Source organism: Neovison vison, chromosome 6 (assembly GCF_020171115.1).
Source record: "Neovison vison isolate M4711 chromosome 6, ASM_NN_V1, whole genome shotgun sequence".
Taxonomy (NCBI): domain Eukaryota; kingdom Metazoa; phylum Chordata; class Mammalia; order Carnivora; family Mustelidae; genus Neogale; species Neogale vison.
In genome coordinates, this window is record NC_058096.1 from 84001372 (window position 1) to 84135349 (window position 133978).

At 40.6% G+C, this 133978-nt stretch overlaps 2 protein-coding genes across 2 annotated transcripts; one reads left to right on the forward strand and one right to left on the reverse strand.

Annotated features, from left to right (window-relative positions):
* Positions 1-5033: 5033 nt before the first annotated feature.
* RARRES1 (retinoic acid receptor responder 1) lies at positions 5034-63382 on the reverse strand. Its single transcript, XM_044251688.1, has 6 exons — positions 63104-63382; positions 48346-48408; positions 46537-46720; positions 43018-43154; positions 6392-6454; positions 5034-5852 (listed from the first exon to the last, which is right to left on the reverse strand). The coding sequence occupies exons 1-6, from the start codon at positions 63380-63382 to the stop codon at positions 5703-5705; spliced, it is 876 nt and encodes a 291-aa protein (XP_044107623.1). The 3' UTR covers positions 5034-5702.
* Positions 24774-25286, forward strand: LOC122908647 (40S ribosomal protein S24-like). The gene has a single exon (XM_044251689.1). It carries the CDS (start codon positions 24775-24777, stop codon positions 25168-25170), a length of 396 nt encoding a protein of 131 aa, XP_044107624.1. The 5' UTR covers position 24774; the 3' UTR covers positions 25171-25286.
* Positions 63383-133978: the final 70596 nt, after the last annotated feature.

Consider the following 133978-nt stretch of genomic DNA (forward strand, 5'->3'; position numbering starts at 1 on the left):
AAAACAAAATAGGTTGGAAATCAGGCCTATAATGTCCTCACTACAAATACTAGTAAAAATAAAAGCTATAAGATTTTTGTTTGTATCTGTTTGTGTGTCTATCTACCTATCTATCATCTGTCTGTCTTGCTAAAATTAGTTTGTGAAAGATCTCTATTTAGTTGGTTTGAAGGCAAGCACTTCTAAGGACTGGGCATTGTAAAACTCTTAGAAAGACAGAAACTAACCCAATTGTTTTTCACGTTCACATGATCTGAAAAAATATTCTGTACTGAAGCTAATTTAAGGTTGTTGGTTTAAAAGAGACACGTTTTTAAGATGACCAGCATTAAAATTAAAACTTTCATTCTGGGCACCTGGGTGGCTCAGTGGGTTAGGCCGCTGCCTTCGGCTCGGGTCATGATCTCAGAGTCCTGGGATCCAGCCCCGCGTAAGCCTCTCTGCTCAACGGGGAGCCTGCTTCCTCCTCTCTCTCTGCCTGCTTGTGATTTCCGTCTGTCAAATAAATAAAATCTTAAAAAAAAAAACAAAACTTTCATTCTGCTTGTGTTTACTTAGAGTCAAATAAGTTGGTGTTATTTCTGTTTAAATGTTTAAAAATATGTTTAAAAAAAGTTTTAAAAAAGTTTAAAAAATAATTACCATAGCTTGAGAGGATGACTGACTTTGCTATCTCTTTAAGTTTTTATGGGTAACGTAAGCATACTTGTTAAGAACAAGTAAACTGAATAGAAGTAAATAAGAAAAAAGTTTTTTTTTTTTAATAAGAAAAAAGTTTTTAGGTGAATTTTTAAAATTGTTTCTCCCCAGATCTTTTTGGTAATTCTAGAACTTTGAAGTTTTACTAAGTTTAAGAGATGAACTATGTTGAATTCATTGAATATCTAGGTCATTTCCAAATAAGACAAAATAAGAAATAATTACTAAACATAAGGTTATCTACTTTTGGTTTCCTTATTACAGGGAAACTAAAAATCAATTTGGGTCTGTTAGTAAACATGTTTTGTGCTTTATTAAAATATTATATTATGACAAATCTCATGTTCCTAGAAATTATATAATGCATTCATAAATTTGCCAATGTAAAAATTGGTGGTGTAACAGGCAATTCATAATTGCGTACTACTTAGTTTTTCCTAGAAATTAAATTTCCTAAGGTTAAGGAATTCTAAATATATGGTATTAAATGTACTAGAAATAAGAGAAACAGTTCTGTATGCAAGGAAAGTAAAGTACATGTTTTTGGTAAAAAAAAAGTGTGAGATATAAAAAATACATTTTTGTTGAGGGAGAAAACAATTTTGTCCTAAAGTGAGTCTAATTATTTGAAGAGGGAGAACTTAGGAGAAATTCTGAAAGTCAAAAAGTTGTAGAAAGGAGCCTTTGGAAAGGAATTTTATTTATGGTCATTACTGGCTAAGATTAATATTTAAGAATGAGTTCTCGGCGCCTGGATGGCTCAGTGGGTTGGGCCTCTGCCTTCGGCTCAGGTCATGATTTCGGGGTCCTGGGATCAGGTCCTGCATTGGGCTCTCTGCTTGGCGGGGAGCCTGCTTACTCCTCTCTCTCTGCCTGCCTCTCTGCCTAATTGTGATTTTTCTGTCAAATGAATAAATAAAATCTTAAAAAAAATTTCTATCAAAAGTACAGTGGTACAAAATTAGAATTTGTTTCTCTCTCTCTGTTAAAAGGAACACATTTTCTTAGGCTATTGATTTGCTTTTTATAAGAGTTTGTAAACAAAGTTTTCCTTTACCTTTCATGTAATCTGCCTAGAAACACAAAGATGCTATGTTTTGTCTCTGTTGGGTCTTTATAAAAAAAAAACAAACACCTGAGCCTTATTGCTCACAACTATATAACCTTCTGTACTTGCTTTTGAAATCTTTTACCACTTTTGTTAAGTATTGTTTCAGATTGATCTGTGAGCCTATTTAATCAAATGTCTAAACCTTCTGACATTTGTTGAGAAACCTGCCAAAATGAAAGTCTAAAATGAAATCTTTTAACCACACTCTAACTGAAATATTCTAGAGGCCTGATGGAACATTTAAAGATTTGTTCTTCTTATACAAAGGGAGGTATGTTACACTAATTAGGCTTGTACATTCGATTACATGGGAAGCACTGTCAGTAAGTGATACTAAATGCTCTTAAATTATATTTGTGTAGTTAGGTTATTAAAATAAGTGTTTAGAAAATTCTATGAAGCCTGGTATGTACTAGTATGTTGTTATCTCAATGTGTTATGTGTCACAGAAACAACCAAATTTATAATTCATTCTAATCAGCTATTTCACCATGGCCATTTTAAAGTCTTTTATCATTTACAGACACATATACTTTTACTCAGATGCTTTCCCAAAAGCTTCCCTGTAGATATGTTTCATCTTCAGTGAGACTTGTGGGAGGAACTCTGAGTACAGAATTTATTCTGATGACCTTGATTATAAAACTGAACTGGCTAAGAATTTCTGGAACCAGTGGAAAAACTAGATTCAAGCAGAACAAGACTTAATAAAATGGGACTGAGTGAATTGAAGAGGATGATTTTAATTTCTATGACATTTCTATTGGAACTATTAACGCTTTTCTTAAATATGTTTTTTCAGATTTAAGGGAAAGTTCTTCTCTTATACTATGACTTACAGCAATTTGATAAATATTTTAATTTGTTCACAAAGGTATATTTTATCTTTTTCTCCGGAGCTACCTGATCTTTCCAGAATTCCTCAACTTTCAGTGAGTATTCTTACATTTTCATAACAATTTTTATTTGTGTAAGTTTAGTAAAAACTTGTTCTCCTTGTAACAGGACATAATTGGAAACACTGGTTATATTACCACGAATGTTGTATTTGAGGGAGACATGGGTAGACTCAGACATGCCCACAGAACTTTAAAGTTGACTTTATGGAAAGTCTTGCTTACAGGGATCCGAGCAACCTTACTAGGTGAGTAAGCATGGTCACTACATTGTGGGTGCAAGAACTTCAGGATATTCTGGGGACCTCAAGAAGAGAGAAATTAACCCAAAACTATAGGTATTATGGGCCAAGTCTCATCTCAAGTATTTGGCTTGGCTTGTAGCCTTCAGAGGCTGTTAAAATTTCAGTCAGTAGATTCCTTAAAAATGTTCAAGCAGGAGCGCCTGGGTGGTTCCGTGGGTGGTTAAAGCCTCTGCCTGCTTTCAGCTCAGGTCCTGGGATCGAGCCCCACATCGGGCTCTTTGCTCGGTGGGGAGCCTGCTTCCCTTCCCCTCTCTGCCTACTTGTGATCTCTGTCTGTCAAATAAATAAATAAAAATCTTAAAAAAAAAAAAGTTCACACAAAGCAGATTTAAAAGAGCCTTTACGATCAATCACTATTCTTGCTGTACTTATATAAATAATCAGGCCAAGTTTATTGAAATTAGATTTATTTTGCAAACAAATTAGCCTTAGTCTGGCTATCTTTGGTTAAAAAAAAAAAAGAAAAGGGTGAGTATAGAGAGAAAAATTTTGATTCACTAACATACCTTTGTGGATATTAGATTCTAACACATTAAACTGGACTAGATCCTGATTTCTTTTAGTTTCCTCCAGTGCCTGGCTACAACTCTCCAAATGAACATCTTCAAATTTTTTGCCATCCTTTTGACTTGGAATCATTTGAGAACTAAAACTGGCCTTTTCCCTGAAGCCCTGCAAACTGAATATGAACAACTTGGTGTAAAACTCAGAGAAATCACCACAACAGCTCATATATAGACATTCTTCATGCCTGTTGTTCAATAGGCCACTCAGAGCAATCACCAGAAATACTCAAACTACAAAGAAAATCAGATCACCACCCCCCCCAAAGTACCTATCTGAAGTTGCTGTAAGCCCGCATTTAGAACTCCTCTCGACTAGCTACCCTCAGTACTCAGAAACTGATTTATATTTTGATCCAATCCTTAACCACTGTTTTTATTTCCATTGAAATGCCTCTTATTATCTGATTATCTGAACCATAGGCTTAACTTTGAGAAGACATCTAGATCACTGTGTCCTGAAATGAGTTTAACTCAACTGACCTATTGTCAGAACTAAGAGATTCAACAAGAAGGAACAATCTACCAGCTATTTGTAATGTGTGAAACTTCCAGGAAAGCTCCAGTGGTGGGAACTACAGAGGCCAAAGGTAGTTCACCCCAAAATGTCCCCTTTGGCATACTGACTCTTTTAAGTAAAAGTTATTTAAGAGACAGACTATACAAGAGAGACATTCAGATCCCTGTCTTCCTGAAAGCAGGAAACAAATCTCCCATGTGAAAAGGTACCCTTTCTATACCACAAGGTTAAAGAGAAATTTAGAGCTAAGAAGTCTACAACCTGGGGCACCTGGGTGGCTCAGTGGGTTAAAGCCTCTGCCTTCGGCTCAGATCATGATCCCAGGGTCCTGGGATCGAGCCCCGCATCAGGCTCTTTGCTCAGCAGGGAGCCTGCTTCCTCCTCTCTCTTTGCCTGCCTCTCTGCCTACTTGTGATCTCCGCCTATCAAATAGATTAATAAAAATCTTAAAAAAAAAAAGTCTACAACCCTGGTTACTTGTTATTAATTTACTACCTTAGTCCAGGTTCTGTTTAGCATTCCTTACTAATTGAGGCACCCAAAGTTTTCTTTGTCCTGCCAGTTCCTTATAGATTTATACTCTGTTTATAAAGTCTAAAAACTTCCTGCCTTGGTCATTTCTTTAGGTCTCAACTGCATTACTGGGCCTCTCTGTTTTTTATTCCTGTTAATCAATCTCACATCAATTAGGCCAGATGGAAGAATCTTGACAGGTAGAAGAAAATTTGAATTCCTCCCCTACAAATGATATGGCCATGTTTCCTGGATCCCTTCTTCCTGCCTTGGGGAGAGACTCTACTGAATTTGATTTTGGTACATAGTGCGTTTACTTTTATAAATTAATTTAGGCCAACACTGGGTATAAATTGTTAGAAATGAAAATTGTACATATTTGATAGAATTTCAGTTACATCACAATTCCATTTGCAGACACTTGGCTTTATCTGTGAAACACTTTTATTTATAATATTTGAATTAAGCAATATTAAAAGTTACTTCACTTTAGCACAAATTTTGCATATGTATATAAATCTCCACATACTGAACACATTTTATATAGAAATGTAAACATTTATTTAAAAGTAGATATTAAAAAAGAATACTTGCTTGAAGTGATAAAAAAGTTCCTTCTAAATTGATAACATTTTCCCCATAATTTGCTTTCATTGAGATATATTATCTTTTTTACATCCTAGGTAGAAGGAATTCAGCATTAGAAAATAGTTGGGTTAGACTTCGTTCAAAGTAATGAGAAATACAGAGGTGAGACCATCAATGGTTTTGTTCTGCTTTGTTAAGTACTTATTGATCTAATTATAGCATATACTGAGTGTTTTTTACATTTTAGGGCTAAAACCCTGAGAAACCCATGGAAGAGACTGTTAAGCACTGAGCAGAGTTCAGTGTATGCCTATGTTCCCAAAATTAAATAAACCAAACTAATCGAACAACAAAACCCCATCTTTTCATTAATTTTTAATTTTTGAGTATTGTATTTTCAGGCTTTCTCAAATATTAGACTACCCTACCTATTTTAGCAGAGTAATTATTTAGGCTATTTAAATATCCTCACTTTAGAATTTGGTATAAGCAGATCCTTTTTTCTTTTCAGAAATTATTAAGCTCTGTTGGTGCCACAGCTGAACCTTCTTCGGTTCCAGAGGCTTCTTCTGGCGTCTGTAGCTCTTGACAGTGGTACTTCACTTTAAGTGGTTTACCAGGGTACCAGCCCAAGTGAATGCGACAGGGAATGATTTCCTAGAAAACAAGAGTTCTAAAATATTATGAGCTGCAGGAATTTCTGGTGAACGCAGTTGTGTATTGCAGGAGAGCTGACCGTACTGACTCCGCCTCTGGCCCTCCGTCTTGTTCATGTCCATGCACTGACCTCCCCCGGAAACATGTTCCCAGCCCCTCAGAGGTAATGTGTGCCCTGACCCTAATGCTGGAAGGCTTGTTTGGATCACTAGTAGAGAACCGCACCCACCAACCCCGCACAGATGGTGCAACAAGATCCGTTAGAATATCAGACCCCTGAACTCACCACGATGGCTCTGGCACATCCCCTTGTTCTAGCAAATCTGTGGAACCATCGGGACTTTGCACAAAAGAGCTGCATGGTCCCTTGATCCCTGCCTGCTGACCCCCCCTTGGCAATAAGTTACCCTGAATCAGACTCTGTGTAAACTGTGTGGTGGAGCTGCCTGCTTCACTTTTTGGTCTCAAGGTGCCTTCTCAGTCTGCACAATACTTTATTGCCCCTCCCCCACCTTGTCACATACATACAGTTGTTTTACCTGTGTCGAGAATTCATGGAGTAGAACGGTATAATCAAAATCAATTGTGTCGTCATTGGTTTTCTAGAGGAAGGAAAAAAAGAGTGAGTCTAAAAAATGGTAGATTTATATTAGCTCAGAGTTTGGAAGGCTTCTATCAAATTCCCGTTTGGATGAGCCCCTTGAATCTCCTGCTGCCTCTTTAATTCGAGTCCCAGTTCCTCTGGTAGCAGCCTGCATTGAGACACGAAAGTCATGGATTCTCACTGTTTTGTCACCGAGTTAGATGAAAATCTAGTTGAATATCTTTCTCTCACTTTTGCTAATAAGTATGGTTTTGGTAGAGGCTAAGTGCTATGGGAATAGGGAGAATCTTTTTGTCGACCTTTGGAATCTAGATACTGTCCTTGCACCTCCATTTGATGTATTAGCCCTGATAAAAAAATGGGGTTTACTTATAAACTTGAAGTGTTTTTTCAGGACAATGCCTTCTTATTCTGTTTTTGAAAACAGCATTTCTGGAGGAAATCATAGCAGTCTCTAGATTTTAGGCATAAAATTGGAAAGTCTGAAACAAATGGTGGGTTTCCAACTCCATTTGATAAGCTACTTTGCTAAATACACTGAGTGTTACATATTTTTTAATAAAAAAATTGGGGTTATTATAATGTTTGTAAACCCTGTCCCATTTAATTAAGACCTTCCTCAGTAACATTATTAAACCTTTCCATTTTTGTTTTTATAGATTCTTCCCCCTCCAGGAGGAAGCATCCTTACACTAACCCCAAAACAGAGCTTATTCAAAAACTGCAGAAGGGGACACTGCACAGCCTGGCCTGGCAAAGTACCCCAGGGTTGGGCTGCCCTCATCAAGGCAAGCTTGCCAAGAAGTAGTTATTTTTAATGTTATTCAGAAATAATAGCCTTGGCTTCTGTTCAAGTTATCACAAACGCCAAATCCTTATAATCCAAATTGATGATTTACTGTTACATTTTCCAGTAATTCAGCACTTTAATCTTTCTAGAGACAGACTAGAGCATTTTGTTTGCTCCCTTTTATTACTCATGATCCCCACCAGAACCCATGTGGTTTTAGTACAGAGTAAGTAGGCTTGAATTATTAATATATACTATCCAAAGTAGACTGTTAGTTGAATAAATAATAAGGTCTGTAAGAAGGCTTCCTTGGCCAGTGGGCCCTCCAGGTAGGAGGGCTGATCACCCCGGGATGACTGGGGCACTGACAGTGTCTTTTACGGACTCTAAGAGTTGAAACAATGCTCGCTTTTACTTTTCTCAATTCATATTAAGGGCTAAGGGTGTGAGGAAAGACCTCGTCTTTTTTTTTTTTTTTTCCCCTCTAGCCAGCAAATATCCCTCCCTTGTGCCTGGTATAGTCCTCATGGCATTAGGAATGGAATCTGGCCTCAGTTCTAAAGTGACAATTGTGCCGGTTAGGTGGGTCTTACTTCATATCTTTATTTTAGCCTTGTTTCTCTCAGGTCTTATTCATTTGGAGCTATGAGTTTGTAAGCCTGCCCTTCCTTACACTATTGCATTAAAGGGGGACTTTAACCCCAAGTGTAAAGAAAGCAATTCCACCCAAAAAGCTTCTGGAAAAACTATAATTTCTCTACTTCCCTGAGCCACCGTGAGCCACAGAGCACCTAGCCCCACCATCCTGTATCTAGTCTTCTAGAACAGTATATAGATCTGATCTTTGTGACTTTTTAAATATAGTTTCTTGTTTTGCTTGTTGCTGGGTTGCTTCTTTTGCTGAGAGATCATGCAGTCCTTAGTGGCTACACAATAGCAGAATCTGGAAATCTGTGTGGATAAGGGCATACTTTTCTTTAAGGAGAGTCTAAATGTGTATGAACTTTGAAACCAAATTTACCAGTTGCTTCAGTTATGTTAAATTTCAATGACTTTAGTAAGTTTGTTAATCCTCATTTAATGGGCCCTAAGAGATGGAAGTGATTTGCCTTGGGTGACCCAGCAAGCCAGATGCATATTCAATTATTATTTATCTAAAACCCAAATCTTACAGGATAAAAATAAAAGCTAAAGCTTCTACTACGTGACCATACTCCCTCTGCATTTTTGTTTTCTTAACTCTACAATTAATTTTATACCAATTTTCCCACTTGCAGGTTGGGTGAGTGATATTAATGGACAGATAAGAGGCATCAAAGACTGGCTAGAACAAGACAGAAATAGAACTGCTGGATTTGGACCATACTGTGTCCTGGTGGTTGTTGGTTTGTCAATGGGTCATGTACAATTGCAAATGAAAAGCACTGACGTTAAGAGATCCTAAGGAGTAGGAAGAAGGCGCAATAGGAAGATCCCAAGTTCATCTCATTCCATGGACACACTGAAGCAAGAACGGCATGGATTGCAGCTAACTCTGGAAACAACCCAAAGACTGGCAGAGATCTCCCACAGCTGGTTGTAGAGAGAAGGCCACAACAGAAAGAGGTGGAGATATGGTGGGGAACCAGACCCCTGACATGACCAATCACACATGGGAGGAATATCACAACCACAGAACAGTGAAAGGATCAGATTCCACACCAGAACCCCTGGCCCTAGGAATCCACTCTGGAAAGATGAGACTCCATCATATTTAGATATGAGGTCTGTGGGGCTTAGCTCTGGGAGAGAGGGAGGGCTACAGGAAGTGAAGGCCTTCAAGAAGCAGGATGCTAAATAATAAGGCCCAAGACAACCCAGAAGGCAGCACAGCACAGTGGCAAAACACCTAGGATATATATGAAGGGGATTTAGGGACTAATTTTAGGACATGTGCCAAAGTGACAGGGATCTACAGGAGATTTCTCCAGGAACAAAAGTGGTGGATGCCATTTTCTTGCTCTCCCCAGCCTAGATAGCCAGATGCTTATGGATCAAGATCTAATACTTTCCGTCTACCTTGCTAGACCCTGTGTCCCCTACAGACCCACCAAACCCAGCAGGCGACACTGGTAAGGTCTGGTGCGACTCCTGCTGTGGCTACAGGAGGCAGAGATAACCCTACAAACCAGCAGCCCACGGTTCTTGGGGCTAGGCCTCTTCACTGGCTGCGCAGGCCCTGTACTTTGGGGGTGCCCACAGTTTTTGCAGTGGTGAACTGCATCCAGCCATGCTGAGGGACAGCCCTGCCCACCAGTGATCCCACAGCTGCTCTAGACAGGACCCTCAACAGCATGGAGAACAAACCCTGCCCTGTGTGTCTGCAACAGGTGCGCTGAGGGCCAGCCCCTAGTGGCAAAGCCACAGCAAATCACCGTTCATCAAAAACAGGAGGGTATCAGCCACAGCAACTTCTTTCAAGATATGTCTCCAAAGGCAAAGGAAACAAAAGCCAAAATAAACTTCTGGGACTTCATCAAAATCAAAAGCTTCTACACAGCAAAGGAAACAGTCAAGAAAACAGAGAGGCAACCCACGGAATGGGAGAAGATATTTGCAAATGACAGTACAGACAAAAGGTTGATATCCAGGATCTATAAAGAACTCCTGATACTCAACACACACCAAACAGACAATCATATCAAAAAATGGGCAGAAGATATGAACAGACACTTCTCCAATGAAGACATAAAAATGGCTATCAGACACATGAAAAAATGTTCATCATCACTAGCCCTCAGGGAGATTCAAATTAAAACCACATTGAGATATCACCTTACACCAGTTAGAATGGCCAAAATTAACAACACAGGAAATAACATGTGTTGGAGGGGATGTGGAGAAAGGGGAACCCTTTTACACTGTTGATGGGAATGCAAGTTGGTATAGCCTCTTTGGAGAACAGTGTGGAGATTCCTCAAGAAATTAAAAATAGAACTTCCCTATGACCCTGCCATTGCACTACTGGGTATTTACCCCAAAGATACAGATGTCGTGAAAAGAAGGGCCATCTGTACCCCAATATTTATAGCAGCAATGGCCACAGTCACCAAACTGTGGAAAGAACCAAGATGCCCTTCAAGGGACGAATGGATAAGGAAGATGTGGTGCGTATACACTATGGAGTATTATGCCTCCATCAGAAAGGACGAATACCCAACTTTTGTAGCAACATGGATGGGACTGGAAGAGATTATGCTGAGTGAAATCAGTCAAGCTGAGACAGTCAATTATCACATGGTTTCACTTATTTGTGGAGCATAACAAATAGCATGGAGGACAAGGGGAGTTAGAGAGGAGAAGGGAGTTGGGGGAAATTGGAAGGGGAGGTGAACCATGAGAGACTATGGACTCTGAAAAACAATCTGAGGGGTTTGAAGTGGCCGGGTGGGGTGGGAGGTCGGGGTACCAGGTGGTAGGTATTATAGAGGGCACGGATTGCATGGAGCACTGGGTGTGGTGCAAAAATAATGAATACTGTTATGCTGAAAAAAAAAAAAAGAATAAAAACAAAACAAAAACAGGAGGGTACATGCAGCCCACAGAGAGGACATCCCTGGAGCACCCAGTTCTGAAGACTCGGGTTGGGGGGCTGTGTATGGGACATCACAGGACTGCATCTACACAAGGCCACTAATTTCAAGACCAGAAGACGTAAACAGAATGAGGAGACAGAGGAATATATCAAATGTAAGAATAAGACAAAATCACAGAAAAAGAAATCAAAATAATGACTGTACAGAAACTCACTGTACTTGAGAAAAAGCTGATGAACTCAGAACTTCAACAAAAGTGACAAAAATATAAAACAGAACCAGTCAGAGATGAAGATGTCAATACCTGAACTGAAAAATACACTAAAGGGAAGCGGCAGACTAGAGGCAGCAGAAGAACAGATCAGTGATCTGGAAGACAGGGTAATAGGAAGCTGAACAGCAAAGAGAGAAAAGAACAAAAAAAATGAGAGTAGGTTAAGGGAACTCTGTGACTACATCAGGCATAATAACATTAGCATCACAGGGATCCCAGAAGGATAAGACAGGGAAAAGGGGGTAGAAAACTTATAAAAATAGCTGAAAACCTCCCTAATCTGAGGAAACAGACATCCAAATTCAGAAATCACAGATAGCCCCAAACAAGATGAACAAAGAATGTCCACACCAAGACACATAATAATTACGATGACAAAATAACGATAAAGAGAATTTTTAATGCAGGAAGAGAAGAAAAGTAGTTACATACAAGGAAAACCCATTAGGCTGCCAGCTAATATTTCAGCAGAAACTTCACAAACTAGAAGATGGTATGATGCATCAAAGTGCTGAAAGGAAAAAAGCCTATAACCAAGAATACTTGACAAGGTCATCATTCAGAACTGAAGGAGAGATAAAGAGTTTCCCAGACAAACAGAAATCAAAGGATTTCATTACCACTAGCCAGCCTTACAAAAAATGTTAAAGGGCATTATTCACTGGTAAAAACAGATAAATAGTAAAGGTAATAGATTAGTCAGTAATAAAGCCAATCTGGAAGCTAAAATGTAAAAGCAGTAAATTCAATGTTATCTACAAAAGCTAGTCAAGAGATCCTCAAAAATATGCAAAATAAGAGTAAAAATTTAGTGCCTTTAGTATATGTTCAAACTTAAGTGACCATCAACTTAATATAGATTGCTATACACATAGGATGTTATACATGAATACCATGATAACCATAAATCAAAAACCTATAATAGATACACAAGATTTAAAGATAAAGCAATTCAAAAATAACACTAAGGAACTCATAAGCCACAGGGGAAGGGAGCAAGAGAAGAAAAGAACTCAGAGAACTACAAAAATAACCAGAAAATAATTAACAAAATAGCAATAAGCCTCTGCCTATCAACAATTACTTTAAACATAAATGCTCTAAAGGCTTCCGTCAGAGGACAGAGCGTGACTGAATGTTTAAAAAAACAAGACCCATCTACATGCTGCCTACAAGAGTCTCACTTCACACCTAAAGACACAAGCAGATTGAAAATGAAGGAATGGAAAAAGACATTGGATGCAAATGGAAGTAATAAAAACACCAGGGCAGCAAAACTTAGACAAAATAGACTTTAAAACAAAACTGTAGCAAGAGACAAGGGCATTGCATAATCTGAAATCAATTCCACAAGAGTATAGGACATTGTGAACATCTATGCAACTAATATAAGAGCATGTAAATACATGAATCTAATATTAGCAGACATAAAGGGAGAAACACTATAATCATAGGGAACACCCCATTTACATCAGTGAATCATTCAGACAGAAAATCAATTAAGGAAACAAATGTTTTGATCAACATATTAGACATACTAGACCAGATGGGACTTAAATTTGTTGAGACTTGTTCTGTGTCCTAAAATGGGGTCTATCCTGGAAAATGTTTCATGTATGCTTGAAAAATGTGTATTCTTCTGTTTTTGGATGAAATATTCTGTGTATACAGAACAGACAAAGCTTGCTGTCATTATAAGAATAAAAAGATTAGATAGAAATGAGACCAAAAAGAAAAGAAAAGAAAAGATCAGTGACACCAAGACCAGGATCTTTGAAAAGGTAAAACTCATAAACCATTAGCCAGACTCATTAACAAGGAGAGAAGACTCAGAATTAGAAATGAAAGAGGAGAAAAAATATGACACCACAGAAAACTGAAGTTATACTAAGAGAATACTAAGAAAAATGAGATGCCAATGAGTTGGACAATCTAAAAGAAACCGTAAATTCCTTAAAATAAAAAAACAAAAAACAAAACAAAACAAAAAACTTCCAAAACTGAGTCAGAGAAATCAGAAGAGACTGATTACTGGTAACAAAATTGAATCAGTTAAAAAAAAAATCTTCTCACGAGCAAAAGTCCAGGACCAGAAGTCTTCATGGATGAATTCTACCAAACATTGAAAGAAGAATTAATATGAATTTTTCTCAAACTATTAGAAAAAAAATAGAAAGGGAATGAAAACTAGCAAGTTCATCTGAGTCCAGAATCATCCTGATGCCAAAGCCACAAAAAGACACTATAAAAAATAAAAACTATAGGCCAATATTCCTGATGAATATAGATATAAAAATACTCAACAAAATATTAGCCAGCTGAGTTCAACAATACATTAAAAGGATCATTCATCACAAGTTAGATTTATTCCAGGAATGCAAGGATGATTCAATATTTGCAAATCAACCAACATGATACATTACCAAGAAGAAGGATAAAAACCACACAATCATTTCAATAGATGCAGAGAAGATATTTAGCAAATTCAACATCTGGTCATGATAAAAACTCAACAAAGTAGAGTTAGAGGGAATATACCTCAACATAATAAAGGCCACATATGAAAAACCCACAGCTAATGTCACACTGAATATTGAAAAACCGACAAGTTTTTCTTTAAGATCAGGAACAAGATGAGGATATGAAGTTTCACCACTTTAATTCAACAAAAGTCATATGAAGCCGTTGCTACAGCAATGAGAAAAGAAAAAAGAATAAAAGGCATCCAACTTGGTAAAGAGGAAATAAAACTTTCAGTATTTTCAGATGACATGATACTCTATATAAAAAGCCCCAAAGACTCCACCAAAAAACTATTAGAACTTATAATTAAAACCTCAGTGAATTTGTAGGATACAAAATTAATATATAGAAATCTGTTGCATTTCTCTATACTAATGAATTAGCAGAAAGCAAAATTAAAACAATTCTATTGACAACTGCACTAAAAGAATAAAGTACCTAGGAATTGATTTAAACAAGTAGGTTAAAGATGTATACTCTTAAATCTACAAGACATTGATAAGAAGTTAGAGACAATATGAATGGAAAGGCATACCATCCTCATGAATATTGGAAGAATGAGTATCATTAAAATGTCCCTACTACGAAAAGTAACCTACCAATTCGTGCAATCACTATCAAAATACCAACAGTATTTTTCACAGATGTAGAACAAATAATCTTAAATTTTGTTTGGAACCACAAAGGACCCCAAATAGCTAAAGCAGCTCTGAGAACAAACAAAGCTGGAAGTATCCCACTTCCAGATTTCAACATATACTGCAAAGCCATAATAATGAAAACAGTACGATACTAGCACAAATATAGACACCTACATCGGTGGAACAGGATAAGGAGCCCAGGAATAAACCCATACTTATATGGTTAATCTACAACAAAGGAAGAATACACAATGGGGAAAAGGCATTCTTCTCAAAAAAATGATGCTGGGAAAACTGAAGAGCTACATGCAGAAGAATGAAACCTGGACTTTTTAAATACCATAAATAAAAATAAACTCAAAATGGATCAAAGAGCCAAAAATGTGAGATGTGAAACCATAAAGAAAACATAACCATCAACAAAATGAAAAGGCAACTTACTGAATGGGAGAAGGTATCTCTAAATGATTTATCCAATGGGGGTTAATATCTAAAATATATAAAGGACTCATGCAACACCAAAACAACAATAAAAACAACAAAACCAAAGAAACCTCCAACATTCCAATTAAAAAAATGGGCAGAAGACATGAATAGATGTATTGCAAATAAGACCTACAGATGGCCAATAAACACATGAAAAGATGGTCAATATCACTAATCATCAGGGTAATGCAAATCAAAACCACAATGAGATATAACCTCGCACCTATCAGAATGGCTAATACTAAAATGCCAACAAATGTTGGCGAATATGTAGAGAAAAGGGAACACCTGCCCACTGTTGGTGGGAATGTAAGCTGGTACAACCACTGTGGAAAACAGTATGGAAGTTCCTCAAAAATTAAAAATAGAAATACCATAAGATCCAATAATTCCACTACTAGGTATTTACCCAAAGAATATGAAAACATTAATTTGGTGCCTGGGTGGCTCAGTGGGTTAAGCCGCTGCCTTCGGCTCAGGTCATGATCTCAAGGTCCTGGGATCAAGTCCCGCATCGGGCTCTCTGCTCAGCAGGGAACCTGCTTCCTCCTCTCTCTCTCTCTGCCTGCCTCTCTGCCTACTTGTGATCTCTCTCTGTCAAATAAATAAATAAAATCTTTAAAAAAAGAATATGAAAACATTAATTTGAAAAGATAAATGTACCCCTATATTCATTACAGCATTATTTACAATAGCAAAGATATGGATTCCAACTAAGTATCCATCTATAGGTGAATGGATAATAAAGATATGGTATATATACATATACCAGGGAGTTTTACTCAGCCATAAAAAAGAATGCAATTGCCATTTGTAACAACATGGATGAATCTAGAAGAGGACTACTGCAAGTAAGTCAGGCAAAGAAGGACACAAACCATATGATTTCACTCATATACGGAATGTAAAAGACAAACAACAAAAAAGATTCATAAAAACAGAGAACATACTGCTCATTGCTAGAGTGGAGGGAGGTGGGGGGATGGGAAAATAGGTGAAGAGAATTAAGAAGTCAAAATTCTGAGGCACCGAGTGGCTCAGACAGTTAAGCATCTGCCTTTGGCTCAGGTCATGATCGCAGGGTGCTGGGATCAAGTCCCACATCAGGCTCCTTGTTCATCGTGGAGCCTGCTTCTCCCTCTCCCTCTGCTGCTGCTCCCCATGCTTGTGGTGTCTCTCTGTCAAATAAATAAATAAAATCTTTAAAAAAAAACCCAAAAAGTGTTTTAAAAAAACATACAAACTTCCGTGCAATGTATGTCCTCCTTAAGACTAACATAATAAAAAAAATTACCAAGAAAAAAAAAGAAAAGAAAAGAAATGCCCATGGTAATACTTAGACTTTTTTTTTTTTTACATTTCAAGACCCTTCACAAAAACATTTCTATATTTTAAACTTTCTTCAAGTCACATAGTCAAAGTCATATTGTATAATTTAAGAGCTAGACATGATGTTCACCACTATAAATGTAACTATCAGTAATACTGTTAAATGTATTCCATAAATGTGAATAGAAATTTTCACCATGACTATTTTTTTTTAAAGATTTTATTTATTTATTTGACAGAGAGAGATCACAAGTAGGCAGAGGGGTAGGCAGAGAGAGAGGAGGAAGCAGGCTCCCTGCTGGGCAGAGAGTCCGACGGGGCACTTGATCCCACAACCCTGGGATCATGATCTGAGCTGAAGGCAGAGGCTTTAACCCACTGAGCCACCCAGGCGCCCCATGACTATGTTTTAATACAGTTAAGAAGATCTTAAAAAAAAAAAGTTCAAACTTCGTTACAAAATAAATAAGTCACAGAAATGGAAAGTAGAGCACAGGCAATACAGTCAATATTATTAAATAATGTGAAGTGGTGACTGTACTTACTATGATGAGCACTAATGTACAGACTCGTGGAATCACCATACTGTTTACCTGAAACTAATGTAACATGGTATGTCAACTATACTTGGATAATATGAAAAATAAACCAATAAAATAATTAAAGTGTTTGGAAAAAAATCAATTTTTTCCTCTGTTGTGTATGTATTGCTGTATTCTTTTTGTTTTTCTCTCACATTCATTACAATTAGTTCTAAATTATCTTGACATCATTTCCTACACTGTAAACCAAGTTTCACCTAAACTTCCAGTTAAGGTAAAAGTCTTTTGTGGATATAATCATCTTGGTAGATAAAAGAAAGAGCCAGAAAGAGGTAGAGGAACTTTTATGTAGCATCCTGACTTGAAATATAGCAATAATAAATTAAATGGTAGTTTCTATTAAAAGCATAGTATAAAGAGAAAGAAATGTGTTCGTTTTTGATGATTAATAAAAAACTATATTTCTCACCTGTTTACAAGTGGCTTTTGAACAACACACCAAACTTACTGGCATTAATAATGCTTACTTGACATGATATGAAGGTCCAATATGGCAATATGGGGAGACCCTGAACTCCTCTCCCCAAGATGCACTGAGTCAACACTTACATAGAGAAGAGTTCCTCTTCACGAACTTTGAGAGCTGACTGAACAGCTTCAGAACAGCAAAGAATAAAGGGGTCACATAAAGAATGGCAGGAAAGCTGGAGAAACAGTAACCTTGGGAACCTCAAGGCTGCCAAGTAGTGAGGAGGGATGGTACTAAGGGAGTGGGAACAAATTCACATGCCCTGGGTCACAGGGAAAAAAACATGGTTTAAAAGGGCAACTTGAATTTAAAGAAATTAGCCCCTGAGTGTCTTCCAAACACCAGAGAACCCATGGAACATTCTCTGGGGTTGGAGAGGTTGGTGAGAGAGCAGCTAGTGCAGATGGGAGTACCATCCAGCACCCTAGCTGGCTGCACCATTCTATCCCAGCTGCCTAGTAGACAGAAAAAAAGCCACTGATTAAAAAAAAAAAACCTAGAGTATAAAGGAGACAGTCCTAGAGGAGCTGCAGGACTGCTCTCTAGGGTCAGAGGGGCTGGCACACACCAATGTATACATCCCCACACTTCCACCTTGACCGTGAGGATAGGAGCAGGGTACAGGAACCCTGGCCGAGTTGACTGCTGAGTTGACTGCCTTACTGAGCCCAGGGCTCCTAGCCACACCAGCCCCAGATGTACCCCCCAAAAGGGTCCCCTCAACAGCCTGAGCTCCAGCCACCCCACTGTGGTGGCCCCAGTATAGCACACACCCACAGACACCCCGGGACAGCACCCACTACAGCTCCAGCTATATCACCAAGGTGACAGAGATGCAAAACATGCCATGCCTGCACCTGATTTGGCTCCAGATGACTTACCAGGACACTCCTTACCCATAGGACACCCTGACATGTGCCCCATCTTGGCTCTAGCCACCCAGCCAGAGCACTCCCTGCATGTAGCACCCTGGGACAACCTGGCCCACACCTACCACAACTTCAGCTGCCCTGCCTGAGTGCCCTATGCTGGGACCACCCCTGGCTTGTACCCACTTCAGCTACAGCTCTCCCACCAGGATGCCTTCAGTGCAGAAAGGTACTGTCCCCTCTCCTAGCCATCCCACCAAGACAGCCTAAGCACTAAGTGCGTCATGCCCACCAGCCACCGTTCTAGCTGGCCAGCCAAAGTCACCAGGTACACAGTCTATAAGGGGGGTGACCATATATAAAACTATTCCTTCAAGTTTAGGAGAAGTAGGTTCTAATTCACAGAAGCTAACACAGAAAGTCAAGCAAAATGGGAAGACAAAGGCATATACTCCAAATGAAAGAACAAGATAAAACCTCAGAAAAAGGACTAAATGAAATGGAGATAGACATTCTATCTGATAAAGAGTTCAAAGTAGTGATCATAAAGATGCTCGCCAGACTGAAGAGTGGATGAACTTAGTGAGATTGTCAACAAGTAGAAAATATAAAAATAGAACCAATCATGGGGCTCCTGGGTGGCTCAGTGGGTTAAGGCCTCTGCCTTCGGCTCAGGTCATGATCCCAGGGTCCTGGGATTGAGCCCCACATTGGGCTCTCTGCTCAGTGGAGAACCTGCTTCCTCCTCTCTCTCTGCCTGCCTGACTACTTGTAAGCTCTGTCTATCAAATAAATAAAATCTTTAAAAAATAGAACCAATCATTAAAGAATACAATATCTGAAATGAAAAATACACTAGAGAGAAGCAACATTAGATTAGCAGATGCAGAAGAATGGATTGGTGATCTGGAAGACACAGAAATGGAAAGCAACTAAGCAAAAGAAACAACAAAGATAAAAAAAGAAAGAATGAAAATAAAATCAGGATAGGTTAAAGGATTTCTGGGACAACATCAAGCATACTAACATTAGCATTATAAGGATTCCAGAGAAAGGAGAGAATGGGGCAGAAAACTTATTTGAAGAAATAACAGGTGAAAACTTCGCTAATCTGGGGAAGGAAACAGACAACTAGTTCCAGGAAGCACAAAGACCCAAACAGGATAAAGCCAAGGAGGTACACCAAAACAATTAAATATCAAAGATTAAAGAGAGAGAATCAGGGGGTGGGGGGGCAGGCCTGGGTGGCTCAGTGGGTTAAGCCTCTGCCTTTGGCTCAGATCAGGATCCCAGGGTCCTGGGATTGAGCCCCAAATCAGGCTCTCTGGTCTTGCAAGGAGCCTGCTTCCTGCCACCCCCCCCACCTGCTTCTCTGTCTACTTGTGATCTCTCTCTCTGTGTCAAATAAATAAATAAATAAAATCTTATAAAAAAAATAAAGACAGAGAATCTTAGAAGCAGCAGGAGAAAAGGAACTACTTATGTTCAAAGGAAATCCCATAAGACTTCAGCAGAAAATTTGCAGGCCAGAAGGGAGTGGGATGATATATTTAAAGTACTAGAAAAAAATACATACAACCAAAAATACTCTATCTGGTAAGGTCATCAATCAGAATTAAAGGAGAAATAAACAGTTTTCCAAACAAAAGTTAAAGGAGTTTTCCACCATTAAACTGGCCTTAAAAGAAATGCTAAAGGGACTTTCTTAAGTGGAAAAGAAAAGGTCACAAGTAAAAAAAAGAAAAGAAGAAAAAAAGAGAAAATGTCATAAGTAAAATATGAAAGGAAATATTTCATGATCAAAAGCAAACTTAGAATAAAGTTAGAAGACCAATCACATGTAATAATAGTATGAAGATTAAAAGAAAAGTAGTAAAATCAATTACATAAAAAAATTTGTTAAGGGACTCATAAAAAGATGTAAATTATGGCAATATATACATAAAATGTGGGTGAGGGAGTAAAAATATAGTACTTTCAGACTGTGTGAGAACTTAAGTGACCATCAGCTAACTATAAAGATAACTAACTAACTAACTAAAGTAGATTGTTATATATTCAGAATATTATATATGAGCTACATGGTAACCATACATGAAGAAAGAAAAAGGAAAGCAAAGCATAACAGTGAAGAAAGTCACCACAAAGAAAGAGGATAAGAGGAAGGAACAGAGAACAAATATAAAATAATGAGCAAGCAATTAACAAAATTGCAGTAAGTACATACCAATCAATAATAGCTTTAAATGTAAATGGTCTAATCACTCCAAGCAAAAGACATAGGGTGAATAAATGGATAGAAACAACAACAAGACCCATCAATATGATGCCTACAAGAGACTCAATTCAGACCTACAGACACATATAGACCAAAAGTGAAGGGATTAAATAAAGTCAGTCCATACAAATGGAAGTAACAAAAAAGCCAGAATAACAATTCTTTTATTAGACAAAATAGATTTTAAAACAAAGGCTGTATAGCAAGAGACAAAGAAGGGCATGACATAATGATAATGGGATCAATCTTATAAGAGGAGAAAACAATTATAAATACCCATGCAACCAACACAGGACCAGTTAAATACATTAAACATATACTAATAGAGAAAGGGAGAAACTGACAAATATTAAGATACAAGGATGGAAATACAGTAATAGTTGGCCTGAGACATAACACAGAATCTGCAGTTTGAAAAGTTCCAAGGGCATATGTAAAAAACATTTATTTACTAATCCAAGAACATGTCCCGGAGAAATAGGGATCTTCAGGAGATTTCTTAAGAAACAAAAGTGTAGTGGGTGCCATTTCTCCACTCCTCCTCCAGTCTAGACAGTTGGACACTTGTGGGAGCCAGTGCTGGCACTCCCAATCTTTCTTGCTATACTAAAAGCTCTGCCCCATCCAACCCACCTGCTTATGCAGGTGGCTGCCCTAACAAACCCTGCAAGCAACTCTGCTCAGGGACTGGTACCACTCCAAGGTGACTCCTGCCTTGGAGGGGTGATGAGAAAACCCCACACAACTGTAAGCCTAAAGTTCCCGCAGCCAATCCTTTTTGTTACCTGTCCAGGGATCAAATCTTGCCATGCTGGGTGTACCTGCAGGTGCAACAGAGAAGCAGATTGCAGACACCTAGTCTGACTGCTGGCCCAATTCATCAGTATGCCTGTGGCGGCCTCAGAGAAGCCTCTCAACAGTACCGGAACCAAACTCTGTCCACAGCAGGCAAGGTAGAACATTGTAGCTGATTGGACTGAAGGCAAATGGAGCTCAGCCGTGACACACAGCCCTCATAGGGGACACTCCTGCAGTGCCTGATTCTGGTGACCAGAGGGAACTGCACTACAGGGCATCAAACACCTTCTACACAAGACCACAACTTTCAAAACTAGGAGATATAGCTCACCAACCTTCTACACAGAAACAAGCAGAGACAATGAAGGAACAGAAAAATATGTCCCAAAGGAAAGAACAACACAATCAAGGGAAAAAAGCTGAATAAAACAGAGGTACGTAATATGCCTGTAAAATAATTTAAAGTAATGGTCATAAGATATTCACTATTCTTGAAAAAAGACTGGATGAATTCACTGAAAACTTCAACAAAGAGAGTATATTAAAAAAGAACCAGTCAGGGATGAAGAATTCAATGACAAAAAATAGACTGGCAGGAATCAGCTGCAGATTAGAGAATACAGAAGAATGGATCAGCATTCTGGAGGACAGGGTAATGGAAAGCAAACAAGCAAAACAACAAAAGGAAAACTAACAGTGAAGAATGAGAATAGATCAAATGAACTAAGCGACAAACTGAGCTTACCACTTGCATTACAGGGATCCCAGAAGGAGAAGACAGGATGAAAAAGGCAAAAAATTTATTTGAAGAAATAATAGCTGAAAATTTTCTAACCCTAGAGAAGGAACTACATCTAGGTAGAGGAAGCAGGGAGAACACTTAATAAGATGAATCTAAGGAGGCCCCCACCAAGACACACAGTTACAGCAGCAAAAAGTAGTGATAAAGATAATTTTAAAAACAACAAGAGGAAAGAAAACAGTTACAAGGGAAACCCCATAAAGCTCTCTGCTGATTTTTCCACACAAACTTTGTGGGCCAGAAGGCAGTGGCATGATATATTCAAAGTGCTAAAAGGAAAAAAAAAAAAAAGCTGCTACCAAGAAGACTCTACCCAGCAATGTTATTGTTCAGAATAGGAGAAAGAGAATTTCCCAAGCAAAAGCCAAAGTTCATGACCACTAAACTATCCTTAAAAAAAAAAAAAAAAGTTAAAGAGAAAGAAAACGCCCTAACTAGAGGTAAAAAATTATGAAAGGAAAAAAAGTTACAGGTAAAAATACACAGAGTAAAGGTAGTAGATTACTTAAAAAGTCAGTATGGAGGGGCGCCTGGGTGGCTCAGTGGGTTAAGCCGCTGCCTTCGGCTCAGGTCATGATCTCAGGGTCCTGGGATCGAGTCCCACATCAGGCTCTCTGCTCAGCAGGGAGCCTGCTTCCTCCTCTCTCTCTCTGCCTGCCTCTCTGCCTACTTGTAATCTCTCTCTGTCAAATAAATAAATGGAATCTTTAAAAAAAAAAAAAAGTCAGTATGGAGGTTAACACACAAAGTAAAATCCATTGTATCTGCAAAAGTTAGTTGAGGGATACACAGAAATATGTAAAATATGACCTTAAGTATATAAAATGTGGAGAGGGGAGAAAAAAAATTAATGCTTTTAGAATGTGTTTGAACTTAAGTGACCATCAATTTAATATAGACTGAGAAACAGAGGATATTATATATGAACCCAATAATAATCTATCATGGATACACAAAAAATAAACAGAAGGGACTCCAAGCAAATACTAAAGAAAGCCATCAAACCAGAAAGTAAGAGAACAAGCAAAGAATAAAGCAACAGAGAGGAACTACAAAAACAAAACAAAAATAACAATTAACAATAAGTACATACTTCTTACTAATTACCTTAAATGTAAATGGTCTAAATGGTTCACTCAAGACTCTGGTGGACTGAATGGGTTAAAAAAAAACAAAAGACCCATATATATCCTAAAAAAGACTCACTTTGGACCGAAAGACACACACAAACTGAATGTGAAGGGCTGGAAAAACATTTCCAATTCAAATGGAAACAAAGAAAAAAAAATGAAATAACAACAGCAATACTTATGCCAGACAAAAAAAGACTTTAAAACAAAGTCTGTAGGGCGCCTGGGTGGATCAGTGGGTTAAAGCCTCTGCCTTCGGCTCAGGTCATGATCCCAGGGTTGTGGGATCTCTGCTCGGGCTCTCTGCTCGGCAGGGAGCCTGCTTCCTCCTCTCTCTCTGCCTGCCTCTCTGCCTACTTGTGATCTCTCTGTCAAATAAATAAATAAAATCTTTAAAAAAAAGCCTATAGTAAGAGACAAAGAAGGGCACTACAAAATGATAGAGAGATTGATCCCGTAAGAATAGATAAAAATTGTAAACATCTCTGGACCCAACACAGGAGTAACTAAATACATAAAGCAAATATTAACAGACATAAAGGGAAAAATGGATAGCAATAAAATAGTAGTAGAGTACTTTAACAGCTCACCTATATCAAAGAATATTTCATAAAAACAGAAAACCAACAAGGAAAGAGAGGTTTCAAACAACACATTAGACCAGATGGATCTAAAAGATATGTACAGAACATTCCATCCAAAAAGAGCAGAAAACACATTCTTTTCAGGTGAACATGGATCAGAACATATATTGTCCAGTTATATTGAATAATTGTCCATTTATATTTGTCCAATTATATTGAACAATAATATTTTCAATAATAATATTGAACAATAATTGTCCAATTATATTGAACATATAATTGATCATATATTGATCATTGTCCAGATCAGAACATATATTGGGCCATAAAACAAGTGGCAATAAGTTTAGGAAGACTGGGAGGAGTCAAGATGGCGGAGCAGTAGCAGGCTGAGACTACTTCAGCTAGCAGGAGATCAGCTAGATAGCTTATCTAAAGATTGAAACACCTGCAAATCCGTCGGCAGATCGAAGAGAAAAAGAACAGCAATTCTAGAAACAGAAAAACAACCACTTTCTGAAAGGTAGGACTGGCGGAGAAGTGAATCCAAAGTGACGGGAAGATAGACCCCGGGGGGAGGCGCCGGCTCCCGGCAAGCGGTGGAGCAACGGAGCACAAAATCAGGACTTTTAAAATTCGGTTCCGCTGAGGGACATCGCTCCAGAGGCTAAACCGGGGCGAAGCCCATGCGGAGTCAGCATGGCCTCAGGTCCCGCAGGGTGACAGAAGGATTGGGGGTGTCTGAGTGTTGCAGAGCTTGCGGGTACTGGAACAGGAAAGCCGGCTGCAGAGACAGAGCCCACAGTAAGCTCGCAGCTCGGGGTTGCCTTGAACCAGCCACAGGCTCGGTGAGCTCGAGCGCGGCCGGAGGTCAGGCAGAGGGGAGTTACTGGGCGCTGTTCTCTGAGGGTGCACTGAGGAGTGGGGCCCTGGGCTCTCGGCTCCTCCGGGCCGGAGACCAGGAGGCCGCCATTTGTATTCCTGTCCTCTGGAACTCTACGGAAAGCGCTCAGGGAACAAAAGCTCCTGAAAGTAAAGCTGAGCAGATTACTCAGGCCGGCCTCTGGTAAGGGTGGTGCAATTCCGCCTGGGCAAAGACACTTGAGAATCACTACAACAGGCCTCTCCCCCAGAAGATCAACAAGAAATCCAGCCAAGGGCCGCCATCATGAACGACACAGTAACTATCCGGACCAGGAAGTTCATGACCAACCGACTACTTCAGCGCAAACAAATGGTTATTGATGTCCTTCATCCTGGAAAGGCAACAGTACCTAAGACAGAAATTCGGGAAAAACTAGCCAAAATGTACAAGACCACACCAGATGTCATATTTGTATTTGGATTCAGAACCCATTTTGGTGGTGGCAAGACAACTGGCTTTGGCATTATTTATGATTCCTTGGATTATGCAAAGAAAAATGAACCCAAACATAGACTTGCAAGACATGGTCTGTATGAGAAGAAAAAGACCTCAAGAAAACAGCGAAAAGAATGCAAGAACAGAATGAAGAAAGTCAGGGGGACTGCAAAAGCCAATGTTGGTGCTGGCAAAAAGAAGTGAGGTGGAGACTGGACAACAGAAGGAGTAAAGATGCTGCAGTGGCTTTATCTGTGGTGATTGTGCAGATTTTTCATGAGAGGATTAATAAACTAAGAATGTTAAAAAAAAAAAAAAAAGAAATCCAGGCAAGACCAAGTTCACCTACCAAGGAGTGTGGTTTCAATACCAAGGAGAGAAGCAGAATTCCAGAGGAGGAGAAACAAAGCAGGGAACTCATGGCTTTCTCCCTGTGATTTTTTAGTCTTGCAGTTAACTTAATTTTTTTTTTCATTTTTTTCTCTTCTTCTGCTAAAATTTTTTTTAACTTTTCTTTTTTAACGTTTTTTAACTAGTTTAATATATATATATTTTCTTTTTTATATTTTTCTTTATTCATTTTCTTTTTTTAATTCTTTTCATTTTTTTTTCTTTTTTTCTTTCTTTCTTTTTGAACCTCTTTTTATCCCCTTTCTCCCCCCTCACGATTTGGGATCTCTTCTGATTTGGTTAAAGCATATTTTCCTGGGGTTGTTGCCACCTTTTAGTAATTTACTTGCTCCTTCATATACTCTTATCTGGACAAAATGACAAGGCGGAAAAATCCACCACAAAAAAAAAGAACAAGAGGCAGTACTGAAGGCTAGGGACCTAATCAATACAGACATTGGTAATATGTCAGCTCTAGAGTTCAGAATGACAATTCTCAAGGTTCTAGCCGGGCTCGAAAAAGGCATGGAAGATATTAGAGAAACCCTCTTGGGAGATATAAAAGCCCTTTCTGGAGAAATAAAAGAACTAAAATCTAACCAAGTTGAAATCAAAAAAGCTATTAATGAGGTGCAATAAAAAATGGAGGCTCTCACTGGTAGGATAAATGAGGCAGAAGAAAGAATTAGCAATCTAGAAGACCAAATGACAGAGAATAAAGAAGCTGAGCAAAAGAGGGACAAACAGCTACTGGACCACGAGGGGAGAATTCGAGAGATAAGTGACACCATAAGATGAAACAACATTAGAATAATTGGGGTTCCAGAAGAAGAAGAAAGAGAGAGGGGAGCAGAAGGTATACTGGAGAGAATTATTGGGGAGAATTTCCCCAATATGGCAAAGGGAACGAGCATCAAAATTCAGGAGGTTCAGAGAACGCCCCTCAAAATCAATAAGAAGTTTAGGAAGACTGAAATCATACTAATTATCTTTTCTAACCAAAAGGTATGAAATTAGAAATCAATTATAAGAAAAAAAACTGGAAAAAACCCCACAAACATAGAGAGGCTAAACAATATGCTACTAAAATACCAGAGTCAATAAAGAAATCAAAAGGAAATTAAAAAATATATGGAGACAAGTGAAAACGAAAACACAATAGTCCAAAATCTTTGGGACCTAGCAAAAACATAAGAAAAATAAGAAAAAAATCTTGGAACTTCTGGAAAAGATGGCAGAGCAGAAGGATCCTCAGCTCATCTCATCCCACGGATATAACTAAATAACAGCCACATTAGTGTAAATAACCCAGAAAATGACCCAAAGACTGGCAGTAGAGGCTTTCCACAGCTAAATGTAGAGAACAGGCTACACTGAAGGGGGTGCAAAAGGTAGAGATGAAGTGGGGAGGCAAACAGACTCATGGGAAATCCATGGGGAGGTATGCAGGGGACATGGAGGAGTGAGGAGCAGGCACCCCAGACATGGGGGACCCTCACAAGGAAGATAGATTCCCATAACGTTTGGCTTTGAAAACCAGAGGGACCTAAAAATAAGTAGGGCTTAACACCTGGAACTTTAAAACAGGCTCATATCTGGGAGATCCAGGAGGGTGGAGTCCCCACCCTTAAAGAGACACCACAACAGCCCCACTGAGATACAGCATGGAAACAACAGTTTGAAAAATGCCTGGGGTTTATGGGAAGAAGTATTTACTAATCTCAGAACCATGTCACGGAGGGGCAGGGACCACGGGAGACTTCTCAAAGAATAAAAGAGCTAGCAGGCACCATATCCATCCCCTGCCTCCTAGCCAAGATACACAGACAGTTGTGGGAACCAGCATAGTGCCAACACTCTCCATCTAGTTTGGTAATAGCACACCCCACCACCACATGTTTCCGTGTCTCCAACAAGGCCAGGCTCAGTAGGGGCTTTTATAGGTGGCTGCAAGACCCCTCCCATGGAACCACACAGACCTTGCTGGCTCTGCATACCCTGCACCCGTGTTTTCTTGCAGACCGAGCCCATCCAATGCAGCATCCAATGCACCCTTGGCCAGAGCCCATCCAAATCGGTGCCACAAGTCTGGCAGTGTGCAAGCAGCCCTTACAGGGACCAGCACCACTCCAAAGTGGCTCCTGCCCTGAGGGGGAAGATAACCACACATACCAGTCCAACTGCAGCCCCACCAGCAGGCTGGGGACAGACATATGGTCTGACTGCAGACCTCACCCACCAATGAAAGCTTCAGGGGACAATACAGAGACTTCCCTGCACCTCAGTGCTGCTGCATCTTTGGCAAATGCCTGGTCAGCCTCAACTCAAGCCCACTAACAACACAGGGACAAAACCTGCCCACAAAAGGCAGAGAGAGCTGTTACATGATGTCACTGATTGGCAGGATGTAGCTGACCTTCCTAATGTAGAAACAGACACAGAGAGTAGACAAAATAAAGAGGAATAGGTCCCAAATAAAAAAAAACAGTACAAAATCACATCAAAAGAGCTAAATGAAATGGAAATAAGTAATATGTCTCATAGAGAATTTAAAGTAATGGTCATAAAGATACTCACTGGACTTCAGAACAGAGTGGAGGACCACAGTAAGACCTTCAACAAAAAGATAGGAAACATAAAAAAGAATCACAGATGAAGAACTCAATAACTGATACTGAGAATACACAAGATGGAATAAATAGTAGACGAGAGGAGGCAGAAGAATGGATCAGCCCTGGAGGATGGAAAATGGAAAGCAATCAAGCCTAAAAGGAGAGGGGGGGGGGAAACAAATGAAAATAGACTTAGGGAACTTAGCGACACCATTCAGCATAGTACAATTTGCTTTATAGAGATCCTAGAAGAAAGGAGAAAAGGGAGCAGAAAATGTATTTCAAGAAATAATAGCTGAAAACTTCTCTAATCTGTGGAAGGAAAAAGAAATCCTGATCTAGGAGTCACACAGAGCCTCCAATAATAACCCAAGGAGGTCCATGCCAAGACACATAGTAATTAAGATGGCAATAAGTGGTAAATGAGAATTTTAAAAGCATCAATTAAAGAAAAAAAACAGTTATGTACAAAGCAAACTCCATAAGGGTATCAACTGAGTTTTCAGGAGAAACTCTGTAGGCCAAAACAGAGTGGCATGATATATTCCAAATGCTGAAGAAAAGAAACCTGCAGCCAAAACTATTCTATCCATGGGCGCCTGAGTGGTACAGTTGGTTGAGCATCTGAGTCTTGGTTTTGGCTCAGTTCATGATCTCAGGGTAGTGAAATCGAGCGAGACCCACCTCTGGCTCCACACTCAGCACAGAGTCTGCTTGGGATTCTCTCTTCCTCTGCCTCTTCCCACTGTGTGTACTCACCCTCTCTCTCTCTCAAATAAATAAATCTTTTAAAAACTATATATACTCTATCCAGCAAGTTTTCATTCAGAAATGAAGGAGAGATAAAGAGTTTCCCAGACAAACGAAAATCAAAGAAATCCATCACCATTAAACCAGCCCTATAGAAAATGTTGAAAGGGATACTTTGTGTAGAAAGGAAAGACCATAAGTAGGAATAAGAAAAGTAGGAAGTACAAAAGTGGTAAAATTAAGAGATCTATAAAAATCAATCAAGAATTCACAAAATAAAAGAATGTAAAATGAGACACCATATACCTAAAATGTGGGGAGAAGAGGAGAAAAGAATGGGTTCAAACTTAAGTGACCATCAACTTAATATACTCTTCTATATGAATAAGATATTCTATATAAACTTAATGGTAACCACAAATCAATAATCAGTAAGAGGTATGCAAAAAATGAGAAAGGAATCCAAGTACATCACCAAAGAGCAATGAGAGAAGAGACCAAGAGAAAAAGAGGAACAGAGACAAAATATAAAATCCATAGAGCAAGTAACAAAACAATAAGTATATACCTCAATAATCAATAGTACTATGAATGTAAATTGAGCAAATGTTCTAATCAAAAGACACAGGGTGATGGGATGAATAAAAAAAGCAAGACCCAGGGCACCTGGGTGACTCACTCATTAGGCACCAGCTTTCGGCTTGGGTCTTGATCCCAGGGTCTTCGAATCAAAGCACACATCCGGCCTCCTGCTTGGCAGGAAGCCTGCTTCTCCCTCCCCTATTCCCCCTGCTTGTGTTCGTTCTCTCTCTCTCTCTCTCTCTCTCTCTCTCCCCCGTCAAATAAATAAATTAAAAAATCTTCTAACAAAAAAAAAAGCAAGATCCATCTCTATTCTGCCTACAAGGGACTAGTTTCAGTCCTAGACACATGCAGACTGAAAGTGAAAATAAAAAAACATATTTATCATGCAGATGGAGGGGAAAAGAAAGCAGGATAGCAATACTTATATCAGACAAAGTAGATTTGAAAGCAAAGACTAACAAAGACCACCAAGGACAGTATTTAATCATTGAAGGAACAGTCCAATAGGAAGTTATAAAAATTGTAAATATTTATGCACCAAACATAGGAGGACCAAAATACATAAACCAGCCAATAACGAACATAAAGGAAGTAATAGATAGTAATACAATAACAGTAGGGTACTTTAACACCTAACCTATATAAATGGATAGGTTATCCAGACAAATAACTAGCAAGGAAACAGTGGCTTTGAATGATTCATTGGACCATATGGATCTAACACATACATTCAGAGTATTTCATCAAAAACAGTAGAATAAAGTGAAAATGAACTTATGGGACTTTGTCAAGATAAAAACCTTTTGCACAGCAAAGGAAACAGTCAACAAAACAAAGTGGCAACTCACAGAATGCGAGAGGATATTCACAAAGGACACTACAGACAAAGGGCTGATATCTAAGATCTATTAAGAACTCCTCAAACTCGGGGCACCTGGGTGGCTCAGTGGGTTAAGCCTCTACCTTCGGCCCGGGTCATGATCTCAAGGTCCTGGGATCAAGCCCCGCATCGCGCTCTGCTCAGCAGGGAGCCTGCTTCCCCCTCTCTCTCTGCCTGCCTCTCTGCCTGTTATCTCTCTCTCTCTGTCAAATAAATAAAATCTTAAAAAAAAAAAAGAACTCCTCAAACTCAGCACTCAAAAAAACCCAGATAATCATGTCAAAAAATGGGCAAAGGACATGAATAGACACTTCTCCAAATACATACAAATGGCTAACAGACATATGAAAAAATGTACATCATCATTAGCCATCCGGGGGATTCAATTGAGATACCACCTTACACCAGTTAGAATGGCCAAAATTACCAAAACAGTAGACAACAAGTGTTGGAGAGGATGTGGAGAAAGGGGAACCCTCTTACACTGTTGGTGGGAACGCAAGTTGGTGCAGCCACTTTGGAAAACAGTGTGGAAATTCTTTAAGAAATTAAAAATAGAGCTACACTATGACTCTGCAATTGCACTACTGGGTATTTATCCCAAAGATACAGATGTAGGGAAAAAAAGGGCCATCTGTACCCCAACGTTCATAGCAGCAATGGCCACAATCACCAAACTGTGGAAAGAGCCAAGATGCCCCTCAACAGACGAATGGATAAAGAAGATATGGCCCAAATATACAATGGAATATTATGCCTCCATCAGAAAAGATGAATACCCAACTTTTGTATCAACATGGAAGGGACTGGAGGAGATTATGCTGAATGAAATAAGTCAAGCAGAGAGAGTTGATTATCATACGGTATCACTTACTTGTGGAGCATAAGGAATAAATTGGAGGACATTAAGAGAAGGAAAGGAAAAGTGAAGTGGGGAAAATTGGAGGAGGACACAAAGCGTGAGAGATGTGGACTCTGAGAAACAAACTGAGGGTTTTGGAGGAGACAGGGATGGTGGAGGGTATTAAGGAGGGCACATATTGCATGGAGAACTGGGTGTAGTGCATAAACAATGAATCTTGGAACATTGAAAATATTAAATTAAAAAACTCAGCAGAATACACATTCTTTTTAGGTACACATGAAATATTCTCTAGAATAGGTCACATAGTAGGCCACAAAACAAGTCTCAACAAATTCAAAAAGATCAAGGCCATACCATACATCTCTTCTGACCACAATGCTATGAAACTGGAAATCAACAATAAGAAAAATCTGGAAAGAGCACTAATACATGGAGGTTAAAGAACATGTTCCTAAACAATGAATGGGTCAACCAAGAAACCAAAGAGGAAATAAAAAAATACATGGAGACAAATGAAAATGAAAACATTTTGGGGATGTAGCAAAAACTGTTCTAAGAGGGAGTCTAACCCTATACAGGGCCACCTCAAGAAGCAATAAAAATCTCAAATGAACAACCTAACCTTACATCTAAAGAGCAAGAAAAAGAACAAAACCCAAAACCAGTAGAAGGAAAGAAATATAAAGATTAGAGCAGAAATAAGCAAAGTAGAAACTAAAAAAAACAATAGAACATACCAATGAAACCAGAGCTGTTCTTTTAAAAGATCAACAAAATTAATAAGTCTTTAGTCAGACTCATTAAGAGAGAGAGGGAGATTGAGAGAGAACTCAAACAAAATGAGAACTGAAAAAGGAGTAACAACTGACACCACAAAAATACAAAGGATTATAAAAGAATATTATGAAAAATTATATGCCAACAAATTGGACAACCTAAAAGAAATCAATTCCTAAAAAACAGAACCTCCCAAAATAATCAGGAAAAAAAAGAAAATTTTTTTTTCTTTCACTGATCACCAGCAATGAAATCCAATCAGTTGTCAAAAAACTCCCAACAAACAAAAGTTCAGGACCAGAAGGCTTCACAGGTCAATTCTACCAAATCTTTAGAAGAGTTTATACCTATTCTTCTCCAACTAGTCCAAAACACAGAAGAGGAAAGAAAGCTTACAAATTCGTTTTACAAGCATTACCTTGATACCAAAACTAGATAAAGACACTACAAAGAAAGAGAACCACAATAATACCTTTTTTTTCCCAATTTATTTATTTTCAGAAAAACAGTATTCATTATTTTTTCACCACACCCAGTGCTCCATGCAAGCTGTGCCCTCTATAATACCCACCACCTGGTACCCCAACCTCCCACCCCCCCCCCCGCAAATAATACCTTTTAAAAAGCATTCATCATGATCAAGTGGGATTTATTCCTGAGATGCAAGGGTCATTCAATATTTGCAAGTCAATCAAACTGATTCATTACATCAACAACAGAAAGGACAAACACTATATGATCATTTCAATAGGTACAGAAAAACAAAGTAGGTTTACAGGGAATACACTGCAATGTAATAAAGGCCATAAATGAAAACTTCACAGTTAACATCTTACTCAATGGTGAAAACCTGAGAGCTTTCCTCCTGTAGACAGGAACAAGACAGATGTCCACTATAACCACTTTCTTCAACATAGTACTGGAAGCCCTAGCTGCAGCAATCAGACTAGTAAAAGGTATCCAAATTGGTAAAGAAGTACAACTTCACTATGTGCAGATGACATGATATTTTATATAGAGAGAATATTATTATTATAGAATATATAGAGAGAGTATCATGTCATCTGTACATAGTGAAGTTGTACTTCTTCTTTACCAATTTGGATTTCTATACACACACACACACACACATATATATATAACCTTAAAGACTCCACCAAGAAAACTACCAGAACTGATAAATTAATTCCATAAGGTCACAGGATACAAAATCAATGTACAGAAATTTGTTGCATTTCTATACACTAATAATGAAGTAGCAGAAAGAGAAATTAAGAAAACAATCCCATTTATAATTGTACCAAAAAGTATAAAATACCTAAGAATAAAGTTAATTAAGAAAGGTAAAAGTCCTACTCTCTGAAAACTATAAAGAATAAGTGAATGAAATTGAGGATGACAGATACAAAAGTAAAAATATTCCATGCTCATAGATTGGAAGAAACAATATTGTTAAAATGTCTGTACTATGCACAGCAATCTACACACTCAATGCAAGCCTTATCAAAATACCAATAGCATTTTTCACAAAACTAGAACAAATAGTCCTAAAATTCATATGGAACAACAGCAACAAAAAAGACCCTGGAGAGCCAAAGCAATATTGGGGGGGCGGGAAAGAAAGAACAAAACTGAAGAGATTACACTCCCAGATTTCAAAATATACTACAAAGCTGTAGTAATCAAAATAGTATGGTATTGACACAAAAATAGACATCCAGATCGATGGAACACAGAGCCCAGAAATATACCCATAATTATGTGGTCAATTAATCTTTTATAAAAGGAGAAAGAATATACAATAGGAAAAAGGCAGTTTCTTCAATAAATTGTGTTGGGAAAACTGGACAGCTATATATAAGAAAGAAACTGGACCATTTTATCACATTATACACAAAAGTAAACTAAAAATGGATTAAAAATATAAATGTGAGACCTGAAACTGTAAAAATCCTAAAAGAGAACATAGGCAGTAATTTCTCTGATGTTGGTCATAGCAACATATTTACAGGTGTCTCCTGAGGCAACAGAAACAAAAGCAACAATAAACTACTGGGACTACTTCAAAATAAAGAGCCTCTGCACAGTAAGCAAATCAATAAAACTAAAAGCTAAGCTAATGAATGGGAGAAGGTATTTGCAAATGACGTATCAAATAGAGGGTTGTATCAAAAATATATAGGGGTGCCTGGGTGGCTCAGTGGGTTAAAGCCTCTGCCTTCAGCTCAGGTCACAATCCCAGCGTCCTGGGATCGAGTCCCGCATCAGGCTCTCTGCTCAGCAGGGAGCCTGCTTCCTCCTCTCTCTGCCTGCTTCTCTGACTACTTGTGATCTCTGTCTGTCAAATAAATAAATAAAATCTTTAAAAATATATATATAAAGAATTTCTACAACTCAACACAGAAAACCCCCAAATAATCCAATTAAAAATGGGCAGAAACATGAACAGATATTTCTCCAAAAAAGACATCCAGATGGCCCACAGACACATGAAAAGTTGTTCACCGTTGGTAACTAACAGAGAAATGCTAATCAAAACCACAATGAAATATCACCCAACATCTCTCAGAATGGCTAAAATCAAAACCTCAAGAAACAACAAGTGTTGGCAAGCATGTGGAGAAGAGGAACCCTTGTGCACTATTGGTGGGAATGCAAACTGGTGCAGCGACTATGGAAAACAGTATGGAGGTTCCTCAAAAAATTAAAAATAGAATTACCATATGATCCAGTAATTCCACTACTGGGGATTTACTGGAGGAATACAAAAACACTAATTCGAAAAGATAGATGCACCACTATGTTAATTGAAGCATTATTTACAATAGCCAAATTATAGAAGCAATCCAACTGTCCATAGATAGATGAATGGTATATATACACAGTGGGATATTATTCAGCCACACAAAGAAATGAAATCGCCATTTGTAACAACATGGTTAGACCGGGGGGTGGGGCATATAACGCAAGGTGAAATAAGTCAGTCAGAGAAAGACAAATACCATATGATTTCACTCATTTGTAGAATTTGAGAGACAAAAAACAAAGGAGCAAAAAATAAAATAAGGCTCTTCATTTGCGACAACATGGATGGAACTAGAGCATATCATGCTTAGCGAAATAAGTCAAGCGGAGAAAGACAACTATCATATGATCTCCTTGATATGAGGAAGTGGTGATGCAACATGGGGGCTTAAGTGGGTAGGAGAAGAATAAATGAAACAAGATGGGATTGGGAGGGAGACAAACTATAAGTGACTCTTAATCTCACAAAACAAACTGAGGGTTGCTGGGGGTAGGGGGTTGGGAGAAGGGGGTGGGGTTATGTACATTGTGGGGGCGGTGTGCTTTGGTGAGTGCTGTGAAGTGTGTAAACCTGGCGATTCACAGACCTGTACCCCTGGGGATAAAAATATATGTTTATAAAAAATAAAAAAAATAAAAAATAAAATAAAATAAAACAAGACTCTTAACTCTAGAGAACCAAGTGATAGTTACCAGAGGGGAGGTGGGTACAGGGATGGGTGAAATAGGTGATGGGGATTAAGAGTGCACATATCATGATAAGCACTGAGTAATGTATAGAATTGCTGAATCACTACATTTTATACCTGAAACTCATATTACACTGTTAACTATACTAAAATTATAATTTAAAAAGTAAAAAGAACTTTTTAAGTTAGCAGTAAGCTAACTAGAAAGAATATCTGCATAAACAAATATCTGAGATAAATTCAATTGGTATCTCTTGAATAACCTTTCCCGAAAGAAATGATTTATTCTGGGGGTTAATAAAGAAATTTGTTTAGAGTTACTAAATGGCATAAAGGAATTAAGAAAATGACTGTACAAGGGAATGTCTTGCTTTATTTTTAAAGTTTTGTTATTTAAAAAGTTTTGTTAAGTTTTATTAGTCAATTTACTACTGTCAATAAAATAACTGACCATTCTTTTTTTTTTTTAAAAAGATTTTATTTATTTGTCAGCAAGAAAGAGCACAAGCAAGGGCAGCGGCAGGCAGAGGGAAAAGCAGGCTCCCTGCTGAGTAGGGAGCCTGATGGGGGACTCAATCCCCAGACCCTGGGATCATAACCTGAGCCGAAGATAGATGTTTCGCTGACTGAGCCTCCCAGGCATTCCCAGACCATCATTTTTGATGAAAAAAAAATTAAAAAAAGGAAATTCATATGGAAAATAATTTTTAAAACAATGATTAAAAAAAAAAAAGAAAAATCACAAACAACAGGATTACCCCTATGGGAGCTAGAAAAAAAGAACAAAGCCAAAACTAATATAAGAAGATTAGAGCAGAAAGAAATGAAATAGTGACCAAAGAAACAGAAAAGATCAATAAAACCAAGGTCTGGTTCTTTGAAAAGATAAACAAAACTTGTAACTCTTTAGATAGAGTCATCAATAAAAAAGAGGATTCAAATAAATAAAACCAGAAATGAAGCAAAAAAACCCCCATGAACACCACAAAAACACAAAGGATTAGAAGAGAATATTATGAAAAAGTATGTATCAAACATTAGACAACCTAAAAAAAAAAAAAACAGATAAAATTTTAGAAACATACAATTCTCCAAAACTGAACCAGGAAGAAACAGAAAATTTGATCAGACTGATAACTAGTAATAAAATTGAATCAGTAGTAATAAAAACTCCTTATAAAAGTCAGAATCAGGCCGGCATTATCCTGATACCAAAACCAGATAAAGACACTAGAAAAAAAGAAAACCAAAGGCTAATATTTCTTGTGAATATTGTAAAAATATTTAACCAGATATTAGCAAACCGATATCAACTATATATTAAAAGGATCATTCAACACAATCAAGTGGGATTTATTCCAGGGATGCAACAGTAGTTCAACATTTGCAAATCAACCAACAGGAAACATCATATCAACAAGGGAAAGGATAAAAACCACATGATCATCCCTGTAGATACAGAAAAAGCATTCTACATGATACATCCTACATGAACATCCATTCATGATAAAAACTCTCAACAAAGTGGGTTTAAAGGAAATATCCCTCAGAAAAATCCACAGCTAACATCATACTCAATGGTGAAAAACAGAAGTGTTTCCTGAAGATCAAGACAAAGACAAGGATGTCCACTCTCACCACTTTTATTCATAGTACTGGAAGCCTTACTTGTAGCAATCAGATAAGAAATAAAATCATCCAAATTGGTAAGGAAGAAGTGAAACTTTCTATTTGTAGATGGCATGATACTATATAGAGAAAACCCTAAAGACTCCACCAAAAAATGATTAGAATAAATTAATTCTAAATGGTTAGAATTCCAAATGATTAGAATAAACAGTAAACTTCCAGGATACAAAATTAACAGACATAAATCTGTTACATTTCTATACACTTGTAATGAAGTAGCAGAAAGAGAAATTTAAAAAACAAAACAAAACGTAACATTGACAATTGTGTCAAAAAGAATAAAGTTCCTATGAATATACTTAACCAAGGACGTGAAAGATCCATATACTGAAATCTACAAGACACTGATGAAAGAAATTAAAGACAACACAAATGGAAAGGTATACCATGCTCATGAATGAGAAGAATATTATTGAAATGTCTATACTGCCCAAAGCAATCTACAGATTTAATACAAGCTCTATCAAAATACCAACAGTATTTTTTCTCAGAACTAGAACATACATCCCAAATTTGTATGGAATGACAAAAGACCTCAAATAGCCAAAGCAATCTTGACAAAAACAAAACTGGAAGTATCACAATTCCAGATCTCAAGATATACTATTACAAAGCCAAAGTAATCAAAACAGTATGGTACTGGCACAGAAATACAGACACATAAATCATTGCAACAAAATAGCCCAGAAATAAAACCACACCTATATGGTCAATTAATGTATGACAAAGGAGTCAAGAATATGCAATGGGGAAAGGCAGTCTTTTCAACAAATGGTGTTGGGAAAATGGGACAGTGACATACAAGAAAGGAACTGGACCACTTTCTTAAACCACACACAAAAATTCAGAATAGGTTGAACACCTAAAGTGAGACCTGAAACCATAAAACTCTTAAAAATCCCCATAGATGGTATGTTTTGCACACTGCTTTTAGCAACATATTTATGGATATGTCTCCTGAGGCAAGGGAAACAAAAGCAAAACCAAACTATTGGTACTACACCAGTATAAAAACATTTTACACAGCAAAGGAAAACATCAACAAGACATAAGTCAACCTATGAATGGGAGAAGATATTTAAGAATGATTTCTCAGATAAGGAGTTAATATCCAAAAATATATAAAGGACTCAGTCAACCCAAAACACACACATTCTCTCTCTCTCACACACACACACACAAAATCTGATTAAAATTGGGCAGAGGACACAAATAGACATTTCTTTCTTTTTTTTTTTTTTTAAATAAAGCTGGCGGCATCACCTTACCCGATTTCAAGCTTTATTACAAAGCTGTGATCACCAAGACAGCTTGGTACTGGCATAAAAACAGACACATAGACCAGTGGAACAGAGTAGAGAGCCCTGATATGGACCCTCAACTCTATGGTCAATTAATCTTTGACAAAACAGGAAAAAATATACAGTGGAAAAAAGACAGTCTCTTCAATAAATGGTGCTGGGAAAACTGGACAGCTATATGTAGAAGAATGAAACTCGACCATTCTCTTACACCGTACACAAAGATCAACTCAAAATGGATAAAAGACCTCAACGTGAGACAGGAATCCATCAGAATCTTAGAGGAGAACATAGGCAGTAATCTCTTTGATATCAGCCACAGCAACTTCTTTCAAGATACGTCTCCAAAGGCAAAGGAAACAAAAGCGAAAATAAACTTCTGGGACTTCATCAAAATCAAAAGCTTCTGCACAGCAAAGGAAACAGTCAACACAACAAAGAGGCAACCCACGGAATGGGAGAAGATATTTGCAAATGACAGTACAGACAAAAGGTTGATATCCAGGATCTATAATGAACTCCTCAAACTCAACCCACACGAAACAGACAAACACATCAAAAAATGGGCAGAAGATATGAACAGACACTTCTCCAATCAAGACATACAAATGGCTATCAGACACATGAAAAAATGCTCATCATCATTAGCCCTCAGGGAGATTCAAATTAAAACCACATTGAGATATCACCTTATACCAGTTAGAATGGCCAAAATTAACAAAACAGGAAACAACATGTGTTGGAGAGGATGTGGAGAAAGGGGAACCCTCTTACACTGTTGGTGGGAATGCAAGTTGGTGCAGCCTCTTTGGAGAACAGTGTGGAGATTCCTCAGGAAATTAAAAATAGAGCTTCCCTAGGACCCTGCAATTGCACTCCTGGGTATTTACCCCAAAGATACAGATGTCGTGAAAAGAAGGGCCATCTGTACCCCAATGTTTATAGCAGCAATGGCCACAGTCGCCAAACTGTGGAAAGAACCAAGATGCCCTTCAAGGGACGAATGGATAAGGAAGATGTGGTGCATATACACTATGGAGTATTATGCCTCCATCAGAAAGGACGAATACCCAACTTTTGTAGCAACATGGACGGGACTGGAAGAGATTATGCTGAGTGAAATAAGTCAAGCAGAGAGAGTCAATTATCATATGGTTTCACTTATTTGTGGAGCATAACAAATAGCATGGAGGACATGGGGAGATAGAGAGGAGAAGGGAGTTGGGGGAAATTGGAAGGGGAGGTGAACCATGAGAGACTATGGACTCTGAAAAACAATCTGAGGGGTTTGAAGTGGCGGGGGGGGTGGGAGGTTGGGGTACCAGGTGGTGGGTATTATAGAGGGCACGGCTTGCATGGAGCACTGGATGTGGTGAAAAAATAATGAATACTGTTTTTCTGAAAATAAATAAATTGGAAAAAAATGAAAAAAATATATATAAAAAAAAGATTTTATTTATATATTTGACAGAGAGAGGTCACAGCAGACAGAGAGGCAGGCAGAGAGAGAGAGAGAGAGGGAAGCAGGCTCCCTGCTGAGCAGACAGCCCGATGCAGGACTCGATCCCAGGACCTCGAGATCATGACCTGAGCCGAAGGCAGCGGCTTAACCCACTGAACCACCCAGGAGCCCCTAGACATTTCTTCAAAGAAGACATAACAGGTGGCCAAAAGACACTCAACAACACTAATAATCAGGGAAGTGCAAATCAAAACCACAATGAAACATTATCTTAGAGCACTCAGAATGGCTAAAATAAAAAAGACAGGAAATACCATGGGCTAGCAAGGATGTGGAGAAAAGGGAACCCTCACACACTGCTGGTGGGAATGTCAACTGGTGTAACCACTGTGGAAAACAGTATGGAGGTTCTTCAAAAAATTCAAAATAGAAATACCACATAACCCAGGATTCCCATTATTTGGTATTCACCCAAAGAAAATGACAATACTAACTGGAAAAGATATCCAAACCTTTTGTTCACTGTAGCATCATTTAACAATTAACCAAGATATGCAAGCAATGTAAGTGTCTATCAGTAGATGAATGGATAAGGAAGATATGGTATGGAGTAGCATATCCATATATGCTATAAAATATTATAGCATATATAGTATCTTTATTACTCAGCTACAAAAAGCTAGAAAAATATTTTCTATTTTTAATATAAAATTATGTAATAATAATTATATAAGCGATATATTACTTATATAATTATAAGTAAATTACTTATAATTTAACAATTATAAAATTATTATAAAGCCAGATAGCTGATGTTTATGAAAGGCAGGGAATAGAGGAAATGGGTGTATCAGGTGAAGGGAATCAAGAGGTACAAACTTCCAGTTATAAAATAAAAAAACCATGGAGATGAAATGTACAGCACATGGCATACAGTCAATAATACTGTAACAATGTTGCGCAGTGATGGATGGTAATGGCAGCTTTCCAGTGAGCACTGGCTAACGTACAGAAGTGTCTGATCCCTATGTTGTGCCTCTGAAACTAATATAACATTGACTATCAACATACTTAAAGAAATAAATTTTTTTTAAAAAAGTGCTTACTTGATGACGGGCAAATCTTTGTACTCAGAAGATATTCACTAATGATCCATCCATGGGTGAATCCACTGTTTCACCCATCCATGAAGAAAATGGATTTTAGAAATTTGTCCTTAAGGGTAGTTCATCTTGCCTCTCTTAAAAGCAACGGACCTGGTTGACTGGAAATGTCACACTCTCCCTCTATGTCCTACTTTCCTGACAATAAGTCCAGCTTGGGCTAAGCCCACCTGACTCTATCCAGGCCGACAGCTCAGCACGACTGGCCCTCCTCTATATTCATGAGCACAGCTCCTTCTGGGAGCCCATAGGGCTGCAGAACGCCAAGTTCCCCTCACAATTCCAACACCTCCACTCTTATCCTCGCTCCCACAAGATGAGTTTGTCTGAGTCTTCGCTGAGAACACAGAAGCAGTGAGAACTTCCACGCCTCCCAGCACGATAGCCAGCCTCCTGTCAGCAACTGTGATACTGCACCGCCGCCCTCCCCCCAGGTGAACTCTCCATGTTCTAAGAGCATCTCTTCGACAGATCTTCTCCTCTTGCCTACTCAAAGATATGAGCTCCAGCAGTTCTTCCTTTCCTATCCTACAAGTCCACCTTTGCCCCTTGCTACTGGATTTTTCTCACCAACATATAAATATGCTGTTAAACTTTCCAACCTAAAAATACAACAGAAAACAAACTCTCTTTCAACCCTGTGCTTATCCATCCTGCAGCTACAGCCTGTTGCTTTCTTGTTAGTCCCCTTTAGAGCTCAGTTCCTTGAGAGACATGGAGCATCCACTTCCCTTCTCCCAGTCATTCCCAACATACTTCACTTAGGTCTTTACCCACACTGTGCCAGTGAGCTAGCTCTTGATGAGCTCTCCAGTGACTTCCAACCACCTAAATCAAATAGTCAATCTCAGGCCTCTTTAGGCGGGATTCTCTGGAAGCACAGGATAGAGTCAAGCTTCATCCCTGAAATATCTTTCCTCTTATCTGAAACCTCTGATGTTACAAGTGTCACAGGACTCCATACAGAACGTTTCTCTATCTACACATTCTCTGTGATGTCATCCACTCTTGTACCTTTAAATACCATCTATATGGTAATTTAGAATTTAGTCTATATGCCCAGGATCAAGCTCATTTCTTCCCAGATCTGTTCCCCCTGCAGTCTTCCCCAATCAGTGAATGAAAACTCTATCCTTCCAGTTACTCAGGCCAAAATCCCAAGACTCATCCTTGACTTTTCTCCTTAGCTAGATCTCCATCTAGCCCATATAACAAACTGATGGCCTAACTTCAAACTACATGAAGAACACAAACACTTCTCATGACCTCAACTGCGGCCACTGGTCCCAGACATCCCAGGCTTTGCCTAGATTATTGCCAACACTTCGATGGGTTCCTGCTTCCACTGCTGTCTCTCTCTGGTCTGCTCTCAACACAGCAGCCAGAATGATGGTATTGTAAGTCAGATCATGTCACTGCTAGGCTAAAAATGCTCTAATGAGTAAAAGACAAAGTTCTTCTACTGGCCCGTGAGGCCTTACAGGAACTGGTCCTCCCCATTTGATTTCATCTCCTGGCACACTCCCTTGCTGACTCTGTTTCAATCACAGTAGTCCCATGGCTACTTCTCCAGCCCATCAGCCACATTGTTACCCTCAGTTCCTCCTGCCTGAAATCCTCTTCCTTTATGGAGGCATGGCTCACTCACTGCCCCTAGGCCTCTGCTTCACTGTTATCCCTGCTCAAATTAGAGGGGACTTACTTGAGAAGATATAAGTAGCAATTCTATCACTCCCTTGTATTCCCTTCTCCCTGATTTTTCCCGTTGTGCTTAATAGCACCATTTGACACATAATAACTGTTTATTAGTTCACTATCTTTCTCTTCCCTCACCAAAATTAATTTCAGTGAGGGCAGCTATACCGTGCTTTTTTGTTCACTGCTAAATCCACATTCTTTAAAACTATACCTGGTCCATTGCAGGCATGGACATATTTACTGAATGAATGACATGCAAGTAAATGACAGCAAGTAAAACTGTTTCCGTAAAACTAGAAATTCAGAATAACTTAGTCTTAGAAATCTGCTCTGCTTGTATCTCTTATGACATAAAATTAATTTTCAGGGGTTTTTTTTTCCTTACCCATTGGTTAACACTGCTGATCTGTGCCATGTAGTAGTGTAAAAACTGGGTTGTCTTTTCCCACATCACGTAAGAGCTGCCAAGAAAAGCCAAATCCCAAATGGGTCTCAGAGAGGGATCAATATGTCCGTGACTATCTGAGAGGGAAGAAAAAAGAAAAAATAAAAGCACCTTTTCGTTATGGCATTTTGGAGACACAATTTCACATGTTTAGGAATGAATAGGAGCGTAAACTCAGCCACATCAGACCTCTCTTACAGCAAGACCTTGTGCTGGACACATGATTGTTCTTATGTTTCTACATCATACAGAGATTCCCGTGCTTCAGTACATACAACCAACTGGGTAAAGCTACTCTAAAAAAATGAAGGGCTATTTGTTGTACCATATTGATGCAAAGTAAGAGCTAGAATGATATTCAAAGTTAAAGTCTTCTTAGTTGAGAAGCATTTTAAAATTAGATTGAAAAGTCTATCAAGTATCTTCTCCACATTACCTTCTAGTCTGGGTTTACAAGTCCATGCAATGTTCTTTGCCGATTGCTCAATATCTTTGTCCTTCACTAATCATTGGCTTTAAAGCTAATCAGTGAATTGCCAGTATCTCTGTCACTGATTTTGACCACATGAAGAAATCAAGTGGGTTTTCCCCTGTGGTATTGTTTTTGGAACTGCAATCTTTTCATTTCAACACGTATTTATAAAAACCTACTTTATATCAGAAACTGCTAGAGGTGGGGATACAATGATTAATAAATCACCTTTTGTGACTTTTAGGAACTCAAATTTTAGCACATAATTAATTTATAAGATAACTGTTCATGGACCATCCTTTTATGCAATTTGGTGGAGCTATTCTCAGTTTAAATAAAGGCTCAATAATAATATGAGACTATGCTGAGTGAAATCAGTCAAGCAGAGAGAGCCAATTATCATATGGTTTCACTTATTTGTGGAACATAACAAATAGCATGGAGGACAAGGGGGGTTAAGAGGAGAAGGGAGTTGGGGGAAATTGGAAGGGGAGGTGAACCATGAGAGACTATGGACTCTGAAAAACAATCTGAGGGGTTTGAAGGGGCGGGGGTGGGAGGTCGTGGTACCAGGTGGTGGGTATTATAGAGGGCACAGATTGCATGGAGCACTGGGTGTGGTGAAAAAATAATGAATACTGTTATGCTGAAAACAAAAAATAAAAAAATATATAATATGTGAGGAATAACAAATAACAAACTTATCAGGAAACTAATCCTTCTTGGAAGAATAATCTTTAGCATAAATTCTTCTCTGTACAGGTGGAACTTGACTTGGCTGGTTTATAATGCTAGTCAATTCAAGGAGCATTCATGGATTGTGTGGGTGCTGTGAGAGACCCAAAGATGGGTCCCTACCCTCCACTCGCTGACACTGCAGAAACACAGCTGATACCTGCCTCAAGAGGAGGAAGATCAAAATGCTGACAGAGCATAGGGAAGGGAGAGGTTTCTTTGGGCGGGAGGAATCTGGGAAAAGCTTCACCGAGAAGAGGTTTGAGCTGAGCCTTGGACTCCTGTGGTGCATGTGGGGGTGGGAGCGGAAAGAGTGAAAGCTTCCTTCATCTAGCCACCCATCACAGGACTCATCTCAGAGTGCTCCTGTGGGCTCAACAAAGCCATCGCTAGTAGGCAAGTTAGTTACACTGAACACTGGGAATAACAAGGATGGCTGACAACCCTGTTGCAGACTCCTTTAGGTGGCTGGACCCTGGGCTGGTGGTTCCCAGGTCTTCAGGATTTTCTTCTGTAGCGTACTTGGGCTCAACTAAAGGAAGTTTGTAAATTCATTAGAAAAGTGAAAGTTGTACTTGTCACAAAAACCAAACGACCACCTCTTTAGGGGAAAAATAGTGTGGAGTGAGGATATCCTGAAACAGATTAGATGGCCTCCCCCATCAGTTGTAGAGAACGCTGCCCTCCAGAAGCCTAGCACCCCGGACTGACTGCGTACGGAACAGAGGCTGCTGAGATCCGAACTGGCCAATCTGAGGATGGCGCCACAGTTCTGACTCACTCTTGTCTAAAACCAAACCCTTACAGTTTTAATAATTTTGTATACAGAGATAGGCTATAAATAGTACCATTATATGCCTCCACTGAACTTAAAGTGACAACAGAACTTATAAATTGTTAACAAAAAGGTGCCCTCTATTAAAGTAAGTTTTTGGAGCTTTATGCCACACAAGTTAGATTGTTACAGAATGATCCTTGTGGGCATATAGGACATATTAATTGAACAAAATTCAGTTTACTTCATGATTAAAAAGTATCCAAAATGTAGTGATCCTGTAGCAAATATTCGAAGAAAAGGTCCTATTACAGTTTCTAAAATTTGTGCTTTAAGGAGACTATATAAAATCTTATTTCCCCAGCTAATGTGAAAGGGAGGAAATCCCTAAATAACTGTAGATTGTAAGCATCAGTTATGAGCTCATTTATTTCACACAGTACTAAACGTAAGGAAATTTCAAGATTCTGAATTGTCTTTCATAATTCTCTGGGACAGGATTCAAGCTAAGTTGTTAGAGAATGACTATGGGAAACACCCAAGTTTCTGAATTTTAGAAAGGCAAGGAGCAGTATTCTATATGCAGGTTTTTAAGAACACTTAGTCTTGACAAATGGAGAGGGGCACAGATGCTCTCAGGAGTGGAGACCACAGGTCCTGCCATGCGGACATGGGTCCATTACAGTCTCTGGGCAAACGAGGGAGCCGGGAGAGAGCATGGGATGCAGAGTGCTACACTGGTCAGATGTCAAGCTTAATACCCAAGCACAAGTCCAGAGATGACTTTTGTGGTTTTGCAAATTGGATTTGCCAGTAAGTGCTGAGTCTCAGCTACTGCCCACACATGCACTCAATAGTGCTGAGGTCAGAAAGCATGAGTTCTGCTTCACTTCAGCTGAGTCACTTCGGAGGGCCGGGCTCATTTCTTATTAAAGATGGCACCACTGCCCATTAGCTCTTGACCTAAGTGAGACAAACTTGGTTCTGCTGCAGCCTCCCAGCAAGGCCCCGAGACAGCTGGCTCACCCAGCTCTGCATGGACGTCTGCGGTGGGCATCGTGGGGGTCTGGCAATGGTGCCTCATCACGTACGATTCCAAGGCCAACACTGCAAATCTTTAGAAATGTCGCCTCACTCTGGGTTCAGTCCTGAGAACTTCCCTGCTACGTGCCTCTCCTGTAGCAACTCTACCTCTTCTTTGAAGGTTGAGCTCTCACCCTGACCCTTGTCTGGGATGCACAGTGGGGAGATTAAAAGGGCACCAAGAGCTCTTGATGGAGTTACCATATTGTCCTGGAGATGAACAACAGGAAAATAATAATTCTGAGTTATTTTTTTTTTAAATAAAGAGGTGTACCACATTCTATAGATGAATTAAAGTGCCATTTTGGGGATAAACATGTACATGATCATTCTATTTAGGATTTAGTCATTACATCCATTCCCTAATACAGAAATTCCAGACACTGGTTCATACCAGGTATGCTGGTGACATCCAGGGGAGTTTTAAGTTGCTTCATGTGCTTATAAAGCAGGTAATCCTCTTCTTGTCTTTTGTTCTTCTCAATGAGCCGTGTACAAGTCACATTAATAGCTGGTCTGGGTTTCTGGTTCCTGAAAAATACTCGAGCAGAACATTTCCCCAAATGCTCCTCACCAACCTGAAATAAAGATTTTGGGATTAAACAGAATGGCTACTTATCACTGCCCACTGACCCCAATACACAGCTACACACAGGATCGAGAAGTTCCTCGTATGTGGCATCAATATAGATGCAGTGGTCTTGGCTTTGTGGAAAGTGATTTCTGAACACAGTGGTCCTTCCTCTTTGCTGTCATTTAAACTCCTGCTTTCCGACAATGCCCTTATACAATAATGCTGGGCCTATCTGAAAGAAAGATTGTTGGTGCCTATTGAGTACTGCTTGGTTCCAACCTCAAGGACAGTAGGTAGTTTTTCTACTGTGCACCAACATAATGCTTAGCTGGACCTCAAGCTTGCTAACTTGAACCAAAAGATGAAGTTGGTTCCCATTAAAAAAAGTGACAACATCCTCATACTGCCTTATGGATTCGGCTCTCTGATGCCAACTTTACAGATGAAGATACTGAAGTCTAAGGAGGAACTTACTCCAAGGTCTCCCAGCTAGTAAATGCTAAGCCAGGAGTTGAGTTCATATCTATCTGATGCCAAAACCTGGCTCTATACTAACTCCATCTCTCTACTTCAAGATCTAATTTGGAAGGAATGGAGGCAAATGGCACCCAAATTGGACCAATCCAAGGGATGTCTGTTTGTATTTATATTTAAACACAGACATACTGAGTACTCTGGGATCGTCCCCTCACTTTTCTTCCAGTCCAGAGACACTTGGAGGTGGACAGTTAGATGCTTCAAATAAACATTAAATGTATGACTCAACCACAGGACAGTTCTTCTTCATCCTCACCAGTCACAAACTCCTTACCCCAACAACAAAAAAAGCCAGAATATATTCCCAGAAAAATGCACATATGCTCAGACCATCACCACTAAGCCTAGAATTTGAGGAAGTTCATGGGCCACTAGTCATGGCCCCACCCAAACCCCCTGAGACACTTGAATGGGATGCTGCCTGCTTTGAATCAGCACCGCATAGACAGCATCTGGGCTGGTCTGTCCACCCAAGTTCCAGCTGCTGACTCCCAGCTCAGCCCAGCACATGGCAGCTCATCTGGTTCTAATTTGGGTATGAGTCTTCTGTTTACTCTCTTCTTAATATCAGGTAAAGGAAACTTGGCAAACCATGGCCTGACTTGGTCAGGATTCTAGAGACATTAATAATGCCTGCGGCATACATTGCTCTGTGTTTTAGAGAATACTTCTGTATGGGAGCTCGTGGAATTGGCCTCATGTGAAGCTGGCCTGCTAAGAAAATGTCAAGAGCTGACAGAAGAGGAACAGGTTGACATTTGGGAGTGAGTCATTCTAAGCATTTAGAGGTGTGAGGAGGGGGCACCAAAGGAACTGTGAAATTCCCTCCCAGGGGCAAAGGAAGGAGGGGATGGTGGCTCTGGGACTGTTTTAAATGCAGTCTTGCATAAGGCCATGGAGTTGAAGGCGTTCAATCGTGGGTTCCTGTTAGCTCTGCTCTTCAATTCTTGAGAACACAAAACAACGCATTAAAAAAAAAACCCAAACCAGAAGCTAACCTCCAGGTCACTATACATTCAGACTTTCACCTTTAAAAAAAAATAAATCCACAGGAGTTGCTAACTGGATTCTTCAGCGATGGTGGCAGCTTACCTCTGGGTTATAGTGATCTGTGGTAAACACCAGGTCCACCTGACATCCCTTCTTTGGATTAACCTGAAACAGAGGAATGGAATCTTAGCCTAGTAGAAGCTCTGTTAACATCTTGCTATTGAAGAATCACTCTCTTGGGATAGCAGGGCATGCAAACAGTAGCCCTAGCATTTATACCGGAATAAAATCATGTTTTACAAGGGGAAAAGAGTTCAAATTTTGCTCCAGTCATGATACTCTGCTTGGTAGTGTGACATCTACTCACAAAAGTGGGTTGAGGAGGGAAAATGATTGTATGGAGGGGGCTGGTTGGCTTTGTGAGACAGGATGTGTAAAGGTCAGGCTGGGAGGGAGTGCCTCTCTCTGCCCTAACACGGGGGTGGGGTGGATGGGCGTGGTGCCTCAGAAGGAGGGATATGCATTCATGCATTCAGGAGGGTGCCAGCCAGGGGGAGCCCTCATGCTCCTTGCGGCTATGGTCAACAGGGAAGATGGCACAATGGTGCACCCCATTATGGATAATGGGTTTTCAGATGGTGGTAAATGAAGAAGCGGGGGTGTGGGCAGAAGTGGCTACTTTCACTAAGGTGCCTCAGCTCCAACGCACCCTCAGACCCTGCAGGCAGAGGGGACCTGCCCCTGAGGCTGGAGGTCTGGGATAGGATGGAGTACAGACACTGAAGACCCTCAGACATATGCCTCTCCCTCCCGGGTGGCTTCATCAGCGGGTATATTTCTGAACTCTGGAAATGCACATGCAGCCTTTTCAACTTGTCATCCACTCCAAGGCACAGTTTTAGACTTGACAAAGTCATATCACTGAGGCAATTTTAACTGTTTAGAAGGACTTCATTCCATTTGCCATCAAATAAGACTCTGGAAATACCGATTTTCTTTGAATCTCAGCCCAGAAACACAATCACCAAACAGGATAGTTATTTTAAATATGCCAGATATCATCCATCCCTATTTTAGATCCTTAAATAATCCTGGAAAGCTAGAGAATGGAGGCATAGGATGCTCTGGCAATTACTTACATAAAGACTATTGAAACATGTGAATGTACAGATGTCACTGTGTTGGGGGTGGGGAAGCCCCCAGAGCAGAGAGCAGGGGCAATCTGCTTCGGACTCATTTTCAATTTTGAAAAAGTTCTGGGGGCACCTGGGTGGTTCATTGGCTTAAAGCCTCTGCCTTTGGCTCAGGTCATGATCCCAGGGTCCTGGGATCGAGCCCTGCATTGGGCCCTCTGCTCAGCAGGGAGCCTGCTTCCTCCTCTCTCTCTTCCTGCCTCTCTGCCTACTTGTGACTGTCAAATAAATAAAAAATTTTTTTAAAAAAGAAAAGAAAAGAAAAAAAAAAGAAAAAGTTCTGGTGTAAGTTGAAACATAGAGTTCAATGTACAGAATTCACATACACAAGTCTGACTTCTTCCTCATTCCATGTTTGCCACCTACCCTGCCAAACACAGCGTGAGGTATGGGATGCAGAGAAACAGAACATCCAGTCCAGCCTTACCAGAAACCCACTGCTACTGTGGCAACGGGCAAGTCACTGGAGACATAGCGTGCTCATGAGTGTGGCGAAAAGCTGTGCATGTGCAGGGCGCTAAGCATAGGGAGGCCTGAACTGGTTCTTTGAGGAGCAGGTACTGGCTGGCCATGGGTGTGGGAATAGTAGGGAATGCCATTCCAGGGGAGGCAATGAAGCCAGAGAAAAGGCTGTGTGGGGAGACGGGCACAAGGTCCTGGAAAGTGCCCCCCCCAAATCAAGAGGACTTTGAACTTCATCCTGAACTCAGGGAGGAAGTTCCCAGCAAACATAACTACAGTACTTAGGGTGTTGTCAAGAATAAGATAGGGCATTAAAAGGCCTTAGACAGGTCAGGGTAAAAGGTCAATATACTTCACTATTTTTATCATTAGGAAAATCTAGAGACCTGAGGGAGAGAAAGAACCATGCTGGAAATTAGAGTCTGGCCCAAGTTCCAGGCTAGGGAAGAATGGTAACACGGACTCAAGGTTGCTTTGTTTGGTTTACTTGCGCCTGAAGCTCCCGGTGAGTGGTAGATGGGTCTGAGATCTGTATGGAAGTCACGGGATAAGGCGGTTCATGGCCCCTGTCTCCAAGACTTCTCTACTTTGGGGTCTTCGCTTCCCAAGTTAAAGGAACGGGAGGAATGGTGGGCTTGCTGCCCTTGACTCTCACACCACAGTGAGACCCACCACGAACTAGAACTCGGAGAAGGCAGCCCCTCTGCTTGCCAGTAGGTTCTAAGCCTTGAAACGCTGATCGTGCCAGCCCTGGGCCCTCTCACCTGCTACATGCAGGACCTTCCCTTACACCCACTTCCTGCTCCCCCATCCCACCAAGTGGGTCTCTGATAGGAGGGTCAGGGACCATCAAACTTCGTTATCAGTAATGCATGGGGGGTGGTGATTATTTGCCATAGGAAAGGATTAACAAAAGTCTTCCTCATCCTTGATAAAACCGTGCATATTTTAAATGACCTACTTAAGATAGTATTTGAAAACAGTTTTTTGAAACACACAGAGGAAAAAGGAGGTATCAGTACGTACTCTGTGTAGGGAAACAAACAGAACTCGATTAACAAAGGCTGTGAGCTGAGTCAGAATGGAGTCTGGCCTTTTGAAGAGTTATTTGCCTTGCTGATTTGATTTCCTTATTTTAATCAGGCACTCTTAAAAGCGTCTACATTTGGTCCAAAATAAGATTTTTGTATTTTTGGTTGCACTTTATCAGTTACCAAGAGCAGAGCTTTTATCTCCCACAAGGGCCTCTTCCTCCTTCCTGGCATGAGTCACAGCTCCTGGGGGGCCACTTGGCTGCTCCTCCGGAGATAAGCCCGGTGAGCAGCACCAGCCAGCCTGGGCTCCATCGGGGACAGAGTGAGTGTCTCGTGCCCCCTGGCCGTTGCAGGGCTGTGTTTCCCTCTGGCTTTCTTTGATTACAACTGTTATGCAGTAAAGAGGCCTCTGTTGGACAACCACCGCAGGAGCTCAGAGTGCAGTGCTAGGTGCTGGAACATGGGGCGACAACGCAGTGGTACCCTGGGCCCTCAGCGCAGTGCGGGGGTGGGGGGTGTAGGAGGAGAAGGACTTCAAAGAGATCCCTTTGGAACTGACCATGTGATTATAGATGACTCAAGAGCTGTGAAAGGATACCTGGAGGACTGATTTAGTCTCAGGATTGGGGAAGTGACCTCTAAATGGAACTGTGAAGATTAAGAGGGAATTGACTAGGGCAGAGGAAGCAGTACAGGCCAGTCATCCCACGGGGAAGCAACGGTGGGGCGGAAGTTCCCCGAGGAGCTGCCACTGGGGCCAGAGGGCAGGGAGCCAGGATAAGGAGGCTACGGTAAGGATTTTATCGGCAGAGAAATAGGAAGCCAGGATAGACGGAAGAGATTTTCAAAAGATCCTTGTACTGGAGTGTGGCGAGCTGCAGCTGGAGTAAGGAGGTGTCCAGAGTGAGCACGGGGCACAGAGACTGCAGGAGGAGAGCAGAGGGTCGTGGATGAACCAAGGTGGGGATGGTGGAAATGGGGAGAAATACACGGTGGGCAGATAGGAGGGCCACAGTAGAAGGCAAACACTGAATGTAATTCCAGAGCAGAAATAACCACTAGAATGTAAGTTTTATATTAGGACATTAGTACACCAACCATCATTTAAACAATGCTTGTATTTAGAGAACAACAGCTACCCTAGTGGGTCTGTGTGGGGGACTGCGCTGAGCACCCCACATGTCCTAACTATGCTAACAGAGCTCTGAAGGCCAGTTCAAACTCATGAGTAATCAGAGAAATGCAAATTAAGCCATGAGGTATCTCCGTAACATCACTGGCAATACATTAGAAAGTGTCTAGGGCTAACTGCGGGACGGGTTTGGGGGCTGACTGAGAGAAGTCTGATGTAGCCTGGCTCGGGGACAGTCTGGCTGGCGTGGTCACATCACGCTTACACACGCCTTGCAAGCTAGCTAATCCACCTCTGGTTCACAGCCCACAGGAACTGGGACGCTGGTTCCTGGGGCCTCACAGCAGGAGGTTCCTCGAGGCACCGTATGTGTAAGGGGGAGCTGGAGGCACTCTGGTGTCCATCCCCGGAGGGTGGGCAGTAAAATGGGGGTACCGGCCACAGAGTGCCATTCGGGGCGACAGGGAGCAAACTAGCTGACATACAGCAATGTAATGGATCCGAAATTCTGAGAGTGAAAACAGAAACGTATGTACAGCATAAAACCAGTTACAAAAAATTGTCTAAATAAAAATTTGCACACAAACCCAACAATACCTTTTGTAAGAATACAGACAAACAGATGAATACACATCTGACTTTTTTGATGGTGGCCCATGGAAGGTGGGGGAACGGGGATACAGAACAAATTCCAGAAGGAGCCTCCATGGACCAAAGACAAAAACGGCTCCCGAAATGAGGTGTGGTTCTCCCTCAGCTTTGGACCCAAGACGGAGAGCCCACGAACAGGCCTTTAAAAAGATAGAAAGTCATTTAAAAATGCTAAGTCCAAAGTAGCTGAGCATGGATGTCCTCACCCCATCATAAGGAGCCCAACTCTCCCCATTGGGTGATCCTCCCTCCACAGCTGGCTCTTGGCTTGCTACAGCTGCATGGGGCAAAGCTAATCCGTCCATTCATAGCTATTATAAAGAAAAAAAAGCTAAATAGGTATTTTTTTTTTTTAAAGAGTTTACTTCTGGGAAAGGTGACAACAGTTCCGGCTTCCCTGAGGGAAGGAGCGTTCCTGGAATATAGCTGGTCATGGTGCTTATGCCCTTCCTTCTCCCCCACATACTCTCCCCCAATGCTAAACTGTCCAAGTGGGAGACAGATTTGGAAGTCTTATCTGTTTCTTCAAACACAACAAGAGGCACTACCTGCTGTTCTAATATTTTCCAGAATATTGGCCCTTTATAGAAAGGGGAAGTCCAAAAACAAAGCAAACGACTGTGTGAATGCATAACCTGAAGGGACGAATTAGCAGTTCTTTGCTACAGATTTCTTTTTAATTATGTATAAAAGAGGATTTATGGGCTGTAGCCTAGAACAAACAGCTTTATAATCAGGGACCACTAATGATGTGGATTATAATCTAATCTGTCTTGTTTTCCAGGTTTCTTGGTTTTACCCCCACTGGCCATGAGGAAAGGCAGCCCCCTCCCATGTGCACTTTCCACATGCCGAGCCTCACAACGGGCTCTTAAGGGAAGGAGCAGCACTTGGATTTTGGGCTTCCCTTGCAGTAGGGAGGCAAACAGACTGCTTTTAAAGTACTGTTTGAGGGGCGCCTGGGTGGCTCAGTGGGTTAAAGCCTCTGCCTTCGGCTCAGGTCATGATCCCAGGGTCCTGGGATCGAGTCCCACATTGGGCTCTCTGCTCAGCAGGGAGCCTGCTCCCCCCTCTCTCTCTGCCTGCCTCTCTGCCTACTTGTGATCTCTCTCTCTCTGTGCAAAATTAAAAAAAAATCTTAAAGTCCTGTTTGAGAAAGTGTTCAAAGGAAAGTGTACGAAGGAGGACTGGACTTGGTAGACTACATTTTGGGGGAGAGGGTAAGAGACATGCTCCTCAAATCCTTAGCCAATTGGTCTCGAGCATTGACTGCATGCTTGTAGTCCTGCTAGCCACAGGGAAAGAAAAAATGATAAAGGCAGGATGCATATAACAGGCTCTCACTACATGCTCCTTGGGGTTCTACACCACCTGTGTGTTCACACATCCCCAAAGCCATTTTGGGTAGATACAGTCATTGCTCCATTTTAAGAATGAAGAAATGGAGTCAACCACCCACAGTCAAAAGCTAGTAAGCAATAACGCCCAGCTTCCGACCGCTGCTCTGCCCCCACACGGCACAGAAGCTGAACCGGGCCAGCAACCTCTAAGAGAGGGTGGAAAGAAAGCTCTTGAATGTGTGCCTGAGGGGGCTAGAGGAAAGGGAGGGAGACACACGGTGCTTATAACCATGGTTCCTACAGACAAGACCACCCGAACCTTCTGGAAGGACAGGGCTGGGCATGTGTGTCAGTTTCCTAGGGCAGCCATAACAAAGTACCACAAATTGGCTGCCTCCACAGAAACGGATACTCTCACAGCTTTGAAGGCTACAGCTCAAAATCAAGGTGTTGTCAGGGCTGTGCCCCCTCTGGGGTCTGGGCAGAATTCCTCCTTGCCTCTCCCTGGTTCCTGGTGGCAGCCAGAAGTCCTTGACTTCTCCTCAGCTCACAGCTGCAGCATTTCAGTCTCGGCTCTGTATTTATATATTTAATTATTTTTAGGATTTTATTTATTTGGCAGAGAGAGAGAGATCACTTAGCAGGCAGAAAAGCAGGCAGAGAGAGGCGGGGAAGCAGGCTCCCTACTGAGCAGAAAGCCCAATGCGGGGCTCGATCCCAGAAAGTGGAGATCCTGACCTGAGCCAAAGGCAGAGGCCTAACCCACTGAGCCACCCAGGCACCCCTCGGCTCTCTAAATAGCATCTTTCCCTCACGTGGTCTTCCTCTAAGGACATCCGTCCTTGGATTCGGGGCCCTAATGCAGCACAGCCTCATCTTAATCTGATTATATCCACAGAGACTGTATGTCCAGGGAAGGTCAGATGCACAGGTGCATGGGTTAGGACTTCGGTGCATCTTCTCTGAGGACACAACAACCCCCAACCAGTGCGTAAGTGAAGATGATCTGAGCTTTTGTAAGGAGCCCAGGATGCGCTATTTCAGGTAAGGTATATAGGGGAATAGGAGCCAGCGCAGGTGAAGAAATCTCTGAGGAGGCCTGGGACTGCGAGAAGCCGAGAGAAAGGGCGAGGAGCCTGGCACAAGGAAGGGAGTGTGAGACCCGGCATGGAGGTGAGCAGCCAGGCTGGGAAGTCGGCAAGTTAACGGACGGATATACTTGGAGTGAAGGTTAAGATGGTGGATTGGGGCCAGGTTAGAGAAGGCCTCTTACAGAGACTTTATTCTAGAGTGGGGACTCTCCAACTTAATTGGCAACAGAATCTCCTGGAGAGCCAGCTAAAACCCAGTGTGGTGGGGCACCCCTCTGGAGTGTGGAGTCAGCACCAGGGGAGGGCCCTGGGGATCAGCATTTTAAGGCGTGCCAGGTGGCTCTGCTGCTGCTGGTCTGGGGACTACCATTTGAGACCTTCTCTCGAGGTGCTGAGTGGAACCGCTGAAGTTCTGAGGGAGGGGCAGAGGTGACAAGTAGCTCCAGTGACCGTGACAGTCATCAGCATACAGATGACTGAGAGACGGAGGACATGACAATTTTGAGGGCCCAAGGCTTTCTTGAGGACGAAATGGAGGAATGTAGCTCAAAGTCTGGTTGACATGGTGTCCCTGGCCATTAGGTCATGGGGCCTCAGAAGGTTAAGGTACCCTCTGTTTCAGGGAGCCCAACCAATAAACTCCATGACAGCACAGGACAGGCTCTTGCGCAAGCGGGGTCACCTGAAGGCAGCACTCTGGACCGAAACCAGAGTGAAATTTGAAATTTGTATTTTCAAATACAGAAAATGCTGACGAAAATTCACTCCTTGCTTCCTATTGCATGGAGAGCTAATTTGCCAGGTAAAGACATTTTATATATCCACCAAGAAGTTAAAACTGGGGCACCTGGGTGCTCAGTCAGTTGAGCAATCAACTCTTCATTTCGCCTCATATCATGATCTCAGGGTCATGGGATCAAGCCCCGAGTCGGGCTCTAGGCTCAGTGGGGAGTCTGCCTGAGGATTCTCTTGCTCGGTCTCTCTCTCTCTCTCTCTGCCCCTCCGCCCGCTCATGCACACTCTAAAATAAATAAAATCTTCTAAAAATTAAAAATAAATTTAAAAAAGAAGTTAAAACTCTGTAAAGTCATGGCTTACTTTTAGTACAAACCTATTTACTATAAAACATAAAGGTTTGTTTTCATGTCAACGGATCAAAGATTCTTCTCCCAGCAAATGTCTGGACTATACTTATATTACAATACAGTGTTTGTTTAAAGTCAAGTCACGGAAATACCGGTGTGAATACTGGAAATAAGCCTGAGGACCTTAATGAGGGATAGAGAATAGATGTTTATTTCGTTTTAGAAACCTAACATCCCCTTTACACTCACTCAAAAACCTGGAGCCAATGAAAGAGCAGAAATGGCGTCCCCAAGAAGCCTTGCTGCCACAGGGAGACCACGGAAATGCTGTGACTTTGAGAGTTTCCAAAGACACGATTTTGCCAAAAGCTAATCTACAGAAAGAAAACCCTGTGCTCAGAGGGAAACACGGTCCTTGCTTTTCCTCTCTTTGTGGATGGTTGCTCAGCACAGTCCCTTTATCTTGCCTGAGAACTCGTGGTGACAACTTCCAGCTTCATGCTTTCAGGTTGAGGGGGTGGGTGGCGGGGACCACTCCTGCGGGCATCGAGTTCCGGGGTGATTCTCATCTCCCTTCCCACACACACTGACCCCGCTGGCCTGACAGACTCAGCTTTTAAATGTCCCCTCCAGCCTTCACATTTAGTAAGAAAGCATAAATGTCCTGCCATTTCAGTAAAAGCAAACTTTTTCATTCTGGAAGGTTGACTTTATGAGTCAGGCTCAGTGGCAGAGAAGTAAATGAATCATTTGTGGATGAAAATTGCTGTGCTGTTCTTATGTTCTGGACAGAGCTCCAGTGTGTTCCATTTTACCTGGGAATTATCCTACCGCATTTTCTTCTCTTGGGCAATGCCAGATAAAGTAAACAGTCTACTGAACGAAAGTTCGTGACCTTCTCAGGCTCCATCCCATGCGGTCCAAAAAGACCTTTGCACGTGGACACCCTGCTTTATTAGGTTAAGTACCAGTAGACAGAAAGACACAGAGTGTATAGCCAACTCTGATTCCAAGTTCTTGACCGTTGGAAAGAAGCTAAGGTGGAAATGGCCAGAGGCCGTGTTACCCTCGGCTTCCCCTCTAGCTCAGGGTGGGGCTCACTGGACAAGGCTGGTTATGAGAGGGTTACTAGGTAAGTAACCTAGCTGAGTCTCTCTCATCCCTCTAGAAGGGCTGGGCCAGGCCCAGCTTGGGTTCCAGATGCCCCATGGCCTCAGCACCCTTCCAGCTACCTTTATTTTCACTGAACAAACATGAATATTTAGTATTTCTTCCTCACAGGGCCCGATGTCAGAGGAATGGAGGAACAAGGAGGTCTGAGGTCTTCCGCAGGATAGAAACAGACACGGTCTTGTTGAGGAGCGAGCACAAGGCAGTCCCCAATCAGGTACCAAGACTGCGTGTTGAGGACAGACGTGTCTGGAGGCAAGGACATTACCAAGGTGGTGGAGATGGGCCAGACAAGAAGCGTGAGTGAGAGCTGCTATTTCGTGGGTCCAGTCACGTGTCAGGCAGTGTGGGGAGTACTTGCATGAGCCCAGAGCCAGCCCAGAAACTGGGTGAGGTAGGCTGAGTAACAGCCCTCAGCGATGCCCACGTCCTAATCCCTGAGATCTATAAATATGTTATTTAATATGGGAAAGGGAACTTCACCAACATGAGGACTGAGGGGCCTCAAACTTGGCAGAGAGCCTGGATTATCCCAGTGGCCTTAACCAATGTGTTAACAAGAGTCCTTTCAAGGAGGATACAGTAGTGTTGCATCCAGATGTTGTGCTCTTGGCTTTGAACATGGAAGATGGAAACCAAAGCAGAAACCCGAAGAAGGTGAGGAAACAGATTCCACCCCCCCCCCAGAGCCTCTGGAAGAAAGGGAGCCCTTCCGACACCCTGATTTAGCCTCCTTTGGACTACTGACTTCTGGAATTGTAAGAGAATAAACCTCTGGGGTCTTTTAATCTATAAAGTTTGTGGCAACTTGTTGTGTACAGCAGCGGAAATAATTACAGATGGTAGCGATTCTTACTGTTGTGCTCCGAGCACGAAGGTCTTTGGGGACCACCGTGGTTTTATGTCCATCCCACACACAGCTATGGTACAAGACCCCCTTTGACAACTTGACTTTACTGGGTAGAGACGTGCTGACCAACCTCAAGATGTAACCTCGGGTGGAGACTTGCTACGGCTACTATCCCCAGCCACTCCTGTGGGACCAGCTCTGAAAAGCCTCTCCAATGGAGGCACCATCTCAAAGGCAAGTAAGTGCCCAAGGCTGCATATGTGAGGAGAAATCTCTCGAGTGACTCATTGTCCAGAGACAGAGATCAAAGGGCAGGTTGGACTGGGGAGCTATTGTGTGTATTTAACATTCCAGCCTCGCTGATTCCATGCCAGGGCTGAGTATTAATAGTCCATCTCTAACAGAACCACCTAGGCTGTTCCAGGAAGAGTGTGCAACTAAGCCAGAGTCCTGGCGGTTAGATTCATGACTCTCCTCCACCAGTGAGCTTTAGTCGGGGCCACAGCTCATCATCTGTGATCACACACACCCCTGGCTAGGACACCACACGTGGCAAGACAAGTGGAAAAGTGTTGTGGGCTGGTTAAAAAAAAAAAAAGTTTGTGGCTCAAAACAATTTATTACAAGGAGGTCAGAAGCATTCCTACTTCCTAGCTCATCTGGGTGCAGTTGGCTTGGGTGAGTGGTGTTAAGTGCCAAGGAGGCCAAGGCCTAAGCTTATCGTCAGGGACAGGTGGACTTTTCCCATCCCGTGCTAGGCCCAGACTCTGCAGTTAGGTTTTTCCGGACCAGACAGGTGTGGGGGTGGGAGGCTGGGCACAGACCTTGGGTGCACCTGTGCCTTTTCAGCACGAGCAATGCCTGGGAGGCAAGGAGAGAGTGTGTCTGTTTGGAGCTCTAGGGTTAGGTTCCATCCCCAGGGTTATGGGAGGGCACACAGAGAGACACCATGTTCATCTTGCAAATCCCACCCCTGTTCTGTGATGATTATAAAAGCAGCTAGGAGGCTTCCTTGAGTGAAAGTAAAGATTGGACAATGATAGAGGAAGAAGGTTTTCCTTAGCGAGTAAGTGCTTTCCTAAAAGCCTGACTTTACTGGCTCAGTGGACAGGCTCTGTTCAGCTGTCAGACACGTGGGCGGGTGCCCGCAGTAGCCCAGCCTGTCTGCCCTGATGGTGGCCTGAGGCCTGCCATTGTTCTGCTCCCAAACCCGCTCCTGCCAAGGGTACCTATTCCCTAATTGCATGCAAACTGTCACATAAACTGTGAAGAGTGGGAGCAAAAAATAGAATAAAATAAAATAAAATAAAACAATATATAATATATATAATGTCCACAAAATCCAAGTTAAATTTGTAGAAGAATCTGATTAAGTCTCTAAAACTCTTGCTATTGAATTGGGTGTGGATGAGTCAAGGTTGAGCAGAAAGATAAAAGGGTAAAAGTAGAGGATTGTACTTTGTATTCTTTGCAAGTGCTCCCTGCACTGTAAGTAAACCAAAAGAGGAATGAGATGATCCATAAAGGCTGAGTTTTCTCTAGAAAAACTGCAAGGGGTAACAATGAAATGGCCTTGACCCTATACCCAACATAGGTGATACATTTACATTTATTGCTTTTAATTTAAATTGAAGCATTGTGAGGTATGGGCATAACCTCCCTTCCCCAGACACAGAAGCCAAGGAGTAAAGCGGACATTCACCTGAAGTGACCAATCCCTAAACAGCAGCGGATTGCTGAGTGGGCTGCTTTCCTCATGAAGTACATGCACACACGGATCTCTAAATGCCAAGGGAAGGGCTGGCCTCTCATCTCCTGGGGGCAGTGGTCTCAGGACTTGCTAAGACCCATCTCAGTGTAAGGAGTAGCCTCTTAAGGGAGGAAGGAGCTGGTCTAGGATACCCTGGGTATCAGCGTCACCCAGCACCTCCCACCACCCCGCACTGTGGGTGATGAGGCTGTGCCACGTGCTATGTGGAGGGCAAAGCTAGAAGAAAGACGGCACCAGATAGGAAAGTGAGGGAACACAAGCTGTGGTCTGCAATCTCTCCCTATAATTTAGTAAACAGAACAGAACAAAACCAAGCAAAACACTTTCCTGCAGCTGTATCACTGATTTCTTTTCAAAACTTAGCTACGTTGACCACCACAGCTATTACTGGATTTCACCACAAGAGGGCGATAGTGTTTCTAAAATGAGAGATTCTCGCACACCAAGAACTCAAATCCCTCAGGGCTGGAAGAGGTCTTGAATATCACTATCACGTGGTTTGCCGGTTTTCAAAATCTTTTTGGCTGAAACCCACAGCAAAAACTGCATTCTTCATAGGGAACTAGTTCATAAATATATATTTGAAATGCATTTTAGGTACAATTTACTCTTACATTTGCAAAGCATTCTAATGGTTTGTAGTCCAACAAATTTTGATAAAAATAAACGAACAAACCACAAAGTATCTGCAACCTACCAGCTTGATTTCCTAACCCACTAGTGGGCCATTACTTTGAAAACCCCTGACTTGGCTTCAGCCTCTCACCTTACAAAGGGTTGCACAGACCTTTAGGTGAAGAGGGCTCCCTAGGAGCTCTACTTTTCACACACACACCCAGCCCCCTGTTCACCCTAGGCGCAGTCTTGGATGAGTGACAAACATTGTGTAGCAACTGATCACTCACTCTGGAAATGCACCGATTTAATAAAGAATGCAGACCCATTTGGGGGATGTACCATTTTTCACTTCTTGACAATCTATGACTGTTCTTGGAAGTAGAGCAGAAATTCCTTAAGCCACTACATTGAAAGGTTCACACAGGTGATGTCTGTGCTCCTCACTCAGGTGGCCAAGAGAATTCTTCAAAACTGAATGAATCTCAAAGAGGTTTTCCCATCAACCCCACCCCAATCTGAACTGGGCCCATAGTAAGTGCTCAAGAAATAACTCATGGATAAATGGATCACCCCCCAGACAGTATAATGGTAACTCACATTTTTATATTTTACAATTGGTACTTCCATCCTTTTACAGAATTCTTAAAAACACCTAGGTGTTTGGCAGAAGGATTATTTCCACCTTGATCATCCCTGAAGGTGGGTCCTCATTTAGTGGTGATGTTTGAAGGTGGTAGAGGAATGGAGAAAAAATTTCACTGAATACCTGCAGAAAAACTGAAACCCCGTCACTCTTAAGAGATTCTTGACCCTGAAAGTCAGTGAGCTCTCTTTCCTGGCTTCTTGATTTAAAAACATTTATAACCATTTTCAGAAGAAATGTAACGGTAATCCAAATGACAATAGAAAGTTATCTTTTCTTAGAGTCAATACCCTGAATTCTTCTACATATTAATTACCACTCTCCTCCCCATCCCTGCCCACCCAGGCATATCTGCCTCTAATTTATTGATTTATTGCCCCACCCCTTTTTTGGTCAAAGGAGAATTACTTTAAAGTTCAGGAGCACTATACTATTATAGATGAAAAACACTGACGGAGCTCCTTGTGGAAGAGACAGAGAATTTTTACTAAATGCACTTGGGTTTCAAGAAAGCGTAGTTATCTCGTTAAGGACACCAAGTATTTAATTTTCTTTCAAGGGGATGACTAAACACATAAAAAAAGCAAAGTATTATTACTTAGTTTTTTATGGCCTTGAAAGGAAGAAAAGAATTCCCAGTACTTGAAAACGGACTTTTCTGTAGGGAATCCTCCTCAGCGATAATGAGGGAGCAAATCTTCATGCACCCTCTCTTAGGGCTCTAGAAGGCAGTTACTCTCCTACTTTGATAGAAAGTTCTCAAGCTCTGTTTCTTCACTTCTCTGATGAACTAGTAACACTGAACTTCTTTTCTCCATGAGAAAGCAAGGATTGTTAAAACAGGAGAGAAGAGTAGGATGCCTTTTTCTAAGAAAAAATTTTATTTCATCCATCAATAAATTTAACCACCTGAGGTACAGGATTAAGTCTTTGAGCAAGAGAGACTGCTTCCAAAAGGCCTTCCCCACCCCTGTATCTGACACCAAGTCTAGAACAAAAATCCTACTGCCTCTATTTAAAACTCTATGTATTTACACTCCACACTCAATTCTAGATTTTATGAGACCGAGTCTGCAGGCTTTGTGGGGTATTTGGGGATTACTGGAAAGAGCGTCGCTACTTTGGGGACAGACTGAGTGGAGTTCTGTAACTCTGCAACCTTCTGTTTGATGAAGAAAGCAAAGTAGCTCCACAGACACAAAGAAGTAAGGGTCCAACAGCCAGTGCCTGGAAATCAAACCAGGAGCAGCCAAATTCTCATTCATTCCATTCACATGGAAAGCAGCCCTGGTTCACTCCCATTAAACCAGAAGCCAGCATTAGGAAGGTTCCTGCCCGCCCCCTGCCAACGCACCAATTCCAACCACATCACTCGGAAGCCCTAGCAGCGTCGCCTGCTGTTAAGAGACAGTGCGTCCCCGGTCTGCAGGGGAACTGGCACAGATTTTAAAAATCCCGCCCAGAATCTTTGCTGGAGCCAGGTGGGTCTCGCAGTGACCACCCCTTTGGCAAGCACCTCTGGATACTCTCAGACAAGATCAAGCCTCGCCGTTGGGGCCCGCTCCTCAGTTTCCCCATGCACCTCTTTCCCAGGAATGGGAGCTGTCCTGTGAAAAATCTACGGCCTCAGAAACGGCGAACGAGCCAGCCGGCTCCCTGTGGACTCTGCGCAACCATGAGCCGCTGCACGGCCTGACCACTCCGGAGCCGCCGAGGCCCTCGCCCCATCTCCCCCAGCGTCGTACTTCGCGGGGCGGACGGGCGCACGCGCACAGGTGTCCTTCCCACGCGCTGAGCGGCCGTGTCACCCGGGCACTCACCGTGGCGCGGCCCTCCAGCACGGCGGCCAGCACTCGCAGGGCGCTGGGCGAGCCCGCACGGAAGTTGAAGAAGTGCAGCGCCGCGCGCGCCGCCTGCTGCAGGAGTCCGCTCGGGAACTCCGCGTCCTGGAGCCCGGGGGAGTCCTCCGGTCCCTCGGCCCCCACGGGTGCCGCCGCTACCCCTTGCTGGGTGAGCAGCAGCAGCGGCGCGAGCAGCAGGACGGCGGGGCGCGGGCCCCAGGGCCCAGACGCTGGCGGCGGTTGCCGGCGGGGCGGCATGGACGCGGGCTGCAGGTGCGGCTTCGACCGAGCGGGTTCCCGGCGGGCTGTGCCGGCGCTCGAGGAAATAAGGCCGCAACGGGCTCCTCCCCTCCGCCCCCGGGGCGGCCCGCTGCCGGGAGCCCGGGTCCTCGCTCGGCCGCGCCCTTTCAGCGCTTCCTGCGACCCCGTGGCCCCTCCGCCCCGCCCCACTCTGCCTGGGCCCCAGCTGCGCGGGCTCGAAGCCCCGACGCGGCGGCGCCTTTGCGGCGCGGGGCCGGAGCGTCTGGCCCAGGCTGCGCTGGCAGAGGGACCGGGGTGGGGGTGGGGGCAGCGGAGACTCTCCTGCGAGGGAACGCAGCTTGCCCGCCACCACCCTGCGCCGCGCCCCCAGCGCAGTCGGGGACCCGGCTGCTCTCTGCCGTTGCTTCGATTTCGAAATCCTTTGGGTTTCAGAGCGAACCTGCTTCGGTTCTCCAAGGCTTGGAACTTCGGTTTCCCAGACTATGAAATTGGGGACCGCGGATAAGGGGGCAGGACGCAGCCAACATTGATGCGGGGGTCCCCTGTGGCACAATGACGTTGGGAGTGGGACAGGTCGTTGGATGGCTGAGTCTGGAGAGGAGGTTGTAGTGGTCAGCAAGGCCCTTCACCCCTTGATCATTGCGGGGGAGGTTGGTTCAGGTGTAGGCTCGGGTCTATTCGGGTGAGGGAATCACGAGTTGTTGGTGAGGTCTTGGAGAGAAACTGCCTTGCTCCTCTAGAGAGCTTGCTCTCTCCTCCACCTGCGGCGTCTTTGAGAGGAAGCCTGTAGCCCCGAAGCTGCTGGTTCCCTTATGCCACCCTCCGGAAAGTAGGCATCAGGATGAAGCCAGCTTATGGAAGGTAGAAATGAGGCACGGAAAGACCTTGGGGATATTGTCTCCTGGCTCAGGACCCCCCGGAAACCTGCCCTATCTCAAGATTTTACAGTTACAAGAACCAATAACCCACATTTATTGTTTAAGCCAACTTGGGCGTGATTTTGTTACACCAGTGGAAAAATTCCTAATGCATTGCTGAAGCAGGAACCAGAGATAAAAGGCTGCCGTGTGTGTGTGTGTGTGTGTGTGTGTGTGTGTGTGTGTACCTCAGCGGCTCCCTACCTGGAGAAGACCATATTGGCAGATCCAACCAGCTCTGGGCTGAACCAGCTGGTGAAGGGGCATCTTCCACATCCACTCCCAGCTAGGGCTGTGCAATCTAGCCAGCCTTAAGGGTCAGGCCAGGCTGGGAGCCTAGAGAAGTGACTGCTGCCAAGTCGGATAACTGTATGCTACTCTCTTGGGCTCTTTAAGAAAAGCAGGGCCAGGAGGAGGGATAGGGGGAAAAAGACCCTGCAGGAGAGGAAGGAATCCCTTAGAGACTTGAACCTCCACCCAGGGATGATGGAATCACTGGGGTGGATGGAATATTTTGTAAAGGCCTAAGTATTCTTTATTGATAACTTGGGTTTCTCCCCTCTTCTCACACCTGATCATGCCAGCGCAAGCCCCACCCACCCATGGGGCTTGGAAAGCACAGATGATATTAATTATTAGAAAACTGGTAAAAACAACTATTTATACACGAGTGAGACCACAGGATGTAATACCACAACCCCTTTGTACATGCTGATGCTTGCACAGACCATCTGGAAGGACAATCAGAAACTGGGAACAGCGGTTGCCTCTGAAGAGGGAGCTGGGGTGGGAGGAGATTACTGGAACTGCAAGTCTTTGATTCCTTGCTCTCAGCTCTTGCTGGTGGTAACAGCAGCAAGGGGTGTGGACTTGGAGCCAGACGGCAGGGTCTGGCGAGCAGCTTCACCAGTGTTACTGGACTGCTCTGCACTTTGGTGATGCCTCCTAATGGTTTGCTTGTGCTAATAGCTATACATACGCAAAGCGTGCAGTAATGGCTATGTGAGTGATTGCTATTATTATTATAGCTATTAATCTAAAAAATCAGATATAATCTTGAAACTAATGCAGTCAGCTGTGGACTTCTTTTCACGAATGATGAAAGGGAATGCCAGGGACTACAATATGTTGGGCCATCAAATAAAAGCTTAACCTTCTTAATCCTTCTTAACCCACCCTTTTAGCAGAGCTATTAGCAAGTCAGAAAATGTGAATCTATATCCTCTTTTCTATTCTTCTTGGCATGTGAAAGTGAAGGTAGGTGGGATTGAGAGAAGAATATAGATATCAGCACTTGACTACTGAAACCCCATTAACCAAATCTCAGGTGTAACTGAGATGATCCTTTCTCTTGGAGACTTGGAACCAGGAGCATCTGTGGACAAAGTACTGTTCACCTAGTTCCTTGGGTCTGCATCTTGCATGCCCTGAGGTGACTTGAGCTTTTGTTTCAGTTAAGCCCTGGAGACCTACATATTTTCCATGCTTTGTCTTCAGGCCTGTAACATTTGTCCTAAAGCCTCTGGAGGAAGGCACTTTGCTGGTCATGGAAAGATCAGAAACCCTGTTTGTTGGAGGGAGATGTTTTCCTAGAACATTTGGCTTCCTGATCTCTTCCTTGAAGGTGCCTAGGACTCATGGAGGAATTCATTTTCCTCAACTTTGGACCCATAAGCTACCTGATGCTCACACTGTCTGCAGCAAGTCCCCAGAGATGGTAACAAGACACAGGGCTTGGACCATCACACCTATATCCCGCCAGACTCTCAACAGCAAGGCAAAGAGCAAGGGCTCTAGAATATGGGTCTCTGCTGTGATGGGCCTATGATAGTTTTCTTAATTTGTGAGGTTAAGAAGGGAGTCTTTCTAGATTGAACCGGTGAGAATGAATCCTTTGAGATGCAGAACTGGAGACAGGTTCTTTCTAAAAAGAGATGGGATAGAAAATAGAAGGGGACGGGGGATGGGTGAGCCTGGTGATGGGTATTATGGAGGGCACGTATTGCATGGAGCACTGGGTGTGGTGCATAAACAATGAATCTTGGAACACTGAAAAAATAAAATTGAAAAAAAAAAAAGAAAATAGAGTAGTTACATTTATTCCTGTCACCAAGAAAAGATTTCACAAACCATAGCTTTAAGACTGACACGGATGTGTTTGGAAAGCCTCAAAATCAAGTGGATAAGGTAACCAGCACTACCCAATAAATTTTCTAATGAAATGTTTCTATATTTGCATTATCTAATATGGTAGCCACTAGCTACATGTAGCTACTGACTGTTTGAAACGTGGTTAGTGCAACTGAAGAACTGAATTTTTAATTATGTTTAATCTTAATTGATTTGAATATACATAGCCACTTGTGGCTGAGGATATGGCTGTGCCATGTTAGACAGCACAATTATAGACAACTGGCTTTTGGACCCTTTATGGGTAGCATTTGGGCTGACCAGAACTGGTGGCTTCTAAAGACGAAAAGAAGTATCAAGATTCCTATAGGGACATCTGGGTGGCTCAGTCAGTTGAGTGTCTGCCTTCAGGTCCTGGGATCAAGTCCTGCATCAGGCTTCTTGCTCAGCAGGGAGCCTGCTTCTCCCTCTGCCTGCTGCTCACCCTGCTTGTGCTCTCTGTCTCTCTCTGACAAATAAATTTTTTAAAAAAGATTCCTACATTCAAATTTTTTGGTGATCACAACACTGGTAGTTAGCTATGGTACATAGTGAGTGGGTACAACCTATTTGCTTGACTACTCTCGATTCGGGGTCATTGCTACATTTGAGCAGATGAATAAAACTGTTACCCAATCCTCTGTCCACTTACCTGTGAGCATGTAACGGTTCTTTTAAAATCCACCATGTGTTCACAGTTAAAACTGAAAGTAATTTAGATGGTGAGGCTTTGACAAAAATTTCTTCTCTTGCAAAGATTTGACACGTCCATTTTGACACATAATTGCCAACAGATGTTTTTAAAATGTAATGAACATGGTCAGTACCCAATGTATTGGATTTTGCAATTTTCCAAACTAAACCCTTATTTTTGGCATGTCATGCTCGTTAGGAAAGCAACATCTTTATAGATCAATTATACATTTCCTGAGAAATCTGGCATGGCATTTTGTTCTTCCATCAATCATTTAAGACAGGATATTTGCCATTCCAAGAATGAATTAACATTCTACTTGATTTACAAAGTGTGATGTAAAGTAAATTACAGGTTGGGACTGCTTTAATTTTCCAAGCAAAGGATATTCAAGTAAAGCTTGAAATTGTAAAGTTTATTCTTTCTTATTTGAAAAGATGCTATGTTTATTCAGAGTGAGGTAAAATTTTTAAAGTTTTTCCCTCTGGCAGTAATACTTAGAATTTTATGTTCTTCAAAGAAAAATCCCTAGTAATTGTTAATATTTATGTTCCATGAACTCCCTGGAATGACTGATTTATGAAACTCCAGTTATGAACACTAGTGTTCACGAATCAAACTTCATAGAGTATTTTATCAGGGCAAACTAAAATCAATTCCTCATACTGCAAAAGAATGTATGTGCTGGGCGCCTGGGTGGCTCAGTGGGTTAAGCCTCTGCCTTCGGCTCAGGTCATGATCTCAGGGTCCTGGGATCGAGTCCCACATTGGGCTCTCTGCTTGGCAGGGAGCCTGCTTCCTCCTCTCTCTCTCTGTCTGCCTCTCTGCCTACTTGCGATCTCTGTCAAATAAATAAATAAAATCTTTAAAAAAAAGAATGTATGTGCCCACATACAGAGGGCTAGATAATAAGACAATGTGTTATAAAACCCACATTGTATTTTTTTTTCTTTCTCACCATTCTTTCCACAGACATGACAAGGCATGCATCTAATAGAACAAAGTACTGATAAGTAAATCACCTTCCTGATAAATAGATGACGCAACCACCTAGACAGCTTATATACCTACAGAGTTGGTTGAGTTTCTTGTGATGATGCCATGGGTGGATTTTCAGGTTGGGCAGTTATTCAAGAAAAACTGCATTTGCAGTGGGTTTAGAAGTATCACCAAGTTGTGAGAACATCAAGGTAGGGGACTGTCCCAGGCCCGAAGGGTGGCCTGAATGAATGAATTGTACGGAGGGCCAAGACAGGACAGCAGTGAGTCTGACTGGCATGGTGCCAGAGGCTACCTGAAGGAAAGGAAAAAAGTGGGAGACTTGAGTCCAGAAAGAGGCATTATGTTCTTAGAGGTTCCCCAGAAGTTCCCACACACCTAGGCTGAAAAGAATGGATAATGCACGAGGTGAGTTAATTATATGATCATTATTTTTTGGAAAGAAATGCTCGTGCAAAAATGATTTTCTTTTCACTGGTAAATAACAGAAATATGATCAGACTTTAGAATAAGGAGGTACTAGGGTGGGCTAATATGAAATTCTACCTTTTGATTCTTAAAAGACTAACAAGTACAGAAGAGTGCAAAGGGCTTTGGTCTGAAAGGCAGGAGGAAAGAGTTCTATCCCAGTTCAGCTGTCCTAACTGGCTTCAGTCTCCTCTGCATAAGGTGCTGGGTTTGGGGTGATAATTAGATGATAATCAGAAAGAAGAGCCAGTTTGGAACACAGTGGTTATAGTCTCCTTTAGCTGTGCCTACCCAAGGCAGAGAGGCTTGCTGGATTGTCCTTTCTTGGGACTAGTCTCAGTGATATTTTCCCACCTTCTTCAAGAAGTCCATTCGCTCTCACCAGCATGCAGGTATCATAGATGGACTTACCTGATATTTTATCTTGTTATTTTTCAGTACTTTTAAAAATTTAATTTACATTTTATTTATGTATTTCTCAGCTATTTTTGGATTTAAAAAAATCAATGGACGAATGGATAAGGAAGATGTGGTCCATATACACTATGGAGTATTATGCCTCCATCAGAAAGGACGAATACCCAACTTTTGTAGCAACATGAATGGGACTGGAAGAGATTATGCTGAGTGAAATAAGTCAAGCAGAGAGAGTCAATTATCATATGGTTTCACTTATTTGTGGAGCATAACAAATAGCATGCAGGACATGGGGAGATAGAGAGGAGAAGGGAGTTGAGGGAAATTGGAAGGGGAGGTGAACCCTGAGAGACTATGGACTCTGAAAAACAATCTGAGGGGTTTGAAGGGGCGGGGGGTGGGAGGTCGGGGTACCAGGTGGTGGGTATTATAGAGGGCACGGATTGCATGGAGCACTGGGTGTGGTGCAAAAATAATGAATACTGTTATGCTGAAAATAAATAAAAAATAAATTTATAAAAAAATCCAAACCAAAAAAAGATTCATAGTTTAATTTTTACACCTGTTATCCAGATTAAATGAGATAGTCGGATGTTTGGGATTTGGTTAATGAGATGACTCGTGTTTTAGATTGCAAGTAAACTGATGTAGCAGTCAGGATAGGCTAGGGTATGCTGCAGTAATGAACAAGGCTTACATCTCAGGACTTAAAACAGTGCTGCTTTCACTATGAGTCCATTGAGGTTTGGCTGGGGGCTATGCCTGTGTCCCTCGTTCCAGGGAGCAGGCTGAAGGAACAGCCTCCTTGGGAGCATGGGTCCTTGCTGTGCCTGAGGGGAAAAAGGAGCTGGGGGGACTTGTGCTCAGGCTATTAAAGTTCCCATCACATTTCACTGGCCAAGGCATGTCATGCGGCCATGCCTAAGTTCTCAGGGGGTGGGGAGGTACAATGACATTATGTTCCCTAGGAGATGGCAAGCTGGAAATATTTGGAACAGCAACAAATGTCTACCATAACAGTAATTATCAGGCAAGGCCCCGCTTAGTCATAAGTCTTTTTGTATGTCATGTTCGTCGGCTAGGGTTTCCAGAACAAACTACTACAGACTGGGTGGATTAAGCAACAGAAGTCCATTGTCTCACAGTTCTGGAGGCTAAAAGTCGGAGATTAAGGCATTGCGGGCTTGGTTTCATCTGAGGGCTCTCTCCTTGGTTTGCTGATGGTCGCCTTCTCTGTGTCTCCACATGATCATCTCTCCATGTGTGTCTGTGTCCTAACCACCTCTTTTTATAGGGACACTGGTCATATTGGATTAGGGCCTACACTAATGACTTCATTTTATCTCATTACCTCCTTAAAGGTCCTACCTCCAAATACAGTCAGAAGTACTAGGGGTTAGGACTTCAATATGAATTTAAGGGAACATGATTCAGGCCATAATAGAGACTGTGTTATAAATTGGAGACTGTTTCATTAAATAAGACTATAACAATGACAGGAATATGCAAAACTTTTCAGTACATCTTTATCCCTACCTGGTGCCAAAACTCTAAAGAGAGCAATTTTTGTAAATAAATCATTTTTTACTACAACTTTCGAGACAGATATAAAGAGATGCTGTGATTAGAATAAAAAAATTAAGAAATACAAATTTAATTACAGGCCTATGGATGGTTTCCCCCATTCATCTCTACCCTAAATTCTCTGAATTGATTAGATAGTTCAGAGTCCTGATTTAACTCTTTACTGGTTTTAATAAGTCTCTTACAAAATGTGTTGGAAAACCACAGACTGACTGCTCTTTTTGAATATGCCCCTGCCATTGGACAACGGCTCAGGCTAGTGGTTCTCAAATATGTGTATGTCTCAGAGTCATGGAAGGTCTGGGATGGGCCTGAGGTTTTGCATTACTGACCAGTTCCCAGGATATGTGGAAGCTGCTGGTACCAGCCCAGGGATCAGATGTCAAACACCAGTGGTTCAGGAAGCTGCAGTTGGCATAATGGAGAACCACTTTCATATACATCTCGTCTCTGGGTGCCTGCCTGGGGGATGCCAGAAGGCAACTCAGTTAATGTACATATACCAATTGGCACCTTCTAGACACGGGCAGACAGTGAGCAAGAGACTCAGAATTGTGAATTATCTAACCAGGTCTAGCTCTTTGATATTTTCTTTTGTATTTCTTAATTGCAACACAACCCATGTAATTTTACCCACTCTGCAGAAGCCTGCTTCTTCTTGGCGCGCTCTTCAGTCATTTTGTTTTTGTTTTTAGAACAAAGGGTCCTGGTAGAACATTCTTTCTAACAGCAATGCCAATGCTGCCCGAGTTTTGAGGAAAAAAAAAAAGGCTTACCCAATCCTTTGTCCATGCCAACTGTGCTATTTTATTAAAGGAAAATCTCTAGGGCCTGGTTTTAACTGTGACCACCAGTGCTTTGGGAGTCACAGAACTCCTTGTCAGGACACAGCATGATGGCCCGCACTCACTCTCTTCTTGATGGCCTTGTGCCCCCCTGTTTGGGGTTGCACACTCAGGCTGTGCCATTAGGTCTGCTGGTTTTTCGTTTCCCAAGGAGAAGTGAGGTGGGAAGGTAATGAACAAATGTACCTCCCGAAGGAGGTAGCTTGTGGTGGTCGGGGGTAACACTGCTCTCTGCCAACCCAATATCCATTCTTCTTTTCTTCCTTACTAACTGAACCCCAGTGTTGTTCAGGGTGGCAGTGTGTCCACTAAATACGGCACCTGTGGCCTGCAGCTGGGGTAGCTGTGTGGCCTGACTCTGGCCAATGACCTCCAAGGAGTTTTCACACATGGCTTCTGGGAATGGCTTTTAAAAGGGGTTTGGCTTACCAGAGAAAGACAATTATCATATGATCTCATTCGTATGTGGAATTTAGGAAACAAAACAGAGATCATAGGGGAAAAGAGGAAAAAACAAAACAAGATGAAATCCAAGAGGGAGATAGACCATAAAGACTTTTAATCACAGGAAACAAACTGAGGGTTCCTGAGTGGGGGGATGGGAGTGGAGGGGTTGGGGTAACTGGGTGATGAGGATTAAGGAGGACCTGTGATGTAATGAGCACTGGGTATTACAGGTATTATATAAGACTGATGAATCACTGAACTCTACCCCTGAAACCAATAACACATTGTATGTTGATTGAATTTAAATTAAAAAAATAAAATTTTAAAAAGGGGGGTTTGGCTTAGCCGGGGTGTTCTTATAGACCTTTGCCTTTTACCCCCTTCTTTTTTTTCTTTCTGGAATACAGATGGTAGACTTGGAGGCACAGCAGCCTCTCTGCCACACAGAAGCTATGCACCAAGGAAGCTGGAGCAGGAGAGAGAAGGAGGTGCCTCTTCAGCGGCATCCCTGAGCAGCTGCAGGACTCCAGACTCTCTTATGTGAGAAAACAAACCTCTGACTAGACAGAGCCTTTCTCTGTCAGATTGGTACTTGTGAGGGCTCTGCCTGCCCCAGGGAGCATGAGGTCTGGGAAAGAAGAGAAGCTGTTGGGGGAGTACAAGAGAGTGCTCCCGGCACTGATGACGCTGATGAAGATAAGTGTTAACCACCTTTTCCTGAGGACTTCCTCTTGGTGGGTACAATGCCATGCTCTAGATAGGTCATTTTCCTGACGATGAATCTGAGGCTCAGAAGGTTTTAGTAATGAGCCCAAATCACACAGTCGTCAAGTGATGGAGCTGGGATTCTGGCCTGGGCGCCTCTAGCTCCCCGCCCCCCATATGACTCTTGACCTCTCCAGCTCTGGATCCAAGGCTTCTCTGCCTTCAGTGTCTGGAGCTGGGTGTCAAGGTTCATGATCCTGACTCCCACAGATTGTATCTCTCTCTTATGGACTGATGTTTCTGTCCCTCCCCTAACCCCCAATTATATGTTGAAGGCTTAACCCCCAATGTGATGATATTTGGAGGTGGAGCCTTGGAGAGATAATCAGATGAGATTATGAGGGTGACACCATTCTCCATGACAGAAGGGTATTTTTATAAGCGGAAGACAGACCAGAGCATGCTCCTTCTCTCCACCAGGTGAGGATGCAGTGAGAAGGTGGCCTTTTGCAGCTGAGCAGAGTCTGTACCTGTTTTGAACCTGAAAGTTCTGTGTCTGAAAACTCCCCTCAGTCCCAGGCAAACCAAGATGGATGGTCACCTACCTTCTACCTCTTTACTCTTTTTCAGCCTAAGCAATGCATTTCCTAAAATGTTTGTGGTAGAACGAGGTATCTATTCTACATGACCCCCTCTCTGGCAGACACTCCACTTTGTCAATGTCACTCTTAAAATGCATCATCTGTAACCAAAGAGATAATCAACATTGAATTTAGTGGGTCTGTCGATGTGTGTTCAAATTTCACCAACTGCACCACACCATTGGCATAGAACCGCACATGTGATCCGTGAAAATCACTGTCAAGTCAGGTTCCCCACTCCCACCCTGGTGGCAATTCGTTTCTGGAGCTAAGGGCAGTTTACTTTTTAATTTATTCTATTTTAACTTTTTGGCTTGGGCCCAGTCAGTGTTCCTGTGTAGATGATGTGAATTGTGAGCTTGTGGCCCAACTTACTGGTGATCCCACCCCTCTGTGGGGCTTCTGAACATTAGGTAAATGCATCTTCTGTGCCCTCATCCAAATTGTTGATTAAAGTGTTTAAGAACCTTGAGGATCTGTCAGTCCATAATTTATAGTTTTCCTCTCCAGCTACTTAGAAATGCATCGAATTCTGTTTGGGCCCTCAGGGGTAAACCCTAGAGGCTTTTGAGCACATGCTCATGAAAAATTGGGATCCTGTAGGGTTAAAGCCTTTCCCAGAAAGCCCAGGGTGTCATCAGGTTAGCTCCACTCTGAATGAGCACAGATAATTGAGGCATTGACCCTGTAATTATGTTGGCGGTATACTCCCAGCAAAGGCCTAATCTTCAGTTGACTCCCTTTGCCACTCTGAGGTCCCTGAGTCACCTCGTCTCACCTTCAACTATTTATCAAACTTCAAGACTTTATTCCGTCATAAAGAAACTGGTGGGATATACCTTCAAGTGTAACCTTTTAGAGTCTGTGTTTTAACTTTTTTATTCCTCTACATATTCCCATAATGTCAATTAAAACTGAGTTAATACCTACAGAGAAATGCCAGATCTTAAGCGTGCAGGTCCATGAGTTTTGACAAATGTATAGATCCATGTAGCCAGCATCCTGATCAGAATACAGATCGTGTCCATCACCCTAGAAAGGTCTCCTTCCTCATCCCTCACATGTCCTATAGCTCTAACACTCTAATAGACCTTAGACCCTATGCAAATATAATGTGGGGGGGAGAGAACAAATATCCTATAAAAACAAAATGAGACAGATATACATGATTTACAAATACCTACAGCTTAAAATTCCCTATCCCCCTCCATGAGACAAGTAACCAAGTGTTAACGATACTGTTTTCCCACATTTCCATTGTAGTTTTCTTTAAATAGTTCAATATGTCATACCAATTAAATAATTTATTCTGTGTTCTAACTTGCAGTATTTTTCAACTATGTACATAAAATTGAATTGAAATGGAGACCATCTCCTGGTTGGTCATGAATGTCATTAGGTACGTAAGGACCATCATGGTAATTGATTGGCAGAACTGACTCATGAGGTCTCTAGCTGGGACAGGTGCGCACACAGGTGCATGAGTGGGTGCTGGCCTGCCTCCACCACTGATTTGGGCTGGCTGCTGTTTATGGAGACCTACAATGGCAAGAGCGTCACTGACTTCTGTCGCTGACACACCTGCAGGTGTCTGTGGAATGTGAGTGATTGGTGCCAACTGGTCTGCATATAATGAAGGCAGGAGACGAACTGGACTGGCCCATTCATCGTGGGTGGACAGAAGACAACTCTCGGTAATTCCACTTGATAAAGAGTGTGTCCCACTTCTTAGTACAACAGTGAATTTAGGAAAATCTTGAGAAGTTCTCTAAGCCTGATAGCAAATTATGTTTTAGCTATCCTGTGTAGGCTCAGCTTTGGTGTTTTTGCCCAGCTATGGTTATGAGATACTCAGATCACTAGGTAGCAGAAAAGAAAGATTAGAAACAATAGTAATAACCCTCACCATCATGGTAATAATAGTAACAATTTACTGACTGTTCACCATGCTGAAAACTGCACTGAGGAGCTTATGTAGATCATTTAAATTAATTCCCATAGTAGAACCATTTATAGATGAAGTAATTGGAGTCAGACAGGTTAAGTAACTTGCCTAATAGGTTAAAAGCAGAATTTGTACTAGATATGCCAGTGTCCAGGAAGAGATCAGATGGCAAACTTAAGTCGAGCAATTAGAAGTGAGTATAATAAAAGTGTGGACAGGACTCAGGGAAACCATGAGGACTCCTAATATGGGGGCATTGTACCCCTATGCTGATAGGATAGAGAAGTAACCTGGGGACAGTAAGGCTATGTGAAGAGGGCTCTTTCGGAGTTGTGGTCTTTGGTTGAGAGCCACAGACAGTTATGGGGACATCCATGGATCCTGGGAGAACAGGTGCTCTGGATTCATATTTGCCTGCCTCTAGTCTATTGGGCTCTTCACTGATAAACCCAATGGAAGCAAGAGAGTGGGGGACCCTATTGATATAGTCAATTATATGCCCAGAAAATATCTTCTCTCAGTCTGTGCATTGTTTTTTTTTTTCACTTTATGTCTACTGACTTTTGTTCTACATATGTTTTACATTTTTTTAAAAGATTTTATTTATTGGGTACCTGGGTGGCTCAGCTGGTTAAGAATCTGCCTTCATCTCAGATCATGATCCCAGGTTCTGGGATTGAGCTCCATGTCAGGCTGCCTGCTCAGCATAATCAGATAAATAAATAAAATCTTTAAGAAAAAAAGATTTTATTTACTTTTTCCTTAGAAAGAGAGAGAGAGAGAGCATGCATGAGCAGAGGGAGCAGCAGGCAGAGAGAGGAGAAGCAGGTTTTTTGCTGAGCAGGGAGAACAATGCAGGACTTGGTCCCAGAACCCTGGGATCATGACCTGAGATGAAGGCAGATGCTTAACCCACTGAGCCACCCAGGCATCCCATGTTTTACATTTTAATGTAATGAAAATTTTCTGGGGCGCCTGGGTGGCTCAGTGGGTTAAGCATCTGCCTTCAGCTCAGGTCATGATCTCAGGGTTCTGGGATTGAGCCCCACATCGGGCTCTCTGCTCAGCAGGGAGCCTGCTTCCCCTCCCCCCCAGCCGCCTTCTGCTCAGCCTACTTGTGATCTCTCTCTCTGCATCAAATAAATAAAGTCTTTAAAGTGTCTTTAAAGTGCTCCTTGCTCTATTTGTCTGGGTCAATACTTGGCACTCATTATTTCAGAGTTTCTAGCTTCATATTAAGTCACATTATCCAGAAACATGAGTCTCTTTCTCCCTCCTCAGTTTTTTCTTAGCTGTACTTCTCTATTCCTATTCCTTTGAGGATGAACTTGACAAGTTCTATGAAGAAAGACTGCTGGAGTTTTGTTTAAATTGCTCTGCTTTTATTAATTTGGAGAAAACTGACTTTTTAAAGATCTTAAAAAGGGCGACTGTGGTAAACAGGACCACGTGCTCAGGTTTCCTTCCATGTCCTTCATTATAGTTTGAGTGTCTTCCCTAGACCTTGCACTGTTTTTGTTAGATGTTTTTTTCTAGTTAGGTGCTGGTGGTTTTATTCTGTATTAATACTGAAATCTTGTTTTCTTTTTTTTTTAAAGATTTTATTTATTTATTTGACAGAGAGAAATCACAAGTAGATGGAGAGGCAGGCAGAGAGAGAGAGGGAAGCAGGCTCCCTGCTGAGCAGAGAGCCCGATGTGGGGCTCAATCCCACGACCCTGAGATCATGACCTGAGCCGAAGGCAGCGGCTTAACCCACTGAGCCACCCAGGCGCCCTGAAATCTTGTTTTCTATTACATTTTTATTAATTGGTTCTGTCTAAATACTTTGGCTTTTTGTCTGTTGGTTGTGTATTTAGCAACCTGTTAAACTGTCACATTTTTTGTAATAGTTTAAAAAAAATCTCTTAGTTGTACCATGTTGTGGTAGGCAAAACTCTAAGAACTCCCCCAAGACTTTTATTATCTGATGTACATACCCCCCTCTAATCCCCTCTAATCTCACACTCCCCTGAGTGTGGGCAGGACCTGAGAATTGATAGAATGATCACTCCCTTGGTTGGGTTATTTTGTATGAAAAAGGTGATCTGATAGTCACTCCCATTATTACGATATATCATACAAGACTCAGTCATAGTCGACAGAAAGGAGAGTTTCTCCTGGTGGCTTTGAATAAGTATTGTCACAATAGGAAGCATGTGGAAAGAGAATGTGGCCAGCTTCAGGCGGTTGAGAGCAGCTCTCAGATGATAGCCGTCAAGGAAAGAGAAACCTCAGTCCTACAATCACAAGGAACTGACTCCTGCCAACAACCATGTGAGCTTGAAAAAGGACCCTACGATCCAGGAGAGAACAGCAGAAGAGCCCCACTTTGGTTTCTGCCTCTTTCCATCCTGAGCAGAAAACAAGAGTTCTGACTGATAGAATTGTAAGATGATAAATGTGTGCTGTTTGAAGCTGCTAAATTTGTGGTAATTTCTTATATAGAAACAGAAGACAAATACATACAATAACAATATATTGTCTACGTTAATGGAAAGGCTGTTTCTTCTTTTCCATTCCTTATACATTTTATATTCACCTCTGGTCTTCTTGTGCTGACTAAAACCTTGAGTGAAATAGAAGTGATAATATTGAAAAATCCTTGAATTTTTCTTGATTGTGAGGAAATGTTTCTAATATTTCATTCTTAAGTATAATGTTTGCTGTAATTTTTTGGAGGGCATCTTTCCTAGGGTCATGAGTTTCCCTTCTAATCCTACTTTGCTAAGTTTTTTTGATCATTAATGGACTTCAAAGTTGTTAAATGAATTTCTCTAGATCTATTCAAATAATTATATGTTTTCTCTTTTTAAATTATTTATTTTTTCTTTATTAATCTGTGTTCTGTATTGATAGATTTTCTCTAGTTAAACCTTTGCTTCATCCTGGGAATAAGCCGCATGCGTATGTGTGTGTGTGTGTGTGTGTGTGTGTGTTTGAGTTTCAATACATTGCTGGATTTAGTTTGGTAATGTTTTATTTAAATTTTTGTTACCTCTCTTCAAAAGTTTGATAAAACAATTGTGAAACCATCAAATACTGTTGCTTTAAAAATTTATTTTAAAGATTTTATTTATTTGACACAGAGAGAGAGAGAGAATCACAAGTAGGCAGAGAGGGAGGCAGAGAGAGGGGGAAGCAGAGAGCCTGATGTGGGGCTTGATCCTAGGACCCTGAGATCATGACCTGAGCTGAAGGTAGAGACTTAACCCACTGAGCCACCCAGGTGCCCCTTTTTAAATTTTAAATAGACCATTATTTTTAAAAGAACAGTTTTAGGTCGACCGCAGACCTAAAGCGGAAAGATTTAGCTTCCATCCTGAGCAGAAAGAAAGGAAAGTTCCCTTATACTCCTTGTCTCTATCTGAAAACCCCCAGCACCTGCTCACCAACCTCAACATCCCACATCAGGATGGTACATTGGTTGTAAGTGATGAACCTACATGAACACATCGTTATCACCCAAAGACCCTAATTTACATTAGGATTCACTTGTGAGGTCCTACATTTCTTTATGGGTCATACCAAATGTATGGTGACAAGTATGTACCATTTTAGTCTCACACAGAATAGTTTCACTGCTCTAAAAATCCTCCGTGATCTGCCTCTTCAACACTTCCTATCCCTAGCCACTGGCAATCATTGATATTTTTACTGTCTCCATGGTTTTGCCCTTTCCAGAATGTCATATGTTTGGAATTATACAGTATGTAGCCCTTTCAGATTGGCTTCTTTCATTAATAATATGCATTTAACTTTTTTCCATGTCTTTTCATGTCTGGATGCACCATTTTATTTATCCATTTGCCTATCAAGTTTTAATAATTGCTACCAAGTTTAGGTAATAATAAATAAAGCTACTATAAACATCCATGAATATATTTTTTGTGTAGCTAAGGGTTTTCAGCTCCTTTGGGTGAATACCAAGGAGCATGACTTTTGGATCATATTAGTATGTTTATAGCTTTCTAAGTAACCACCAAACTAACATCCCAACATAGCTGTGCTATTTGAAGGATTGTTGTTTTCAGGGGTTGATTTTTTAAATTTTTATTTTTTTAAGATTTTATTTATTTATTTGTGTGTGTGTGTGTGAGAGAGAGAGAGAGAGAGCAAGAGTGCGTGCGTGCACAAGCAGGGGGAGCAGCAGGCAGAGGGAGAAGCAGGCTCCCAACTGAGCAAGGAGCCTGATGCAGGACTTGATCCCAGGACCCCAGGATCAAGACCTGAGCCAAAGGCAGACACTTCACCAACTGAGCCACCCAGGCATCCCTGATTTTTAAAAAAATTACAGACTCAACTTTTTTTTAAAATTTATTTTTTATTTATTTCCAGCATAAGAGTATTCATTATTTTTGCACCACACCCAATGCTCCATTCAATCTGTGCCCTCTATAATACCCACCACCTGGTACCCCGACCTCCCACCCCCCGCCCCTTCAAAACCTTCAGATTGTTTTTCATAGTCCATAGTCTCTCAACTTTTTTTTTTTAATGTGTACAGATCTTTTCAGGTTTTTTATTCTCCTTGAGTTGTTAGGTTTTTTATATTTTTCCAGAAAATTGTCCATTACATCTAATTATTTAATGTCATATCATTCATAGTGTTCTTTCACGAAATTAAAAAAAGTCCTAGCCAGAAGAGTCCAACGTGGTGGAAGAGTAGGAGACCTTAGTTTTGTCTGGTCTTAGGAATTCAGCTAGATAGCTATAAAATCACTTTGGACGCTTATGAACTCGACCAGAGATCTAAGAAAAGAGTTGCTGCAATTCTACAAATAGAAAAGCAACCACTTCCTGCAAGAATGACAAAACAGAAAAACTCACCTCAAAAAAGAGAACAAGAGGCAGTACTGACTGCCAGAGACCTAAACAACGTGGATATAATGGAGATGTTAAACTAGAGTTCATAATAATGATTATAAAGATACTAGCAAGTTGGTGCAGCCTCTTTGGAGAACAGTGTGGAGATTCCTCAAGAAATTAAAAATAGAGCTTCCCTACGACCCTGCAATTGCACTCCTGGGTATTTACCCCAAAGATACAGATGTCGTGAAAAGAAGGGCCATCTGTACCCCAATGTTTATAGCAGCAATGGCCACAGTCGCCAAACTATGGAAAGAACCAAGATGCCCTTCAACGGATGAATGGATAAGGAAGATGTGGTCCATATACACTATGGAGTATTATGCCTCCATCAGAAAGGACGAATATCCAACTTTTGTAGCAACATGGACGGGACTGGAAGAGATTATGCTGAGTGAAATCAGTCAAGCAGAGAGAGTCAATTATCATATGGTTTCACTCATTTGTGGAGCATAACCAATAGCATGGAGGACAAGGGGCGTTAGAGAGTAGTAGGGAATTTGGGTAAATTGGAAGGGGAGGTGAACCATGAGAGACTATGGACTCTGAAAAACAGTCTGAGGGGTTTGAAGTGGCGGGGGGGTGGGAGGTTGGGGTACCAGGTGGTGGGTATTATAGAGGGCACAGCTTGCATGGAGCACTGGGTGTGGTGAAAAAAATAATGAATACTGTTTTTCTGAAAATAAATAAATTGGGAAAAAAAATAAAGATACTAGCTGGCTTCTTCCACAGTTTAGCTATTGTGGACATTGTTGCTATGAACTTTGAGGTACACGTGCTCCTTCAGATCTCTACATTTGTATCTTTGGGGTAAATACCTAGTAGTGCAATTGCTGGGTCATAGGGTAGCTGTATTTTTAACTTCTTGAGGAACTTCCTTACTATTTTCCAGAGTGGCTGTACCAGCTTGCATTCCCACCAACAGTGTAAGAGGGTTCCCCTTTCTCTGCATTCTTGCCAACATTTGTTGTTTCCTGTCTTATTAATTTTAGCTATTCTGACTAGTGTGAGGTGGTATCTCATTGTGGTTTTGATTTGTATTTCCCTGATGCTATGTGTTGTGGAGCATTTTTTCATATGTCCATTGGCTATTTGTATGTCTTCTTTGGAAAAATGTCTGTTCATGTCTTTTGCTCATTTCTTAACAGGATTATTTGTTTTTAGGGTATTGAGTTTGAGAAGTTCTTTATAGATCTTGGATGCTAGCCCTTTATCTGTAATGTCATTTGCAAATATCTTCTCCCATTCTGTAGGTTGCCTTTTAGTTTTGTTGACTTTTTTTCCTTTGCTCTGAAAAAGCTTTATATCTTGATGAAGTCCTAACAGTTCATTTTTGCCTTAGTTTCCCTTGCCTTTGGAGATGTGTCTAGCAAGAAGTTGCTGAGGCTGACATCAAAGAGGTAGCTGCCTGTGTTATCCTCTAGGATTTTGATGGATTCCTGTCTCACATTTAGGTCTTTCATCCATTTTGAGTTTATCTTTGTGTGGGGTAAGAAAATGGCCCAGTTTCTTCTATACGTGGCTGTCCAATTTTCCCAGCACCAAAACTTTTATTCTTAAATTTAGAGCTCAGCAAGATTTCAATTCTCACTTACTGTAGCTCTACTGGCTTGCACTGTTCAGAGAATTCCTTTTGTTGTGCTTTACTCTTTATGCTGACCTTGACCTTGAAATAGAAGGTAATTTGATTGCTTTGAAAGGATAGTTCTTGAAGGTATAAAAATAATTCTTAAAATAATTCTTCCTCACTCTGATGCAATTACAGGAGTTTTTCTTCCCTTGGTCATTACCAACATGTCCAGAATGGACAAGACATACTTAAATCACCCTATAACCACATGACAGAAGATGGAGAAGGAAAGGCAAGTCCTAAGCTACAAAAGAGGACTGATTCACAGAGTAAATTAACAAATGACCAAAACTATAGCTTCTGTTTCACAAAGTACTGTGTAGTGGAGAGAATATGAGCTTTGGGATTAGACCAGGTTTGAAATGGCATGTGCTGCTAACTTATTTTGTCATCCTGGATACATTACATATGTTCTTGCAACCTCAGCTGCTTTGCAAAAAACAAAGAGTAGAAAAGAATAAAATAAGTTTTAATGGTGAATGAAATCTCTTACTCTAAGAAAAGTAGGTTTTTTAAAAAGATTTCATTTATTTATTTGACAGAGAGAAATCACAAGCAGACGGAGAGGCAGGCAAAGAGAGAAGGAAGCAGGCTCCCCGCCAAGCAGAGAGCCCGATGCGGGACTTGATCCCAGGACCCTGAGATCATGACCTGAGCCAAAGGCAGTGGCTTAACCCACTGGGCCACCCAGGCACCCCAGAAAAGTAGGTTTTAATAGTAGGATATGCTCAACTGGAGCATTATTGTGACTACAAGTATTTAGGTCACTTCTGGAGCTAATGCTGGAGAATAGTAGTAGGGGTACTTTTCCCAACATTATTTTGCACAACTCCTCTGCCCAGAATTGGTCTCCCTGAGGATCCAAGACTGGGGGTAGTTGATTCCATGTGCTGGCCTGCCAAATACTCAGGACTGATCTGGAGCAAAACAAGAATGATTTCCAGGACTTGAGGAGCTGTGCTGAAAGAACACAGAGGTTGATCTTAGAGGGGTTCCTGTCTGCCTTTGGCAGTATGAATATCACAGAGAAAATGGTGATTACAATTCATTAGAATTGTTGAATTTGTAAAGTTAGATATGTAAAAGAGAAAAGTTAATATAGAGTGAACAAAAGGCAGTTATAGTAGAAGAGTGAAGATAATCATGCATGTTTAATTTTGTGTTGATAGTAATAAGTAGGAGAACAGTAATAACATGTGAGCTTTCTGTTTCTCCTCTTGGCTGCATTTCCTTACCAATAGTGGGTATGGATGTGTGCTTTTTACTGACGGTGAGTAGAGAGGGTAAAGAGTACCACTGGATTCAGCTCTAACATTGATGGGATGGGTGGGCTCTGTGTGTTGGTGGGAGTGGACTTCAAAGTTCCTGAAAGGCAGTGGTGGCAGCAGGGGTGCTCGGGAGCCTTGCACACACCATGTTGTGCACCCTGGTAACACCACTTTCTTCTTGTTCTCCCAGGGGCTTGAGAGTGATGGTGTGCTCCTGCTGCTGCTGCCAATCTCTGTGTTAAATTTCTGATGTCTGAAATATCCTGAGTGGGGTTGGTCTTCCCAGATGGATACCAAGTGATATTGCCATTATTATTATTTTTCTTTTTTTGGCCTGGAATATTGTATAGTACTTGGAAGGAACTGAAATGAGCAATACTGCATTTTGTACAAAGTTGAAGTTGAAAAGGCATAAGAAGTATAGAAATACTTAGAAAATAAGTTGGGTTGATATTTTAAAATAGCTTTAAGGGTTTGGTTGTCATCATTTGTGTCTGAACTCTTCAGAAATTAGTTATGCTAGAATTTCTTTATATCTTAAACAATTTTAGGTAATTTAAATAAATAATCAATGTTCAAATGTATGAGAAAATTTCATTTTCAAAGTTTTGTTTATTAAACTTGTAGGCTTTAATACATTGAGCATTAAATAAAATAAAAATCACGAGTGTTCTTTCTATGGAGATTTCTTAAATATAATGAATGTGATCGCCTCTTTTTGTGTGTGGGGATGTTAGAGATATTTACGAGTATTAAATGAATTATGGCTTAAAAGCAGGATATAAACTTTCTCTTTAAACAAATACTCAAGGGGTACCTGGGTGACTCAGTTGTTAAGCGGCTGCCTTCAGCTCAGGTCATGATCCCTGCATCAGGCTCCCTGCTCAGTGGGAGGCCTGCTTCTCCCACTCCCCCTGCTTGTGTTCTCTCTCTCTCTCATTGTCTCTCTCTGTCAAATATATAAATAAAATCTTTTTTAAAAACCCCAAATACTCGAATTTTTTTGTCTTTTTCTTTCTGGATGGTAAAGAGCTCTTTGGTCCATTCTGGATGTGAGGGCAACATTCTCCAGGGATGAGAGGCAACATCTTTCTTCTCTCCATGGAGGGAAGATTACACTATTGGATTTGATGAAGAATTAGCATCCCCAGCCCTTGAGGACTGACATGATGATGTCAGTTGCTAACAGTTGGGGTTCGGCACTGGTAGGGTGATTCAGAGTCTTCCCAATAATAAGCCAGCCACAGATAAACTGAGGGAAGAGAAGAGACAAAGGCTTTGGGTCAGAGAATAAAAAGGGGTAGTGGCCAGGAGAGGAGAAAGTCCACAGAAGTCAGGGGAACCAGGCCCCCTCAAACTGTGATTGTGATCCATAAATAGGGGCCTTGGCCTAGAGGCAGCGTTGAGTGGGTCAAGTGAAAAACTACTTCCCAGGAGCCACAGTGGATTACAGCCTTGGCCAGGCACTGTGCAGGATTTCATTATGGGTTTCCCATTCATGCTGGTTATTCCAGTGCCCAGAGGATACAGAAGTCGTGGCACCTGTCACATCAGTTATCACAGTCTTAAAATATATATAATTCCTGGCAGAGCTGGTTTATTCTTGCTATTCTTTTCAAACAACGTTGTCTTTTCCTTGAGAGTCTACAAATGTTGAGAAGAAAAACCACTTTAAATAAAGAAATTAAGCTACAAGTGGGAATGGTTTATTTCAGGGGAAAGAGGGCTTGGTATCCATCGCTACATAGAGAGCTCTGAAGAACGAGGAGTGCACCAGAGCTACACGTGTTTGATCTTCATTTCCCAATCAGTCAAAGGGATGTAACACATGAAAAGCAAGGAGACATTTCTTTATCTATTAAGGTGAATAAATATTCAAGTGGTATTCCACTAGACTTCTGGGGCAAGAAGAGAATCTCTAATAGTAGAAAGAAATTAGGAAGCTCAGTTATTTAGACTAGACTTCTCAACGTTTGTTTCATGTTTAAAACATCCAGTTAAAACAAGTGAGTCCCATTTAACCATGAATCTATGATGATTTTCTTTCTTCTGAAACATGGAGAGGCACAAACTGAAGTAATCAATATGCTCTTAAATTCCAGAGAATAGGGTGTGAATAAACCTTTACCGTATTTGGGATTAAAGTTTGTATGCTGATTATACCTTATGCTGGAATGGTGGGGAGTGAACCCAAATATTACATTTATAAGGGATGGGGCAGCACTCTGCCATTTGTTCAAGCACCAAACATTTATTAAGAGTCTATGATGTACCTCTGCCAGGCATTAGGAAAAAACATGGTAAGCAAACATACATGGGCCTTGCCCTTATGGAGATGACAGCTTAAGTGGAAGATAAAGACGTTAATCACATAATCACATGCATGACTGTATAATCACATATGTGATACATTCTTGAGGGAAAGGTACTTGGCCTGGAAGAGGTAAAGTAGTTTGGAGCAGGAAGTTTATTGAGGAACAGACTTAAGTTGAGATCTCAAGTACTAGCGTGAGCCAAGAGCCAAGGCAAAGTGTGGGTGGGGGTGGGAGGCAGGGAAGAGCCTGGACAGAGCTCTGTGGCATCAAAGTGCTCTCATGGAAAGCTTGAGGAGCTTGCAGAAGACCAGTGTGCAGGAGCAAAAAGTGGAAGATGATGGTGAAGTGGGCAGGAGTCGATGCCAAATCCTGAAGACCATATTAGGATTTTGTCTTTGTTCTAAGGTTGACAGGAGGTCTGAATGTTTAAGCAGAGGTATGACATAATCAGACTCGGTGGGCAAGGAGTCACTCTAGCTTCCTTGCTGTGCTCATAGGGAAACCGGCACAGTGAGGTGTCAGTGAGGAGGGTGTGGCTGTAACATGTGGTGCTCAGTATTGGTTTCTTCATCCCCCCCAGTGTGTCCATTAGTGAAGGACATCAGGTTACATCATATTTGTAACAATAACCTTTTTCAGGCACCCAGTGCCCGGGGCCCATGGTAGGACTTTGAGGGGCTTCCAAGGGTTCAAAAGCACCACAGGAGTGCTAAATATTCTTATTACTGACTCAAGGGGCAGGAGCCCTCCTAAATCATAACTCCCATGTCCTGCTGTACCCTGTGTGCTCTTTGTCCTGCTTGAGTTCTCACCAATCCTAACTCCACTTTGCCTAAGAAAACGATCCCACAAAACTCAAGGGGGCATGGCTTTTGGCCATGCCTTGAGCAATCTTAATACTTTAGGAAAATCATTTCTCTTTTTCTCTTTACTGACCCACAGAATTTTTACTTACATCATTTCAGGATTAATTATGAATTTTGATGCAATTTCAATGTGAAATGATGTGCTCTTTCAAACCATAATATGGAGAAGCGAAGTTATTTTTCTCTGGTGATTATAATGGAACTATTGCTTTTTTGTAATGTTAATTTTTATCACAAGATAAACAGTAGCAACAAAATAATGCAATATCAACCTTCTACAAATTAAAGCTAGTGTTATTTTATTTTATTTTTTTAAGATACTGAGTAAGATTTAGGGCTACACTATATCTTAGATTCAGCAACTAACACAGTTTATTGAGGGACAAGCTGTATTGAAAAAGTACTTTGTTCTTCTCTAATTAGTGAGAGATTCTTATGCTATCAGAAGAGATCAAATCTACTCTGTCCATCATCCTGGAGCCTGTGGAAGCCCACTGGGAATAGGACTTCTAAAGTGGTAACTAGGGGCGCCTGGGTGGCTCAGTGGGTTAAAGCCTCTGCCTTCGGCTCAGGTCATGATCCCAGGGTCCTGGGATCAAGCCCCGCGTCGGGCTCTCTGCTCCGCAGGGAACCTGCTTTCTCCTCTCTCTCTGTCTGCCTCTCTGCCTACTTGTGATTTCTCTCTGTCAAATAAATAAAATCTTTAAAAAAAAATAAATAAAGTGGTAACTATGTCAGGGAACTTGTGGTCCAGGGCTATTTTTGCTGGCAGTGTCTCCAGAACAAGACAGAGCACACAACTCTCTTTAAAATTGAAGGTGTTTGCTTATGCCTAACATGAAACTAAATTCTATTTGGGCGAGAGATGTGCTTATGAGCATAGAGCAAAACACAGTGACTCCTGCTGGCAAACCAAACAAAACCAGAAGGATCTGGATCGGAAGAATAAACATTGTTAAAATGTCTATACTGCCTAGAGCAATCTATACTTTTAATGCCATTCTGATCAAAATTCCACCGGTATTCTTCAAAGAGCTGGAGCAAATAATCCAAAAATTTGTATGGAATCAAAAGAGACCCTGAATCGCTAAGGAAATGTTGAAAAACAAAAATAAAACAGGGGGCATCACGTTACCTGATTTCAAGCTTTACTACAAAGCTGTGATCACCAAGACAGCATGGTACTGGCATAAAAACAGACACATAGACCAGTGCAACAGAGTAGAGAGCCCAGATATGGACCTGAAACTCTATGGTCAATTAATCTTCGACAAAACAGGAAAAAATATACAGTGGAAAAAAGACAGTCTCTTCAATAAATGGTGCTGGGAAAACTGGGCAGCTATATGTAGAAGAATGAAACTCGACCATTCTCTTACACCATACACAAAGATAAACTCAAAATGGATAAAAGACCTCAACGTGAGACAGGAATCCATCAGAATCCTAGAGAACATAGGCAGTAATCTCTTTGATATCGGCCACAGCAACTTCTTTCAAAATATGTCTCCAAAGGCAAAGGAAACAAAAGCCAAAATAAACTTTTGGGACTTCATCAAAATCAAAAGCTTCTGCACAGCAAAGGAAACAGTCAAAAAAACAAAGAGGCAACCCACGGAATAGGAGGAAATATTTGCAAATGACAGTACAACAAAAGGTTGATATCCAGGATCTATAAAGAACTGAAACTCAACACACACAAAACAGACAATCATATAAAAAAAATGGGCAGAATATATAAACAGACACTTCTCCAATCAAGAAATACAAATGGCTATCAGACACATGAAAAAATGTTCATCATCACTAGCCATCAGGGAGATTCAAATTAAAACCACATTGAGATACCACCTTACACCAGTTAGAATGGCCAAAATTAGCAAGGCAGGAAACAACATGTGTTGGAGGGGATGTGGAGAAAGGGGAGCCAGCCCTCTTCCACTGTGGGTGGGAATGCAAGTTGGTGCAGCCTCTTTGGAGAACAGTGTGGAGATTCCTCAGGAAATTAAAAATAGAACTTTCCTATGACCCTGCCATTGCACTACTGGGTATTTACCCCAAAGATACAGATGTCATGAAAAGAAGGGCCATCTGTACCCCAATGTTTATAGCAGCAATGGCCACTGTCGCCAAACTGTGGAAAGAACCAAGATGCCCTTCAAGGGACGAATGGATAAGGAAGATGTGGTGCATATACACTATGGAGTATTATGCCTCCATCAGAAAGGACGAATACCCAACTTTTGTAGCAACATGGACGGGACTGGAAGAGATTATGCTGAGTGAAATAAGTCAAGCAGAGAGAGTCAATTATCATATGGTTTCACTTATTTGTGGAGCATAACAAATAGCATGGAGGACATGGGGAGATAGAGAGGAGAAGGGAGTTGGGGGAAATTGGAAGGGGAGGTGAACCATGAGAGACTATGGACTCTGAAAAACAATCTGAGGGTTTTGAAGGGGCGGGGGGTGGGAGGTCGGGGTACCAGGTGGTGGGTATTAGAGAGGGCACGGATTGCATGGAGCACTGGTGTGGTGCAAAAATAATGAATACTGTTATGATGAAAATAAATAAAAATAAATTAAAAAATAAAAAAGGATCTGGAGAAAGACTACTCATACCATAGAAATAGTGGCATGGTTCTTGCCAAACCATGAAGCAGCCTTCCTGCGAAGGTCACTGCACAGAGAATCCTTGCAATGTTGTGCCTCTGAAGGATTTAAATTTACCAAAAAGTAAATAAAATTGTGCGTTGGTTCTCTTGAAAAAAACAAAAGATGTCAAATTTTGATGTGTACGGAGGGACAAACAATGGACTACGGAGCTTTAAGGTGAGGGCAACACATTAGGGTCCTTCTTTCTGACCTGCCCTTTATAGCACAAAGGCAGTCTGTCTGGAATGTCCTTCCACTTGCCCATGCTCTACTTCCCCAGCAGATCACTGGTAGGTTGCTCTGCTTTCCCCAGGCGGCCTTTGTAGGAGCTCGGGGGGTGTCCTCTCTAAGGTGATGATCCACACAGAGGTAAGACCCATTCTTCGAGAGAAAACTAATTAGATGAAAATGTTGAGCAGCTTGAGGTCAGGACAGTGAGAATAGGTAATGAATTTTATGAGGAATCATTAATAGAGTTGCCATCTGTAAGCTGGAGACCCAGGGGAGCTCGTAGTGTAGTTCTAGTCCAAGTGTCCACGTAGACCAATGTTCAGCTGGAAAAGAGCCAGACGGTTTAACAGGCATGTTTAGTATGATGTGCTGCTGCAAGCCCTACTGATAGCATGAGCTGAGGTAACAGACATTGGTCTGGTCAGCTCTGTAGTCAGTTTTAGGTAGACACATTTATACTAGAATATGCAAAAAACACACTCATTATGATGGCTACTATTTAAAAAAAGAAAAGATAAGAAAGAAAAAAAAAAGGGCTGGAAAGGATGTGAAGAAATTGGAACTCCTGTTGGTGGGAATGTAAAATGATAAGCAGCTGTGGAAAACAGTAGAGAGATTCCTCAAGAAATTAAAAAGATAAAATTGCCATATAACTCAGTAATTTCACTTTGCATGTAGACCCCAAATAATCAAAAGCAGAGGACTGAGAGATATTTGTGCACCCATGCTCATAGCAATATTATTTCTAATAAAACACAGAAACAACCAAAGTGTCCACCCATGGATGAATGGATAAGCAAACTATGGTGTATACATGCAGTGAAATACTGTTCAGTCTTGAAATGGAAGGAAATTCTGAAATATGCTACAACATGGACGAACCCATAAGTGAAATAAGCCAGTACAAAAAGACAAATATTGTAGGATTTCACTTATATAAGGTACTTAGAGTGTCAAAATCATAAAGATAGAAAGTATAATGGTGGTTGGCAGGGACTAGGGGAAGGAGAAACAGGGAGTTATTGTTTAATGAATATAGAGTTTCAGGTTTTTTTCCTCCAAGATTTTATTTATTTATTTGACAGACAGAAATCACAATCAGGCAGAGAGGCAGGTAGAGAGAGAGAGAGGAGGAAGCAGGCTCCCTGCTGAGCAGAGAGCCCGGATGTGGGGCTCGATCCCAAGACCCCGGGATCATGACCTGAACTGAGGGCAGATGCTTTAACCCACTGAGTCACCTAGGCACCTCAAATTTCAGTTTCAAAAGATGAAAAGAGTTATGGGGATGGAGGATGGTGATAACTGCACAACAATATGAAATTTAATACAACTGAGCTGTACACTTAAAAATGGAGTGTGGCACCTGGGTGGCTCAGTCAATTAAGTGGTTCTTTCTTGATTTTGGCTCAGGTCATGATGTCTGGGTCCTGGGATTGAGGCCCTCATCCAGCTTTGCACTCATCGGGGAGTCCGCTTGAGGATTCTCTCCCTCCCTCTGCTTTGCCTCCCCCCTCTTTCTCTAAAATCAATTTAAAGGCTCCTGGGTAGCTCAGGGCATTAAGCATCTGCCTTTGGCTCAGGTCATGATCCCAGAGTTCTGGGATCAAATCCTGCATTGGGTTCCTTGCTCAATGGGGAACCTGCTTCTTCCTCTCCTGCTCCTCCTGCTTGTGCTTTCTCTGTCAAATAAATAAATACAATCTTTAAAAAATAAAATAAACTTTAAAATAAATGTAAAAAATGGTTGAGATGGTAAAATTTATGTTATGTGTATTTCAACCAAGAAAATATAGACATAGCTATGTCTTAAAAATGAAAAGGAAGCTTCAATAGGTCAAGATGGCAAAGGAGCAACGGAGCACAAAATCAGGACTTCTAAAAGTCTGCTCCACTGAGGGACATCGCCCCAGAGGCTAAACTGGGGTGAAACCCACATGGGGTCAGTGTGGCCCCAGGTCCCACGGGGTCACAGAAGGATTGGGGGTGTCTGAGTGTCACAGAGCTTGCAGGTATTAGAGTGGGGAAGCTGGCTACAAAGACAGAGCTGATGTGAGCTCTCAGCTCGTGGTTACCTTGAAGCGGTCACAGGCTGGATGATTTCAGAGTGCAGCCAGAGGCCAGGGACACGGGAGTGATTGAGCACTTGGTCTCTGAGGGCGTACTCAGGAGAGGGGCCCCAAGCTTTCGGCTCCTCTGGGCCAGAGACTGGGAGGCTGCCATTTTCATTCCCATCCTCCGGAACTCTATGAAAAGCATTCAGGGAACAAAAGCTCCTGAAAGCGAACCTGAGCGATTACTTAGCCCGGACCCTGGTAAGGGCAGTGCAATTCTGCCTGGGGCAAAGACACTTGAAAATCATTACAACAGGCCCCTCCCCCAGAAGATCAACAAGAAATCCAGCCAAGACCAAGTTTACGTACCAGGGAGAACAGCAGAATCCCAGAGAAGGAGAAAGCAAAGCATGGAGTTCATGGCTTTCTCCCCATGATTCCTTAGCCTTGCAGTTAATTTTTTTTTATTTAATTTTTTTTCTTCTATTTTTTTTTAACTTTTACCCTTTCCTCTTTTAATATTTTTAACTAGTTTATCTTAACAATACCTTTCATAAAAAAATAACCTTTTTTGAACCTTATTATTATAGTCATATTTTATCCTTCATTGTATCTAACTTTATTTTTTGTATACACATAGGGATTTTTCTTCTAAAAAATCTGGGGTACAACTTCTTCTAATAGATCAAAATATGCCCTAAATCAAGCTCCAGGCTTGTTCTAATCTCCAGCCTGAGCAAAATCTCTCCACTTTCTTTTACTTTATTCTCCCAACCAACTTACTTTATCAACACCCTTTTTAGAAATTAAAAAATTTTTTTTCATCTTTGTAGGCATATTCCATCCCCTCATTGTGTTTACCCTTATATATGTTTTTCATTCATTAAAATTTTGGGAGTTTCTTCTAAGAGACCAAGACTCCCAAAATTAAGTGGGTGACCCTGTTCTAGTCACCAGTCTAATATATATATTTTTTCTTTTTTATATTTTTTAAAAAATGTTTTCTTTTTCTTTTTTTCCTGAAATTCTTTTTATCCCCTTTCTCCCCCCATGATTTGGGGTCTCTTCTGAATTGGCTAAAGCACATTTTCCTGGGGTCTTTGCCACCCTTTTAGTACTTTATTTGCTCCTTCATATATTCTTATCTGGACAAAATGACAAGGCAGAAAAACTCACCACAAAATAAAACAAGAGGCAATACCAAAGGCTAGGGACCTAATCAATACAGACATTGGTAATATGTCAGATCCAGAGTTCAGAATGACGATTCTCAAGGTTCTAGCCAGGCTCGAAAAAGGCATGGAAGATATTAGAGAAACCCTCTCGGGAGAGATAAAAGTCCTTTATGGAGAAATAAAAGAACTAAAATCTAACCAAGTTGAAATCAAAAAAGCTATTAATGAGGTGCAATAAAAAATGGAGGCTCTTATTGCTAGGGCAAATGAGGCAGAAGAAAGAATTACTGATATAGAAGACCAAGTGACAGAGAATAAGGAAGCTGAGCAAAAGAGAGACAAACAAATACTGGACCATGAGGGGAGAGTTCAAGAGATAAGTGACACCATAAGACGAGACAACATGAGAATAATTGAGATTCCAGAAGAAGAAGAAAGAGAGAGGGGAGCAGAAGGTATATTGGAGAGAATTATTGTAGAGAATTTCCCTAATATGACAAAGGGAACAAGCATCAAAATCCAAGAGGTGCAGAGAACCCCCCTCAAAATCAATAAGAATAGGTCCACGCCATGTCACCTAATAGTAAAATTTACAAGTCTTAGTGACAAAGAGAAAATCCTGAAAGCAGCCCGGGAAAAGAAGTCTGTAACACACAATGGTAAAAATATTAGATTGGCAGCAGACTTATCCACAGAGACCTGGCAGGCCAGAAAGAGCTGGCATGATATATTCAGAGCACTAAATGAGAAAAACATTGCAGCCAAGAATACTATATCCAGCTAGGCTATCATTGAAAATAGAAGGAGAGATTAAAAGATTCCAGGACAAACAAGAACTAAAAGAATTTGCAAACACCAAACCAGCTCTACAGGAAATACTGAATGGGGTCCTCTAAGCAAAGAGAGAGCCTAAAAGTAGTAGATCAGAAAGGAACAGAGACAATATACAGTAACAGTCACCTTATAAGCAATACGATGGCACTAAACTCATATTTCTCAATAGTTACCCTGAATGTGAATGGGCTAAATGCCCCAATCCAAAGACACAGGGTATCAGAATGGATAAAAAAACAAAACACATCAATATGATGCCTGCAAGAAACTCATTTTAGACCTGAAGACACCTCCAGATTTAAAGTGAGGGGGTGGAAAACAATTTACCATGCTAATGGACATCAGAAGAAAGCTGGAGTGGCAATCCTTATATCAGATCAATTAGATTTTAAGCCAAAGACTATAACAAGAGATGAGGAAGGACACTATATCATACTCAAAGGGTCTGTACAACAAGAAGATCTAACAATTTTAAATATCTATGCCCCTAACATGGGAACAATCAACTATATAAACCAGTTGATAAAAAAATAAAAGAAATACATTGACAATAATACAATAATAGTAGGGGACTTTAACACTCCCCTCACTGAGATGGATAGATCATCCAAGCAAAAGATCAACAAGGAAACAAAGGCCTTAGATGACACACTGGACCAGGTGGACATCCCAGATATATTCAGAACATTTCATCCCAAAGCAACAGAATACACATTCTTCTCTAGTGCACATGGAACATTCTCCAGAATAGATCACATCCTGGGTCACAAATCAGGTCTCAACTGGTATCAAAAGATTGGGATCGGGTGCCTGGGTGGCTCAGTGGGTTAAGCCGCTGCCTTCGGCTCAAGTCATGATCTCAGAGTCCTGGCATCGAGTCCCGCATTGGGCTCTCTGCTCAGCGGGGAGCCTGCTTCCTCCTCTCTCTCTACCTGCCTCTCTGCCTGCTTGTGATCTCTCTCTGTCAAATAAATAAATAAAATCTTTAAAAAAAAAAGATTGGGATCATTCCCTGCATATTTTCAGACCACAATGCTCTGAAGCTAGAACTCAATCACAAGAGGAAATTTGGAAAGAACCCCAATACATGGAGGCTAAACAGCATCCTTCTAAAGAATGAATGGGTCAACCAGGAAATTAAGGAAGAATTGAAAAAATTCATGGAAACAAATGATAATGAAAACATAACTGTTCAAAATCTGTGGGATACAGCAAAGGCAGTCCTGCGAGGAAAATATATAGTGGTACAAGCCTTTCTCAAGAAATAAGAAAAGTCTCAAATACACAACCTAACCCTACACCTAAAGGACCTAGAGAAAGAACAACAAAGAAAGCCTAAACCCAGCAGGAGAAGAGAAATCATAAAGATCAGAGCAGAAATCAATGAAATAGAAACCAAAAAAACAATAGAACAAATCAATGAAACTAGGAGCTGGTTCTTTGAAAGAATTAATAAGATTGATAAACCCCTGGCCAGACTTATCAAAAAGAAAAGAAAAAGTACCCAAATAAATAAAATCATGAATGAAAGAGGAGAGATCACAACCAACACTAAAGAAATACAAACAATTATAAGAACATATTATGAACAACTCGATGGCAACAAATTAGAAATTCTGGAAGAAATGGATGCATTCCTGGAGACATATAAACTACCACAACTGAACCAGGAAGAAATAGAAAGCCTGAACAGACCCATAACCAGTAAGGAGATTGAAACAGTCATCAAAAATCTCCAAAAAAACAAAAGCCCAGGGCCAGCCAGATGGCTTCCCAGGGGAATTCTACCAAACATTTAAAAAGAACTAATTCCTATTCTCCTGAAACTGTTCCAAAAAATAGAAATGGAAGGAAAACTTCCAAACTCATTTTATGAGGCCAGCATCCCCTTGATCCCAAAACCAGACAGGGATTCCATCAAAAAAGAGAATTAGAGACCAATATCCTTGATGAACACAGATGCAAAAATTCTCACCAAAATATTAGCCAATAGGATCCAACAGTACATTAAAAAGAGTATTCACCATGACCAAGTGGGATTTATTCCAGGGCTTCAAGTTTGGCTCAACATCTGCAAATCAATCAATGTGATAAAATACATTAAAAAAGAAAGAACAAGAACCATATGATACTCTCAATAGATGCTGTAAAAGCATTTGACAAAGTACAGCATCCCTTCCTGATCAAAACTCTTCGAAGTGTAGGGATAGAGGACACATACCTCAATATCATCAAAGCCATCTATGAATAATCCACTGCAAATATCATTCTCAATGGAGAAAAACTGAAAGCTTTTCCGCTAAGGTCAGGAACACGGCAGGGATGTCCATTATCACACTGCTATTCAACATAGTACTAGAAGTCCTAGCCTCAGCAATCAGACAACAAGAAATTAAAGGCATCCAAATCGGCAAAGGAGAAGTCAAACTATCAGTTTTTGCAGATGATATGATACTATATGTGGAAAACCCAAAAGGCTCTACTCCAAAACTGCTAGAACTTGTACAGGAATTCAGTAAAATGTCAGGATATAAAATCAATGCACAGAAATCAGTTGCATTTCTCTACACCAACAACAAGATAGAAGAAAGAGAAATTAAGGAGTCAATCCCATTTACAATTGCACCCAAAACCATAAGATACCTAGGAATAAACCTAACAAAAGAGGCAAAGAATCTATACTCAGAAAACTATAAAGTACTCATGAAAGAAATTGAGGAAGACACAAGGAAATGGAAAAATGTTCCATGCTCCTGGATTGGAAGAATAAATATTGTGAAAATGTCTATGCTACCTAAAGCAATCTACACATTTAATGCAATCCCTATCAAAATCCTATCCAGGGGCGCCTGGGTGGCTCAGTGGGTTAAGCCACTGCCTTCAGCTCGGGTCGTGATCTCAGGGTCCTGGGATCGAGCCCCACATCGGGCTCTCTGCTCAGTGGGGAGCCTGCTTCCCTCTCTCTCTCTCTGCCTGCCTCTCCGTCTACTTGTGATTTCTGTCTGTCAAATAAATAAATAAAATCTTTAAAAAAAAATCCCATCCATTTTTTCAAAGAAATGGAACAAATAATCCTAAAATTTATATGGAACCAGAAAAGACCTTGAATAGCCAAAGGAATATTGAAAAAGAAAGCCAAAGTTGGTGGTATCACAATTCCGGACTTCAAGCTCTATTACAAAGCTGTCATCATCAAGGCAGTATGGTACTGGCACAAAAACAGACGCATAGATCAATGGAACAGAATAGAGAGCCCAGAAATAGACCCTCAACTCTATGGTCATCTAATCTTTGACAAAGCAGGAAAGAATGTCCAATGGAAAAAAGACAGCCTCTTCAATAAATGGTGTTGGGAAAATTGGATAGCCACATGCAGAAAAATGAAATTGGACTATTTCTTTACACCACACCTGAAAATAGAATCAAAATGGCTGAAGGACCTCAATGTGAGAAAGGAATCCATCAAAATCCTTGAGGAGAACACAGGCAGCAACCTCTTTGACCTCAGCCACAGCAACATCTTCCTAGGAACATCGCCAAAGGCAAGGGAAGCAAGGGCAAAAATGAACTTTTGGGATTTCATCAAAATCAAAAGCTTTTGCACAGCAAAGGAAACAGCTAACAAAACCAAAAGACAACTGACAGAATGGGAGAAGGTATTTGCAAATGACATATCAGATAAAAAGCTAGTATCCAAAATCTATAAAGAACTTAGCAAACTCAACACCCAAAGAACAAATAATCCAATCAAGAAATGGGCAGAGGACATGAACAGACATTTCTGCAAAGACATCCAGATGGCCAACAGACACATGAAAAAGTGCTCTACATCACTTGGCATCAGGGAAATACAAATCAAAACCACAATGAGATACCACCTCACACCAGTCAGAATGGCTAAAATGAACAAGTCAGGAAATGACAGATGCTGGCGAGGATGCGGAGAAAGGGGAACCCTCCTACACTGTTGGTGGGAATGCAAGCTGGTGCAACCACTCTGGAAAACAGCATGGAGGTTCCTCAAAAAGTTGAAAATAGAGCTATCTTATGACCCAGCAATTGCATTACTGGTTATTTACCCTAAAGATACAAATGTGATCTGAAGGGGCACATGCACCTAAATGTTTATAGCAGCAATGTCCACAATAGCCAAACTATGGAAAGAACCTAGATATCCATCAACAGATGAATGGATAAAGATGTGGTATATATACACAATGGAATACTATGCAGCCATCAAAAGAAATGAAATCGGGGCGCCTGGGTGGCTCAGTGGGTTAAGCCGCTGCCTTCGGCTCAGGTCATGATCTCAGGGTCCTGGGATCGAGTCCCGCATCGGGCTCTCTGCTCAGCGGGGAGCCTGCTTCCCTCTCTCTCTCTCTCTCTCTGCCTGCCTCTCCATCTACTTGTGATTTCTCTCTGTCAAATAAATAAATAAAATCTTTAAAAAAAAAGAAATGAAATCTTGCCATTTGCGAAGATGTGGATGGAACTCGAGGTTATTATGCTTAGCGAAATAAGTCAATTGGAGAAAGACAACTATCATATGACCTCCCTGATATGAGGAAGTGGAGCTGCAACATGGGGGGTAGGAAATGAATAAATGAAAGAAGATGGGATCGGGAGGGAGACAAACCATAAGTGGCTCTCTATCTCACAAAACAAATTGAGGGTTTCTGGGGGGAGGAAGCTGGGAGAGGGGGTGGGGTTATAGACATAGGGGAGGGTATGTGCTATGGTGAGTTCTGTGAAGTGTGTAAACCTGGCGATTCACAGACCTGTACCCCTGGGGATAAAAATACATTATATGTTTATAAAAAATTTAAAAAAATTAATTAAAAAAAGAAAAGGAACAAATAAATCAATTTTAACAACAACAACAACAACAACAACAGGTACCAGTAGAATGCTTAAAGAAAATTAAACTAGTTCACCCTTTGTAGTAACAGTTACAGTGCTTGGGAATTCCAGGGAAACTAATCCTTGTGTAACATAAAGAGACTTAGTGAGGAGATCCAAGTAGGCTTGTACCTTGGATGACATTTTAGGGTATCTTTTGGTTCCTGGCAACAAGCTACTCAGTGAAGCAGTTTCATGGGACTTTCATGGCTCAGTTTCCTTCCTGGCTCCTAGCAGAGGGATCTCCAGTCAGCTGGTAGGAGGTTATCTCCACTACCAGGCTTTCTGACCACAAAATTCTCCAGCCATACCCTCAGTCAGGTTCTGCTACCTGCTCTCAATCTCAAAGTCCACAGCAAAAAAGAGCAACAGGGGTTCTCTGTTCTGGAGCATAAGGATGGCTGTGTCCATCTGTGTCTAGCCTAAGCATATCTTTCTTTTTCTTTTTTTTTTTTCCAATTTATTTATTTTCAGAAAAACAGTATTCATTATTTTTTCACCACACCCAGTGCTCCATGCAAGCTGTGCCCTCTATAATACCCACCACCTGGTACCCCAACCTCCCACCCCCCCGCCACTTCAAACCCCTCAGACTGTTTTTCAGAGTCCATAGTCTCTCATGGTTCATCTCCCCTTCCAATTTACCCAAAAGCACATACCCTCCCCAATGTCCATAACCTTCCCCCCTTCTCCCAACCCCCCTCCCCCCAGCAACCCACAGTTTGTTTCGTGAGATTAAGAGTCACTTATGGTTTGTCTCCCTCCCTATCCCATCTTGTTTCATGGATTCTTCTCCTACCCACTTAAGCCCCCATGTTGCATCACCACTCCCTCATATCAGGGAGATCATATGATAGTTGTCTTTCTCCGCTTGACTTATTTCGCTAAGCATAATACGCTCTAGTTCCATCCATGTTGTCGCAAATGGCAAGATTTCGTTTCTTTTGATGGCTGCATAGTATTCCATTGTGTATATATACCACATCTTCTTGATCCATTCATCTGTTGATGGACATCTAGGTTCTTTCCATAGTTTGGCTATTGTGGACATTGCTGCTATAAACATTTGGGTGCACGTGCCCCTTTGGATCACTACGTTTGTATCTTTAGGGTAAATTCCCAGTAGTGCAATTGCTGGGTCAGGGCAGTTCTATTTTCAACATTTTGAGGAATCTCCATGCTGTTTTCCAGAGTGGTTGCACCAGCTTGCATTCCCACCAACAGTGTAGGAGGGTTCCCCTTTCTCCGCATCCTCGCCAGCATCTGTCATTTCCTGACTTGTTGATTTTAGCCATTCTGACTGGTGTGAGGTGATATCTCATTGTGGTTTTGATTTGTATTTCCCTGATGCCCAGTGATATGGAGCACTTTTTCATGTGTCTGTTGGCCATCTGGATGTCTTCTTGGCAGAAACGTCTGTTCATGTCCTCTGCCCATTTCTTGATTGGATTATTTGTTCTTTGGGTGTTGAGTTTGTTAAGTTCTTTATAGATTTTGGACACTAGTCCTTTATCTGATATGTCGTTTGCAAATATCTTCTCCCATTCTGTCAGTTGTCTTTTGGTTTTGTTAACTGTTTCCTTTGCTGTGCAAAAGCTTTTGATTTTGATGAAATCCCAAAAGTTCATTTTTGCCCTTGCTTCCCTTGCCTTTGGCGATGTTCCTAGGAAGATGTTGCTGCGGCTGAGGTCGAAGAGGTTGCTGCCTGTGTTCTCCTCAAGGATTTTGATGGATTCCTTTCTCACATTGAGGTCCTTAATCCATTTTGAATCTATTTTTGTGTGTGGTGTAAGGAAATGGTCCAATTTCATTTTTCTGCACGTGGCTGTCCAATTTTCCCAACACCATTTATTGAAGAGGCTGTCTTTTTTCCATTGGACATTCTTTCCTGCTTTGTCGAAGATTAGTTGACCATAGAGTTGAGGGTCTATTTCTGGGCTCTCTATTCTGTTCCATTGGTCTATGTGTCTGTTTTTGTGCCAGTACCATGCTGTCTTGATGATGACAGCTTTGTAATAAAGCTTGAAGTCCGGAATTGTGATGCCACCAACTTTGGCTTTGTTTTTCAATATCCCTTTGGCTATTCGAGGTCTTTTCTGGTTCCATATAAATTTTAAAATTATTTGTTCCATTTCTTTGAAAAAGATGGATGGTACTTTGATAGGAATTGCATTAAATGTGTAGATTGCTTTAGGTAGCATAGACATTTTCACAATATTTATTCTTCCAATCCAGGAGCATGGAACATTTTTCCATTTCTTTGTGTCTTCCTCAATTTCTTTCATGAGTACTTTATAGTTTTCTGAGTATAGATTCTGTGCCTCTTTGGTTAGGTTTATTCCTAGGTATCTTATGGTTTGGGGTGCAATTGTAAATGGGATTGACTCCTTAATTTCTCTTTCTTCTGTCTTGTTGTTGGTGTAGAGAAGTGCAACTGATTTCTGTGCATTGATCTTATATCCTGACACTTTACTGAATTCCTGTATAAGTTCTAGCAGTTTTGGAGTGGAGTCTTTTGGGTTTTCCACATAGAGTATCATATCATCTGCGAAGAGTGATAATTTGACTTCTTCTTTGCCGATTTGGATGCCTTTAATTTCCTTTTGTTGTCTGATTGCTGAGGCTAGGACTTCTAGTACTATGTTGAATAGCAGTGGTGATAATGGACATCCCTGCCGTGTTCCTGACCTTAGTGGAAAAGCTTTCAGTTTTTCTCCATTGAGAATGATATTTGCAGTGGGTTTTTCATAGATGGCTTTGATGATATTGAGGTATGTGCCCTCTATCCCTACACTTTGAAGGGTTTTGATCAGGAAGGGATGCTGTACTTTGTCAAATGCTTTTTCAGCATCTATTGAGAGTATCATATGGTTCTTGTTCTTTCTTTTATTGATGTGTTGTATCACATTGACTGATTTGCAGATGTTGAACCAACCTTGCAGCCTTGGAATAAATCCCACTTGGTCGTGGTGAATAATCCTTTTAATGTACTGTTGAATCCTATTGGCTAGTATTTTGGTGAGAATTTTTGCATCTGTGTTCATCAAGGATATTGGTCTATAGCTCTCTTTTTTGATGGGATCCTTGTCTGGTTTTGGGATCAAGGTGATGCTGGCCTCATAAAATGAGTTTGGGAGTTTTCCTTTCATTTCTATTTTTTGGAACAGTTTCTGGAGAATAGGAATTAGTTCCTCTTTAAATGTTTGGTAGAATTCCCCCGGGAAGCCATCTGGCCCTGGGCTTTTGTTTGTTTGGAGATTTTTAATGACTGTTTCAATCTCCTTACTGGTTATGGGTCTGTTCAGGCTTTCTATTTCTTCCTGGTTCAATTTTGGTAGTTTATATGTTTCTAGGAATGCATCCATTTCTTCCAGATTGTCAAATTTGTTGGCGTAGAGTTGCTCATAGTATGTTCTTATAATAGTTTGTATTTCTTTGGTGTTAGTTGTGATCTCTCCTCTTTCATTCATGATTTTATTTATTTGGGTCCTTTCTCTTCTTTTTGATAAGTCTGGCCAAGGGTTTATCAATTTTATTAATTCTTTCAAAGAACCAGCTCCTAGTTTGGTTGATTTGTTCTATTGTTTTTTTGGTTTCTATTTCATTGATTTCTGCTCTGATCTTTATCATTTCTCTTCTCCTGCTGGGCCTAGGGTTTCTTTCTTGTTCTTTCTCCAGCTCCTTTAGGTGTAGGGTTAGGTTGTGTACCTGAGACCTTTCTTGTTTCTTGAGAAAAGCTTGTACCGCTATATATTTTCCTCTCAGGACTGCCTTTGTTGTGTCCCACAGATTTTGAACCGTTGTATTTTCATTATCATTTGTTTCCATGATTTTTTTCAATTCTTCTTTAATTTCCTGGTTGACCCATTCATTCTTTAGAAGGATGCTGTTTAGTCTCCATGTATTTGTGTTCTTTCCAAACTTCCTCTTGTGGTTGAGTTCTAGCTTCAGAGCATTGTGGTCTGAAAATATGCAGGGAATGATCCCAATCTTTTGATACCAGTTGAGTCCTGATTTAGGACCGAGGATGTGATCTATTCTGGAGAATGTTCCATGTGCACTAGAGAAGAATGTGTATTCTGTTGCTTTGGGATGAAATGTTCTGAATATATCTGTGATGTCCATCTCATCCAGTGTATCATTTAAGGCCTTTATTTCCCTGTTGATCTTTTGCTTGGATGATCTGTCCATTTCAGTGAGGGGAGTGTTAAAGTCCCCTACTATTATTGTATTATTGTTGATGTGTTTCTTTGATTTTGTTATTAATTGGTTTATATAGTTGGCTGCTCCCACGTTGGGGGCATAGATATTTAAAATTGTTAGATCTTCTTGTTGGACAGACCCTTTGAGTATGATATAGTGTCCTTCCTCATCTCTTATTATAGTCTTTGGCTTAAAATCTAATTGATCTGATATAAGGATTGCCACTCCTGCTTTTTTCTGATGTCCATTAGCATGGTAAATTCTTTTCCACCCCCTCACTTTAAGTCTGGAGGTGTCTTCGGGTTTAAAATGAGTTTCTTGGAGGCAACATATAGATGGGTTTTGTTTTTTTATCCATTCTGATACCCTGTGTCTTTTGATTGGGGCATTTAGCCCATTAACATTCAGGGTAACTATTTAGAGATATGATTTTAGTGCCATTGTATTGCCTGTAAGGTGAGTGTTACTGTATATTGTCTCTGTTCCTTTCTGATCTACCACTTGTAGGCTCTCTCTTTGCTTAGAGGACCCCTTTCAGTATTTCCTGTAGAGCTGGTTTGGTGTTTGCAAATTCTTTCAGTTTTTGTTTGTCCTGGAAGCTTTTAATCTCTCCTTCTATTTTCAATGATAGCCTAGCTGGATATAGTATTCTTGGCTGCATGTTTTTCTCGTTTAGTGTTCTGAAAATGTCATGCCAGCTCTTTCTGGCCTGCCAGGTCTCTGTGGATAAGTCAGCTGCCAATCTAATACTTTAACCATTGTATGTTACAGACTTCTTTTCCCGGGCTGCTTTCAGGATTTTCTCTTTGTCACTAAGGCTTGTAAATTTTACTATTAGGTGACGGGGTGTGGGCCTATTCTTATTGATTTTGAGGGGCGTTCTCTGAACCTCCTGAATTTTGATACTCGTTCCCTTTGCCATATTGGGGAAATTCTCCCCAATAATTCTCTCCAGTATACCTTCTGCTCCCCTCTCTCTTTCTTCTTCTTCTGGAATCCCAATTATTCTAATGTTGTTTCGTCTTATGGTGTCACTTATCTCTCGAATTCTCCCCTCATGGTCCAGTAACTGTTTGTCCCTCTTTTGCTCAGCTTCTTTATTCTCTGTCATTTGGTCTTCTATATCGCTAATTCTTTCTTCTGCCTCATTTATCCTAGCAGTGAGAGCCTCCATTTTTGATTGAACTTCATTAATAGCTTTTTTTATTTCAACTTGGTTAGATTTTAGTTCTTTTATTTCTCCAGAAAGGGCTTTTATATCTCTGGAGAGGGTTTCTCTAATATCTTCCATGCTTTTTTCAAGCCCGGCTATAACCTTGAGAATTGTCATTTTGAACTCTAGATCTGACATATTACCAATGTCTGTATTGATTAGGTCCCTAGCCTTCGGTACTGCCTCTTGTTCTTTTTTTTGTTGTGAATTTTTCCGCCTTGTCATTTTGTCCAGCTAAGAGTATATGAAGGAGAAAGTAAAATACTAAAAGGGTGGCAACAATCCCAGGAAAATATGCTTTAACCAAATCAGAAGAGATCCCAAATCGTGAGGGGGGATTTCTCCCCCCTCACGATTGGGTGAGGGATCTCCTCTGATTGGGATCTCCTTTGATTGGGATCTCCCAATCTCTTCTGATTGGGATCTCTACTGATTTGGGGATAAAAAGAGGTTCAAAAAGAAAGAAAGAAAAAAAAGAAAAAAAGAATTAAAAAAAAGAGATTGAATTAAAAATTCAATCAAGAATTTAAAAAAGAATTAAGAAAAAAAAGATTGAAGAGATTAGGATCTCTTCTGATTTGGGGATGAAAAAAGGTTCAAAAAGAAAGAAAGAAAAAAAAGAAAAAAAAAGAATTAAAAAAAAGAAAATGAATAAACAAAAGTATAAAAAAGAAAAAAATATATATTAGATAATCTAGTTAAAAAACGTTAAAAGAGAAAAGGGTAAAAGTTATAAAAAAATTTTAGCAGAAGAAGAGAAAAAAAATGAAAAAGAAAAAAATTAAATTAACTGCAAGACTGAAAAATCACAGGCAGAAAGCCATGAGTTCCGTGGTTTGTTTTCTCCTCCTCTGGAATTCTGCTGCTCTCTCCTTGGTATTGAAGCTGCACTCCTTGGTAGGTGAACTTGGTCTTGCCTGGATTTCTTGTTGATCTTCTGGGGGAGGGGTCTGGTGTAGTGATTCTCAAGTGTCTTTGCCCCAGGCGGAATTACACCGCCCTTACCAGGGGCCGGGCTGAGTGATCTGCTCGGCTTTGCTTTCAGGAGCTTTTGTTCCCTGAGCGCTTTCCGTAGAGTTCCGGAGGACGGGAATACAAATGGCGGCCTCCTGGTCTCCGGCCCGGAGGAGCCGAGAGTCCGGGGCCCCGCTCCCCTGTGCGCCCTCAGCGAACAGCTCCCAGTAACTCGCGTCTGCCCAACCTCCGGCCGCGCTCCGAGCTCACCGAGCCTGCGACCGGTTCAAGGCAACTCCAAGCTGCGAGCTCACTGTCGGCTCTGTCTCTGCAGCCGGCTTTCCCGTTCCAATATCCGCAAGCTCTGCGACACTCGGACACCCCCGATCCTTCTGTGACACCGCAGGACCTGACGTCACGCCGACCCCGTGTGGGCTTCGCCCCGGTTTAGCCTCCGGAGCGATGTCCCTCAGCGGAACAGACTTTTAAAAGTCCTCATTTTGTGCTCCATTGCTCCGCCGCTTGCTGGGAGCCGGCCCCTCCCCCCAGGGTCTATCTTCCCGTCGCTTTGGATTCACTTCTCCGCCAGTCCTACCTTTCAGAAAGTGGTTGTTTTTCTGTTTCTAGAATTGCTGTTCTTCTTCTCCTCGATCTGCCGATGGATTTGCAGGTGTTTGCAATCTTTAGATAAGCTCTCTAGCTGATCTCCTGCTAGCTGAGGTAGTCTCAGCCTGCTACTTCTCCGCCATCTTGACTCCTCCCCCTAAGCATATCTTTCTTGAAGGACACATGACTTGGGAACAATATTCAATCTCTTGCTGACCTTCCCCCATTCATTTAAACTGTACCATGTGACAACAATGGAGCTTGCATCAGCCCTTCACTTAATAACAATTTAAATAACTCTGGGGCAGCATTGGCAATTGACTTTTCTATGATGATGGAAATGTCCAGTGATATCTGTACTGCCTAATATGACAGCCACTAGCCATTTGCCGCCATTGAACACCTGAAAGGGGGCAAGTATGACTGAGGTACTGAATTGTAAATTTTATTCAATTGTAATTATTTTCAATTTCAATAAGTACATGCATCCAGTGGCTACTTAATCGGAGAGTGCTGCTCTAGGGACCTGACCAGAATGGATGTGTTGGCTTGGTCTTAGTTAAATTACGGCCTTGGAATCATAAACTGACCTTCTTGAAATGTGCTCTGATTTTTCAGTTGGAAACCTATTAATGACTAGTTGTATCACTTTAAAATCAACTAACTAATCCAGCAACTAACTAGTCAACTCCCCTCCATTAACCTACAGCTTCCTCCAGGTATCACCCATGCCTGCTCTTTCCCTTCACAGACAGAGTTTTTAAATATTTTCTATAATTACTGGACATTTTCTCTTGCTCACTCCTTGATTCCTGTTGCCTCAAATCCCATCATGCTATTCTCAAAGCAGCTCCTCTCATCAAAGTCACCACGACTGCTATGTTTGTTTGCAAGGGCTGCCACCACAACATACCATAGACTGGGTGGCTTACACAACAGAAATTTAGTTTCTCATAGTTGTGCAAGTTGGCAGTCCAAGATCAAAGTGTTGGAGGCGTGGGTTTCTTCTGAGACCTCTCCTTCGCTTGAAGATGGCTGCCTTCTCCCTTTGTCTTCACATAGTCTTCCTTCTGTGTGTGTCTGTGTCCTAATATCTTTTTAAAAGGACACCAGTCATATTGGATTAAACCCCACCCATATGATCTCATTTTAACTTAATTATCTCTTTAAAGATTCTATTTCCTAACACAGTCATACTCTGAGGTGCTAGGGGTTAAACAACATATGAATTTTGGGGGACAGAATTCAACTCAAAACAACAGCTTTGCTGCTAAATCCAACACATACTTTTCCACCTTTATGCTGCTTAATCTCTCAGCATCACTGGACAATGCTGTCCACCCACACCTATAACTCTAGCTCTCTTGTTTCTGTGACTCCACATTCCTGGGTTTTCTCCCAGGAATGGCTCTTTCCTCTCAATCTATGCTATAGATTCCTCTCTCTCTCTCTTTAAAAAAGATTTTATTTATTTATTTGACAGAGATATCACAAGTAGGCAGAGAGGCAGGCAGAGAGAGAGAGGTGAAAACGGGCTCCCCGCCGAGCAGAGAGCCCAACGTGGGGCTCGATCCCAGGACCCTGGGACCACGACCCGAGCCGAAGGCAGAGGCTTTAACCCACTGAGCCACCCAGGCGCCCCATCCTCTCTCTTTTTTTAATATTGCCTTTAAATATTAGTGCTCCTCAGGGTTTTGTTCTTGTTTTCTCTTCTCCTTTTACACACTCTCATCCACTTCCACGGTTTTTGTTGGCATCTTTGTGCTGATGCTGTCCAAATCCTTGTCTTCAGCCCACATTCTCTGATGAACTTGACACCCAAATACATAACCATCTAATAGACATTTATCTATTTATCTATACTTGGCTTTCCTACATGTAACTCAAATTCAACCGGTTCAAACTGAATCAATCATCTTCCTACATTCTCCATATATGTTCTTCCTCTGTGAGCTCTAGGTCAGGGAATGGCATCTCCATTCACCCAGCTGTTAATTCTGGGAGCCTGCAGCTTCATCCTGACTTCCCCTGCTTCTCATCCAATTTATCCATCCCATCCCTACCCCACCCCCCATATATTGTCACCTTAGAGACTGTTAAATTCTGTTGCTTTTCTTTATCTCTACTTCTGCTCTGCTAGTTTAAATCACTATCTGATATTTCTAAATAGCAAATAAAATTATGTTTCTAAACAGCTTGAAATACTTCAATGACTTCCCATTACTCTCAAGATAAAGCTCAAATCTCCTAACATGATTCCTGTGTGATCTGCTCACCGTTTCCCTCACCCTTTCTCATCTGCAGCTGCTTCTTCCTGTTGCTTTCTCTATTCCATACGATTAGTGTATTCCTATCAATATGACTCTTTATCTTGATTAACAATTTTCTTAAGTAATTGGCTGCTCCCATATTGGGAGCATAGATATTTACAATTGTTAGATCATCTTGGTGGATAGTCCCTTTAAGGATTATGTAGTGTCCTTCTGTATCTCTGACTACAGTCTTTAGTTTGAAGTCTAATTTATCTGGTACGAGAATCGCTACCCCAGCCTTCTTTTGAGGCCCATTGGCATGAAAGATGCTTCTCCATCCCTTCACTTTCAGTCTACGTGTATCTTTAGGTTCAAAATGGGTCTCTTGTAGACAACATATGGATGGGTCCTGTCGTTTTATCCAATCTGCAACCCTGTGCCGTTTTATGGGTGCATTTAGGCCATTCACATTGAGAGTGATTATTGAGAGATACGTTTTTATTGACATCGAGTTACCTTTGAAGTCTTTCTTTCTGTAGACTGTCTCTATATTTCTGTTCAATGCTATTCTTGGGATTTTTCCTCTTTTATAGAACCCCCCCTTAATATTTCCTGCAGTGTCGGCTTGGTGGTTGCATAGTCTTTTAAGCCTTGCCGGTCTTGAAAACTCTTTATCTCTCCATCCATTTTGAATGTCAGTCTTGCTGGATAAAGTATTCCAAGCTTAGGCCAATACATTACAGCACTTCTCACCTATGAGCCTTAACACCTGCTGTTCCCCTGCTGGAACACTCTTGTTGTCCACCTGCTTTGGCCTGGTTTTAGTTCTTGGAGGACACTCTCTGTGGTTGTCTGGGACAAGTGCACCTCAGGGGCCTCACAGACTCTAACTTCTGGCCTCTTCTATGAGATTGCAAGTTCCTTAAAAGCACAGATCATGTCCATCATTTCCCACTGACATAGTAGGTGCTTAGCCCCCACAGCAGAATCCTTAAATGGAGCATGACTGGGGCAGGGTTTTGGGACCTTCTTCCCGTGAATTCTAAGGTGAAACCTCCAGCCGCTTTCTCCTACACAGAGATTTTTCTATGTGATAAACCATGCTAATGGCCTGTATAGTTCATGCAAAGTGGTAGCTACAGCCCTGTCATCCTAGAGCTGGCCTTATGAAAAAGGTTATTTGGAAAGAGCCAGGACAGAGTCCTTTTCCCTTACACTTGAGATATATAGGCACTAGATTAATCATCATAAGCTGGTTCCCAGGGCAGCCTCAAACAAAATAGGTAGAATCTATGTGAGTTTGCAGGATGGCCACGTAGATTTGAAGAGAACACAAAATAGAACTGTCTAACACTCTCATACTATGGTGGGATGACCTTATGGCCATCAGATGAAAGGTTCTGATTTTTCATTCATCTAAAAACATTTATCCAGAGACTTCTCTATGCCAGGCTCTGTTCTGGATGCACATAGTTAGAACTGAGCACTCTACACACACAGAAGGAACCATCCTATAGAGTTTAAGGACCTTTTAAAGGTTCAACTCCTCTTGTAATTACCTTATTTCCCAAAGGCAGGGACATTTAAATGCCAAAGATATGCATTTCGCTAAAAAGAAATATTTACAAAACTGAAAGAATACTGCATCTCTGGATATTCTATACAAGTAAATAAAAGTAAAGCAGCCAGAGCTAAAGAAATAAAGACGTTGTGTTTTGAGGTCTGAACCTCTAAATCTGAAGTGCAGGGTAAGAGAAAGAGTTCTGCTCTATCAGGATATTCCTCCTAGAAAATGGAAGGGGCTACTCTCACGTGAATTGGTGGGGCTGGCCATGAATGTGGTGCCACAGGAGAACATAGGAGTTGAGACAAAGAGTTCCAGAACTAGAAAACACCAAAAGAAGCCCAAAGCAGTGAAAGTTCTCTTAGCTACTCCTGTATAATGGTTTGATCATTTGGGGGCGCCTGGGTGGCTCAGTCAGCAAAACATCTGCCTTGGCTCAGGTCATGATCCTAGGGTCCTGAGATCGAGTCCCACATCACTCTCCCTGCTCAGTGGGGAGTCCTTCTCCCTCTGCCTGCTGTCCCCCCTGCTTGTGCTCTCCCCATCTATGTCAAATAAATACATAAAATCTTTAAAAAAATGTCTTTGATCGTTGTTCCAGTGGGAAGAAATACCCAAATGGGGGAAATCAGTTGACATCTGCAGTCATGGAGAGAGCAGAGCAGGCAAACAGTGGTACCTCTCTCATGACAGGAGGGAAAGACTGGTGAGATTTTATCACCAGAGGAACTGTTATTTTTCTTCTTTAGAGGGAAAGTACTAAGGCAAATATGAGAATGCTTGTGGGATACCAACCAAATCTGTGCTTTGCTGACTTTTGTCAACAAGAGTGTTACTTGGTATGACACTTTCTTCCCATTTTCCCATTTCCCAGCTCCGCTGTGAGCAAAATGCTTGGAAACCACCCTAGGGATTTTGCAGCCAGTACTGGGAAAGTCACGCCTCCCTGAGCCAGAGCCATATCCCATATGAGCTCAAATCCCATAGTAGCTTCTTTGCACCCTCTGCTCAGCTACCCGTGGCTGTATGCTTAAACTTGTTTATTCACATTTTGCCTCCCCAAACAGACTGTAATCTTTGAAGGCAGGAGGTTCCTTGTACATTAGAGGTGACTACTTCATATAACAACACACACAATAGGCCATTAAATCTGAGTGAATCAGAAAAAAGCATTAGAGGGAAGATAGTGTTGGTCCTGGCTTGTAGGCATTCATAATGTATGAAAAATAATAGGTTCATTTGTTGTCCATTCGTTCACTCATTCATTCATTCAAACGTGTACTGAGTGCCTGGTATTTGGGGTGGCTAGTGAAGCCACTCAGAGTTCATGTTGATAGGAAACACAGATGCAAGAGGCTCAGAAAACAGACCTGCTGCACTAACACCCCACTTATCTGTGTGGGCTCTGGCCCTTTCCCTATTTGTTATGACAATTTTGGCTCAGAAAAAAAGGATGAACAAAGTTCAGATGAAGTTCATTGTGTGTGTTTGTGTGTTCCTTAGAGCTTACACTTGGCAAACCTCAAGGGAGGACTCTGGCTGAACCCAGTGAACTAGGGGGAAAGAATCACAAAAGTCTGGGATTTGTTGACTGGAAAACTTCCCTGTGGTCTGACAGACTACCATTTCCCACATGGCCCTACTCATCAGAGACATGGAAGTGTCACTTTCAACTGGCTAAGCTGCTTTCTTCTGGATCTTTCTTCCATGCATCTAAATAATATGCTTCCCTATTGACTTTTCAGAGTTAAACTCTTGACTTCCTCCTATAAAAGACAAAGATTCAGCACCCTTGTTCTCCTCAATCTTCCAACATAAATATATCATAATATTTGGTTAAATCAGTATTCAAAGTTAACACTGTTTTGATTATTGTAAATATCTTCCCCAGTTAAGTCGTGCAACATGCACTAATAATGTTTCCTTTGTTATGCAACTTTTTTCCCTCCCTGAGTACAAAATTATCTTAAGTTTTGATTTATACCTATCCCTAATGCTCCTTCAACTCTTTGCCAAAACTGTTAATCTTCTCTTAATAGTTCAAATTTGGGGCGCCTTGATGGCTCAGTTGGTTAAGGGTTCAAGTCTTGGTTTTGGTTTAGGTCATGATCTTAGGGTCATTGGATTGAGCCCTGCATCAGGCTCTGTGCTCAGTGGGGAGTCTGCTTGAAGATTCTCTCTCCCTGCCCCTCATCCCCCCTCCTCTAAAATAAGTAAATAAATCTTTAAAAGAATAACTAAAGTATGTCAAGTATTCTGTTGCTTTTAAAATTTTTAACATATTCCCTCTGGAGCCCACTGGCTTCCTGCTCTGATGTGTTATCCAACTTCTTTGAATTGGATTCCTTTTTCTTGAATCCCATGTCTTCTTTTTTCCTGATTTAGTCCCTCTTTTTGGTGGAATTCACCCACAGGTAGTTTCACTTAAGGCATGCTTGGATTCTACTGAAATTTTTTTTCTGCTTTTATTTTATTTATTTTTAAAAAAGATTTATTTATTTGACACAGAGAGAGAGAGAGATCACAAGCAGACAGGGAGGCATGCAGAGAGAGGAGGAAGCAGACTCTCTGCAGAGCAGAGAGCCCAATGCGGGCTCGATCCCAGGACGCTGGGATCATGACCTGAGCCGAAGGCAGAGGCTTTAACCCACTGAGCCACCCAGGCGCCCCTCTGCTTTTATTTTTTTTAAAACTGAGAACTCATTTTTTCCTATGAGCTCATCTATTCCTTTTTTGTTGACAGAATTATCTTTTATTACCTCCCTGAAGATATGATTTTCCTGACAGCTTATTCTGCTCTTTGTGCTGTCTCAGTTTTCTCTGAATTTCTATGTTTGATTAGGATTCCCAGTAATCACTGTCTATAAATTTTTCTTTGAAGAACTCAGTTCCCCTAGGCTGCTGCCTCAGGTGTCTAAGCTAGGCCACCAGGATTCTTAGACGCATTGGGGGAAAAGTTACTAGTGGTTCTCACCCATTCATTCAGAATGCTGACTGGCTCTCAGTCTCCTTCTCCAGTATGTTTTCTGTTGGACGATGGAGATGCCTCATGGGGTAGGTCGGGGAGGGATCTAGGGATCTCCCTGCATTTAGTATAGGCTTTTAACCAACACCCCAGCTCTGTAACAGTTCCTTGTACCTCCAATCCTGTGCCTTTCAGGAGCTCTATGGGGCCAATCTGTTAGCTTCCTCCATCCTCTCTGCACCCCACACACAGTCTCTGAGTTACTCATCACCAGTTATCTGTTTTTCAATTGCCAAAGGAGATGTGTTCACATTTCTCTTTCCATTCTTGTTGCCTTCAACAAAATCTTTATATTGTGGGAAGAGGTTTTGAGAGGAAATGGAGACAAAAAAGGTGTTTAATACATCATGTTTACTTGGTAATTACCCCATCTTTCCTCAACGGGAAAAGAAAAGTTCTTAAAGTAGATTCTATAGAAATTCTACCTACTTTGAGAATGTTAATAAATCTTCATGTTTCTAAGCCCAGTGTACAACTTCTCATAGAACTGGTGTCTGTCATATAAAAAGTGGACAATTACTGTTTGTTGACCATTTGAATGAATAAATGAATCAAGTGTTCACTGGTAGTGCTGCTGACTCCTTTGGAAGCTAAAGGACTCTGAAAACTGAGAAAAGGGGGTAGCACAGCAGGTGCAGTTAACTAGGAAAGAGTTGAATACCCAACTTTCATAGCAACATAGATGGGACTGGAAGAGATTATGCTGAGTGAAATAAGTCAAGCAGAGAGAGTCAATTATCATATGGTTTCACTTATTTGTGGAGCATAACAAATAGCATGGAGGACAAGGGGTGTTAGAGAGGAGAAGGGAGTTGGGGTAAATTGGAAGGGGAGGTGAACCACAAGAGACTATGGACTCTGAAAAACAATCTGAGGGGTTTGAAGTGGCGGGGGGGTGGGAGGTTGGGGTACCAGGTGGTGGGTATTATAGAGGGCACGGCTTGCATGGAGCACTGGGTGTGGTGAAAAAATAATGAATACTGTTTTTCTGAAAATAAATAAATTGGAAAAAAAAACTAGGAAAGAGTGACTCCCACATTTGGTTGCAAATTAGGATCAGTCGGGAAGAGTCTAGAATTATATATCCCTGGAGATCACTCCAGAACTAATTGAATCCTGTTCTCAGGATTCTTGGGGAAATCCGTATTTTTACAGAGCAACTGCCCACCCCTAGCCTTTTTATTACATGTAAAAATAAACCTCTAATGTTTAAGGTACTGCTAATTTTATTTTTTTGTTGCTTGAAGCTGAAAGCATTCCTAACATATACATGCGGTCCATGAGAACCCTAAAACACTGAAGTGGAAAGGATGACAATCTAGGAAAGTATGGAATGGGCGTGGCAAACACCTCCAGGGGTACATAGTTTGCTGAGGGCCTCCTGGGGGAAGCAGTGGTAATGTGGCACTGGGATATGGTTGTCTGGCAATTCCTCTAGCCTCTCTCCTTGCTCCATGTTTCTTAAAGTGCTTCCTGACTCAAACCTCACTTTTTGATTCCCAAAAGCTATTTCAGAGTCACAAAGCTCAGCATGAACTATTCTCAGCTCTGTTAATCCCTCTCTATTAATTTTACTCTTCCACGAGACTACTTGCTTATTGTATAAGGAAGTGGGGGGGGAACTCCACAAATTAGTATCTCAAGATAGTAATTTCTAGGTTTGTTAATGACAGTCTGCCCATTGTTTCACCCACCCCCCCAGTCCTACCCTCAGCAAGAGAGACTGAGTTTACTTCCTGAACCACTAGAGGCACATTATACAGCATCCTACAGAGATAGCAGAAGTACAAAGAATTCTAGGAAGACAGGAGTAACTAGTCCCTAAGGGCGGTCCCAGGGACTACAAAAAAGTAAGGGGAGGCTTTTTTTCCCTTTTGGGTGAAAGGAAATGGGTGAACTCCAGAGCCAAAGCCCCAAGTCAGGGAAGCAGTGGGAGAGGAAATACCCCAAAAGGATGGTGCAAATCCTTTGAAGGTTAAAGTTGGGCAAATGTGTAATTAGTAGTAACTCACTCTCCAGATCAGTTTTGAACTTGATCAATGATTTCCCTCCATCAATTTCAGAAATGTCTTTTTTTTTTAACTTTTTGTATTTTGAAGCTAAGTTATTGGATGTGCAAGAATTTAAGATTGTGCTATTTTTCTATTGGACTGACTCCCTGATCATCATAAAGCATCCTTCTTTCTCTTGGGTGATGCTTTTTGCCTCACAATTTACTGTCTGATATTAGGATAGCTATACTAGCTCCATGGGGTGAATGTTTGCATAGTGACTCTTTTTCCAATCTCTCAGTTTCAATATTTCTGTGTTTTTATATTTAAAATGTCTCTATGGTTGAGTGGGAGGGTCCCACATGGTGACTTAGGAAGACCTTAAACTTAACACCTCTATGGACACATACTCTATTTATAGAGCTATTCCTCCTGAAAAAGAACTGGGCACTGACCTAACAGCTTGTTCAAAACCAAAGATAGAGACCACATAGAGAATGGCAAGAGAGATGGAGACAGTAATGAAGGAAACCCCCATGCCTGATGCCATGAACAGCAGTGGTGAAGGACAGTACTTAGGGACCATGAGTAAATTCATCTGCTTTGCAGCACAGAAAAAAAATGCTGCAACTAGAATATAAAGCAACCATCCCTAGAACCTTGGCAAATGACAGGGGAGATTCTGGAACTCTTTCAGGTTCAGGGGAGCTGGTGAGCATCAGTTTATGTTCCCTTTCCACCTTGACAGTGCAGAAGCGAGCAGGGTCCAGGTGCCATAGCCAGTCTGTCACCTCAGCAACCCCTAAGTCCCCAGCCTATACTAGCCCTGGTCACCCTGGGGCACAGGAAAAAAAAAAAGTCATGGTTTAAAAGAGCAACCAGATCCAAAGCAATCTACAGATTCAATGCAATCTCTGTCAAAATATCAACAGCATTTTCCACAAGAATTAGAAAAAAATTCTAAAATTTGTATGGAATCACAAAATACTCCAAAGAGTTAAAGTGATCTTAAGAAAGAAGAAGAAAACTGGAGGTATCCCAACCCCGGATTTCAAGATACATTACAAAGCTGCAGTAATCAAAGCAGTTATGGTACTGACACAGAGACACATAGATGCAGGAACAGAACAGCCAGTCCAGACATAAACCCAAACTTACGTGGTGAGTTAATCTATGACAAAGGAGGCAAGAATATAAAACAGGGGAAAGACAATCTCTTCAATAAATGATTTGACAAAACTGGACAGCTACATGCAGAAGAATGAAACTGGACCACAACTTACACCACACACTAAAATAAGTGCAGATAAAATGGTTTAAGAACCTAAATGTGAACCATGAGAGACTATGGACTCTGAAAAACAATCTGAGGGTTCTGAAGGGGCGGGGTGGGTGGGAAGTTGGGTGAGCCTGATGGTGGGTATATGGAGGGCATGTATTGCATGGAGCACTGAGTGTGGTGCATAAACAATGAATTATGGAACACTGAAAAGAAATTTAATAAATAAATAAATAAAAAAGAACCTAAATGTGATACCAGAAACCATAAAATTTCTAGAACAAAAACATAGTAATCTCTCTGACATTGGCCTTAGGAACATTTTTCTAGCCATGTCTCCTCAGGCAAGGGAAAGAAAAGCTAAAATAAACAAATGTGACTAAGTCAAACTGAGCTTTTGCCTAGAGAAGGAAACCATCAACAAAGCAAAAAGCCAGCCTACTGACTGGGAGAAGATATTTGTAAATGAGATATCCAATAAAGGGGTTAACATCCAAAATATACAAAGAACTTCTTCAACTCAACACACACACACACACACACACACACACACAAAACACACACACAAAATCAAACCCAAATACTCCAATTTTTTTTCAGCATAACAGTATTCATTATTTTTGCACCACACCCAGTGCTCCATGCAATCTGTGGCCTCTATAATACCCACCACCTGGTACCCCAACCTCCCAGCCACCCGCCACTTCAAACCTTCCTCAGATTGTTTTTTTTTTTTAAAGATTTTTATTTATTTATTTATTTGACAGAGAGAGAGAGATCACAAGTAGGCAGAGAGGCAGGCAGAGAGAGAGGAAGAAGCAGGCTCCCTGCTGAGCAGAGAGCCCCACGTGGGACTCGATCCCAGGACCCTGAGATCACGACCCGAGCCGAAGGCAGCGGCTTAACCCACTGAGCCACCCAGGCGCCCCAAACCCCTCAGATTGTTTTTCAGAGTCCATAGTCTCTCATGGTTCACCTCCCCTTCCAATTTCCCCCAACTACCTTCTCCTCTCTAACACCCCTTGTCCTCCATGCTATTTGTTATGCTCCACAAATAAGTGAAACCATATGATAATTGACTCTCTCTGTTTGACTTATTTCACTCAGCATAATCTCTTCCAGTCCCATCCATGTTGCTATAAAAGTTGGGTATTCGTCTTTTCTGATGGAGGCATAATACTCCATAGTGTATATGGACCATATTTTCCTTATCCATTCGTCCATTGAAGGGCATCTTGGTTCTTTCCACAGTTTGGCAACTATGACTATTCCTGCTATAAACATTGGGGTACAGATGGCCCTTCTTTTCACGACATCTGTATCTTTGGGATAAATACCCAGGAGTGCAATTGCAGGGTCATAGGGAAGTCCTAGCAACAGCAATCAGACAACAAAGAGAAATAAAAGGTATCCAAATTGGCAACGAAGAAGTCAAACTCTCTCTCTTTGCGGATGACATGATTCTTTATATGGAAAACCCAAATAGTCCAATTTAAAATGGGCAGAACATCTGAATGGACATTCTTCCAAAGAAGACATTATGCAGATGGCAAACAGATACAAGAAAAGATGCTCACACCACTCATCATCAGGAAAATACACATCAAAACCACATGAGATTTCACCTCACACCTGTCAGACTGGCTAGAATCAAAGACAAGATGTAACAAGTGTCAGTGAGGATGTGAAGAAAAAGAAACTCTGGCGCTTTGATGGTGGCAATGTAAATAAATACAGCTACTGTGGAGAAGGGAATGGAGGTTTCCCCCAAAACTAAAAAGAGAAAAACCGTATGATCCAGAAATTCCACTACTGGGTATTCACTCAAAGAAAAAGAGAACTTTAATTCAAGAAGATATATGCACCCTTATGTTCACTGCAGCATTATTTATAATAGCCAAGATATGGAAGCAACCTAAGTGTCCACTGATAGATGAAAGGATAAAAAAGAGGAATGTGTACATATATATATATATACATACATATTATATGTACATATATACATATTATATATAATCATATACATATAGTACATATAATCGTATTACTCAGACATCAAAAAGAATGAGATCTTGTCATTTGCAAAAACATAAATGGACCTAGAAGTATTATTATACTAAGTGAAATAAGTCAAACAGAGAAAAACAAATACCATATGATTTCAGATGTATGTGGAATCTAAAAAACAAAACAAATGAACAAACAAAGCAGAAACAGACCCATAAATAGAGAAAACAAACTGGTGTCTTCCAGAGAGAGGGAGTTGCAGGGGTGGGCAAAATGGGGAAAGGGTAGTGAGAAGTACAAGCTTCCAGTTATAGAATGAATAAGTCATGGGGATGAAAGGTACAGCATAGGAAACAGTCAGTGATACTGTAATGATGTTTTATGCTGACAGAAGGGAGCTACACTTGCACTGAGCATAGCATAATGTATAGAAGTGTCAAATCATTATGTTGAATACCTGAAACTAATGTAACATTCATGTGTCAACTGTACTTCAATAAAAAGAGCATCTATTGTTTTTTTAGGCAGTACTGCAGTTTTAGTTTTTTACTTGGATTAGCCAATTTACAATAATTATTGACTTAGTTGAGTTTATAGAAACTCTTACTCTTTTCTAATTAACCCACCTACTTTGTGTCACATTTTTTAATTTTTCTTTTCATTTTTTGGATTAATACATTTTATATTTTCTACTTTGCCCCTTTACTAACCTGTCATAGACTAATTTACTGATTGTTCTCAGTCTCTGATAACATACTATGGTATGTTAGTTATGGAGTCCATAGATTGAAGAGGAGAAGTAGCAGACTTTCCAAGTTCTAAAAGGTGAGCAATAGATGGTTTAAGCTTAAAAATTAAAGTCCGGATGGATAAATAAAGATGGAGGGATGAATCAGATAATTCTTTGAAGGGACCCATGAGATACGCAGTTTTATAATGGAAGGGACTGGATTTACAACAACAGAACACACCATCGATGGTGTTTACAACTGGTGATGCTTTTTAATCTGTATCATATAGCCAATTGCTATTGGAAATTGTCACCAGATTATCTACGAGTATCTCAAATTCAATATATCCTCCCTTCTTCACAGCCCCGGGTTCCTTTTCTGTACTCTTCTCTCAGGTAACAGCACCACCATCTACCCAGTGGCCAAGCCAAGAACATGGACACCATCTCTAACTTCTCTTTCTTTCTCACCCACTTTCACCACCAAGTCTGACTGCCCCATACCTTTAAAGTTCCTCACATTCATTCACATTTCTCCATCTTCACTTCCTCACTGACTCTACCTCTTCTCCATTGCTTAACCACAGAACAATGCATAAAGTGGAGGAATAACTCAATTTGCTGAATGAATGAATGTCCACTACTGGCAGAAACAATTTTTTTAAAAAAAGAAACAAACATTTTGAGATAAGCAATGGGTACCTTCTCCCTGTATAAATTAGCCTCTTTTCTGGTGCTAAAGAGGTGCCCACAAGGGGCTTGGGTGGAGGGATGAGGATGAGGCCAGAATCAGCAAGATGGACTAACAGAAGAGTACCTTAAAGGATATAATGTTTAAAGTCTGTGGGTCCTATCCTAGCCTATGCTTCTCTCTTCATATTAGGAAACAGAACATGCAGTCTCTGGAGGTCATAATAACCAAAGTGAGTAAAACTCTGAAAGCCAATTTGCAATTCCCAAGTGTACTGGCTATCTGGAATTTTCAGTGGACTTGATGGATCAGAGTAATGCAAAAAAGCGGGACCTCCAGCCTCCAGATTTTATAGCGCCTATAAAACATGTTTTACAGTTTTGGTTCAATTTTATGCTGTTAAGCTAAACATTTGATATCATATGGCACTTTAAGCACATTGATTTATGGTAAGTCAGCAATTGCATCTGTAATAAAAAGTCCAAAGTATGGGTTTTAAAAGTAATCTACTGTATTTATTATTGACATAAACAGTTACCTGCAGTCCATTTGAACATCATCTTAGATTTAACTCATGTATTAAAGATATTATGTTTCCCACCCAGCAAGGTCATCACCAAGGTGAAAACTATATATGGTTGGAAATGAAAAAGATCAAATGTGTAATGATAAATATTTTCAAAATAAGTGACATATAGGATTTCATCTTTCTACATTCCTGATTAATAATCATATTCTGTTTATCTTTTACACCCACCTCCTTCCCCCAGGTCCCAACTCTGACAACCACTAATCTTTTCTTCATCTCTATAATTTTATTATTTCAAGAATGCTGTATAAATGGAAACATACCTTTGTAATCTTTTGGTATTGGCTTTTTAAAACAAAATTCAACGTAATTCCTGTGAGTTCTGTTTAATCTTATGTGGATTGTCTCATGCTTATTTCACCAGCATGGTTACAAATAGGGTGGCATAATTCAGTTAATTTTTTTGAAGATTTTATTTATTTATTTGGCAGAGAGAGAAATCACAAGTAGGCAGAGAGGCAGGCAGAGAGAGAGGGGGAAGCTTGCTCCCCAGTGAGCAGAGAGCCTGATGCAGGACTCAATCCCAGAACCCCGAGATCATGACCTGGGCCGAAGGCAGAGGCTTAACCCACTGAGCCACCCAGGTGCCCCAATTCAATTAATTTAAGAGGTACTTTAATATATACCAAACTAAGAGAGTCTAAATACAAAGTAATTTCATAAAAGGGAACATTATTTATTATTAAGTCCATATTAATGAGTAAGAGATGTTTATTTTTAGACAGTGTTAGAGCAAGTCTGGACAAAAATGCATCTAGTTCATCTAAAGGATAGTTGGCAGCATAATTAAAAAGCATCCAATTTCCCCAATGCTAATTTAAGAGCTGATTTAATTATACATTTGGAAAAATTGCAAAAAATTTGGAAAATATTCCATTTCATATTGCATTTGTAGAATGTATGTTACTTAGTTTGCAAGCATTTATTGAGTTCATCCAATGTGTACACAGTAAGCTCAAGTCATGGAAAAACAAAACTTGCATGGGTATTATAATAGCATAGATTTGTATTGCCTTATTTGGCTATTGTTCTTAAGATACAGTATGCGGTCTTATTTTTGTTTTCACACATGAAATTTGACAAAGGCTATTTCTTTTTTTTTTTAAGATTTTAGTTATTTATTTGACAGACAGAGATCACAAGTAGGCAGAGAGGCAGGCAGAGAGAGGAAGGGAAGCAGGCTCCCTGCTGAGCAGAGAGCCCGATGAGGGGCTCGATCCCAGGACCCTGAGATCGTGACCTGAGCCGAAGGCAGAGGCTTTAACCCACTGAGCCACCCAGGCGCCCCGACAAAGGCTATTTCTTTTCAAATAACCCAAAAAAAAGGAGGCCTACAGTATGGGGTAAGTTTATGTCAAGAACTATCAGCAGGCCATGTCACGAGGTCCCCAAGACCACCTGAAGTTCAATTATTCTCTAGGAGGATACACAGGACTCAGAGTGTCAGAGTCAAGGTTTTGATTTATTACAGAGAAAGGATATACAGCACAATCAGCAAGGGGAAAAGGCACATTGGGTGAAATCTGGAGAAAACCAGGCATAGGCTTCTAAAACTCTGCTCCCAGTTTAGTTGCACAGGACACTCTGAATTCCCTCAACATCTAGATGTGACAATATATTTATAATGTGGCCAACCGGGAAGTACATTAGAGAGTCAATGCCCAGAATTTTTCTTGAGGGCTGATCACATAACACTCTTTATCTAGCATATACCTAAATTCCAGATTTCTAAGAAGGAGAACAGATGTTCAGCATAAACTACATTATTTGCATAAATAATTTGGAACAGTGAGCCACATTTATTAGCTAATGGGTGGGAACCCTCCTGAAATCTACGTTCCCAGATACCAGTCAAGAGCCAACCTTGCAAGTAGGTGTTCTCAAGGACAGCAGCTTAGGCATGTTATGTTAACTCTTTTCAGTACATAGGCCCATTTAGTGTACTACTTATTATTCTGATCTCTACCTCTCTGACTGTTTTGTCTTAGAACACAGGTGTCATTTGTTGACTCTCAGCTAAGTAATATAGCGAGACAATGAACATGAAAATAGCCAGGCAGTCATGCCTCTTTCTCCTAGTATGAGAAAAAAGAAAACCCAGCAACAAAACCAACATATAAATCTTTAAGATTAAGAATACTACCTGAAAAATGGCTTCACATTCACTATCCTTTTTTTTTAAATAAAATTTATTTATTTATTTATTTGTCAGAGAGAGAACACAGCACAGGGAAAGGCAAGAAGAAGGGGAAGCAGACTACCCACTGAGCAAGGAGCCCAATGCAGGACACGATCCTAGGACCCTGGGATCATGGCCTAAGCTGAAGGCAGATGCTTAACCAACTGAGCCACCGAGGTGTCCCTCACATTCATTATCCTTATTGAGAAAGTCTATATTGTGACTAGAGATACTGATGATGCATGAAGTATCCAATTATTCAGACATTTAAACTATTATTTCATTTTAAAAATCTCATCCTTCAAATTTTTCATATATGTGTGTTCATTGCTATAAGATACTAGTACTGTGTGCATATGTACCTTTTGAAACTAAATAAGTATGCATATATTAGGGATGGGTATGCAAGCTGCTTTACTAATAGGGACTTACCACTCCTACCATTGGGTCATAAAATTTTAGAACTGGAAGGAATCATATAGACTTAGTTAAATTTCCTCTTTTATATTGAAGCATTGTTCCCAGAGTAGTCAAGATATGGAAACAACCTAAGTATCTGTTGAGAGATGAATGGATAGGAAAATGCGGTAAATATATATAAATATATACAATGGGATATTATTCAGCCTTGAAAAAGAAGAAAATCCTGCCATTTGCAACTACATGGATGAGCTTGGAGGACATTATACTAAGTAAAATAAGCTAGATACAGGAATATAAATATCACACAATGTCACTTACATGTGGAATTAAGAGAAGTGGAACTCATAGTAACAGAGTAGAAAGGTTGTAATCAGAGGCTGGTGTGGAGATGGGAGAAAATGGGAGATATGGACCAAATGGTATAAACTTTCAGTTATAAGATGAATAATTTCTGAAGACCTAAGATACAATATAATGCACTGTATGCTTGAGATTTGCTAAAAAAGTAGATCTCACATGTTCTTACTACACACAAACAAAATGAAAACTATGTGAAGGGACAGGTATATATTAATTACCTTGATATTGTAATAATTTCACAATTTATACATAATAAAATATCACATTATATTCCTTAAATATTTACAATTTTTATTTGTAAGCCACACCATAGTTAAATCTGGAAAAAAATAAGGAAATTGAAGTCCAAAGAGGTGAAGCTGACTTGTCTAAGATGAAGTAAAAGTTAATGGGAGGGAGAGGCTAGAACCTGGATCATCCATGAGCCATGTAGGAATATTTGACAAGATCTGAAAAGCTTGGGAGCCATGGTTCTTTGTGGGGAAGGAATGAATGGGCTACATTTCCTCTTATCTCTATTTCCCTTCTATCATCTTGCCTCAACATCTTTTTCATATTTTTCTTTCCAAGGGGAAATGACCTGCCAGAGTTTGCCTTATCTGGAGAGAGGGAAGGACATTTATGTCCTTTTGTTTATTTGGTGAGTGATTTCACATCTTAGAGTGAACATGGGATACTGACAGTTAGACATTGGCCAGGAATACAACAGCTGAGAACTGTGCCATTAGTGCATTGTAAGATATTATTTTACTCCTTTCTACTTTAATAGCTGAGAATTAGAAAAAAATTAAATTAGCCTGGAACATCAATAGTAATAACCTCTTATGTTTTCACAAGGCTTCTCCAGTTATAAAGTATTTCGTTCTAAAGTATAAATTGGTTATTGCTTAAACAACTAAATTTTGGGGTAGTTTATATAACCAGAAAAGAATGGATAAAATTATTAGTTCTGTCCAGGAGAAACCAAGACTCAGGGATTTTTAAATGATGTATGTGACAGAATTGAGTCCCAAACAAGGGCTTCAGAACCACACTCCCTCCCCCCACCCCACTGCCCCATTACACTACAATGCTATGAGTCTGCAGTTTTAGTCACATCTTTATACAGAACTTTATACAGAAAGGGTGAAGTATTGATTCCAGATTAATGATTTTCTATCCCTCCTATCTGTAATTTTGGTTTGAATTTAATGTTAATGTTATTCTTACATCATAGGCCTCCTTTGTATAATTTAATGAGCTGATTCTAACATATATGTGGACATTTGTGCTTTCTCCATAGTTTGGGTATTGTTAATAATGCTACTATATCAACTGACGAATGGATAAGAAGAAATCAAAAAGAATGAAATCTTGCCATTTGCAATAATGTGGATGGAGCTACAGTGTATTATGCTAAGTCAGAAAGAAAACAGATGAACATATGGGAAGAGGGATAAGGGAGAGAGGGAAGGAAGCCATAAGTGACTGTTAATGATAGAGTACAAAATGAAGGTTGATGAGGATGTGGGTGGGGGCATGGCTAGATGGGTGAAAGGCACTGTTGTGATGAGCACTAGGTGTTGTATATAAGTAACGAATCCCTGAATTCTACTCCAGAAACCAATATTGCACTGTATGTTAACTACCAAAATTTAAAATAAAAAAAAGTAAAAATAAATTCTTTTAGAATATAAAAAAATTAAAATAAAAAAGTATGAAATTTCAAAGTATCAGAATAGCCAAAATGGTTTTGAAAAAGGAGAATAAGGTTGTAGAATTTATATTCTTAATTTTAAGATGTATAACAGAGCTACATTAGTCAAGACAGAATGGTTTTAGCATAAGAACAGACATACAGATAAGTGGGATACAATAGAGAATCCAGATATAGATCCATATGTATATGTTTAATTATTATTATTTTTTTACAAATGTACTAGGGTAATTCAATGGGGGAAAGGATTACATTTCCAATAAATAATACTGGAGCAACTGGATGTATAAAAAGAAAAAAAACTTTGACTGTTACCTCAAACCATATACAAAAGTAAACTAGAAATAACCAGATCAATCTGAATATAGAGGCTAAAATGGTAACACTTATAAAAACAAAGAGCAAGAGCAAGTTTTTTGTGATCTTAGTAAGGAAAAGATAACTTAGATAAGATACAAAAAAGCAGAAAACATTAAAGAAAAAAATTGGTTAAATGACCTTTATCAAAATTAAAAGTATATACTTTCTAAAGACAAGATGATGAGACTTCTGGAAAGGCCATGTGATGAAAGAAGAAATAAACAATTCAATAACTATAGTTGGAGACTTTAATGCCCTACTTTCAATAATGGATAGAAGACCTAGGCAGAAAATCAAGAATGACATAAAAGACTTGAATAACACTATAAATCAACTAGATCTAACAGATATCTCTAAAACACTCCACTCAACAAAGGCAGAATATGCTTTCTTCTCAAGTACATATAGAACATTCCCCAGGATAGACTATATAGTTGGCCATAAACAAACTGTCAGTAAATTTTAAAAGATTTAAATCAAACAAAGCATGTTTTCAACCACAATGGAATAAACCAGGAAGCAATAATAGAAGGGAAGTTGGGAAATTCACAAATATGTGGAAATTAAACAACATACTCCTAAATAACTAGTAGGTCAAAGAAGAAATCACAAGGGAAATTAGAAAGTACTTTGAAATAAATGGAACAAAATACAACACACTAAAATTTATAAGAAATCAGTTAATGTGAAACATCACAACAAGAGAAAGGACAAAAACCATATGATCTTATGGTTCTTGGTGCTATAGTAAATGGAATCGATTCTCTAATTTCCCTTTCTGTATTTTCCTTGTTAGTGTATAAGAAAGCCACTGATTTCTGCACATTGACTTTGTATCCTGCCACGCTGCTGAATTGCTGTATGAGTTCTAGTAGTTTGGGGGTGGAGTCTTTTGGGTTTTCCATATAAAGAATCATGTCAAGAACCATAAGATACCTGGGAATAAACCTAACTAAAGAGGTAAAGGATCTATACTTGAGGAACTATAGAACACTCATGAAAGAAATTGAAGAAGACACAAAAAGATGGAAGACCATTCCATGCTCTTGGATCGGAAGAATAAACATCGTTAAAATGTCTATACTGCCTAGAGCAATCTATACTTTTAATGCCATTCCGATCAAAATTCCACCGGCATTCTTCAAAGAGCTGGAGCAAATAATCCAAAAATTTGTATGGAATCAGAAGAGACCCCGAATCGCTAAGGAAACGTTGAAAAACAAAAATAAAGCTGGCGGCATCACCTTACCTGATTTCAAGCTTTATTACAAAGCTGTGATCACCAAGACAGCATGGTACTGGCATAAAAACAGACACATAGACCAGTGGAACAGAGTAGAGAGCCCTGATATGGACCCTCAACTCTATGGTCAATTAATCTTCGACAAAACAGGAAAAAATATACAGTGGAAAAAAGACAGTCTCTTCAATAAATGGTGCTGGGAAAGCTGGACAGCTATATGTAGAAGAATGAAACTCGACCATTCTCTTACACCGTACACAAAGATCAACTCAAAATGGATAAAAGACCTCAACGTGAGACAGGAATCTATCAGAATCTTAGAGGAGAACATAGGCAGTAATCTCTTCGATATCAGCCACAGCAACTTCTTTCAAGATACGTCTCCAAAGGCAAAGGAAACAAAAGCGAAAATAGACTTCTGGGACTTCATCAAAATCAAAAGCTTCTGCACAGCAAAGGAAACAGTCAAAAAAACAAAGAGGCAACCCACGGAATGGGAGAAGATATTTGCAAATGACAGTACAGACAAAAGGTTGATATCCAGGATCTATAATGAACTCCTCAAACTCAACCCACACGAAACAGACAAACACATCAAAAAATGGGCAGAAGATATGAACAGACACTTCTCCAATCAAGAAATACAAATGGCTATCAGACACATGAAAAAATGCTCATCATCATTAGCCCTCAGGGAGATTCAAATTAAAACCACATTGAGATATCACCTTACACCAGTTAGAATGGCCAAAATTAACAAAACAGGAAACAACATGTGTTGGAGAGGATGTGGAGAAAGGGGAACCCTCTTACACTGTTGGTGGGAATGCAAGTTGGTGCAGCCTCTTTGGAGAACAGTGTGGAGATTCCTCAAGAAATTAAAAATAGAGCTTCCCTACGACCCTGCAATTGCACTCCTGGGTATTTACCCCAAAGATACAGATGTCGTGAAAAGAAAGGCCATCTGTACCCCAATGTTTATAGCAGCAATGGCCACAGTCGCCAAACTATGGAAAGAACCAAGATGCCCTTCAACGGATGAATGGATAAGGAAGATGTGGTCCATATACACTATGGAGTATTATGCCTCCATCAGAAAGGACGAATATCCAACTTTTGTAGCAACATGGACGGGACTGGAAGAGATTATGCTGAGTGAAATCAGTCAAGCAGAGAGAGTCAATTATCATATGGTTTCACTCATTTGTGGAGCATAACCAATAGCATGGAGGACAAGGGGCGTTAGAGAGTAGTAGGGAATTTGGGTAAATTGGAAGGGGAGGTGAACCATGAGAGACTATGGACTCTGAAAAACAGTCTGAGGGGTTTGAAGTGGCGGGGGGGTGGGAGGTTGGGGTACCAGGTGGTGGGTATTATAGAGGGCACAGCTTGCATGGAGCACTGGGTGTGGTGAAAAAATAATGAATACTGTTTTTCTGAAAATAAATAAATTGGGGAAAAAAAAAAAAACCATATGATCATTTCAGTAGATGCAGAAAGAGCAGTTGACAAAGTACAGCATCCATTAATGATAAAAACCCTCAACAAAGTAGGCTTAGAGGAAACATACCTCAACAGAATAAAGCCCTTATATAAAAAACCCACAGGAAACATCATACTCAATGGGGAAAAACTAAGAACTTTTCCCCAAAGGTCACAAAAAAGACAAGGATGTCCTACTCTCGCCACTTTTATTCAACATAGTACTGGAAGTCCTAGCCGCAGCAATCAGACAACAAAAAGAAATAAAAAGCATCCAAATTGTTATAGAAGAATTAAAACTGTCACTATTTGCAGAAGACAAGATATTATATACAGAAAACCCTAAAGACTCCACTAAAAAACTACCAGAACTGATAAATGAATTCAGTAAAGTTGCAGGATACAAAACCAGCGTACAGAAATTGACTGCACCAGGGGCCCTTGGCTGGCTCAATAGGGGATGCATGTGACTCTTAATCTTGGGGTTATGAATTCAAGCCCCACACTGGGTGTAGAGATTACTTAGGAATAAAAAAAAACTTTAAAAAATCTGTAGCATTCCTATATGTTAATAATAATGAAGCAGCAGAAAATGAAATTAAGAAAACAATCTCATTTAGAATTGCACCCATGGAGGACAAGGGGCGTTAGGGAGAAGTAGGGAATTTGGGTGAATTGGAAGGGGAGGTGAACCATGAGAGACTATGGACTCTGAAAAACAGTCTGAGGGGTTTGAAGTGGCGGGGGGGTGGGAGGTTGGGGTACCAGGTGGTGGGTATTATAGAGGGCACGGCTTGCATGGAGCACTGGGTGTGGTGAAAAAATAATGAATAATGTTTTTCTGAAAATAAATAAATTGAAAAAAAATTGCACCCAAAACAATAAAGTACTTAGGAATAAACCTAATCAAAGAGGTGAAAGACCTGCACTCTGAAAACTATTAAACACTGATGAAAGAATTTCAAGACAATGGAAAGAAGTGAAAAGACATTCCATGCTCTGGGTTGGAAGAAGAAATATGGTTAAAATGTCTATACTGCCCAAAGCAATCTACACATTTAATGCAATTGCTATCAAAATACCAACAGCATTTTTCACAGAACTACAACAGATAATCATATAATTTGTATAGAACCACAAAAGACCCCAAGTAGCCAAAGCAATCTTGAAAAAGAAAAACAAAACTGGAGGTATCATAATTACAGATTTATATTACAAAGCTGTAGGGTATCATTTCCATAAATAAAATACAGTTATTATATTGTGTAAATTTAACATTGACAATTCTATTATCTTCCATAGAGCTCATATGCAAATTATGTGCCGAGGGATATTGGTGTGCATTTAAATGCTGAAACAAAACAACCCCCTCCCAAACATAAGACTCAACTTCCTGCTGTCCAAAGAAACACAAATCCCAGGTGTGATTATTTTTTCAATATAGGTCACTCAATTTCTTAGGCTTTGCATGCTTTGACTCTATAGGTTTTCAGACTATTCAAACATAGAGTTTGCTTCACTCAGTCAAAGAAAACACTTTTTTGTTGATAAGTTAACATTGTTTTCTCAATAACAACTCTATCTTGATTAAAAAAAAGAAAGCAATGTGAACCACAAAAGACTGAAATGATCTTTTTTAGTAGAAAAAATGTATTTCATTATGTTCTGTAGCAAATTATCAAGAGCCATAATATCCCACCAAAGACATATATACATTATTTAAAATATAACAATTTTTCTAAAAATTTTGGTAACTGAAATTTCCAAACTAAGGATTACTGTTCTACTCAAAAAGATTACTTAAAATTGTGCTTCTTGGGACACCTGGGTGGCTCAGTTGGTTAAGCAGCTGCCTTCAGCTCAGGTCATGATCCCAGCGTCCTGGGATTGAGTCCCACATCGGGCTCCTTGCTCAGCAGGTAGCCTGCTTCTCCCTCTGCCTCTGCCTGCCATTCTGTCTGCCTGTGCTCGCTCTCTCTCTCCCTCTCTCTCTCTGACAAATAAATAAAATTTAAAAAAAAATTGTGCTTCTTGTACTGCATCCTTAAAACAAAATATTAAAATATTTATTTTTTAGCATATATTAGATATTCTGTATTTGTTGAATAAATTAGGAATATTTAAATTTTATCATGTCATTTTATTTTAAAGTTTACTGAAAAGATTAGAGGTTGCAAACCATTTTTTTTTAATTTGGTATCTACACGAAATAATGGTTGGTCAAAAAGGACTGAATTTTGTAAATAATGTGATTTCAAATATAACTTCTTTTTTTAACACTAATAATTTAAGTATCTGGTTTTGGGAATGGTGGCATTTGCTGGAAAATTAAATGATTGCAAATTTTCCAAGCTTAAAACAACAACAACAACAACAACAACAACAAAGCTGTAGTAATAAAAACAGTATGGTACTGGCACAAAAACAGACACATAGATCAATAGAGCAGAAGAGAAAACCCAAAAATAAACCTACAAATATACAGTCAATTAATCTTCAAAAAAGAAGGAAAAGAATATCTACTGGAAAAAAGGCAGCCTCTTCAACAAATGGTGTTGGAAAACTGGCCAGCTGCATGCAAAAGAAGGAAAATGGACTCCTTTCTTACACCTAACACAAAAACAAACTAGAAATGAAATAAAGACTTAAATGAGAGTCCTGAAAGTATGAAAATCCTAGAAGAGAGCACGGTTGGTAATTTCTCTGACATGGATGTAGCAACAGTTCTCTAGAACTCTCCCCAGTGGCAAGGGAAATAAAAGCTAAAATAAGCTACTGGGACTACATCAAAATAAAAACCTCCTGCACAGTGAAGGAAATAATCAACAAAACCAAAAAACAACTGACAGAATGGGAGAAGATCTTTACAAATGACATATAAAATAAAGGCTTAGTACCCAAATATATATGAACTTATACAACTCAACACCAAAACCCAAATAATCCAATAAAAAATGGACAGAAGACATGGACAGACATTTCTCCAAACAAGACATCCATCTGGATGGATGAAAATATGCTCAACACCACTCACTATCAGGGAAATGCATATCAAAGCTACACTGAGTTATCACCTCATACCTGTCATAATGGCTAAAATAAAAAACAAAAGAAACAAGGGTTGGTGAGGATGTAAAGAAAAAGGAACTCTGGTGGGAATGTAAACTGGTGCAGCCACTGTGGAAAACAGTATTGAGGTTCCTTAAAGTTAAAAATAGAACTATCTATGATCCAGTAATCACACTACTGGCATTTACCCCCAAAATACAAAAAAACTAATTCAAAGGGACACATGTACCCCGTGTTTATTGCAGCATTATTTATAATAGCCAAAATATGGAAGCAGCCCATGTGTCCATCTATTGATGATAATATAAAGAAGAGGTGTATGTATATTTATAAATGGAATATTCGGTCATAAAAAGAATGGAATCTTGCCATTTGCAACAACATGGATGGAGCTAGAGAGTATAATGTTAAGTGAAATACATCAGTCAGAGAAAGGCAAATACCACGTGATTTCACTCATACATGAAATTTAAGAAACAAATGAGCAAAGGAAAAAGTGAGAGAGACAGAGACAAACCAAAGAACAGATTCTTAGCTATAGAGAACAAACTAATGGTTATCAGAGGGGAGGTAGGTGGGAGGATGGGTTAAGTAGGTGAAGGGGGTTAAAGAGTACACTAATCGTGATGAGCACTGAGAAATATATAGAATAGTTCAATCATCATATTGTACACCTGAAACTAATATAACATTGTATGTTAACTATACTGGAATTAAAATAAAACACTTAATAAAAAATAAACTGAAATATTAAGCAAAAAGAAAATGTATATGATACAGCTAAAGTAGTATTTAGAGGGAAATTTATAGCTTTGAAGGCTGATATGAAGAAGGAAGAAAGATATCAAGTCAATAACCTAATTTTACATCAAGGGAACTGGAGAAAAGAAGAAACTGAACCCAAAGCAAGAAGAACAAAGGAAATAGTAAAGTTTAGAGTAGAAATAAGAATAGAATACTTACAAACAATTGAATCAACAAACCAAAAAGTTGGTCTTCTGAGCAAGAAAATGGAAATACTATTATTATTAAGGAAAGAAGAGGGAGGACTTAAGTTACAAAAATCAAGAATAAAAGAGGGGACACAACTATGAACTTTACAGAAATAAGAAGAAGTATAAAAGGATAACTTAAAAAAAAACTGTATACCAACAAATTTGAGAGATAAATTGGAAAAATTCCTGAAAAAACATAAACTATCTAAACTAACTCAACAAAACAGAGAAAATCTGAATAGACTTATAACAAGTTAAAATACCAGCTTTGTAATTTTAAAACTTCCCACAAAGGAAAGCCCAGGCCCACATGGCTTGACTGGTGAATTAAACATTTAAAACATTTACCATTTAAAATATTTAAACCATTTAAAACATTAACATTAAATATTAAATATTTAGAGTTAATACCTAACCTTCACAAACTTTCAAAAATAAAAAAGGATGGAATATTTTCCAATTCATTCTATGAGGCCAGGATTACCCTGATATCAAAACCAGGCAAAGATATGGTAAGTGATGTGAAATGTGTAAGCCTAATGGTTCACAGACCTGTACCCCTGGGGCAAATAATACATTATATGTTAATTAAAAAAACAGGCAAAGACATCACTGGAAGGGAAAATATAGACCAATATCTTTTATGAATTCAGAGGCAAAAATCCTCAATAAAATGCTAGTAATGTGAATCCATAAACATATGCAAATGGTTATACATCACATACATGTGGGATTTATTCCAGGAACTCAAGGTTAGTTTAATTCAACTTAGGAAATTTGACAAATGTAATACACACCAAATAGGATAAAAAGAAAAAAAATCACATGATCATCTCAACAGACACAGAAAAATTTGACAAAATTTGTATCTTTTCATGATAAAAATACTCAGCAACTCGGAAAAGAGGGAAATTTCTTAACATGATAAAGTACATACACTAAAAAAATCCTAAAGCTCACATTATACTTAATAGTAAAACAAGACAAGGATGTCTGCTCTTCCCACTTCTATTCAACATTACTGGAGATTCTAGCCAGGGCAATTAGGCATGAAAAATAAAAGGTATTCAGGTTAGGAAGGAAGAGGTAGAATGATAAAATGATCTCTATTTGCAGATGACATCATCTTGTGTATAGTAAATCCTAAGGAATCCAGTAGAACACACAAAAACTAGCAAGTAAAGGATCATTTTCATATATAAAACCCAATTATACTTGTATACATTAGAAACAAGCAATCTGAAAATGAAATGAAGACAACAGTTCCATTTATAAAATCATCAAAAAGAATATACTAGTAAGAAATACATTTAACAGGAGTAAAAGATTTGTATACTAAAACGTGTAAAACATTGTTGAAAAAATTTAATACAATCTAAATAAACAGAAAGACATCCCATAATCAGGGATCAGAAGACAATACATGGCTGATTACCTTGGACCTTTCTGAGTTGCTTCCTTTGTTTCTATTTGGCATATGCTATGTAAATAAAACACAATTCATCTCCTACCTTCCACCCCCAAAGAAGACAATGTTGTTAAGATGGCAATATTCCCCAAATTGATTTAGATGCAGTGAAACCACTATTAAAAATCCCAGCTGGTTGTTTTTTTTTCTTTAGAGAAACTGACAAGTTGACATGAAAATTCATAAAGAAATGTAAGGGACCCAGAATAGCTAAAATTTTTTTGAAAAAGAACCAAACTGGAAGACTCACACTTCTTGATTTCAAAATTTACTATAAAGACAGTATAGTATTAGCATAAGGATAGAACTGCACATCACTGGAGTAGAATTTAGAGTCCAAAAATAAACCTTTACATTTATGATCAATTGATTTCTGAGAGGGATGCCAAGACAATTCAATGGGAGAAAAATAGGCTTCAACAAATGGTACTAGATAAATGACATATGCACATGCAAAAAAAAAAAACACATGCTCCTTTCTTGCATCACATGCAAAAGTTAACTCAAAATAGATCAAACACTCAAATGTAAGGAATAAAATTATAACTCATAGAAGAAAACAGGAGTAAATCTTTGTGACCTCACATCAGGTAATGGTTTCTTAGATATGACAAAACTTAAAGTGAAAACAGAGAAAGTTTATACATTGAATTTTATCAAAATTTGAAACTTCTGATCTGCAAACAATATTAGTAAAACCTACAGAATGGGAGAAAATATTTGCAGATTATATATATGATAAGGTTTTATGTCCAGCATAGATAAGGAAATTTCATATATAATAATATATATTAGGACAATCTCATTAAAAATGGGAAAAGGAGGGTCTCCTGAGTGGCTCAGTTAAACGTCCAACTCCTGATTTTGGCTCAGGTCATGATCTCAGGGTTGTAAGACAGAGGTCCCTGTCAGCTCTGTTCTGGGCATGGAGCCTGCTTAAGATTCTCTTTCTCTTCCTCGTCCTCTACCCCTCCCCCACCTCTCCCACCTCTCCAAAATAAATAAATAAATTAATAAAAATAAATAAATAAATGGGAAAAGATCAGAAGACATTTCTCCAAAGATTTACAGAGTCTAATTCACACATGAAAAGATGCTCAATTTCATTTGCCATTAGAAAATATAAAGCAAAGGAATAGGACTTCACACCCACTGAGATGGTTAAAATAAAAAAGACAAGATAATAAACAAGTATTGGCAAGGATGTGGAGAAGTTAGAACCCTTAGACATTCCTAATGATAACTCAAAACATATGTCCACAAAGAATGTTCACAGCAGGGGGCGCCTGGGTGGCTCAGTTGGTTAAGCATCTGCTCTAGTCATGATCCCAGGATCCTGAGACTGAGTTCCTGAGTGGACTCCCTGTTCAGTGGGGTGTCTGCTTCTCCCTCTCCCTCTCACCCTGCCCTCTTGTGTGCTCGTTCACTCACTCACTCTCTCTCAAATAAATGAAATCTTAAAAAAAAAAGTTTGTATCAGGCTTTATTCATAATAGCCAAAAGTAGAAACAATCCAAATGTCCATCAACTGATGAATGGATAAAGAAAATG

Excerpts from the sequence above, each read along its gene's own strand:
- LOC122908647 (XM_044251689.1), top strand. The coding sequence starts at position 24,775 with ATGAACGACACAGTAACTATCCGGACCAGGAAGTTCATGACCAACCGA.
- RARRES1 (XM_044251688.1), bottom strand. The coding sequence starts at position 63,382 with ATGCCGCCCCGCCGGCAACCGCCGCCAGCGTCTGGGCCCTGGGGCCCG. Across the intron at positions 48,409-63,103 it reads TGCTGGAGGGCCGCGCCACG|GTTAATCCAAAGAAGGGATG; the intron begins GTGAGTGCCCGG and ends CCTCTGTTTCAG. Across the intron at positions 46,721-48,345 it reads CAGATCACTATAACCCAGAG|GTTGGTGAGGAGCATTTGGG; the intron begins GTAAGCTGCCAC and ends TCTTTATTTCAG.